Source organism: Tenrec ecaudatus, chromosome X, assembly GCF_050624435.1.
Source record: "Tenrec ecaudatus isolate mTenEca1 chromosome X, mTenEca1.hap1, whole genome shotgun sequence".
In the NCBI taxonomy this organism is placed as follows: Eukaryota; Metazoa; Chordata; class Mammalia; order Afrosoricida; family Tenrecidae; genus Tenrec; species Tenrec ecaudatus.
Window position 1 is genome coordinate 109705690 of NC_134548.1, and position 144179 is coordinate 109849868.

The following is a 144179-nucleotide window of genomic DNA, read 5'->3' on the forward strand; positions in this document are numbered from 1 at the left end:
TTTGGATGGCTGACAGCACCTCCTTTGATTTCTTTCTTCACCTCTTCTATGTAGTCAAATCGTTGTCCTTTCATGTCCTTCTGCATTCATGGAAACAAAAAGAAGTCACATGAAGTGAGGACAGGTGAGTAAGGTGTGTGGGGCAGGAGAAGCATGCTATTTTTTAACGAAAACTGGTGCAATGAGCAGGTTCATTGTGGTGGTGGCAAAACCAGTCCCCTGTCTGCCAGAATCAGGCCCTTTTTGTCATACACTGTTACACAAACTTTTTAGAACCTCTAATTAGAAAGCTTGATTGAGAATCTGATCTGGTGAAATGAACTATAAATGCACTATGAGTTGACATTTTCATCAGTTTGGGGAGTTGACAGATGTCCAGTAAGAGGTGTGTCATCAATAGACATTTCACCTTTTCTGAAACAAGAACAACACTGGTGCACTTGAGTTATTCCCATACTGCTGTCCTGGTAAGCTGTGTTCAATATCACAACAACATTTTTCCTGAGCAGGAAACAAAATTTCACAGCTATATGCTCTTCTCTTGAATTGGCCATCACCCGCCCCCCCCCCCCAAAAAAAAAGGAGAGAGAGAGTTTTGAGTGAAACTGCTTTCACAAAATAATTCACTGTGACCAGAGAGAACCTTCCCAGGCTATACCACTGAGAGCACTAATTCAGAGCGAGGTCTTCAATGCTCTCCTAGGGGCGGAAACTATACTAGGAAAGCTCTGACCAGCAGAGCTTTTTTTCTTTTTTTTTTTTTAAAGTGGGATTCTTCCACATAGGTCAATGACAACTAACAACATCAAAAATCAATTAATCACAGATGTATGGGTTTATTTTTGAACTGTATTCCATTGAACTATGTGCCTAGCCTTATGCCAGTACCACATAGCTTTGACTAGGTTTGAGGAATGTTTTGAAAACACTTGAGTTTTCTAACCTACCTTTCAAGATTTTGTTGATTATCTAGAGCCACTTGCAATTCTATGTGAATTTTATGATCAGAACTTCCACTTCTGAATAAAACGAAGAAATCGTCATCTGCTATTTTGATAGGAATTAAGATGAATATGTACATCAAATTGAGTAGTTTTGCCATCTGAAAAATATTGTCTTTCCCCCTCCCCCGAAAAGAATTTGTTTCAAAGGATGACATCGATTCTGCAGCTCTGGGAGATGGACATATCTGATCAGAGCACACGGGAGCAGATGAAGGGGCAGGAGGAGACAGTGGAACACAGCCTAGCCCACGAGGCCGTGAGGATGATGTTCCTGAGTAGAGCAGCCAGTCCACAGAGAGAACAACATCGCTGGCCCTACTATGAGACATGATGCCCCTCAGTGACTAAGGGCGATACAGGGGACAGCGCCGGAGACAGTGTGGGAATTGCACCTGACCTGATCCCACCACACCGAGGCAAAGCACTGGGGAAGTGCAGTGGAACAGCAAGGGAATGGAGTGGCAAGGTCCCCAGGGAATGCTGAAAGTGTACTTTGGGGCCAGGGTGTGGTACCCCAACAGACTGGACTGGAAAACGCTCCTAAGGGCCAGCAAACGATCCTTGAACGAACTAAAATATATATATATATATATTGTCTTCCCACTGGGCCTTTATGCTCTTCTTCCCAGCACAGTTTCAAAAGACAAAATGGGTGCATAGCAAATGTGGTGAAGAAAGCTGATGGTGCTCAGCTATCAAAAGATATAGTGTCTGGAGTCTTAAAGGATTGAAGATAAACAAGTGGCCATCTAGCTGAGAAGAAACAAAGTCTACATGGAAGAAGCACACCAAGGGTAGGGCGGAAAGGGGGAACTGATTACAAGGATCTACATATAACCTCCTCCCTGTGGAACAGACAACAGAAAAGTGGGTGAAGGGAGATGTCGGACAGTATAAGATATGATGAAGTAATAATTTATAAAATATCAAGGGTTCATGAGGGAGGTGGGAGTAGGGAAGGAGGGGGGAAAATGTGCTGATCCTAAGGGTGTAAGTCGAGAGCAAATGTTTTGAGAATAATGAAGGCAATGAGTACACAAATGTGCTTTACACAATTGATGTATGTATGGATTGTGATAAGAGTTGTACGGGCCCCCAATAATATAATTTAAACAAATAATAAAATCTCATTAGGCATACGGAATAAATTGTTAAAAGGAAAAAAAAGAAGCACAACCAGCCTGTGTGATCAAAAGGTGTCTATAAGATCAGGTATCAGACATCAAAGACCCCCCAAAATATATCATTGTGAATGATGGGGAGGACAGAGTGGAGACCCAAAGCCCATCTGTAAACAATTAGACATCCCCTCAAAGAAGGGTCACAAGGAAGAGACAGGCTAGTCAGGGTGCAGTATGGTACTGATGAAACATACAACTTCCCTCTAGTTCTTTAATGCTTCCAACCCCCGTCCCACTATGGTGACCCCAATTCTACCTTACAAATCCGGATAGACCAGAGCACATACATGGGTACAGATAAGAGCTGGAAACACAGGGAATCCAGGACAGATAAGCCCCTCAGGACCAATAATGAGGGTAGCCTTACCAGAAAGGTAAGAGGAAGATGGGGGGAGAAAGGGGAAACTGATCACAATTATCTACATATAATTCCCTCCCAGGGGGATGAGCAACAGAATAATGGGTGAAGGGAGACGGCGGTCAGTGTAAGACATGAAAAAAATAATAGTTTACAAATTATCAAGGCTTCATAAGGGAGGGAGGAAGGATGTGGCTACTCCCAATATTGGTCCTGAGGGGTTGATCTGCCCTGGATTCCCTGTGTCTTCAGCTCTTATCTGTACCTGTCTACATTCTCTGGTCTAGCCAGATTTGTATGGTAGAATTGGGGTCATGGGAGTTGGGGGGGGAGGCATTAAAGCACTAGAAGAAACTTGTATGTTTCATCATTGCTGTACAGCACCCTAACTGGCTCGTCTCCGCCCCACGACCCTTCTGTAAGGGGAAGTCCAATTGCCTACAGATGGGCTTTGATTCTCTACTCCGCATTCCCCCTCATTCACAATGATATGATTTTTTGTTCTGGGTCTTTGATGACTGATACCTGATCCTATCAACACCTCATGATCACACAGTCTGATATGCTTTTTCCATGTGGACTTTTTTGCTTCTCAGCTAGATGACTACTTGTTTATCTTTAAGCCTATAAGATCCCAGGCGTTGTATCTTTTAATAGCTGGGCACTGTTAGCTTTCTTCACCACATTTGCTTATGCACATACTTTGTCTTTAGTGATAATGTTGGGATGGCGAGCATCATGGAATGCCAGGAAAATAGAACACAGTGTTTTTGAGTTGAGGGAATACTTGAGTAGATGCCCAATGTCCACCTGCTACCTCAATACTAAACCTATAAATATATGTACGTAGATCTATTTCCCCATCATCATATAAAAATATATTTACATATGTACATGCCTGTATTTAGACCTCTATAAATATCCTTTGCCTCCTATTTCTTTCCTCTATTCCCTTTAACTTTCCTCTTGTCCCACTATTATGTTTGGCCTTCATTTGGGTTTCAGTAATACTTCTCAGTTACATTGCCCTTGATCAAGCCTTACCAGGCCTCTTACACCCTCCTCGCCATCAATTTTAGATCACTTGTTCCCTTGTCCCTGGGTCTGTTCACACCCACTTCTTTTCCCCTGCCTCCTACTCTCCCGTGTCCCCACCGGAACCGTCAGTCCCGTTGTTTTCTCCTCTGGATTGTTTATCCCGCCTGTCTTATTTAGATATACATGCAGAGACAATAATATATACAAAAAGAAGACAGAGCAAAACCAAGCAATAAAAAAAAGAAAACAAGCACAAAAAAGAAAAACCTATAAATAGTTCAAGGTCTATGTGTTGACCTCCTAGTTTTCCAGTTGATTCTGATGGGGTACCACGCCCTGTCCCCATAGTCTATCTTTGGTATTCTCCAGGGACTTAATTGCTCTGTTCTTTCTTTTTAATCTTGGTGAGTCTAGCTCAGATATGTCAATTTGATTGGTCTTTTCAATGACCATTTCCAGTTTTGTTTATTCTCTCCCATTTTTTCCATTCTCTATTTGAAATTAGTTAAATTTTAATAAGGGTTTAGTTTTGCTTAGTGTTCTAGTTTCTCAAGGTGGAAGATTAGATATTACTGTGATATATATATATATATTTAAAGTAGACATTAGCAATCACTCTGTGATTGTTTTCACTGTATCCTATTAAAGTTTAATATGTTGGGTTCCTGATTTCTTTCATCTCAACATATTTTGTCATTTCCCTTGTGAGTTCTTCTTTGATTCATTGATGTTTAATTCCACATACTTGTGAACTTTCTGGTTTTCATATTTTTTCTGATTTCTAATTATTTCACTAGACCATATATCTATGTGTATATATATTTTATATATACTTTATATATAATTATGTGAGTCTAAACTTTTAAAAAATCATTTTATTAGGGGTTTATACAACTCTTATCACAATCCATATATACATCAATTGCATAAAGCACACCTGTACATTCATTGCCCTCATCATTCTCAAAACATTCGCTCTCCACTTAAGCCCCTCGCATCAGCTCCTCATTTTACCGTTCCTCCCCGCTACCCTCTCCCTCATGAACCCTAGATAATTTATAAATTATTGTTTTGTCATATCTTGCACTGTGTGACGTCTCCCTTCACCCACTTTTCTGTTGTCCGTCCCCCAGGCAGGAGGTTATATGTAGATCCTTGAACTCGGTTTCCCCTTTGCATCCCACCCCCCTTCCTCCCTCCCAGTATTGTCACTCTTACCACTGATCCTGAAGAGATAATCTACCCTGGATTCCCTGTGTTTCTAGTTCCTATCTGTACCAGTGTACATCCTCTGGTGTAGCTATATTTGTAAGGTAGAATTGGGATCATGATAGTGGGTGAGGTGGAAGCATTTAGGAACTAGAGGAAAGTTGTATGTTTCATCATTGCTACATCGCACCCTGACTGGCTCGTCTCCTCCCCGTGACTCTTCAGTGAGGGGATGTCCAATGGCCTACAGATGGGCCATGGGTCTCCACTCCGCACTCCCCCAAACTTTTTTTTTTAATCATCTTATTGGGTGCTCATACAACTCTTATCACAATCCATACATCCATCCATTGTGTCAAGCACATTTGTATATTTGTTGCCATCATCATTCTCAAAACATTTGCTTTATACTTGAGCCCTTGGTATTAGCTCCTCATTTTTCCTCTCTCTCCTTGCCCACCCTCACGATCCCTTGATAATTTATAAATTATTATTATTTTGTCATGTCTCTCTTCACCCACTTTTCTGTTGTCTGTTCCTCGGGAAAGGGTTACATGTAGATTCTTGTAATCGGTTCCACCTTCCTACCCCACCTTCCCTCTACCTTCCCAGTATCACCAATGTCACCACTGGTCCTGAAGGGCTCATCTGCCCTGGATTCCCTGTGTTTCCAGTTCCTATCTTTACTAGTGTACATCCTCTGGTCTAGCCAGCTTTGTAAGGTAGAATTTGGATAATAATAGTGGGGGGAGGGAGCATTTAAGAACTAGAGGAAAGTGATATGTTTCATCGTTGCTACCCTGCACCCTGACTGGCTTGTCTCCTCCCTGAAGCCCTTCTGTAAGGGGATGTCCAGTTGTCTACAGATAGGCTTTGGGTCTCCTCTCTCTACTACCCCTCATTCTCAATGATATGATTTTTTAAAATACCTGATACCTGATCCCATCAACACCTTGTGGTCATACAGGCTGGTGTGCTTCTTCTATGTGATCTTTGTTGCTTCTCAGCTCGATGGCTGCTGTTTTACCTTCAAGTTTTTAAGACCTCAGGTTCTATAGCTTTAGGTAGCTGGGCACCATCAGCTTTCTTCACCACATTTGCTTATGCACCCACTTTTTCTTCAGCGATTTTGCCGGGAAGGTAAGTATCATGGAATGCCAGTTTAATAGAACAAAGTGTTCTTGCATTGAGGGAATACTTGAGTGGAGGCCCAGGTATTGTGGTGAGTCCAAAGTTTCAAAGTATATTCAGACTTATTTTATGTTTTCGTATATGGTCTATCCTGGGCAATAAAAATCATGAGCACTTCAGAAGAACGTGTATTCTGCTGTCTTTTAGTGGAGGGCTCTATTTTAGCAACTTGGTGGAGTGTTCTACCAATGTCTAGTAGGTTTTGTTGGTTAATAATTTTGTTTAGCTCTCTTATTTCCGTGTTTGTTTTTTGTCTATTTGTTCTATCCACTTGCAAATGGAGTGTTGAGACTCCAATTATTATTTTTCAACTATTTCTCCATTCAATTCTGTTTATTTTATTGTTTATTTATTTTGTGATTCTGTTGTTAAGTGAATATGATTTTTAATGTATTTTAATAGTTTTACCTTTTCCTTCTATCAGTACTTGAGTTATTTTATTGTGCTGACCTGGCCAATAAACACATGTGGGGTTAATTGAAGGATGGAGAGATAAATGACTCGGTGAACCTAGTCTTTCGAGTTCTCGGGTCTCTTGCTTTCTGATGGTCGGACCAGGGAGCAGCTGCGTTAGCCAGTTCCCTGCTTCAGCTGGCAAGGCAAGACATCCCCAAGGAGAAGTCACATGGACCTACCTTGATGTAGCCCTGGGTGCTGGAGCAGCCATGTGGAGACCCCTGCCAGTGCTGAGATGCTTACACAATTCACTGACTCAGCTTTCCTCCTGCAGTTGGCATCATTGTGTGCATTTTGTGAGATGGAGGAGGACTTTGAGGATTGGTGTCAGACATATGGGTTAATGTTGGACTTGTGGGCTTGGGAAGCGCTAGGTTGGGATGTTTTCTTGATGTACACTTAGAATAAAGTTTGATCATATTTTGTTGTTGTTGATTTTGCCAATCTCTTCCTTTTAGCAAGAGATTTTAAGCTACTAATATTAATGTAATTACTGATGATAAAAATTAACTATACTATTTTTTCTATGTGCCTTTTTATTTCTCAGTTTCTCCATTAGTACCTTATTTTCTGCTCAATAGATATTTTCTAATATATTATTTTGATTCTCTTCTCATTTCTTTTGCTGTGCATTTTTTAGTTCTTTTCTTAGTGATTCAGTTGAGTTACACCTAACATCTCAACTTATAACAACAGAGTTAAAATTAATGCAAGTTTAATTTCAATAGTGTACAAAAGTTTTACTACTGTAGAGCTCCATCCCTCCATACATTTATAATGTGATTGCCACAAATCACCACATTAAGTATACCTTGCTCATCAACATAAATTGATAATCATTGTTTTATGTAGTTGTCTTTTAAATCCCATAGGAACAAAAGATGATTAATATACCATGAAACTTAATGCACTACTTTGCTCTCACTACTCTCTGCATGCTCTCTTTGTCTTTCAACAGCATTATGATGGTAAATCAAAATGTACTGGTTCTAGGGATCCAATTTATACATGCACGGGTTTATTCCAAGCAAAATGTGTTTAAACATGTCTCCACTATCAGTGGATGGCATGTTCTCTGAGGCCTGGTGGCACTGCCATGTAAGTGTTAGACTGCTAACCACAAGGTTGACAGATCAAACCCATCAGCTGCTCTGCAGGAGAAAGATGAGACTCTCTGCTCTCATAATGCCATATAGCCTCAGAAATTCTATGTAGGATTGCTAGGAGTTGAGTCAGTTCGACCACAGTGGGTAACCTGTTAGAGTGCCTTCAAGCTCAATCAAAACAGGCTTCTGCCATAAACAGGGGAAAACTAGGGAAATAACATCAACAACAAGGAGGATGTAGAGATCCTCGGGGTGTTGAAGCAAAAGCAATCTAGCTGAGAGAAATTACTAAGAGGCAGAAGAAGGGCGAGCTTCTTGGTGGGGCAGTAGGACTGTAAAAGGAAACAGAGGAAAGATCTAGGAAGCAAAGTTATGGATAGAGGTATAAACATAGGTGTGTACTTATGTAAATATATTAATTCATTAAAATAGAGGTATTGGCATAGGCAAATATATTTATATGGCAATAAACTGAGGAAGTGGACAGACTTTGGGCCTCTGTTCAAGCCCTCCCTCAACACAAGAACACTTTGTTCTTACAGCCTGGCATTCTGTGATACTCACCCTCCTGCACGATCACTGAAGACAAAATGGGTGCAGAAGCAAATGCGGTGAAGAAAGCGTATGGTGCCCGGATATGAAAAGATATAACATCTGGGGTCTTAAAGGCTTGAAGTTAAATAAGCATTCATCTAGCAGAGAAGCAACAAGCCCACCTGGAAGAAGCACACCAGCATATGGGGTCTTGAGGTCTTAATGGGATAAGGTAACAGGCATCAGAAGACTACAAACAAACAAACATATTGTTGAGAATGAGGAGGGTCAGAGCAGAGACCCAAAACCCATCTGTAGACAATGGGACATACCCTCAAAGAAGGGTCACAAGGAAGGGATGAGTCAACCAGAGTGTAGTAAAGCACCAATGAAACACACAATATTCCTCTGGTTCATTGAGGCTTCCTCACCTCTCACTATCATGACCCAAATCTTGCCTTTTACTGCGGGCTAGGTCAGAGCATGTACACAGGTACAGATAAGAGCTTAGGACACACGGAATCCAGGTCACATAAACCCCTCAGGAACAGAAATGGGAGTAGCAATACCAGGAGGGTAGGTGGTAGGTGGGGAGAGGAGAGGGGAAGAAACCATGGGGAAAGGGAGACAGCAGTCAGTGTTAAGATATTAAAATAATAATAATTTATCATTTATCATGGGTTAATGAGGGTGGAAGAGGGGAGGGAGGATAAAAGAGGAGCTGATAAAGTAGAAAGAGAATGCTTTGAAAATGATGATGGCAGCATACGTGCAAATGTACTTGACACAATGGATGAATGTATGGATTGTGATAAGGGATATAAGAGCCCCCAGTAAAAGTATTTAATATAAAATAAAAAATAAATTAAAAATGGAATAGAAGACTGATAGATATAATATATAGGATTTGTTTTAGGGGCGATGAATATGTTCAAAACATGACTGTGATTAGAGCTGTGCATATATTAAAAATATTCAATTGTACATTTTAAATGGATGAATTGTAAAGTATGTAAACTATATCCCAATAAAGTTGTTTCAAGAAGAAATTAAAAACACAAAAAAGAGGAACTGATACCAAGGGCTCAAATATAAAGTAAATATTTAGAAAAATTAGGGCAACATGTGTACAAGTATACTGGATACAATTGATTGTTATAAGAGCTGTAAGAGCCCCCAATAAAATGATCTTTTAAAAAAGTTAAAATAAAAAAACAAAGAAAACCTAAAAGACAGAAAACGAAAACCAAAAAAACAAACGGGCTCCTGAGGCAATCTGCTAAACCAAAACAGCAACAACTAACTGCCATTGAGTCAATTCCGACTCATCATGACAGAGTAGGGACAGACTCTTAGTGAACAGAGTAGAACTACCCTATGGATTTCTGAGGCTGTGAATATGGGAGCAAGAAGTCTCTTTTTTATCCCATGGAATGGCTGGTGGGTTTTTTTCCAATGACCTTGTGATTTTTTTAATCACTGCACCACCCACCAAATGCATAACCATAGCTCTATGAGGGGATTTGCTAGGCCAGTTAAATTCTAAGTAGAGTGGTTAGCTAAAAAGGTTATGGTGAGCGCTTTCTGGAATTCCAACGGGGATGTCTTGATTAGAATTTCTTACAAGACACAGGGTGTTCGTGAGGGCTTATTATAAAGAAGTTTCAAGAAAATTAGAAATTGCATTGGTAAGCAAAAGGCCAGGAAAATTGAGCAGAGGAATTTTTCCAATCACAAAAATATTCATTTTTCAAAGGCTATGAGAACCTCATGAGCAAACCTCATTCACCCTATATCATTGATCTTGTCCCTTTAGATTTCTTTTTGTTTCCCAAACTCAAAGATTATTGAAAAGTAACAAGATTTGAGTCTTTTGAGAATGGTGTAAGTCCAAGAGTGCCGAATTCTGTAGGGGACAGGTTAGTGAGATGTAGTCAATTATTTAATATGGCCCTTCTAGCCATAACCCCTTTTGTGATGCATTGTAAAATTCTGTTACAATCCAATTTGGGAGGGGGTTCTCTTTTTATGCGAATGAACATGATTAATTTGGGATATATTCTTAACTAGAGGGCATCAGATCATCAGGTAGAAACACGCATCATTTTTGGTCCATATTGCTTCCTCTGGCACTAACATGCAGCAGGACTGTGAGCAGCAATGTTCATGAGCACTGCCTATAGATAGTGGGAGATTGGTAAACAGTTTGTTTTAAACACCGCAGAGCTCTCTTACCACAATGTAGCACTTTTTTTCTTCATTAAGCTTTCACCTATTGTTGTTGTTGATGATGATGTTTTAACTAGATTTGAGAGTTCTTTAAAAGTGAATAGTAAAAAAAAAAAGTGAATAGTATTCGCCATCTTATTAGTTGTTATTCTGGATAGATAGAACCCTGGTGTTCCCTTTAACAATGAATAAAAGTTCCTGTAGCTCCATATCCTCATATATTTGGTATTTTTAGTGTTTTGGAGTTTTGACATGTTAATAGTTGTGTAGTAGTTTGTCTTAATTTTTCAATGAGCAGTTGAATGCGCATAGGAAGATCAATGGATTCTAAATATCCTGGGCTCCAGAGTAACAGTGATTTGTGTCTTGGTCATAGATGGCTGAGAAACAGATATTGATGAATAAATTAAATCATAATTTTATTTGAAAATCATTCTAAAGTTAATAACAACTTAGACTATGACCAAGCACAGTTTCTTTCAGGAATGCAAATGATATGGTTAAAAAGAAAACCTACCATATACTCCATTCATTGAAACCTGTGAGAGCAGGAATGCTCTCAATTAGAATGGTCTTATCTGGGTTTTTCACTTTGCACAGGGTATATTCTTATCATCATTCCATAATTCTCTGTTAATGGAAAATATTTGCATTATCCTTCTCTGAAAGATTTGCAAATTACACATCCTCCGAATTTTGCAAGATATGTTGTATCATCAAGTTAAAGGAAAATGTTCTATGATTACATAAATAATGAGAAGACACTTGATAAAATTCAGCAGGTATTCCCAGTAAAAACTCTAAATAAAATAACAGTAGAAAAAATCCTACCTAAATAGAATCATATATTTACCAAAAAGTCCCTGTGCAAACGGTTAATGCACATGGTTGATAATCAAAACTCTGGAAGTGTGAGTCCACCCAGAGGTGCTTTGGAAGAGAGAGGTGGAGATCTATTTTTGACAAAAGATCAACCATTGAGGATTTGGGGCTTATCCTTAATTTTAGCCCCAATCTGAGAACAATTAGTTTTATGACATGGCCCTGTTTGATACTCACCCTCATGAAGAGATCACCTAATATATGGATGCTATAACAAAGTGTGGTGAAGAAACTAGATGGTGCCTGGCTATCAGAACGAAAAGCATGTGGGGTCTTAAAGGCTTGCCTTTAGACAAGCAGTCATCTATGAGAGGTGTCAAATGAGTCAACATGGAAGAAGAACACCAGTCTCTGTGGTCCTATAATTATAAATAAATAACATCCCAATCCAAAGGAGGGAATGTTATCAGAGCTTAAATTATGAACACATGGGTTTGCAGAAGGCTATGAATGAGAGTGGAAGCCCAAAATCCATGTGCAGGCTCTGCACATGGACTAAGCCTCCAGTGACTCCCCTCTGATCATAGCTGTGGGATGTGACTAGCCTTGTTAGCAGAGAGCATTGTAAAGTCCATTATGGTAGATGTGGTTAAGTTAAAGTATAATATCATTTGATCACTCTTTTGACCAATTCTTAAATTGTTGCAGTTTTGGTTTTGGTTTTTAAAGCGAAGGGGAAATACATATGGATTAAGCCACTGGTGAATTCCCTCTGACCATAGACCAGGGATGTGAATAGCCTTGCTATCATCTCGAATGTGTTGGGAAGTGGATTATTGCAGATAAAGTTAGATGAAAATGTAACACTTTATCATTTGATCTCCCTTTTGATCCATTTTAAATTTCTTCTTGATTTTAATATTTTCTACTTCCTTTTCAATTGAGGGGTTTCTCTGTTTTTCTTTGTTTTGCTGTTAGTTTTTAGTTGTTTTAAAAAATATTCTATATATGAAATCAAGGATAGGTAAATCTATAAAAAGAGGACCTGCTTTAATGGTTCCTCAAGGTTCTGACAGGGGAGGTTGGCAGGGAATGGGAGCCAATAAGGATGAGTACAAGAAGGAAGAAAATGTTCTAAAACAGATCGTGGTGATGATTGTACAACTCTTCTTAATGATTGAACTATTGAATTGTGTGATTTGTGAATTATGTGCCAATAAAAATGTTTCAAAAAAGGAGAAAACAGGCAAACAACAGCAGGAAAAATAATTTAATAATTAAAATGAAAAAGAAAAGGAAGACCAAAGGTAGTGAAAAAGAAACCAGAAAAGAATACAAAAATGAAAACTAGGGAGGGGACCAAAAGAGAATAATATAGGAGAAAACTGAGGGAAAAAGGGAAGGGGTACATGAAAGGGGAAACAGAAGGAAAGGAAGAAACTAGGAAAGTAGAGAAAGAAGGGATTTTTAGAAAGCAAGAGAACGTAAAGAAAAGTGAAAACAAAGGAGAAAACTGTGGGGGGGGGGGTGTCAGGGACTCTGTATGGGTTGAAAGCATCTGCCACCTAAGGAGCTCCCAGGGTGAAGTGGGAGAGGGTGGGACACCAGTCCTAGATGGAGCTGCCATGTTTTGTCTGGGCTCCAGATACCTGATCTAGAAGCAGTTCGTGCCAGCGCAGATGGTGGCTAAAGTCAGGATGCTTGTTCCCAGAAGGAAATCTTTCTCCCCACCCCTGAGTACCAATAAGGCTGATTGAATAAAACTCTTATTTTTTTCTCATTGTATTTCCTCAGTGAGTAGAGCAGGAAGGCAGAAAAGATCAGCCTGTGGCATAAAACGGATACATGGGCCTTTCGGTCCCGGTGGCTGCGGCGGAGCCAGCGGCTCCCACCCTCCAGACCCTCTCGTGTTCATTCCGACTGCCCGCCCGCGCCGCTGCCCGCTCCGGCACCATGACGGACCAAGCTATCTCCTTTGCTAAGGACTTCCTGGCGGGCGGTATTGCTGCCGCCAACTCTAAGACGGCCGGCCGTGGCCCCGATCGAGCGGGTCAAGCTGCTTCTGCAGGTGCAGCACGCCAGCAAGCAGGTCGCGACGGACCAGCAGTACAAGGGCATCATCAACTGCATCATGTGCATCCCCTGGGAGCAGGGCGTGCTGTCCTTCTGGCGCGGGAACCTGGCGAACGTCATCCGCTACTTCCCCACGCAGGCGCTCAACTTCGCCTTCAAGGACAAGTACAAGCAGGTCTTCCTGGACGGCGTGGACAAGCACATGCAGTTCTGGCGCTACTTCGCCGGCAACCTGGCCTCGGGCGGGGCGGTGGACGCCACCTCCCTGTGCTTCATCTACCCACTGGACTTTGCCCGCACGCGCCTGGTCAAGATCAGCTAGTCCGACGGCATCCGTGGTCTCCACCAGGGCTTCAACGTGTCTGTGCAGGGCATCATCATCTACCGCTCCGCCTACTTCATCCTCTACGACACCGCTAAAGGCATGCTGCCTGACCCCAAGAACACGTACATCGTGGTCAGCTGGATGATCGCCCAGACGGTGACCGCCGTGGCCGGCGTGGTCTCCTATCCCTTCGACAGGGTGCGCAGACGCATGATGATGCAGTCCGGCAGGAAAGGAGCGGACATCTTGTACACGGGGACCCTGCACTGCTGGTGGAAGATCTTCCAGGATGAGGGCGGCAAGGCCTTCTTCAAGGGTGCCTGGTCCAACGTGCTGCTCGGCATGGGTGGAGCCTTCGTGCTGGTCCTCTGCGACGAGCTCAAGAAGGTCCTCTAGGCCCCGCCCACCGCGTGCATGCCCCGCCCCTCTGTCAGTCTCCGACCAATCATGTCTGTGGGGCGTGGCCGCGGGGCTGCCCCTGACCAATACCGGCTCCCCGCCTGCCCGCCTCCAGTATTTATTTCAGAATCATGTCTCACAGGCAGCTGCCAGCGTATAGCCTCCTATAGCCGGGGCGTCTGTCCCTGCAGGACATTAAATCCATGATGCGGCAAAAAAAACCCCAAAAAAACCGGATACATGGGATAGGAAGTTCTCAGGACAGCAAAATCAACCAATACATCCGAGTGATGGAAAGAGTCACCAAAGCCTAATGAGGCTCCATCTCCTTCGTTTAGGAATGAGGTAAAAAGGAGAAGGGGAAGAACAGAAAAGTACAGACAAGTATCCACTTTCTTACCCTTGTTCCACTCCTCCCCATAAATTCAAGATGCCACAAAAAAAGCTTTGGTTTCTAGCAGGAAACATGGATTTGCCTGTGAAAACAATGTTGTGACCACTTTGACATACGTTTCTTGCACCTGAGTAAAGTTCCTGAGTGACTTAGAAATATATTCAGCGTCCCTTTCTGGGTGTCCCACCCTTACCACATGGCTTCTCTATACCTATAATTAGAAAATAACTTTGATCCATCCAAAAACTAGTAAGAAATTGGTCATGGTTCATAAGTTTGGGAAAGAGGGGTGGCCTGGTTCCTGGCTTCTTCATGTTTATTTTGAATAAAATGTAAGAAGTTGTGGAGACACTTCAAAATGTAAATGTCTAGGTATGTGGGTTTTAAGTGTAAGAGGAGGAGGTGAGGTAGGAGTGAAACTTTTTGAGGACCTTTGTAAAGAGAAAATAAGGGAAGAGAAAAGATGACTCAAGACTTCCTACCCCTGAAGGAATTCTCTTGGGCACAGACTGCGCTGGGGACAGGGTGACTAGTTATAGAAGGAGCTCCTGCCTATCTGGGAGTGGCCAGGGTTCCGCTTTGGCTATTCTGCTCTTTTGAGGAGGGAGTTCAAGTGCTTTCTGACTGGGGTGCAGAAGGTGCACTCAGGGCCCAGTTCTGGCCTCAAGCAGAGTAAGGGCTGTGTCCGGGGGGATAGGAGGTGTTGACAGTCACGGAGTGGTTGAGGGTAGGGGCTGGGCACATTTCTGGATACCAGGAGGATATAGGGAACAAGAAAGGATCCCATCTTTCTTAAGGCCACTCTCTAGACCAGTGGTTCTCAACCTTCCTAATGCCGCGACCCTTTTAGTACAGTTCCTCATGCTGTGGTGACCCACCACCCAAACGTAAAATTATTTTTGTTGCTACTTCATAACTGTAATTTTGCTACTGTTATGAATCAGGCGACCCTTGTGAAAGGGTCGTTTGACCCCCCAAAGGGGTCGTGACCCACAGGTTGAGAACCACTGCTCTAGATGGACTGTCATGCTTCATCTGGCTGGCCAACAATTTACCCTTCTGTCACCTCTCTCACCATGCTTGTTTAGCTTTTCCTCCTACTCAATACTCAAACTACTTCGAGATTTTTTCACCCTGAAGGTCAGGGTCCCAGGATTATCATCTGTATTGGTTTCATTAGAATATGTCTTTGATGTTCAGGGTCTGTGTAGCTTGTCTCCTAGTTCTCCATCTTGCTGTAAGGCCCCACTTTCAACTTTTCTGGGAAATGGTTTACTAAGATATATTAAGAGCTTTGAAATGTTTGTACTTCTCTACTTTAAAAAGGCCATGTCAGAGTAACTATCCTAAAGAGTTTCTATGGCATGGATATAATCTTTTATGAGCCCAAACTTTTCATATCTAAGATCCATCTATACAATTTGGAAGGGAATGTGGAGTGATATATTATATATATATACACACACTCTGGTGGTACTGTCAGGTAAGCACTGGACTGCTACCTGCAAGGTCAGTGGGTTAAACCTGCCAGCTACTTCACAGGAAAAATATGAGACAGTTTGTTCCTGTAAAGATTTACAGCCTTGGAGACCTTATCTAGGGTTGCTATGAGTCAGAAAGGACTCAATGTCACTGAGGCTTTGCTTTGGGAATTTAAGAGGCCATTCCAAGGATGTAGAAAAAATAGTGGCACATAACAATCAAGAACAAAAGTGTTGAAAAGAGATCTGAATTCAAGTCAAAGTACCATTATTGACTGTGATTTTGGACAAATTACCTAACAGTCTTTCTTTCTTCTTCTTCTTTTAAATTTTTTTAAAACAGCTTTATTGGCACTTCATCCACATCATTTCGTTCAATAATTCAATCATATCAAGAAGCGTTGTACAATTATCACCCCAATTAATTTTAGAACATTTTCTTCTTCCTTATACTCATTGTTATTCATGTAATTTAAAAAAATTGTGGCAAAGTGTACACAATAAAATATTCTCACCCTCAATGAAATGATAAATAATATTTTAAAGCAAAAAAAACCCACAACAATAAAACATTCTCCAATTCAACAACTCCTATATGTATAATTCAGTGCCATTGATTATACTGTTTGGGTTGTACAACCATTATTGATGTATCACTTTCAAATTATTCCACCACCATGAGCATGAACTCAATGCCCCTCAGCAACAACTCTTCTTCCTTTACACACGCACCTAGGTAACCAGTGGTCAAGTTCGGTTTCTTTCTTTTTCAGTCGTTTCTTTGACATAATATTCACATATCATATGCGTCAAACAGTCTTTCTAAGCCTCACTATGCTAATATGTAAAATAGAGGCAATCATGGTTTCTAAGACATAGAGGCTTTGTGAGGATTGAGACTATTCATATTTAGCATAATGCCTTCAACTCAGAATAACTCTATGATATAGATTTTTACAGATAAGAAAATAAAGGCAGGGAGAAGATGACTCACTGCCTCATGGTTACACAGTCATGAGCTGGTATTCAAACCAAGAAAATTTAACTTCAACGCCCATGATCATAACTACAACACTAAAATGTTAGCTGCTTCTTAATGTCATGGGAAAATGCTTATGGTAACATTCTGAGTCAAAAAGCAGAACAAAATTATATGTGTAGTTTTATTCTGATTGTTCTTTGATGTTTTTGTATATGTACATAAAGATGCACAGATAAAAGGCTGGGAGAAAATATAACAAAATATTAACATAATTATACTTTTGGCTAGAGTATTTAGAACAATAAGGCATATAAAATATTAACTTGTCATCCTGGTGTTTTTTTTCAAAACCATTTTATTGGGAGCTACTACATACGTCATCTCATTCCATAGTTCATTCACATCAAGCAGTATTATACAATTGCTACCACAGTTTCCCAATATTCTCTTCCTTCTTGAACTCCTTGACATGAGCTGATTTTCTTTTTATGTTCTCAAGATTCACTCAAATAGTATGGATATGAATGTAGTTGTATTTATCCTGCTCATGACTCACCTCTTGAATAAGGGGAGTCATATCATTCTAAGCATATTTTTCTCTTTGGATATTACTTTTTTATTTGTCCTCTGTGTCTCTTCACCTTTATTTCATATTCTTTATTTCCTTACCTCTCTCGTCCACATTCTTTAGACCTGTTTTCCCCCCCTCATTCTTGGTGTTGTTAGGTACTGCTGAGTCAATGCTGGCTCATAGCACCTACATGTGACAGAGTAGACCTGCTCCATAGGGTTTCCTAGGATTTAATCTTTGTGTGTGCTTCCTAGGTCCTTCTCCTTCAGAACTACTGGATAGGTTAGAACCACCAACCTTCTGGTGAGCAGCTGAGCACTTAACCTTTGTGCTACCAGCACTCCCTTTCTCTGTTGTTGTTAGATGCCCTTGAATCTATTACAACTCGTCGCAACCATATATATATATATGAACAAAACACTGCCTAGTCCACTGCCATCCTCAAAATTTTGTTTGAGCTCATTGTTGTAGCTACTTTGTCAATTCATCTTGTTGAGGATCTTCCTCTTTTTTGATGCCCTTTTCCTTTTAGTGGTTCCGAATTTGTCATTTCATATGTTCATTGTGCATCTTTTCAAATCTACCTGGTCTTTTTCATAGATAGATAGATAGATAGATAGATAGATAGATAGATAGATAGATAGATAGATAGATAGATAGATAATAATTTTTATTTCCTTATGCTTTCAACTATGTCTTTAGTTATTTTAAATAATATTTATTTATAGTGAATTGAGGAGCCCTAGTGGAGCAACGGTTAAAGTGCAAGGTTAAACTGCAAACCAAAAGCTCATCAGTTCATACTCACCTCTCTGTCTATATTCTTTGTGTCTGTATTCCAATTTATACCTGTAGTCCAGACTGTCACAGACAAAGATGTCCTGAATCGTCACTGAGTTGGAATTGACTCGATGACAATGGATTTTTGGTGGTGGTGTATTCTTTTGTATAGTGTATATTAGATGATTCTATTATCCAAAGATCTTGGGGTAAATTTGGCTGCTTATTTATCTTCAGCCATTTGCTTATACTGGAATGAGTTTCTTCATGTCTTTTGTAAACTTTTTTTGTTGAATTATGTTCAATGAGGCTTTGACTGTGGGAATCTTGCAGATTTTTAAAATGTTGGTTCTGTCTATTTTAAGGGTATTGACAGATAAGAATCCCTTTATGTTCACAGGTTGGTTCTAGAGGATTCCTGGACCTCCCAGGAAGTATATATTTTGAAGCCCAAACTCATGAGAGCAGGCCTGAACTTACAAATTCTCGCATGGAGACCAGTTTCACCTTTCCAGAGTCCAGGTAGTCTCCCTATATGAAAAGTTCTCCGCTATTGAGTGCATTCTGACTCAGAGAGACACTTACGGGACAGACTAGAACTGAACACGTGGGCTTCCTTGCATGTAACTTTTTAAAAATTTAATCACTTTATTGGAGACTCATTTAACTCTTATCACAATATATACATACATCAATTGTATAAAGCACATTTGTACATTTGTTACCCTCATCATTCTCAAAACATTTGCTCTCCATGTAAACCCCTGGTATCAGCTCCTCATTTTCCCCCTCCCTCCCTGGTCCCTCCTCCCTCATGAACCCTTGATAATTTATAAATTATTATTCTGTCTTATCATACACTGTGCAGTGACTCCCTTCACCCACTTTTCTGTTGGCCATCCCCCAGGGAGGAGGTTATATGTAGATCCTTATAATCTGTTCCTTCTCTATACCCCACCTTTCCTCCACCCTCCCCATATCGTTACTCTCACCACTGGTCCTGAAGGGACCATCTGTCCTGGATACCCTGTGTTTCCAGTTCCTGTCTGTACCAGTGTACATCCTCTGGTCTAGCCAGATTTGTAAGGTAGAATTGGGATCGTGATTGTGGCAGGGGGTGGAGGGCAGGAAGAATTTAGGAACTAGAGGAAAGGTGTATGTTTTATCGTTGCTATGCTGTACCCTGACTGCCTCATCTTCTCCCCGTGACCCTTCCGTAAGGGGATGTCCAGTTGCCTACAGATAGTCTTTGAATCCCCACCCCACACTCTCCCTCATTCACAATGATATGATTTTTTGTTCTTTGATGCCTAATAACTGATCCCTTCGACACCTCATGGTCACCAAGGTTGGTATGCTTTTCCCGTGTTGGCTTTGTTGCTTCCAAGCTAGATGGCTGCTTGTTTACCTTCAAGCCTTTAAGAACCCAGCGGCTATATCTTTTCATAGCTGGGCACCATCAGCTTTCTTCACCACATTTGCTATGCACCCACTTTTTCTTCAGCAATTGTTTCCAGAAAGTGAGCATCATGGAATGCCAGTTTAATAGACAAAGTATTCTTTCATTGAGGGAGTACTTGAGTGGAGACCCAATGTCCATCTGCTACCCTAACACTAAACCCATAAATATATGCACATAGATCTACTTCCCCATCCTCATATATAAATATTTATATATGTACATGCCTTTATTTAGACCTCTATGCATGCCCTTTGCCTCCTAGCTCTTTCCTTTATTTCCTTTTACTTTTCTCTTGTCCCACTATCATTCTCAGCCTTCATGTGGGTTTCAGTAATTCCTCTCGGTTACATTACCCTTGATCAAGCCCTATCAGGCCTCCTACACCTCCTCACCACCGATTTGGATCACTTGTGTTACCTTGTCCCTGGGTTTGTTAACACCACTTCCTTTCCCCCACCGCCCCCTCTCCCATGTCTCCTGGGAGTTTTCTCCTCCAAATTGTTCATCCAGCCTATTTTATTTAGACAAACCTGCAGAGATAATAACATGCAAAAAAACAAAGAGCAAAACCAAGTGACAAAAAAACCCAAAACTTAACGACAACAACAACAACAAAAGCCAATGACAAAACAAAACAAAAAACACCACAACACAACAACAAAAAAGAAAAACCTATAGTTAGTTCAAGGACTATTTGTTGGCCTTTAGGAGTATTTTCTGGTCAAGTCTCATGGGGTGCCAAGCCCTGGCCCCAAAGTCTATTTTTCGTATTCCCTGGGGACTTCATTGCTCTCTTCCCCTTGCTGTTCTGTTGCACGCCCTTAGTTTTTTGCCTTGGTGTGGTGGGGTCAAACTGGGCACAATAACTACACTGTGTCTCCAGTGTTGTCCCCTCTGGGGCTATGGGTCAGTGACGGATGTTGTGTCTCATAATGGGATTGACCATATGGTTTTCTCTGTGGACTGGCTCCTCTGAGCGGGAATATCGTCCTCAAGGGTTGGTGGGCCAGCACGTTACTCTTTACTGGAGCAGAAAGCCCTGTCTTTCTCCTGAGGAGCACCTGGTGGTTTTGAACTGCAGACCTTGTGGATCAGAACCCTATAGGTAGCCACCACACCATCAGGGCTCCTTTTCTCCTGATATTACTGAATAGATTTTTGTCTAGTCCACCCTTTATTGAAGGTGTGGCCGCTTGAAAGTCAACTGTGTACAGGTGTCTTAGTTCCAACTCCCTGCTTTCCTTAGGCCCAAGGCCCTGTTTCCACTCTCCACACACTATCAAAACCAGAGCTTCTTTACTTAGTTAACCAAGCAGCTCACACTCCACCCACCTACAGAGTGACTAAAACTTGAAATCCCAATAACTGCTAATTTTTTGTGTGTTCTGCTTTGTGTTTTGACCCCTAGGGTTTTCCTTCACTTAATTGCTAGCTTGATTGTACATTTTTGAAGGACGGTATATTCTGTATTTCCAAGTATTTTTCCATATGGGAGGGCTCTTAGGTTATACTACAAATAGATCACAAAGATTATTTTAAAAGAAAAATAATCTTAGGAGTGAGGTCAGCCTTAGCTTACATGTTAATTACTTAGAAGGTTATCCCTTTCCTTCATAGAAAATTTAAATGGATTTTAATGCCTTATTTCATCATCTTGAAATATTTTTGCTTGCTTAAAAATATCATCAGTTTACCAGTTCTGTGACATTTGCCAACCATTTTCTTTTTTTACCCTAATCTTGGTCCTTTGGAGTCTGTGTGTAAAGGGTTAATATGCTCAGGTGCTAACTCAAATGCTGATGGTTCCAACCTGTGCAGAAGGAAAACCTAGCAATTTGCTTCTGAACACTTAGCCACTGAAACCCCTATGAAGAACGGGTTTACATGAGGTTGCCATGGGCCAGCACTGATTCAATGATAACTGGTTCCTGCTTTAGCACAACCTTTTAGGCCAGTTTCCTGAAAAGGGTTTAATGGTGACAGGGAGGGAAAGGATGCTTCTCACATGCATCCTTATATATTCTAGATATGTCATTTTACATAAGAGAAAGTTGATCAGATTTTTTTCATCTTTGGGATAAGCTTTGACACAAAAATAAAACACGCTGTTTATGTTTTTTTTTTCCTAAGGAAAGAGCAGTTTATGTCCTCTCACACATTTCAGGAATGAGCAGGTAACAGAATATGGATATACAGGGCAAGCTGTAGACATTATTGCAGCAAAAGCTCCCCAAACCTGAGCAGTCAAGATGTGTGACTTTACCAAGGATCACACTGCAAAGTTTAAGGCGGCCTTCTAGTTGTTTGACTGAACAGGTGATGGCAAGATCCTGTTCAAGCCACTGTGGGGACGTGACAAGGGCCCTAGACCAGAACCTACCAATGTCAAGGTGCTCAAGGTCCTGGGGAACACCAAGAGTGATGAGATTAGTATGAAAGTACTGCATTTTGAGAACACACACCACACACACACACACACACCACCCATGCTGTAGAATGTAGAACAAGGACCAGAGCGTGTATGCTCATGGCCTTTGAGCGTTTGACAAGTATGGGAATGGCACCACTGTGGGTGCTGAAATCCAACACGCCCTTGTCACATGGGATGAGAAGATAACAGATGTACAGATGCTGTTGGCAGAACTTGAGGACAGCAGTGGTTGTAGCAGCTATGAAGAACCCATTCCTATGATATTGAATGACTGAGGGCAGCCCTTCGCATGTACCCAGAGCCTTGTGCTTTTTCCTGCGTGAGACTCTCCAGCCTTGAAGGCCTTCTTGCTGTCACCGCACTCCTCCCATCTTACCCTTTTCGGATAATTCTTGCCAGCAGAGTTCACCACATGAACTTGCTCTCTGTGCTCAGGGGGTTGGGATAGTGGTGGGAGGAGAAGTTGTAAATGGAAGTCTTGGATAATTGGCCGTCCTCATTTTCCCCCCCTTACTTCTCACATTTAGCTACCAAAATCTGGTCTGTCTATATCAGAATTACATTTCTGCCTGAAAAATCAGCCAGGTGTCTACTGCAAGTCTTGGCATATTTTTAGTTCTCCACATTGATGTGATAATAATCTTCCTGAAACACATGTGCTTAAAATAGTTCAGAGGTTCCCCATCACCTTGAAAATAAATTCCAAATTCCTTAGCATGGTATAGCCATATACTTCATGTCTCTTTGGTCATTCTTTTTTTTAGCTTGTTGTTGTCATTCTTACTTAGAGAGCTCATTTACTCATGACAATCTAATTCATAAGTTCCCAAACTTATTTTTCCTACTGCCTCCTTTTCAGAAAAAAAAAATTCAGTGCCCCACTGGCAAAGAAAAACTTTTCTTCTATAGCCCATAACCCAGGATAAAGTGTAGATGATATGTGCTTATCTGGGTTGTTTCGGCACCACTCAGTGGGGAGGTATTGCTCACTTTGGGAAACACGGATCTAATTTTACAACATTTTTATTATTCCAGAAGAAACTCCAAGGCCATTTCTTATCCTTTCTTTTGTTTCAATTCTGTAGGTTTAGCTCTTACATTTGAGTTATTTTGGGGTGTGGTGTGAGGTAAGGGTCTATCTTCATCCTTTTGTGGGGAGCATAAATTTGTTCTAGCACAATTTGCTGAAAATAATATTCTTTCCCATAGGCAGCAGAACATAAAAGTGGGTGAAGGGAGACATCAGACAATGTAAGACATGACAAAATAATAATAATTTATAAATTATCAAGGGTTCATGAGAGAGGGGGAGTGGGGAGGGAGGGGGAAATGAGCTGATATCAAGGACTCAAGTAAAAAGCAAACGTTTTGAGAATGATGATGGCAACAAATGTACAAATGTGCTTGACACAATAGATGTATGTATGGATTATGATAAGAGTTGTATGAGCCTCAATAGAATTTTTTAAAAAATTAATGAGCTAGAATCGGGAATCCAGAAATAAATGCTTATGCTTATAGTCAATTTATTTTCCACAAGGGTGCCTATATAACTCTTTTGTAATTCTTATCTCCAAAGATTCTCAAGGATCTACACTAGACTTAAGATGGACCAGCTTACTATAACTTCCCTAAACTCTCCATAATAGGCCTGACTTTCTGGTATTAAGGAAAATAGTGTTGATGTATTTGACTCCATTAAAGCCAAGAAAGTAAAAATAATAAATTCTTTTGGGGTATAAATAAAATATTAAAATATTTATTGGGCTATAAAATACTTAGAATAATCCTGTGGATTTTAATAAGTGACTTTCCAGCTTTTCAATATTATTTCAACTGCTTTAATGTTCTGGGAAAAACTGACCATCAAAAGTACAAAAATAAGTATGTTACCTAAATTAAATGGGCAAATTCCTATACACACATAAATGTACTACTACATTGACTCCAGAAGAAAAGCCAAATCTTAACAAACCCAAGTGAAGAGATTTCATCAGTAATAAAAACTGTCAACAAAGAAAAGCCCTGGACCAGATGACTTCACTGAGGAATTCTACCAAACATTAATAGAAGCAATCCTAATCTTTAACGTTTCCCAGAAAACAGATGAGAAGAGAATACTTTCTAACCTCATTACCCTAATAACAAAGCCAAAGACACCGCATGAAAAAAACCTATGACCCTAAATGCAAAAATCCTCAACAAAATACTAGCACACCAAATCCAGCAGCATATTAAGAAATTATACATCTAACCAAAGGGGATTTACCCCCCAAATACAACAGTTGTTCAAATGGGGAAATCAATCAAGATAATAAAACACATTAAAAGATTAAAGGGAAAAACGACATGGTGATCTCAATTGACACAGAGAAGGCATTTTGACAAAATTCCAATACCCTTTCATGATAAAGATGCTAAATGAACTAGGAGCAGAAGGGAAATTGCTCAATCTGATACAGGGTATTTGAGCAAAATCACTAATATCATATTCAGTGGAGAAAGACTGACTGATTTCCCTTTAAGACAAGGATGCCTGCCTGCTCTCACCAATGCTATTCAATATTATCCTTGAATATTGTTGTCATTGTTAAATTCCATTGAGTCGATTCTGACTTAATGATAACTCCATATGTGCAGCACAGAACTGTGCTCCATAGGGTCCTCAAGCCTGTGAAGCAGATTTCCAGGTCTGCATCCCAAAGTGCCTCTCGGTGGGTTTGAACCAACAACCTTTGGGCTAGTAGTTGAGTTCATAACTATGTACCGCCCAAGCATCCACTGAATGTTCTATCCAGAGCAATTGGGCAAGACAAAGAGAAGTATCCACAATGGGAAGAAAGAAGTAAAATTATCCCCTTTCACAAATAAGATGATCCTACACATAGATCTCAAAGTCCACAACGAACTCTGCACAGTGGCAGGGTACAAGGTCAACATATAAAAATAGTTGGGGTTTTATATGTCAACAGCAAGCAATGTGGACAGGAAAGAAAAAAAATTTACAATACCATCTAAAATACAATACCATCTACAAATACCTTGCACCAAGAAAATAAATGATTCATATACTGAAAACAATGAAACATTACAGCAAAAAATTAAAACCTAAATAAGTGGAACGGCAGTCCATGCTCAGAAGTAGTCAACCAATACCATCCCTATGAAAAATTCGACCAGCATTTTGTGAACAAATGGAAAGGCCAGTCCTCAAACTGCAAATGAAACTGCACAGCCAAAGCAGTCTTCAAAACCAGAGAGAAAACAAAGGATCAGGATTCACCCATTACAATGGAATAGCATTGAGATCCAGAAATAAGCCTGCACATCTATGGTCAGTTAATTTTTTACAAGGGGACTAAGTCCATCAAATGAAGAAAGAACAATCTCTTTGATACATGGTGCAGGGGATACCTGGATTTCCACATGCCAAAGAATGAAGCCTGATCCATACTTCACATCATATATGAAAATTAACTTAAAATGGATCAAGGACCTAAATGTGAAAACTGAAACAATACAACTATCAGAATAAGAAAAGATAGGACAATGCTTTGCGGCAGTTTTAAATAATGTGTTCTTAGATATGACACCAAAAACCTGAGCAGCAAAAGATACAATAGATAAATACGATTTATTTTAAATTAAAACATTTGTTAATCAAATAACTTTATTGGAGAAAATGAAGAAACAATCTACATCTTTGGAGAAAAATTGGGGGAAACACGTGTCTGAGAAGAGTTAAATATACAAAATATGTAAATAATCCCTACAACTTAATGGCAAAAACATAAACACCCTAATCAAAAAGTGGCAAAGGACTGGAAGAGTCATTTTACTAAGGAAGATACACAAATAGCTAACAAGCACATGAAAATATGCTTAGTGTCATTATTAATTGTTGGTGTGTTAAGTCGAATCCAACTCATAGTGGCTCTATATGACAATGTAAAACTGCTCATAGGGCTTTCTAGCTTGTATTTAGGGAGATATGAATGAAAACCTCAATGAGGTCTCATTTCTCACCATTACGATGGCTATGATTGAAAAGGTAGAAAACAATACATAGGGATTGGTAAAGGTTTGGAGAAATGAAGGTCGTCATCCATCACTGGTGGGATTGCAACATGGTATGGCCACTGTGGAAAACAGGTTGGTGGTTCCTAAAAAAGCTATACATAGAATTACCATTGTTGTTGTTCCATCAAGTCTGAACCATAGCAGCCATATGTACAACAAAACAAAACACTTCCTGGTCCTGCACTGCCCTCACAATTGTTTTGATGGCCCCCAGTATTGTGGCCACTGTGTCAATCCACCATGTCGAAGCTCTTTCTCCTTTTCACTGCTCATTCACTTTACCAAGCATGATGTTCTTTTCCAAGGACTGGTCTCTTCTGATAAGGAGCTCTGGTAGCATAATGGTTCGAGTTGAGCTGGAAATTGCAAGGTCAGCAGTCTGAAATCACCAGGGGCTCCAAAGGAGAAAGATGGGGTTTTTTACTACCATAAAAGTTTGCAGTAAAAAAAAAAAAAGCTTGCAGTCTTGGGAACTTAGAGAGGACAGCTCTCTCCTGTCCTTTAGGGTCACTATGAGTAGAATCAACTTGATAGCAGTGAGTTTTGTTTGTATTTTTTGTTTTGTTACATTTTGTCTATTGTGACATCATATCCAAAGTAAGTGAGATAAAGTTTTACCATCTGAACTTCTAAAGAATTACCCTATGATCCAGTAATTCTAGACCAAGCATATACCCAAACCAATGGAAAGCAGAAATGTCAACAGATACTTGTAAGCCATTGCACAATAGCTGAAAAGTGAAAAGAAGCTAAATGCCATAACATATGAATGAATGAACAAAATGTGGACTACTACTCAAACACAGAGAAATCAAGTCCTTGATGGATCTAGACAAGAGTGTGCTGAGAAATATGTCAGTCTCAAAAGGACAAATATAAGTGGAGTCATAAAATATCTTCTGGTTGCTGGTTGCTATTGAGTCAGTTCCACTCACAGCAACCTGATGTTCACAAGGTTAAGTAAAAAAGCATCACTACAAAATCATAAAAACCCCTTTGAAAGAAAAACATGCAAGTGTGAAGCTAATGGTTCTTGATATATTTTCCATCTGAGTCTGTACATTTCTAACTTCCATGGGCCCATCTCCCTAACTCTTGCCAAAAGAATTATATGCTGGTCATCAATGTACACATCCCAACAGTAGTTTGGGCACACTCAAGGGATTGTTTAATGTTCTGTGAGTCTGAAAAAGAAAAGTCTGAATGGACAAGAGCAGGGCAGATTAGATAGAATAAGATTTTCCAATGAGGTCTTCTCTTGGGACAGCCCTTGATACCCTCGAGGAAGCAGCAGGGGCATTTCAAGAGAGAACAAATTCCTCGGCTCAACTTTCCTAGCCTTTTTCTCGTAGGAGCAGTTTTATGTTTTCTTAAAACTTCTTCCTAAAAAGCCTCCATGTCTGAATTCCACCCGATCTGATCCCACCACACTGAGGCAAAACACTAAGGGTGTGCAACAGAACAGCAAGGGGAACAGAGCAACGAAGTCCCCAGGGAATACCAAAAATAGATTTGGGGGCCAGGGCTTCGTACCCCATGAGACTCAACTGGAAAACACTCCTAAAGGCCAACAAACAGCCCTTGAACTAACTACAAGCTTTTTGTTGTTGTGGTGTTGTGTTTTGTCATTGGCCTTTTGTTGTTGTTATTTTGTTTTCTTCTGTTGCTTGGTTTTGCTCTGTCTTGTTTTTGTGCATGTTATTATTTCCGCAAGTCTGTCTAAATAAGATAGGCTGGATGAACAATCTGGAGGAGAAACAACGAGACCTACTGTTCTAGGGGGACATAGGAGAGGAGGCAGTGGGGGAAAGGAAGTGGTGTTAACAAACCCAGGGACAAGGGAACAAGTGATCCAAATCGGTGGTGAGGAGGGTGTAGGAGGCCTGATAAGGCGTGACCAAGGGTAATGTAACCGAGAGGAATTACTGAAACCCAAATGAAGGCTGAGCATGATAGTGGGACAAGAGAAAAGTAAAAGGAAATAAAGGAAAGAGCTAGGAGGCAAAGGGCATTTATAGAGGTCTAAATAAGGGCATGTACATATGTAAATATATATGAGGATGGGGAAGTGGATTTATGTGCATATATTTATGGGTTTAGTGTTAGGGTAGCAGATGGACATTGGGTCTCCACTCAAGTACTCCCTCAATGAAAGAATACTTTGTCTATTAAACTGGCATTCCATGATGCTCACTTTCTGGAAACAATTGCTGAAGACAAAGTGGGTGCATAAGCAAATGTGGTGAAGAAAGCTGATAGTTCCCGGCTGTCAAAAGATACAGTGTCCAGTCTTAAAGACTTGAAGGTAAACAAGCAGCCATCTAACTGAGAAGCTACAAAGGCCACATGGAAGAAGCACACCAGCCTGTGTGATCACAAGGTGGTGAAGGGATCAGGTATCAGGCAACAAAGAACATAAAATCATATCATTGTGAGTGAGGAGGAGGGTGGAGTGGGGACCCAAAGCCCCTTATGGGAAGGTCGCAGGGAGGAGACAAGTCAATCAGGGTGTGGTGTAACAATAATGAAGCATACAATGTTCTTCTAGTTCCTAAGTGCTCCCTTTGCCCCCGCCAAGACCACTATCATGATCCCAATTCTACCTTACAAATCTGGCTAGACCAGAGAATATACACTGGTACAGATAGGAACTGGAAACACAGGGAATCCAGGACAGATGATCCCTTCAGGACCAGTGCTGAGAGTACCCATACCAGGAGAGTGGAGGGAGGGTGTGGTGTTAAGGGGCCATGGATTACAAGGATCTACATGTGACCTCCTCCCTGGGGGACAGACAACAGAAAAGTGGGTAAAGGGAGATGTCAGACAGTGTAACATAAGACAAAATAGTAATTTATAAATTATCAAGGGTTCATGAGGGAGGGGGTACTGGGAGCGAGCAGGCAAAAATGAGGAGCTGATGCGAGGGCCTTACGTGGAGAGCAAATGTTTTGAGAATGATGAGGGCAACAAATGTACAAATGTGCTTTTCACAATTGATGTATGTATGGATTGATTTAAAGAAAATAAAAGCCTGTCCTATGTCCATTGGAAAATCTATCAAGGTGACCCCTTCATTATACCCTTCTGAGCTAGACTCTTTGCCTCGAATTTAACTGGCCCAGTAGATCCCCCCCATAAGCCACTGTTTTGGTGCCACCTTTTTTACCCCAAAGCCACCCACATGAGACAAAGGGAAGTGTAGCAATGATGGAGCTGTTCTGCTGTTATCCACTGATCACAGAGGCATGCATCCACACATTGTGTTTGTAATCAACCAGCGCATGTATGAACTGAAACCCTAGTGCAGCGGTTCTCCACCTGTGGGTTGGGAACCCTTTGGGGGTCAAACGACCCTTTCACAGGGGTCACTCGATTCATAACAGTAGCAAAATTACAGTTATGAGGTAGTAACAAACATAATTTTATGGTTGGGGGGTCACCACAACATGAGGAACTGTATTAAAGTGTCGCGGCATTAGGAAGGTTAAATGAAGGATAAAAGTTCATCTGGATGGGAAGAAAAACTACTAAGTGTTGGCGGCATTTCATAAGAAAGGAAAGAAGATTACATCCCTGGGACCAACCTGGAGAAAAGAAAAAGAAAAGTACTTGAAAAATAAGAATCAGGCCTTTAAACTATGTAGTGTACCTTGCCACACAATAATAATGAAGGATAATTTTTCAGAAAAGAACTAGGCAGTGTTCATAATATTTACTTTGAAATGGCAAGATACATGGCAATATCGCAACTGCATTAGAGGTCCCGTTTGAACAACACTGGCATCATCACTTTATGTAGCACATTGTTTAAGCCTTCAGGAGTTAACTATAAGTCTAAAAGTTCCATTTAACAAATAATGGCAAGCTCCTACTCCCTACGCTTTCCTTCCTTCATTCTCTCTTTTTCTTTTTATGTGTGTCACTGTATTCCTGCCTTCTTTCTTAATCAAAACGCAGTATCAAAACACAAGTTATGACGGGGCTCCATTCCAATGACTCCATCGCAAGCCTATTTGGACATAAATTTCATATCATTTCTTTTCTTAGTTTTCATTATTATCGCCTTTCATGATCAATATTTTTATAAATAATAAATGAACAGGACCATGTAATCATCTGAAAATGGTAACAACAGCAAATTATGTACTACAGCACTGTAAGTAATACATATTATTAGTAGGATTAAAAAACAAACAAATACCAGATGGTCTTAAGTGTGGTTCATAAGTTGGGGAACTACTTGTGTAATGATAATCTTAACTATTTTATTGATCATTTGCATACATGCTGGGGTATACATATACACGCTATGCATACACACTGAACTACTATCTTCATTATCTTTTATTCCCCCTCTTGGCTTATTTCTAATTTTTTTGGTCACAAATTGATAGAACATTATATTTGTGAGTGATCTTTTAAGTATTTCTGACTTTAGAGGTATGATTATGTTCCTTAAATTGAGGGGAGCAATAAATACTTCCAGGCATTACCCAGATCCAAGAACCGTGCAACTGGGGAACAACCTTTTGTATAAGCTCTTCTCTGAAACCTACTTGACCTTCCTCTTTCTGGTCACTTCTGCTGTCCTTTGAGACCCAAGGCAACCTCTCATTAGTACATTATTCTATATCCAACTCCCTTTCCTATCATTATCTGTTGTTTCCCCTGTCCACTTTATTCCAACTATTTTCTCGCTACTCCCCCACATATCATGTATCTCTTTTCTTCTCCATCTCCACATCTACCATCAAAATTTAATATTCCATGGCCTCTTATTAAAAGCCAATATTTTATTGTGCTTTTTGGGTAAGGTGTACACAGCAGTTTAGATTTCCATTCAACAATTTCTACAAGTTCTGTGACATTGGTTACATCCTTCACAATGTCTGAACATGCTCATTGTTTCCATCTGGTTCTGTTTTCTTTAATCTAGTTTCCCTGCTTCCTTACATTAGCATCTTTGTTTTAAAGCAATTGAGGGCCTTTTGGTCTCCATAGTCTCTTGCCTGAAGTAGTACCTGCCTTAATCCAGCCTACATACAGCTGCTAACATGATCTTTGCTAATGCATCTATGAGGTGAAGGGGAAGACGTTCATGTACTTTATACAGTTCTCTATTGTTTTAAAACATGCATGTAGTACTTTTGAAATAAAAGGTGAAAATTTCATTATGTTAGTTCCTCTACCATTTAAAATCCTCCAATAGCTTCCCAATAATTGCAGGGTGAAACCCAGAATTCTTAATATTAGATGCTCCATTAGCTCTGTCCCTTTGTCGAAAAGTGCATGGAAAACGAAATTAAAAGACAATGGTGATAAGTTCCTTTCATAGAATTGTAAGAATATTTAAAAGATGATATGTTACTTAGAAAATATGTGGCCAGTGCGAATGTATGCATCTCCTCAGTGAAACGTAATTATGGTTCTCATTACACAGGTAGCTCCCCAGTTTAAGATAGGGCTCCATTCTGCATTCTGATGACACCATCATAAGTCTACTCTGACATAAATCAAACACCTAATTTTTTCTTTAGTTTTCACTATTATTACCTTTCATTATCAGTGTGTTTATAAATCATAATATTGAACATCTGCAAGTGAACATTGCATATAGTACATATTACTTATTTTTGAAAAGCCAGATGGTCTTAAGTGTAGTTCATTATAACTCAAAAAAGTCAGGGACTACTTGTTATTGCTGACATCTCTCAACATTCTGTTGGCTTTTCAATTCACCTGGAGCTCCTGATTAATACATCTGAATCCTAGTTTGCTCTCTCTTCATGATCTCTTCTCTGTATTTCTATGTAATAGAAACTGCCATCATTTGGTTACTTAGACTTTGCGTTTCTGAGAGGAACTTTTACAAGATACAGATTTCAACATACATTTGTTTTATTAGCTCCTACATTAAATAACTGCTTACATACTTTCTTATTAAGATGTTAATGTAATGGTTTGTCAAATTGCTTTAGCATTTCTTATGTTAGTACCGAGGATAGTGACTCTTTTCTTCTTAAACACAGGTTTGTTTTTTTGCCTTGCAGTGTTCAGTTCACCTTTCCTTGCCTTCCTAGTGGCCAGAGTAACACTCTGATGCCTACTCTTATCTGCTCTTCTGCTGGCTTACTTCCTGTCATGTGTCAAAGGTCATTGCCTAGCGAGTTGGCTTTAGGGAAGCTAATTACAAAACAGAAATATTAACTTTTCATTTTACTTGAATTCACAATCAACACCCATGGACCCAGCAGTCAAGAAATCCAACAATGTGTTATGTTGGGCAAATTTATTGCACACCTCTTTCAAGCCTTAAAGAGCAAAGATGTCACTTTGAGGATTAAGGTGTGCCTAACCCAGGCCAAGGTATTTTCATTTGTTTCATCTGCATGCAAAATCTGGGTAATGAATAAGGGCAACTGAAGCATTGAAGCTTTTAACTATGCTATTGGCTGGTATTAACTCCACCACGGACTGCCAGTTCCAAAATGCCTGGGAACCACAGCCAGGGTGGGGAGACTGTCTTGGGTACTCTGGCTTGTTATTAGGAGGAACCAGTCGCTGGAGGACATCATACTTGGTATAAGATCAGTGAAAAAAAGGAAGACCTTCAATGAGATGGATTGACAGTGGCTGCAACAATGAGCTCACGTAGAATTGTGAGGCTGGTGCAGGACTAGGAACGGTTTTGTTCTGTTATACATCAGGGATGTATGAGTTGGGATTCAACACCGCCTTAACAATTACAAAACCAGGCCCTGGGCTGGACTCTCTTTGTATTGTGATCTGTATACGCATTCAAGTCAACTATCTGAATGTGGCCTTGGATATTTTGTTCATGCCAGTACCCCTGGATTGACCCTTTCACTACTGTGGTCATGATCTGCTCTGCCGTTCTTTTCAAAGAATGGCAGCATATGGTCCTCAACAATTCCATCTGGTGCTTCTTGGCTTGTTTTCCCTTGTCTTTTGCAATGTTTCTCTTGGTCTTCACTGTTATACTATTATACCATTCACTTGGGATCAATAAGCCTAAACAATGCCCTAAGTGCTCTGTGGATTTTAAAGTAAACTGATAGCAGACCTTTCTATCTTTTGAGTCCAGAAAATGCAAAAAAAAAAAAAAAAAACCCCGAAAACTAAAACTAAAGGAAGAATATTAAATGGCACAAGAGAAGCATTATTAGGTCATCTTGCAAAAGAGATGTGTGCATTTTCTGGCCCTCTATAGAAATTTCAAAACTCTTTGCCAACTTTCTTTTAGCTACAGAGCAGGGATGTGAGGTAAGTCTTATTCCTGCTTTCACAGTATGTTTGGAAAAACGAAAAACTTTATAAAGGTTCTACAATAGTACTTTAGGTGCCATCGAGGAGTGTTGGTGTTAAGGAACACATAAGACAGGACTCCAGTAAGATATGACAAAATAACAATTTATAAATTATCAAGGGTTCATGAGGGAGCGGGGAGCAGATAGGGAGGGAGAAAATGAGGAACTGATGCCAGGGGCTTATGTGGAGAGCAAATGTTTAGAGAATGATGAGGGTAATGAATGTACAAATGTATTTTATACAATTGGTGTATGCATGGATTGTGATAATAGTTGTGCGAGCCCCCAATGATTTTTTTTAAAAAGACAGGACCCCAGATATCCCCACTACTAAAGTAGCTTTGCTTTATCCTATCTTATGTTAGTGTTCAAAGCAGTCCAAAAAACCCACACCATATTGCATTGGCAAAGTCTGCAGCACAAGACCTCTTCAATGTGTTGAAAAACAAGGACATCACTTTGAGGACTAAGGTGAGCCTGATCCAAGCTATGGTACTTTCAGTCATCTCATAATGCATGTAAAACTTGGACACAGAATAAAGGAGATTAAAGTGGAAGTGATGCAGTTGAATTCTGGTGCTGGCAAAGAATATGGAAAACACTGTGGACTGCCAAAAGAACCAAAAAATCTGTTGGAAGTAGTACAGCCAGAATGGTCCTTAAAAGAATGAATGGCGACACTTCATCTTACCCACTTTGGACATGTTAATGAGACCAGTCCCTGGAAAAGGACAATAATGCTTGGTAGAGAGTCAGTTGTGGCAGTTCCATAATTTCCTGTCAACTTGAGTGAAGGGGTGGAGCCTGGCAATGAAGTATAGCTAATGGTGCCTCTGTGTGGGCACGGCTTTCTCCTGAGGATTCTGGGAACTCCTGTCTTCCTCCCTGGAAGCGGGACATACACACTTTCTGCCTGACATTCCCACTGACAAGCCTCATGGAGCTACGCTGATGGAGCCAGTGCCCTGGAGTTGGAAGAGTCACATGGATACCCACACCAGTGCTGGGACACTTCCATTGCTACTGGATCCACAAGACTTTCCACCCACTGGCCTGTCATCCTCTTGGATTCAGTATCATTGTATGTGTTGCTTGAGTTTGAAGAGGAATTTAGACTGGTATTAGACTTATGGACTTGATCTGGATTGGGCTGGGCTGCTTTCTTAATATACAATTTCTTTTTTTTTTATTGGCCCAGGTACATATATTTTTTATGGAAATACACAGAGGTTGTGGACAGACTTCAGACCTCTGCTCATGCCCTCCCTCAATGCAAGAACACCCTGTTCTAACAACATGGTATTCTGTGATGCTCACCTTCCTGGCACAACCACCGAAGACAAAATGGATACATAAGCAAATGTGGTGAAGAAGGTGGATGGTGATCTGCTATAGAAATATATAGTGTCTGGGATCTTAAAGTATTGAAGTTAAACAAGCAACCATCTAGCAGAGCAGCAACAAGCCCACATGGAAGAAGCCCACCAGCCTGTGCAATCACGAAGTGTCCCCGGGATCAAGTAACCGGCATCAGAAGACACAAAACAAACAAACAAGCAAACAAACAAAAAAACCATATTGTTGAGAACAAGGCAGGTTGGAGCAGAGACCCAAAACCCCATCTGCAGAGAATAGGACATTCCCTCACAGAAATCTCAAAAGGAAGGGATAAATCAACCAGGGTGCAATATATAGCACCAATGAAACACACAATATTCCTCTGGTTCTTTGAGATTTCCTCACCACCACCACCGCCGCACTAACATGACTCCAGTCCTACCTTGCAGTTCTGGCTAAAATGGTGCATATACGCTGGTACAGAGAAGAGCTCACAACACATGGAATCCAGGTGAGATAAACCTCTCTGGTACAGACATGGGAGTAGCGTTACCAGGAGGATAGAGGACTAGGTGAGGAGGTGAAGAATGGGGAATCTTGGTTGATGCATAATCCCCTCCCCCAGGGGGATGAACAACAGAAATGTGGGTGAAAGGAGACAGCGGTCTGTGTAAAATATGAAAACAACAATAATTTATAATTTATCAAGGGATCACGGGGGTGGTGGGCAGGGGAAGAGGAGCTGATACCAGGGGCTCAAATAGAAAGCAAATGATCAGAAAATGATGATGACAACATATGTACAAGTATGCTTGATACAATTGATGCATGGATTGTTACAAGAGCTGTAAGAGCCCCCAATGAAAGGATTTTTTTTAACAATTTATTGGGGCTCATACAATTCTTTTCACAGTTCATACATATACATACATCAATTGTATAAAGCACATCTGTACAGTCTTTGCCCTAATCATTTTTTTCTCTTTTCTTCTTTTACATTTTATTAGGGACTCATACAACTCTTACCACAATCCATACATATACATACATCAATTGTATAAAGCACATCCATACATTCCCTGCCCCAATCATTCTCAAGGCATTTGCTCTCCACTTAAGCCCCCTGCATCAGGTCCTCTTTTTTTCCCCCTCCCTCCCCATTCCCCCCTCCCTCATATGCCCTTGGTAATTTATACATCGTTATTTTGTCATATCTTGCCCTATCCGGAGTCTCCCTTCCCCCCTTCTCTGCTGTCCCTCTCCCAGGGAAGTGGTCACATGTGGATCCTTGTAATCAGTTCCCCCCTTCCAACACACTCACCCTCCACTCTCCCAGCATCGTCCCTCACACCCTTGGTCCTGAAGGTATCATCCACCCTGGATTCCCTGTACCTCCAACCCTCATATGCACCAGTGTACAGCCTCTGTCCTATCCAGCCCTGCAAGGCAGAATTCGGATCATGGTAGTTGGGGGGAGGAAGCATCCAGGATCTGGGGGAAAGCTGTGTTCTTCATCGATACTACCTCACACCCTAATTAACCCATCTCCTCTCCTAAACCCCTCTATGAGGGGAACTCCATTGGTCGACACTTGGGCCTTGGGTCTCCACTCTGCACTTCCCCCTTCATTTAATATGATATATATATATACATATATACACATACATATATACATATACACATATATACACATACATACACACACTTATATCTTTTTATTTTTGCATGATGCCTTATACCTGGTCCCTTGGGCACCTCGTGATCGCACCGGCCGGTGTGCTTCTTCCATGTGGGCTTATTTGCTTCTGAGCTAGACGGCCGCTTGTTCACCCCCAAGCCTTTAAGACCCCAGACACTATCTCTTTTAATAGCCGGGCACCATCAGCTTTCTTCACCACATTCGCTCATGCACCCATCTGTCTTCAGCGATCCTATCATGGAGGTGTGCAGTCAATGATATGATTTTTTGTTCTTTGATGCCTGGTAACTGATCCCTTTGGGACCACTCGATCACACAGGCTGGTGTGTTGTTCCATGTGGACTTTGTTGCTTCTGAGCTAGATGGCCGCTTGTTTATCTTCAAGCCTTTAAGACCCCAGTCACTATCTCTTTTGATAGCCGGGCACCATCAGCTTTCTTCACCACATTTACTTGTTCACCCACTTTGGCTCCAGCCGTTGTGTCTGGAGAGTGAGCATCATGGAGTTCCAATTTAATAAAAGAAGGTATTCATGCATTGAGGGAGTGTCTGAGCAGAGGCCCAAGGTCCTTCCGCCACCTTAATACTTGACCTATAAATATAGACACATAGATCTATTTCTCCATCCTCCTATATATATTTGCATGTACATGTCTTTGTCTAGACCTCCATAAATGCCCTTTGACTCCTAGCTCTTTCCTCCATCTCCCTTGACTTTCCTCCTGCCCTACTACCATGCTTCATCGCCACCTGGGCTAGAGTATACCTCTTCTCTAAGCAACCTTACCCTTGATCATTTCCCACCAGGCCTGCCACTCCCCCTTCTCTACCATTTGGGGTCCCATGTTTCTCCCTTGTCCCTGGGTTTGTTAACTACAATTTCTCTTTATATAAAGCTCTTTCTTATACACAGTGTCTATGAATTTGTTTCTCTAGTCAACCTGCACTAACGCAGTGAGAAAGTGAAAGACCCTTGACACAATGGACTGACCCCACGGCTGCAACAATAGGATCAAATATGACAATTGTAAGAATAGCGCAGGACTAGGCAGTGGTTATACACAGGATTGCTTTGAGTCAGAACTGATTCTGAAGGTGCCTTACAAGATTTCATTTCAGAAAAATGGTCCGTTCAGCACTCCTTTTGTTTTACAGTTGAGTCTTAGAAAACTATTCTAAATGGAATACTTGGAATGAGGATTTTGAAGAGCTGGCAGTACTTTGCTCTTTAGGTTCTGAAAGCGAATTTGAGATGGATAAACACCAAACCAAATCATTGTTCTGGTAGTACATCATCTCTTAAGGACAGGGACAGATGTTTGGTGCTCAAATATACTGCATGGATACCAGACCCATGTCTTCTTGTTTCTATTAGCTCAGCCAGCAGAAATGCTGTACGGCAAATCCAGTGAAGTGTCCACAGGGAATGGAAATGCTTTAAGGCTAAATGATGTGAACTCAATTAAGAAAAGACAAGAAGAAAGGAAAAGACTAAAATGAACCTTCCGTTGCGATTTGAAGTTTGACAAGAACACATTCAATTTTGGAGGGGAAAAAACAAATTCAACAGACATACAGCTACAAGATGGATGTAAAAAAAAACAAAAGTATCCTAAACCTGTTTTCTTTGGGGCCTTGAAAACATGCCATTTTTCTAGTCCAACAGTCCTCTGACTTTCTTCCTTTAGTGCAGATATAAGGAGCGCTGGCTCTTTTATAAGGCATATAGCTCCATGGGGCCATTGGATATGCAGTTAGCTCTGCCTGAGATATTCTTCTAGGTGGCCATGTGACTTGGGTCACTTTGCATCTTCAGGTTTCTGCTGAAAATCCACCTTCCTTAGGTCTCCCCTAACGATCTTCTATAAGCCACTCATCCCACCTACTCATTCCCTAACACCCTTCTCTGGGTTTGCTCCACAGCCTGTGTTCTAGTACCATGTTTATGGCCCGTTTCTTCCTACAAGGCAGGCATGGGCAAGGACAGGGACTTTTGGTTTCTGTGCCACTCAATCTCTAGCACCAAAGCAAAACAATGCCTGCCACCAAGTAAGTACTCAAATGCTTGGCAACCTGTGTTTTCATCATGAACATTAAAAAAAAACCCTCCTGGTAGTGTTTATATAGGAAAAATCTAAGCAGGGGCTTGAGATGTCTAGAAATGCATATTTCCCCAATTTTCGTGAATCTGCATTACAGGCTCTGAAAAGTGCTATAGGTCTACACACCCCAGTAGTGGAAGTGGAGGGAATCCGGTCAATATCATCTCTTCACTGCACTGAGGAGCTTAACTCTTAGCTTTGACTGCCTTCCCTCCCCATCTCATCTCAAGGTTCTTCCTCATCTCACCGCCCCCACCCCCCAATAAACCAGCCAGGGATCCATCAAACACTTGTGCAATGCCATACACAGGCCACAGGTAGCCAGAAAGACTAGCCCACACCAAGTCTCAAGTTGCAGGTGCTAACCAAACAAAGTCTCAATCACAGAGTTGAATCATTTAGCTTTTATTTGAGTGATCAAAAGAACGCAACAAATGGAATCTATGCTGATTAACATTAGCCATGCCCCTCTCTCTCTGAAACTGCTGTTAGTTTCTGACTGGCCTTTATCTTTAGAACTTCTTTAGGCACATCTTTGAAAAGTTTTGTACCCTGAAATACAGGGAGTGGGATTCTGCCTTATCTAGAAATGAGAATTATATTTATTGCCTCCGTTCCTTCACAACTAAAGGCCTCTTGACTCTCAAGCTACTTGCACTGCCTCCAGAGACCATCCAGGTTTTTTAATAGGCGATCATTAAAAAAACTTAAGTACACTATATGTTCCACAAATGTTTTATCCAGTACTGACAAACACTAGATAAGGACACACACAAGTTAAGAGTACCAACACCCCCCCATGCCTGTCCTTTTTGACACAGATGAGTCTGACTCCCCAGAAATCTAAAAATGAACCCATACAACAAATGAGATTTTTTTTAAAACCTATGTGGTCCCACTCTCACATTACAGAAAGCAGTTCCACTCTCAACTTTTAGGAAACAGTTAATGGGACTTTGGAGAAAAGCAGACATACATGCCGTTATATACATTCTAGTAGAGTTTTACACTCATTTAGTTTAAAAACAAAACAAAACAAAAAACCACCCACAACTCCACAACTGATACATATAAGGCCTCAAAACACACACACACACACACACACACACACACACACACAGTCTTTGTTCATTCTCAGATGACTAAATGTCTCCAAAGTTATGGAAAGGTGGAAGTCACTAATCCCCCATAACCTTGGCTTCAACAATCCCATCAACAGCTCATCGTTTCTTGAACTTCATTTGTTCTCCAAAGAGGTAATGCTGAGATCAGTCAGAAAGGCTTTCTGAGAAGGCTGGCTTGGATTTCTGGGTCTGTTCCAGTCGATTCAAGATGAATTGGCTTGTATCAATGAACCGCTCAACACAGTTCACAAAACAGGCCTCAGCCCGATTGTCCAACTTTGGCCCAGGTTTGTCCATGCACTTCTCCTGCTCGGGACAAGACACATAATCACAAAGGGAACTGGGCGTGGGGAACAGGGGGAAAGGTTACTTACTGATTAGAGAGAAAACGTCACCTCAGAATAGTATCTGACAGTAATCAAACTAAACACTGGGCAGTTTACCCTGGGTTCAACTGTTCTCTACAGCCTTACATTAAATTTTCACAAGGCTGTGGAACAGGTACTCCAGTTCCAGCAAAAGCTGTAAACTGGATGAGGGGAAAACCTGTCAAGAGAAGAAAAATTAACATCCTTTCTACTAACAGCACATTAGAAAAGTGGCAAGACCCTGTCTAAAGGCAGAAAACTTGTGTGACTCCGTAAAACAGGGCAGTACCATCAAATTTTGGCTTTCACAGGTTTCACCCGATTACTAAGCCTCAGAGGTAGTGGTGGTGCTATTAGGTTCCATCAAGTTGACTCCGGCCCATAGCGACCCAACGCACAACAAAATACTACGCCATCCTCACAATTGTTCCTATGCCTGAGCCCCTTAATGCAGCCACTGTGTCACAGAGGTATTTTGCCCAAAATGGTAACCCAGAAACATGGCAGATATAAGTGACATAGTCCTTCCTTGAATTTGGTACTGCTGAGATCAGCGTTTGGTTCTAACCTTAATTCTGCTTGCACAAATGCCTTCAGGTTAAATGCAGGATAAAAAGGTAAATTTTGGCAGCAACCCGGGCCTTTCAAAACGTAACATATTGAGTGTGAATCTATGGCCTGAGATTCTAGAATAACCTAGAATGGAGTTATTCCCTCTCAAATGGAGTGGGAGTCTCTTAACTTTTCCTGAAGGGCCCATACCTTACAGATTCTTAAGAGGCGCACTTAACCATGCTCTGACCCAACTATCAACTCATCAAAGGATTAAAAAATAATAATTCAACCACTCTGGTGAAAGCAAGCCTTTGTTAAGGATAATGGTCCAGACAGACCACTAAAGTTTATGGGGAAATGGTGTGCAGAAGGCAATGACTGTATTATAGTTCCAATTTCAGTAGTTCGAAGGAATTTCGTCCCATTAGTATCTGCTGAGTGTACTCCAACCTCTGCCCTTCCAATTCCAGGGAAAGTTATCCTTGGCCTCTGACTTCTGTGGGCAGTATAGCTGTCCTTGGCAGTCAGGGCACTTTGCAACTTCCTTAACCTTCAGACCCACAGGGGCTTGGTGTTACAAAACCATCCCACAAGGCAATGGAGTGTGTACAATAGGGGAGCAATTACGCCACTTTTAGGTTATCAGTTGGCTTGATAGAGCCACTGGAGCAATCAAGGTAAACCTTGAGAACTTCACGAATAGCAGATTCACTGCCCCTCTGGTACTTGGGCTTTTAAAATGAAAATCCCAGAACTACAAAATCTCGTTTCCCACGGTGACCAGCACTAGTCAGTGTCCATCTCAGGTGACAGGGTCGCGTGCAGCAGTGGCCTAAGTGTTCTTTGATTCCTCAATCCGCTCTCCCAACAAAACCGAGGTCCGGAGTGACAATACCCCAAGAAGTGGGACCCTTCTCAGGAATCTAAAGAAAGCAAGACAGTGCTGCTGGGTCCTCCCTCTCCCGAATCTCCCATGATGTCCTGGGTCTCTGGGGTCAGGGGAGAGGGAAAGTGGGTAAAGTGGCCAAGTCCCAGCCCCAAGATCCTCACCCAACAAAGTTCAGTCATCTGGTGCACCAGCTGTTGAAAGCGCTGCTTCTGCGTCTCCACTTCGATGAAATGCTGCAACTGGGGGTCCAAGCTACCCAAACCGGCCGCAGAGGAAGACGAGGAGGAATCCATCCCAGCGCCACCACGCGAGCTCAGAGCAACTCCGCACCAACTCACCGACCTTCACGTGTCTCCGCGACGGAACCGGAAGCACAACCCGCCGGCTGAAGGACCGCCCTCATGAGCGCACTGCGTCTGTGCGAGACCGCCCCTCGTGGCTGCTCCGCTGGCTTCCCGCCGCCGCCGCCTCCGCCTCCGCCTCCGCCTCCGCCTCCGTGTCCCCCAGCCACGTTTCCGGGCTCTGGCCCGCGGCCCTGGGTGGCGCTCCGCCTGTGCCTTTACTGTGTAGGACTTGAAGCCCAGCGCCTCTGGGGCGCTGGCAAGAAGTTACCGCGCAAAAGGAAACACTTGTGGCTCTCTTTACGTCAGACCACGTGGGCTGCCCTCCAACAAGCTCCGCCCCTTCGGCCGCTTCCCAGGCGCCCGGGCTTCCGCAGCAGCCACCTTAGCCCTCTTAATCATCGTGGGCCCCTCCCTGTACTTTTTTCAGGGGATTTCTCCCTCTTGACTTAAGAAAGAAAGCTCTAGCCACATCTAGCCTTAACTTTTGAATTCATCCTAATATTTCATGTCATTCTGTGTGCCCCACACTGCTTTGACTTGGAATTCTCTTAAGACCTTGAGGGGTTTGATGCTGAACCTGTGGCATTCTCAGTGCAGGAATGCATGGACCCGATACCAGGAAGTGGCATACTGAGATAGGGCGCTTTGGGGAGGCTGTGATGAACCCAGAGAGAAGCTTTCAAGGTTTATAGTAATTTTATTTTATCAAAAACGTCCTCCCCTCCCGTTTTCTTTCCAAGTTCTTGCCCTGCCTCCCACCTCCCCAAGCACTAATGCCTACCCCAAATGTTCCCGGACTTTTTGAGAGCAGGCTATTTACACCCCTCTTTCCTCACCCACCCCCAAATGTTTCCATTCCAAAGTCAGTCTGTTTTAATAGCCTTGAGAAATTTCCCGGGAGTGGGTGCGGGGGAGGAGTGGAAACAAGACCAGGCAGAAAATAATTCTTTGGCCTTTGTTTTCAGTGGAATCAAAGAGGCATTCCCAGGTGTAAACAGAGACCTTTTGTGTACACAGTGGGGACATAAAGGCCCCAGGACCAGAAAGCCTAGGATTTCTTCAGAGACAGTGAAATTAGGGTTTGTGGAGAACTAAGAAGCTTATTGACCAGCTCAGGATTCTTCATCCATGGCATCGAGAATGTTGCTCAGAAGAGTTCTGAAAGTGGGACGTTCATCTGCTTTCTAAAACCAAAGCAAAAGAGGATTACAGTGAACCGGAGCAATCAAGAAAAATGCACTAGTTATGCAACAAAGGTTAATATGTCTAACAGCATACCCTGTCGACAAACGAAAAAGAAATACAGGTTCTCCATAAAGCCCTTGTTACCATTTTATTTGTTAACAGCCCAGATATAAGAATAGTTTATATACTTCCTCCCCCCAACTACCATGATCCGAATTCTACCTTGCAGGGCTGGATAGGACAGAGGCTGTACACTGGTGCATATGAGGGTTGGAGGTACAGGGAATCCAGAGTGGACGATACCTTCAGGACCAAGGGTGTGAGGGACGATGCTGGGAGAGTGGAGGGTGAGTGGGTTGGAAAGGGGGAACTGATTACAAGGATCCACATGTGACCTCTTCCCTGGGAGAGGGACAGCAGAGAAGGGGGGAAGGGAGACTCCGGATAGGGCAAGATATGACAAAACAACGATGTATAAATTACCAAGGGCATATGAGGGAGGGGGGAATGGGGAGGGAGGGGGGGGGAAAAAAGAGGACCTGATGCAAGGGGCTTAAGTGGAGAGCAAATGCCTTGAGAATGATTGGGGCAGGGAATGTATGGATGTGCTTTATACAATTGATGTATGTATATGTATGGAGTGTGGTAAGAGTTGTATGAGTCCCTAATAAAATGTAAAAGAAGAAAAGAGAAAAAAAAAGAATAGTTTATACATTATACTGGAAAACATACTGATTAATATTTAGGATAGGTCCATTACCTAATTATACACCAACCGTCTTATTTTAGATATTTTTGTTCTTGTTGTTAGGTGCTGTGGAGTCAGTTTCTTACTCATAGCCACCCCATCGCGCTTTCTAGGCTGTATACATCTTATACTCAAGTGGAAAACGGATACCAACAAAAGTACGTGGTTGAAAGAACTGAAATCTGATAAGCTGTGAAGATTTTTTCTGTTTGGCTTCAAACATTGTTACTATATTAATATCTAAAATTAACAAAGGGAGTGACATTTCAAAATCACGGGCTGTCCCTGAGAAAGGAGCCTGAGCACCCAAGATGGTTGATCACTGTTCAGCTTCTAGACTGAGGCTCCTTTTGCCATCCACAGCCCATAAACCTTGGGAGTATTTGGAAATTCAGGACACATTCATGGGCTCCGTCAGTCAGAACCCAAAGGTCATTGATTCCTTTGTGCTCTGAATCAGTTACTCTCAGGTTTCAGTATTCCATGAGAAGTTCAAAAGGAAACAAAACCCTAATTTCCAGGAAGGTCAAGGTCAGCAGTTCAAAACAATCAGTGCATTCCACAGAAGAAAGATGAGGCTTTTCTCACTTTTGTAAATAGTTATAGTCTCGGAAACCCACGGGGGAAGTTCTACCCTAGCCTATAAAGTCACTATGAATTGAAATTGACTCCATGGAAGTCAGTCAAACTGGTTGATGCCAGTTTGAACCCAATTCATGATGACAAGAAAGAAAGGCCCGACAGTTTGCTTCCATCAAGATTATAGCCAAAGGGGGAAAAACAAATTTCTGTGCTCCACTCTAGGCATAATTAGAATAGCTGGTGAATAGGCCCAATACTTATTTTGAAGGCTTCCCGAGGGATCTGATACCCATTCAATTTTGTGAACTACTTTAAACAGTCCAACTCTTACTGACCCTATAGGACAGAGTAGAAATGCCCCTGTGGGATTCTGAGACTGTAACTCTACAGAAGTCTAAAGCCTCTTCTGTCTCCCACCGAGCAGTTGGTGACTTTGGACTGGTGACCTCACAGCTGCCAGCCCAAAGCGAATCAACCCAATGGCAGTGAGTTTGTTTTTGGAAGCTTTAAGAAAGTTCTGGTCTGTAATATTTTTTCACTAGCAGAGTGATGGTGACCTAGGGAGAAAGACAGAGAGAGAGAGAAGGGAAATCCTTCCAAGGGGTTCTACCTTTCCTCACACTGTCCTTACGGCCTCTGCTATTTGAGGCCAAGGAGCCATGTTTTGCCTCCAGATACCCACTCGTCATCTCACCGAGAGATCTTTGGATGCACATATGTATCTGTTGGACATTATCTGTCTTTCTGGTTTCTTGTGGGGGGCAGAATTAAGAGCGAGGCACATAACACCCACCAGACATTTTGGCTATCAAGTTAAGGTTTCCAAAAAGCTACTGAAAACCCCAGAACAAAAAATCCTATCTGTGTGAATGAGGGGGATCGTATAGTGGAGACCCAAAGCCCATCTGTAGACAATTAGACATCCCCTCACAGAAGGGTCACAAGGAAGAGGTGAGCCAGCCAGGGTGCAGTATAGCACTGATGAAACATAAAACTTTCCTCTAGTTCTTTAATGCTTCCCACCCACTATCATGACCCCAATTCTACCTTAGACATCCAGCTAGACCAGAGTATGTACACTGGTACAGATAAAAAGCTCACAACACAGGGAATTCAGGACAGATTAAACCCCTCAGACCAATAATGAGAGGAGCAATACCAGGAGGGTAAAGGGTAGAAAGGGAGAACTGATCACAATGATCTACATTTAAAACCCCTTCTCATGGGGTTGGACAACAGAGAAGTGGGTGAAGGGAGACAGTGGTCAGTGTAAGGCATGAAAAAAAATATAAATTATCAAGGGTTAATAAGGGAGGGAGGGAGGGTGGGGAAGGGGGGAAATGGGGAGCTGATGTCAAGGGTTCAAGTAGAAAATATTGAAAATGATGATGGCAACATTTGTACAAAGGTGCTTGACACGATGGATGGATGGATGCATTGTGATAAGTGCTATAAGAGTCCCCAATAACATGATTAAAAAAAAAATTTTTAACACACTGAAAGATTTGAAAAATTTTTAAAGCTACTGAAAAGTAGAGAAAGCACCTCACCTCAAAGAACTCACTGTGAGAATAGTGAAACATTTAATAATAATAATTTAATAATATTCTCCAAATACTATACCCCACACACAGTGTAGTTTTTTAAGTACTACCTATTTTAGCTCCCTTTCCTGTCTTAGGGATAAAAAGTACTCTTATTGAGGACTAAGGCAGAAAATGTTGGTAGCCAGCCAGAGAAGTCAAAAAAAGAGTCAGTGCCTCTCAAAGAAATGAACATACACTTTAAAGTATTTTCACGTCCATACAATTGTCTGGGTGAATTGGGTTGCCTGTTTTTCTAGATGATATGGCCCCACAACCATCTCTCCCTAGCACTGAGCTGGTGCTGGAGCCTGCTAAGGATACTCATGTATCATTATAGAGCCTGTTCTATTGTACACCAAACCACTGGGAGTCGGACCCAGTTTATCAGCCCCTAACAATGAACAGCAGGGATACTCTGGAATTCATGGATGGCACAAAAGATCAAGCACTTGAACTGCTAGCAGAAACGTTGGCTGTTCACACCCCCCAGGGGCTCCTCAGTAGACAGCTCTGGCAATCCGCTTTCCACAGGCCACATCCTTGGAAACCCTATGGAGCAGCTCTACTCAGCACACATGGGGTCTCCAGGAGTAACATTCGATATGACAGCAACTAACGACAATGATACTCTTGTGGGAAATGGGGCAACCTGGGAAAACCTCTGGCTGTCAGAGGGTTTGGGGTGCACGCTAGGGTAAAGGAACATATGCAGTTATTAGTCTGTGCCCAGCTGACGTGCAGCCTTAGAAGGGGATTATATGGCTGGGTTACGTGAGATAGTAGGTTCGAGAATATAATTTTAGAAGTGACAGTAAGCCACTTACCTCATGCCAGCAGCTGTACATGATGGTATATACCCTCTCTGAAGCCAGATGAGGCCTATAGAGACGTAGACCTTGGGCAATGTGTTCTGCAGTCTCACTGTTAGTAAACCTCTCATATGGCATCTTCCCCAGAGAATAGACTTCCCACATCAAAACCCCTACAAGACAAGAAAAGAATGCATTTAGGTGTTTGGCAGTGTTCATGGCTAGTAAAATTCCCAGTTTTTCGAGATTAGCTCCAAAGGTTAGAATCACCTATTTCTCCTTTGTACAAATTTGTGCCAACTATTGGCTATACGGCATGGTCATCAGAGTAACTGTGGACTATTATCTCTTCCATGACAGAAACAAGGTCCCTAAGTTGTACAAATGGTTCACATTTGACTCCTAAACCGACAAAGGAACCTTGGTGGTGTAGTGGTTGCAGGTTGGGCTGCTAACTGCAAGGTCAGCAGTTCAAAACCACCAGCCACTCCACCGGAGAAAGATGAGGTATTCTACTCCTGTAAAGAGTTACCATCTCAGAAACCCATAGGAGCAGTTCTGTCCTGTCCAATAGGGTCATTCTGAGTTGGACTGGACTCAATGGCAGTAAGTAGTAGTGAATACTAACTCAACTCATGGTGACCCTCTAAGACAGGGTAGAACTGCCCTCTACAGTTTCCAAGATGTAAATCTTTATAGAAGTGGCTGGTGGATTTGAAGTCAACCGACGACTGTTTGGTTTGGGTTACTAATCCAAAAGTTGGCAGCTTGAATCCACCCAGTAGTACCACAGAAGAAAAGCCTGGTGATCTGTTTCAGTGGGGGGGGGGGGAACAGCCAAGAAAACTCTGTGGAGCAATTCTACTCTGCAATACATGGAGCCCTTATGAGTCTAAATGGACTCAATGGCAATAGGATTTTTGGCTAGGAGAGGGACAGCGTCTTCTTTGTCTTTGTCCTTATAGGAGCTGGCAGTCTCTGGTATATAATTAACCACAGCTGTTTCCCTTGAGTTGATTCCAGCTCATAGTGACTCTGCTGGACAAAGGAGAACAGCCCCATTGAGTTTCCAGGACTATATTTCAAGAAGCAGACTACCATAGCACGCTCCAGCAAAGGTCATTGGGTTCAAACCACCAAGCTTTCAGTTAGCAGCCAAGCTCTTAACTACTGTATCACCACAGGTCCCGTGTATTTAATTAACATTCAGAAAAACGTAGAATACTGAATGAATTCTTTATTTCCTCCAATATTTTGTAAGTTCTAAGAAGACAGAGATCATATGACTTCACGGTTGTTATCCCCAGCAATGCCAAAACTGCCCAAATCATGGAAGGTGCTCCCTGAGAACTGGATGAATGAAAGCAAAGACAGTCTCTCTTCTGAAAGCTGCCAAGTGTGAATTTCCTTTTCCTTTGGATTTCTCTTCCTTTGGGGTATATAATGTGTATAATCTTTTCCACTTACCAAAAGCCCAAATGTCAGATTTGCTGCTGAATTTGCTATACATAAGGACTTCAGGTGGAGACCACCGGACTGGAAATTTGGAGCCTACTGAGCTTGTATATTCATCATCTAGAACATACCTGCAAGGGATTCAGGATGTGTTACAGTTAGGATTTGAAGAGCTTGATACTTCCTTAAGTTTTCTTGGCACAGTGTAAAGCTTCACAAATACACACTTACAGGGTTTCCCAAAAGGTTCTGCTGATCAACTAGTGTCTTTTACTAATGTAAATTGTTTTCTTCCATATCTGATTTAGTTTTTCAGGTCAACATTGTAGTTATAGGAGGGATGAAAGGAAATAAATCTAAGAGGTGCCACTCCCTCCCTTATCTCTATCCCCCTTTCCATTTCCTGTTCTTCTACCCTTCCGTCTGTTCAGCCACTGCTAGTGGGAATTAGACAGGTTATTAAAGAAAGGATGGAGCCCAAGTCAATGGGATGAACAAATCTAGATAAGGCACTGGGAGAATAAGGTAACAGAGAGGGGACAGAGAGAAAGGGCGAAAGAAGGATGAGAGGGACGTACCTTATATACTTCACTGGGAGAAAAGGAAAAAGAAATGGTAGAAAATGCTAGAAAGAAAGAAAGGAGCTACAAGGATCCACATGTGACCTCCTCCCTGGGGGAGAGACGGCAGAGAAGGGGGGGAAGGGAGACTCCGGATAGGGCAAGATATGACAAAATAACGATGTATAAATTACCAAGGGCACATGAGGGAGCGGGGAGCGGGGAGGGAGGGGGAAAAAAAGAGGACCTGATGCAAAGGGCTTAAGTGGAGAGCAAATGCTTTGAGAATGATTGGGGCAGGGAATGTATGGATGTGCTTTATACAATTGATGTATGTATATGTATGGATTGTGATAAGAGTTGTATGAGTCCCTAATAAAATGTAAAAAAAGAAAAGAGGAGAAAAAAAAGAAAATGATTAGGGCAAAGAATGTACAGATGTACTTTATACAATTGATGTATGTATGTGTATGGACTGTGATAAGAGTTTTATGAGCCCCTAATAAATTGTTTTTAAAAAAAAAGAAAGAAAGGAGCAGGGGGGATTAAACATGAGAATGTCTCCTCAGCCTATGAAAGGGAATAATGAAAAGGGCACACTTACCTGGACAGGCCAAAGTCAGACACTTTAACCACTCCCTGGTCATTTACCAAGCAGTTCCGAGCAGCCTGCAGTACAACAAACACCAGTGAGAATTGGTTCTTGGCCCACAGGTTAAAGGCACAAAGCTTCTGCCCACTGGTGGAATGAAGCTTCGGGAACTTCTTTCAATTAGACACCTTATCACCTAAGAGGAGTCTGCTGATGCCACTAAGACATTGTGGCGCATTTTTTGCTGCTCACTGTAAGTTCGGAGGCTGTGCAGAATGATTTCATTCACACAATCCATTCCATGCCACCCACCCCTTTCCTGAAAGGCTGAGAAAATTCAGGGAGATTGAGGAGAACTTTGTGGTTGCTTTGTTTTGCTTTCCTGCCAATGGGAGGAGGGGCAATTTGAGCTTTCGTCTTGCTGAAACAAATAGAGGGACACAAACTCTGCTACCGTTAGAGGTCAGTCAAGTAAAGCAATAGCATGGAGTGGGGTGGGTCTTGACTACAGGAAATGAGAGCGATGTCGAAAAAAAAACAGCTGCATCTGCCTGCTTGCGTGGTCTGTAAGAATACTGGCCCTAGTGTGATATGGTAATCCCAATTTGCAATAGAAACTGGAAACTTTAGTTATATAGGCTGCTGCTGTTGTTTTTCGTGTGAAATGCCTCTTAAGTGATGGCTAAAGCTTTTTGAAAAACTCACAGGGACCAAAAGCACCCACCAGTCACCAGTTTGTGACTCAGATATTACCAAATGATAGCTCTGTGTCAGGAGTAATCCCTCTGGGAATCGGAGGGTTGCCCTTCTGCTGAAGCACCCCAATTTAATTTCATTTTGGATGGTACAGAGTTATGGTGTGTGTGGGGGGGGTGTGTGGATTTGAGGCTAGAGTTACCTGACTGGATCACCAATGGGGCAGAGGCACAACTAATTTTAAATTCTTTAAAATAGTGGCACCACTAGCCCTCCCCTTGGGCTAGTTTCCACTGCTACTCTCATTGCCCCAGCCCTTGGTCCCAGCGCAATCGTCCTGAGGTCCCACCAGGTCTCGGTGAAGGAATTGCTTTGACTCCAGATACTCCATGGCTTCACAGACATCCTTGCACATCTCCAGCAGCTGTTGATTCTGGAAGCGGTGGCGCATCTCCCGCAGGTAGTTCAGGAGGCAGCCATTGGCCATGTACTCGGTAATAATGAAGATGGGGCGCTGCTTGGTACAGACACCATACAACTGCACCAGCTTCTCATGGGAAAGATTCCTATAGAGAAGGCAATGAACGAGTTCTCTTCTGACTCTACATATTAGTCATAAAGGGATTGGGGAACAAAGGGGTTGTCCTAAAAGTAGATCACCAGACAGTGGACACCAGATATCAAGTTTACTTCTCTCTTTCCCACTCCAAACACCACACACCTAATATGCGAGAGTAAAGCAAGGAATCTCGGCCCATCAATAGACGAGGAAACAAGTTCAGAGCTGAATGAACACTACAGCTAAATTAGAATCATTCTTTGTTTTGATAGTCTAGTTCTTTACGTCTACCCTCAAAGGTGAAGGAGGCTCGGTGGCACTGTGGTTACAAATTGGGCACTGCAAGGTCAGCAGTTCAAAACCACCAACTGCACCACTGAAAAAAAGATGTGACTTTCTACTCCTGTAAACAGTTACAGGCTCAGCAATTCACAGGAACAGTTCAACCTTGTCCTACAGGGTTAAAATGGTAGTGAGTTGAGTTGACCTTCAAATGCTACTGAAATGGTACATATCCATGATCAATACTATTTTCAACCAATATTAAAGGTAGAAAAAATGATTTGTTGTTAGGACTCATAGATCAAAGGTTGACCTCAAGCCCTGGCCCCAAATATCTCTCCCTGGAAGTCACCTTAAACCACAGTATGGTCTCCTGGTCATTCTGAGGTCCCAAAACTGGTTGGACAGTTGGCTTTGAGTTATAACTCACATCATGACTTTGGCTTCTTCAATGAACTCATCCTCGGACATGGAGCCTTCTTTGATCATCTTGATGGCTACATCATACTGGCCTCTCCATTTCCCATACTTCACTACGCCAAACTGTCCAGTCCCCAGCTCCTTCAAGAATGTCAGGTCCTTTGGATCTATTTCCCATGATCCTATAACAACAAAACCTTGGTATGATACTTTGAGAGTTATGTACGGTATATACAATTCCTCTACAGATAAGAATCCTTGCTGAGGTAGAAATGGGAAACTAGTGAAATAAAGTCCTCAGACATAGAATGTTAATAGTTGGAGGAATATGGGAATTTTAGGTGCCAATTGGCTTGCCTTCTGAGGTAAGAAGAAAGATTAGTCAGGCCCTCAAGAGTCCCTGGATGAGATGAGACAGGAAGCTCCGGAGGTAACGAGTTCAGGATAATGGGAGGACAGCAATTCGGAAAAGGAGGGTGATAATAGTTGCACAGCCTGAAGAACACAATGTCACTGACTTGTACGTGCGCAAATTGCTGAATGGGAGTATGCTCTGCTGTGTGTATTTTCACAAACACCAACAAAAACTGATTTTAAAAACCACCATCATTAACAATAGCATCCAAAACAAAATATTTAGGGAACGTACTATTAAAATGTGCAAGGAAAAGTACAAACTATTGCCAAGACAAATTTTGAAAAGCCTAAATGTATGGAAATCTACCTTGTTCATGGAGAGAGAGAGAGAGAGAGAGAGAGAGAGAGAGAGAGAGAGAGAGAGAGAGAGAGAGAGAGAGATATTTGGGTGAGCGTTTATAGAGAAAATTGGGTTTTCTACTCAACAATTCCTACACATTTTGCTTTCTGACATTGATTACAAGCTTCACAATGTAACAAACTCTTCCCCCTTCCTCTTGTTTGACTGGCTTAGCCTTCCTTGAGGTAGTGGCACTGCAAGGACATTCACTGACTAAGATCTAATTTGGTTCCTGAAATGCTGTCCTTGCAACTGGCTAGCCCAGAGGTGAACCCACTTTTGAGATGAAAGAGCCAACCCTGTCCCTCACAGCAATTTCAAATGTATTCGCGAGTCATAAGTAGATTTTTACAAATAAATGAAATCACCATTAGCTGCATAATAGCCTTTCCATTGTTTTCCATTTTACTTCAGATCAACAGGTACATACTGAAAGAGCCACATATGGCTCTCAAGCCTCAGCGGGCCAACCTCTGGGCTAGCCCATCCTATATCCCAGAGAAACAAGTAGTTACCGTAGCCCAGGCCTGCAGTGGAAGGTGCATTCTTGTTTTGTTGAGACACGGGGTATTTAAGCCTGGATATGAGACCTGAAACAGAGAGAGGTCAGGCAGCTGATATAACCTACAGGGCAGTGCCTCACATATCCTCACTGTAAACCTCACCCTTCTGATGTGAATTTTTCTAGAAAATCTCCACAAAACCATACTTGAGGGAAGCGTCTCCTCTCGCAAGAGTTTTCATGGACCAAAAAAGAGAGGGAGAGAGAACTGAAATACATCACCTTCCCCAATTCAATACAATGGGTGGGCATCAAAAAGTCAATTAAAAGAGAATGGAATTCCACCACCACCATCCCCCCACCAACAAAAAAAAAAACTTTTCAAAGTCCCAGCCTATCCCCTTACCTCCTAGCTAAGACTTAGCTCAAATCACACCTTCTCAGTGAGGATTTTCCCATCATTAATGTCCTCGCTAACCAGTCTATCAATCAATCAATCAGTCTCCTTCATTTTTCTAGTTATCGTCGTGTCTCTTCCCAGGTATAGAGCAGTTCTCCATAGGGTTTCTTTTCTCTTTTTTTCTCCATAGGGTTTTCAATGGCTGAGTTTTCAGAAGTCGATTGCCAGGCTAGTCCCGAGGAGATTTCTGAGCACAGATTAGGAACTCACATCTCCCACCGGCCTCTCTTGTCTTAACCTTCCTGGGTTAACCAAGTTTTCCCTCAGGCAGTGAGCATTTCAGTCAACTGCTCCGTTTGGGGAAAGAAGCTCCTACTGGGTGTCAGGTCTGTCTCTGTGGCACAGTAGGCTGGAAGTGCTGGGCCGCTAATTGAAAGGGGGGCAGTTTGAATATACCAGCCACTCCGTGGAGAAAACTGAGGCAGTCTACTTCTATAAAGACTGACAGCCTTGGAAACTTATGGAACAGTTCGATTCTGTCCTATAGGGTTGGTCAACTCACTGGCAATACGGTTGTGGTGAGTTGACCTCTGTCCAGCCCTATAAGAGTTTGTATGCCCTAGGAGGCTTATTCTTGCCCCTTACCACCATGCCCTCACCAGATGGCTTCTCTAGATTTTTGTACCATCTTTCTTTGCAGTTGCCCCTGACTCACCTGCAGAGTTATGCTGATGGTAGTTAATGAGCTCGGGGATGGTGCTGAATAGGTGCTTCTCAGCCAGGTAGTACTGGCTCTGAGGTGTGGAGCACACAACATAATGGCGTATCACCCCTTGAGGGTCCCTGAGGAAGTGAATGCTTGGTTAGCAACTTGGAAACCAGAACCAGTGGGACCCAAGAAGTAAACTGCGATTCGCTTTGAGGGGAAGGGACAAAGGACAGAGGAGGGGCCCACCATTGAGCTGTTGGGCGGAAACCCCCTTGCTTTTCTCACCAGGGCCTTGGAGCAGTAGTACTTACCCTGTAGATTTCGCAAACACAGATACGGTGTATTTTCCAGCTTTGCTGGAGTCTCTGACAATGAAACCTCCTTCTTTCCCCTGAAACAATGAAAAAGAAACAGACTGTAGGAGGAAGTGGGACTCATACCTGCACCCCACCTGCCCAAGCCCCAGAGAACAACAACACCCTGATTGTATTGCCAAGGTCCTCATGACTTTTGATACTGAACCATGGAATTGAGACCCCATAGCATGGTGGCCTTATCACTGCCTTGGGATCCCTGCTGCCTGTGCAAGGAGAAGGCTGTTCATCTCCTGTCATATGGACTTGTGGTCCCACACTTACCTCTTGCTTTAGCAGCTGCTCTGCTTGGCTCCGAGTCATGTGTTTGGAATACCACCTGCCAAGGGAAAGAGTGTGCGTTGCTCTTAAACCCTGGAGTAAGCACTTTAGAGCCACCTCCAGAGCTAGACCATAGTTTTGATCCATTTATCCAAACCCCAATTGTTTTATATATAAATCATTTTACTGGGGACTCTTACAACTCTTTTTTTCTTTTATTTTTATTATTTTAATTGTTTTATTGGGGGCTCATACAACTCTTATCACAATCATCCATACATATATCAATTGTGCAAAGCACATTTGTACATTCATTGCCCTCATTATTCTCAAAACATCCACTCTCTTACAACTCATAACAATCCATACATCCATTGTGTCAAACGCATTTTGACATATGTTGTCATTATTTTCAAAACATTTTCTTTCTACTTGAGCCCTTGGTATCAGCTTCTCTTTTCTCCCCTCCCTTCCCCACCCTCCCACTCTCATGAACCCTTGACAATTGATAAATTATTATTTCCATATCTTACACCATCTGCTGTCTCCCTTTACCCTCATTGTTTTTGTTGTTTGTCCCCCAGGGTGGGGGGGGGCATTATACATCGATCCTTGCAATTGGTTCTCCTTTTCTCCCCACCTCCCCCTACCCTCGTGGTATTGCTACTCCTATTACTGTTACTGAAGGGTTTATCTGTCCTGGAGTCCATGTGTCAAGAACTCTTATCTGTACCAGTGTACATGCTCTGCTCTAGATGGATTTGTAAGGTAGAACTGGGGTCATGATAGTGGGATGAGGAAGCATTAAAGAACTAGAGGGATGCTGTGTGTTTCGTCAGTGCTATATTGCACCCTGATTGACTGGTCCCTTCCTTGTGACCCTTCTGTTAGGGGATGTCCAATTGTCTACAGATGGATTTAGGCTCCACTCACCACCCACACCCCAGTTCACATTGATATGATTGTATCCAAACCCTATTTAGTGAGTGCCTATCATGTGCCTAAGGAACCCAGTGGCAGAGTGGGTTATGTGTTAGGTTGCTAAATGTAAGGTCAGCAGTTAGAAACCACAAGTCATTCCCAGGGAGAAAGATGAGGCTGTCTGCTTCATTACAGATATATAGTCTCTGAAAAACAAAGGGGACAGTTCTGCTCTGTTTACTAGGGTCACTATGAGTTAGAATTAACTCAATAGAAGTGGGCCAGGGCCATGTGCTTGTAGGAGCCCTGGTGGCTCAGTGGTTAAACACTTGGGACTGCTAATCTAAAGTAACCTGCTTCTGTAAAGATTTGAGATCTCCCCCTGGACCAATATTGTAACCTCCTATCTAACATAATGTATGTGTCCCAATTGTGACCTCAATCCCCCTCTGGGAGTCCCACCAGTAACTTCACCAACCATGTTTTTGTGACGTTTTTCTTTGACCTCTCATATCCTTTTTAAAGCTCTGTATCTCAGCACAACCTTGGACCCCATTATGACCTCATGCTAATGTTCTCCCTCAACTGGATGAGATATCTCTGTAGTTGTCTTGTCCTTGTATTGTTTAAAACTTAATAAATGTTCTCTTTAAAAAAGAAGATTTGAGGCCTTGAAACCCTCTGAAGCTGCTCTACTCTGCCCTGTAGGGTCACAATGAGGTGGAATCAACTCAAAAGCAGTGGGCCTGGATCATGTGCACTTCCCAACCCCAGGTGGCACTAAATGTTCATAGAATGGACAGTGGAAGATGGAGGGAGAAGACCCTCAAGGACAGTTCTCTTCCAAGATTATCTAGAAAAGGACAACAGTAGAAGTTGAGATTTTTACCCTTTGAAGTGCTTTCTATCAGGCCATCAACTTTGGTTCCTCTGGATCTGAGGGTTGGGATGGTGACCTCACCAGCTCTCATAAAGAGAGGGTTTTTGGGTAAAGATAAGAGACAGAGAGTAACTTGAGGTGGGAACACCATTTGATCCAATTGGCACTAATTATTTTTAGTAAGTTGGCACTGATTTCATGCACCCCCAACTCTTGCAAGTTCAGTCCCCACCACTCAGCATTTTTAGAAGACCTACATTGCTGCTGTTGTTGCTAGATGCCCTCCAGTTGGTTCTGACCCATAGCGGTCCTTTACACAACAAAAAGAAACACCACCCCTCCCGCACCTTCCTCACACTAGTTCCTATGCTTGTGCTTGAGCCCATTCTTGCAGCCACCGTGTCAATCCACCTCCTTGAAGGCCTTCCTCTTTTTCATTGCCCTGCTATTTTACCAAGCACGATGCCCAAGATCTACATTTGTACCTGTTTTTGCTAACCTAAAGAAGCAAAGATAAATTTTGCTTTTACGAAAAAAAACAGACAAAAAGCTAAAGTAGCCTTCAGCATTTGTTTTGCTGAAATTCTTTTAGAGAGGCAATGCTCATCGACAGTTGCGAGACTGCTGCCCCAAGTGCCTACCCCCAGAACGACACTCAGCATCTCAGCAGCAAGAGTCCATTGCTGTGAACTGGATCTGTGATCACGTAGTACATTAGTGCAGTTTCAGGTTTTCTGTGCTATTTGGTAGGTTATTTGGGAAGGCTCACATTTTGTCCTCAGATTAGTTGATGGTCATTGCTTCTTCACTACAGGACATTTTGGCTAATAAAAGGTTGCCGGAAGAAGGTGGACTTTCAGACAGCGAGGGAAACCTGCGTCTTAAAACGTAAAATCTTGGGGAAATTATGTAAAAGATAACGACCCCACTTTGTTTCTCAGGGAAGATTGTGCGCTGAGAATATAAGCATACTTACTCATACATTTCTATGGAGTCTTCTGCTTCAGTGACGTAGTTACTGGGGATATAGCCTTCCTCCCTGGAAAAAAGACAATGTGGTAGACCACCTTAATATCTCCCCACCTCTGAGGAGAAATAGATTCATATATCCGTATCCTTGAACTCTGAATCAATCTCAAATGGAAGTGTAGTATTTATAGCGTGCCTCTCTCTCAAAGGGGATCATGTCTCTGAAGCATTCTCAGGCCACTTAAATGTGTGGCTTTCACACATGTGGCATTAATTTCTTTTTTTAAAACATTTTATTAGGGACTCATACAACTCTTATCACAATCCATATATATACCAGACATCAATCATATAAAGCACATCTGTACATTCTTTGCCCTAATCATTTTCAAAGCATTTGCTCTCCACTTAAGCCCTTTGCATCAAGTCCTCTTTTTTCCCCTCCCTCCCTGTGCCCCCCTCCCTCATGAGACCTTGATAATTTATAGATTGTTATTTTGTCATATCTTGCCCTATCCAGCGTCTCCCCCCCCACTTTCTGTTGTCCATCCCCCAGGGAGGAGGTCACATGTAGATCCTTGTAATTGGTTCCCCCTTTCCAACTCATTCACCTTCTACCCTCCCAGTATCGCCCCTCACACCCCTGGTCCTGAAGGTATCATCCACCCTGGATTCACTGTGCCTCCAGCTCCTATCTGCACCAGTGTACACCCTCTGCTCTAGGCAGACTTGCAAGGTGGAATTCAGATCATGGTAGTGGGGGGTGGGTGGAGGGTGGGAGGAAGCATTTAGGAACTGGAGGAAAGCTGTATCCTTCATCGGTGCTACGTCGCACCCTGACTGACTCATCTCCTCCTCTAGACCCCCTAGGGGATCTCCAGTGGCCGACAAATGGGCTTTGGGTCTCCATTCTGCACTTCCCCCTTCATTCACTATGGTAAGATTTTTTTTTTATGATGCCTTATACCTGATCCCTTCATCACCTTGTGATCGCACAGGCTGGTGTGCTTCTTCCATGAGGGCTTTGTTGCTTCTGAGCTAGATGGCCGCTTGTTCAACTTCAAGCTTTTAAGACCCCAGACGCTATCTCTTTTGATAGCCGGGCACCATCAGCTTTCTTCGCCACATTTGCTTATGCACCAGTTTGTCCTCAGCGATCGTATCATGGAGGTGTGCACCCAATGATATGATTTTTTGTTCTTTGATGCCTGATAACTGATCCTTTTGGAACCACGTGATTGCACAGGCTGATGTGTTCTTCCATGTGGGCTTTGTTGCTTCTGAGCTAGACGGCCGCTTGTTGATCTTCATGCCTTTAAGGCCCCAGACGCTATCTCTTTTGATAGCCGGGCACCATCAGCTTTCTTCACCACATTTGCTTGTTCACCCATTTTGGCTTCAGCGGTTGTGTCGGGAGGGTGAGCATCATAGAGTTCCAATTTAATAAAAGAAGGTATTCATGCATTGAGGGAGTGCTTGAGTAGAGGCCCAAGGTCCTTCCGCCACCTTAATACTAAACCTATAAATACAGGCACATAGATCTATTTCCCCATCCTCGTATATATTTGCAAGTACATGTCTTTGTCTAGACCTCCATAAATGCCCTTTGCCTCCTACCTCTTTCCTCTATTTCCCTTGACTTTCCTCCTGCCCCTATCAGTGGCATTAATTTCTATGTGCACAACAACACTTGTGGCTTACGCTACGGGCTCAGAGTGGTGGTAGGAGCCAAGTAAAGAGCTACAACTCGAAAGTACTTGAACCGAGAGCATAGTCACTTTGGACTGAATTGTTAGGAAACTAAGAAGGGGAGTTATGTGCAGGAATTTGTAAGGTGGAGTGAGTGAACACAGGGTTGAAGAAGAGCTGACAGGTCCACACATGAATTAAGCCTTAGGTGAATACCTTTGATCCTAGTTGAGGGAGGCAAGATGCCTTTGTTATCAGACAGAGAGCATGATAAAATCTATTAGCACAGACTTAGGTTAAAATGTAATAACTTCTCATTTGGTCTCCCTTTTGACCTATTTTAAGATTGTTTTAGTGTTAATAAAAAGTGAAGGGAAATTCATGTAGGTTAAGCCTCTAGTGCAGCGGTTCTCAACCTGTGGGTCACTCTATTCATAATAGAAGCAAAATTATAGTTATGAAGTAGCAACAAAAATCATTTTATGGTTGGGGGATCACCACAACATGAGGAACTGTATTAGGAAGGTTGAAAACAATTGCTCTAGTGAATCCCCTCTGACCATAGACTAGAGATGTGAATAGTCTTGCTATCAAGCAGAATGTATTGGAAAGTGGATTTTAATTTTTTTTGGAAAGTGGATTATTACTGATGCAGTTAGGTTAAACTTTAGCACCTTATCATTTGATCCCTTTTTTGAGCCATTTAAAATTTGTTCTAGTTTTTAATGTTTTCTGCTTTTTTTCCATTGAGGTTATCTTTTTATACTTTATTAATGTTGTTAGTTTTTTTATTATTAAAAGATCATTTTGTTGGGGACTCTTAACAACTCTTATCACAATTCATACATCGTTTGCATCAGGTGAATTTGTTCATATGTTGCCTTCATTCTTCTCTAGACATTTACTTTCTATTGAGCCCTTAGTATCAGCTCCTCTTTTTTCCTCCTCGTTCCCCCCACCCTCATAACCCCTTGAAAGATTGTACATTGTTCTTATTTTCATATCTCACACCTACCACTGTCACCCTTCCCCCATGTTTTCTGTTGTTTTTCCCCCTGGAGAGGGGTGTATGGTTATGTGTTGATTATTGCAATTGGTTTCCCCTTTTGCCTTTACTCTACTCCCCCTACCCTTTTGGTATCACTATTCTCACTCCTGTTGCTGGATTCTATGTGTCCTGAACTCCCATCTCTTATCTATACCTATGTACATGTTTCGCTCTAGTCTGAATAGAGAAGCAGCACTGGGGCCATGGTAATGGGGGGTGAGGATGCCTCACGGAACCAGAGGAATATAGTGTGTTTCATCGGTGCTTTTTTTTTTTTTTAACAATTTATTGGGGCTCATACAATTCTTATCACAGTTCATACATATACATACATCAATTGTATAAAGCACATCTGTACAGTCTTTGCCCTAATCATTTTTTTCTCCTCTTTTCTTTTTTTACATTTTATTAGGGACTCATACAACTCTTATCAAAATCCATACATATACATACATCAATTGTATAAAGCACATCCATACATTCCCTGTCCCAATCATTCTCAAGGCATTTGCTCTCCACTTAAGCCCCTTGCATCAGGGCCTCTTTTTTTTCCCCTCCCTCCCCTTTCCCCCCTCCCTCATGTGCCCTTGGTAATTTATACATCATTATTTTGTCATATCTTGCCCTATCCGGAGTCTCCCTTCCCCCCTTCTCTGCTGTCCCTCTCTCAGGGAAGAGGTCACATGTGGATCCTTGTAATCAGTTCCCCCTTTCCAACCCACTCACCCTCCACTCTCCCAGCATCGTCCCTCACACCCTTGGTCCTGAAGGTATCATCCACCCTGGATTCCCTGTGCCTCTAGCCCTCATATGTACCAGTGTACAGCCTCTGTCCTATCCAGCCCTGCAAGGTAGAATTCGGATCATGGTAGTTGGGGGGAGGAAGCATCCAGGATCTGGGGGAAAGCTGTGTTCTTCTTCGGTACTACCTCGCACCCTAATTAACCCATCTCCTCTCCTATGAGGGGATCTCCATTTGCCGACACTTGGGCCTTGGGTCTCCACTCTGCACTTCCCCTTCATTTAATATGGTATATATATACATATATATACATATATATATACACATACATACACACACATATCTTTTTTTTTTTTGCATGATGCCTTATACCTGGTACCTTGGCACCTCGTGATCGCACTGGCCGGTGTGCTTCTTCCATGTGGGCTTTTTTGCTTCTGAGCTAGATGGCTGCTTATTCACCTTCAAGCCTTTAAGACCCCAGACACTATCTCTTTTGATAGCCGGGCACCATCAGCTTTCTTCACCACATTTACTTGTTCACCCACTTTGGCTCCAGCCATTGTGTCGGGAGAGTGAGCATCATAGAGTTCCAATTTAATAAAAGAAGGTATTCATGCATTGAGGGAGTGTTTGAGTAGAGGCCCAAGGTCCTTCTCATCGGTGCTTTACTGCACTTGGTTGATTCATCCCTTCCCTGTAGCCCCTCTGTAGGGGGAGTGTTCCATTGTCTATAGATGGGCTTTGAATCTCTGTTCCAGCCCTCTTGTCTCAACAATATGTTTTTGGGGGTTTTTTTTTGGTATATCTCTGCTGATGCCTATTACTATGACTCCTAATGATCCCTATGGTCCCTATGACTCCTCATGATCGCACCGGTGGTGTGTGTCTTCCAACGTAGACTAGTTTCTTCTCTGCTTAATGGCGGCTTGTGTAACTTCAAGCCTTTTAGACCCCAGATGCTATGTCTTTCAGTAGCCGGGCATCATCCACCTTCTTTACTACATTTGCTTATGCACCCGTTTTGTCTTCAGCAATTGTGTCAGGAGGGTGAACATCTCAGACTGCTGATTTGTTAAAACAAAGTGCTCTTGTATTGAAGGAGGGTATGAGCAGAGGCCCGAAGTCTGTCCCCTACCTCAGTGTATTGCCATATAAATATATGTACGTAGGCCAATACCTCTTAAAATATATTTCTGTATATCTAATTCAGGATAGGTAAATCTACAGAGACAGTAACTGGATCAACAGGGAAGATTGGGCTGAAATGGGGAGCTAATAACGATGAGGACAAGAATCAAGAAAATGTTCTAAAACTGTGGTGATGATTGTACAACTGTTTTTTATATGATTGAGCTATTGAATCATTGATATGTGAATGATATACCAGTAAAATTGTTTTAAAGAATAAAGAAGAATGGTGGATATGAACTTACCCATTTTTATCCCGTGCTCTCCACCAAGGTAAGTTGCTCTCTTCTAAGATAAAGTACTCGTCACCCTTTCGCAGCTGTAGGTCATTTGCATTCATTGGCATATAGTCATAAAGGGCTACAACTTTTTTCAGCTCACTTGTGGAAACAGAGGCTGCCCTTGGCTCAGGAGGTAGTGGCTTTTTCAAGAACTGCATAGTTAGGTCCTAATGCCAGTTAAGAGAAAAAGGACAGGCAATTGATTAGCTATAAAGCATTCTCAGTGTCTCCTCCAATTCTCTGGCTTACTGGAGACACCATTGTAACCCCAAACCCCCACAACCAAATTCACTGCCATCCAATCAATTCTGACACAGAGTGACCCTATATAGGATTTCTGGGACTTCCAGTCGTTATTGAAACAGACAGCCTCATCTTTCTCCAGGGTTTCACCTGCCGAGGTTGTGGTTATCTTTCCCCCAGACCTTCTTATTTTAAAACATAATGAAAGGTATATTTTGCCTTCATTCCACAACTGTTTTTCAAACACCACTGTGAAGCATTGTAGCCTGGGTTGTGCACATTAAAATCGCCTGTTTTCACTAGCTGTCATAAAGTCGGCCCCCAACTCATTGGGACCCCATGTACAACTGGATCAGGTCATTGTGATCCATATGGTTTTCATTGCCTGTATTCTGGAAGTAGATCTCCAAGCCTTTCTTCCCAATCCATCTTAGTCTGGAAGCTCTGCTGAAATCTGTTCAGCATCACAGCACTACACAAGCTTCCACTGACAGAGGTGGCTCATTGGCCAGGACTCACACCCAAGTCTCCAACATGTAAGATGAGTATTCTACCACTGAACTACCAGTATCCCAAATGCAATCATGTCAGGAGCCTTTCAAAACTCAATTCTCAGGCAGTTTCCCAGTCCACTTACATCAATATCTCTAGGAGTAGGACCAAAGCACCAATATCGTTGGAACTTTCTAGGTAAATACCATGTAGAACCAAGGTTAAGAGACTGGTAATTAGAAAGTAGACCTAGTGAGTGTTTTTGGAACTTCTGTTTCCATATTTATAAAATGAGTGTAATAATACCCATATTCGCCTGCTTATAATATATGATAATGGCCTCTTTACACCTTACAAAGATACCCAAATATCAGATTTTAAAGTAAAAGATTAGTGGTAGGTTCTAGGTGTTGTTCACTGTTGAATTCTGTCAGCTTTACTGGGTGTATGCATCAATTTTTTAATTATAAAATGAGATTTGGGGACAGTGTTCCAAACAAGTGATTGGATTAAAGTGTGGCCAAAAATGTCCTAATAACATCCTACATTTCCAGAGAAAAGGAAACTCTAATGAGCAGGGTGAATCCGCTCATTAGCAGAGCTCCAGGGAATTTAAGACTAGTGTCTTTCCAGGGTCTGACTGCAAATTTCCATCTAAACCAGGGCTGCAGAATGTCCAGCCCTAGGGCCATATGCCCACCACACATAGTAACCCAATAAACAGGGTAGAGCTGCCCCTGTGGGCTTCTGACGTTGTAACTCTTTATGGGAGTAGAAAGCCTCTTTCTCCCATGGAGTGGCTGGCAGTTTTGGACGTTTGACCCATGGTTAGCAGCCCAACAGGTAATCACTACACCACCAGGGCTCCTTTTCTCCATATAAGGCCCTTGAAATCATCAGTACCAGCTAATAGCACGTACTTCACCAAAGAGAAGTAGTTCCACGCATCACATTGAGGTGAGTTAAATGTTTGACCACATGGTCTGTAAATGACCTTATAAATATCCAAATGGCCCTTGGCAGAAAAAGTTTCCCCATCCCATAAGTACAAAACAAAACAAACAAACAAACAAAACCAAGCCTACTGCCATTAAGTGAATTTTGGCTCAGCAACCCTATAGAACTGAGATGTAGTCAATCAATATGGCCCTTCTATCCATATGTTCTTGTTATACCTTATAATTCTGGAATCTATGCCTGTGGCTATAATCCCATTTTGGAGAGAATGCTCTGCTATTCTAAAAGACCGGATTAGAGTGGGATTAAGTGCTGACTTTAGTAAAGGGTGGGAACCAAGCCCCACTGGTTGTTTCCATGGGAGTATGGTCTGCTTACAGACAAATCCAGGCCTCCATCAAAGCCATTCCTCTGAGCATAAGTGCCCTCTCAGACAGAGAAAGCCCAAGATTGTCGGAAGAGCATTTTTGAGATTTCCGTCTGAAGTGGTTTAGGCCAAAGCCAGAGGCACCAGAGACTGGAACGGAAACTATGAGACAGAGCAAGAGGAGCAGCACTGAGACTGTGGGACTGTGAAACAGAGTGGCAGGCAGGCTTCCTGATCTAGGAAGGTAGAGGTCCAGGGACCACATGGCTGAGGCTGAGGACTAAAGAGAGACTTGACTGCTGGCTGCAGAGAGGTGTTGTCGCTGACTAATGACTATGTCCTTATTGTTTCCTGGTTCCAACTTTTGGTTACCTGTTAATTCCCTTTAAAACACTCTATCACGAGTATTTCTGTGAATTCTGTGTGGCATGGCAACAAATTATTAAACCCAGCGTAGATGTAGAGTGGCGTGGGAGGAAAGATGGGTGTCAGAGTAGGTAATGAATAATGGAGTGTGGAGGCATGACTGACTCCTGCCTTGTGGCCTCCATGCTGTTCCTCCAAGGGCATGATGGAACTGTTCCTCCAGGTTATCAACAAAGTAACTCTTTATGAAAGTAGACAGACTCTTCTTTCTCCTTGCGAGTGGGTGGTGGCTTTGAACCACATACCTGAGGTCAGCAGTCCCATGCTTACTCCACTATACTACCAGGGTTCCTTAGAAATCCTATAGCAGCATCCAATTTCCCCCCACATACCTGGTCTTCCTCAGGAGTGGGAGGCAGGGGTTTTTTTGTCTTCCGGTGGGAGCTCCCAGATTTTAAGCCTGAAAAATAAGAAGCTAACGATGATATGGAATGTTTTTCAGGAAAGTGCTCAGGGTTAGATATGGTTGGCTGGTCAGTTACAATCCTGTGCCAAGGTCCAAAACATAAACCCATGTGCAGGGCACATGGGTTTGGCAAGTTGGGTTAGACTCTTGAAGAGTGATGGAAATTGGGTAAGAGGAGGAAGAAATTATACTAATTGGATTTCTTACTTCCATTCCTGTTCTCCAAAATTTGGCATCCCATGGCGTTTTTGGCTGTTTGAGAGCAGCAAAGATACTGCCCATCAATCCAGAAGCAAGGGTGGTATTTCTGTACCAGATCATTGTTGTACCGGATTACTGTTGCAGGAGAGAAGAGAGAGAGATCACATCTGACACCAGGGAGAAACCATTGCTTACATGCCTTCCTCTTCGATTAGACTAAGCGGTGAATTTCCAGCAACTGCCCCTTGCTCATCTACCCTGAAGGAAAGAAGGGAACAGGACACTTGAGCTCACATGACTAGCCTATCGGACATGTACCCAGCCTTGCAGAGTTCCTGTGAATTTTTCTCCAGTGACCTGTCATGATGACTGTCTCCTGACCAGCAAGATAAGAATATCTGATGTCTTCAGAGCCCAAGAACAAAAATGTTATCTATGTTTGTATTGAGCAAATCTGCTGCACAAGACCTCTTTACGGTTTTTTGAAATGCAAGGATGTCACTTTGTGGACTAAGGGGTACCTGACCCCAGCCCTGGCATTTTCCATTGCCTCAGATGCATGTGAGGGTTGGATGTGGAATAAAAAAAATCAAAGAGTTATGGTGCTGGTGATGAATACTGAAAGGACCTTGAACTGCAAAAAAAAAAAAAGAAAGTCCACAAATCTGTCTTGGAAGAAGTTTAGCCAGAATATTCCTTGGGAGCAAGCATAACCAGACTTCATTTGACAGACTTTGGATATGTTACCAGTCTCTAGAATCGGACATCCTACTTGGTAAAATAGAAGGGCAGCAAGAAAGACGCAAACTCTCAAAAAGATGGATGGACACAGTGGCTGCAGCAGTGAGTTCAAGCACAGCAAGCATTGTGAGGATTGGAAAGGACTGGACACTGATTTGTTCTGTTGTACATAAGGTCAGACTAGGGTAGGAATTCACTCACTGTCCCTTTCCAGCATGTTTTCCCAGTAGCCATTACAATCTTCTTATCAGTAGGGTCAGTGTTGATGATGATGATGGCCATTTTATTTTTTAGGAAGATGTAATTCATTTGTCACATAGTTCCATAGTTCAGTTGTATTAAGAGTTGTATAAACATCACCACAATCAGTTCTAGAACATTTTCTTCCTTCTTGCTTTCCTTATTAGCTCCCCATCTCCCTCCAACCTCCCTTCCCATCTCCCCAATAAGCCATTGCACACATTACTATGTCTATAGATTTGCCTATCCTGGATTTAATATATTGGAGAACATAACACAAAACAGTCAGCAAATGTATTTTTGTTAAAGAAAGAGAAGACCAACAACAATAACAAGATAAAACAGAAGGAAAAAAGCCTCAATTGAGAAAGAAACAGGAAATACTGAAAACTAGAACAAAACAAACACAAAAAACTAGCCTATGAATAGGTTCAGGCTATTTTTTTTTCATGTCTATATAAGATATGCAGGATAAACAATCCCAAGGAGAAACAACAGGACCAATGGTCCAGGGGAACAGGGGAGAGGATGAGGTGGGGGAAAGGGAGGGGTGAACCAACAAACTCAGGTACCAGGAGACAACAAGAAATTTAAAATTGTTGGTGAGGGGTTTGATTAAATGCAAGGTAGCCAAGAGGAAGTAAAGAGTCGAATGATAGTGGAACAGGAGGAAAGTTAAAAGACATTTATAGAGGTATAAACATGGGCATGTATATATGTAAATATATTAACATAATGATAGGGATATAGGTCTGTGTACATATATTTATAGGTTAAGTATTAGCTATACAGTTTAGCATTTAATTCTAAGAAAAAAAGTCCTGAATCCCCAAAAATAAAAAACCTTTCTTCTGAGACCAATTGAAGTGCTTTAAGAGCATGCTAGCTAAATTTTACTCATTTAAGGATTTGGACGAAGCCAAAAGCTTCTGCTGATTTTTACAGGTAAATGAACAGAAATGCTTTTATAGTTATTTATGTTAAAGTGCTATCTTGATGCTTTTCTAAATATGGATCAGAGGTTTCTAGCGATTCTTTCCCATCCACTCTTCCTTCTGCCCCTTTAAGGGAGTACAAATGTTTAATGGATGGTGCAAATAGTTAAACGCTCAACTAGTTACCCAAATGTTGGCAGTTTGAACCCATCCAGAGATGCCTCAGAAGAAAAACCTGGCAATCTACTTCTGAAAGGTCAGCCTTGAAAACCCTGTAGAGCACAGTTCTATTCTGTACCCATGGTGGTATTCAGAATCAACTCGATGTCAACTTTTTTTTGTTGGTTTCTGTTTTGCTTTTTTAAAAATTTTTTTTAGTTGCTTGCCTTTTTCTTCACCATTGTACTAATGGTGGGTGCTTGGAGCTGTTTGGATGGGGTGCAGACAATAAGGGGCTGCATGATCTGTAGAGAATTGAAAAGCAAAATTAAAAGTGACTGAGAGTCTAGCTGCCTTTTATTTTTACCATATACTGGCAAGACTGAACAACATCAGTGATAAAGTATAAGCTCCCTACTAGGGTTGATTGTTGATGCCTCTCACAGCCTCTCTTCCCTCTCCCCATCCCATGCCACCATCCTTTACCCAGAGCTTTTAAGACCCTCAGTTCCTCTGTGCCTTCTCTAAGATTGGACACTAGCAGACACACCAAGAACATCTCCTTGACAACTTGTTGTTGTTAGTTGCCATTGAGTCATTTGCAACTCACAGCAACCATTTGTACAACAGAATGAAACACTGCCTGGTCCTGCACCATCCTCTCAATTGTTCATTCTTGAACCCATTGTTGCAACCACTGTGGCAATCCATCTTACTGAAGGTCTTCCTCTTTTTTTTCCCCTTCTACGTTACCAAGCATGCTGTCCTTCTCCAGGGACTGGTCTCTCCTGACAATATGCCCAATGTATGTGAGATTAAGTCTCTCCATTCTTGCCTCTAAGGAACACTCTAGGACAATTAGCTGTCCATAAATTATGCTACATTGCTAAATAAAATCAGGTTGATAAGCTAATGAGGAAATATAAAGCCTTCTCCCTTTCTCTCCCATCCTAACCCCCAACACTCTCATTAAGAATCATCCCCCCCCCAAAAAAAAAGAATCATCCCTACATTCCCAAATAATGCTTGCTTAGGAGTTTTCTTGGAGAGAACATCTCTTCTTTTTTTGGCTAATCCAGAGCTAGTGGTTCCAGCTATCTAGGGGAGGATTGCCAAAACTGGGTGTCCTAGTGGGAGGACTAAGGCAGATTTTTGCTTCACTAATGCATCCAGAGTCAACCTTGTTTAAGGAGCACTGATGTGTGCTGCACATGCTCGATGTGTTTGATAGGTCAGCCTCTTATATCCACATTTATCCGCATAACTATAATTCTGTTTCAGATATGAATGAATCATTCTTCCTTATGCTAGTCTGTGGCATTTCAATAAGGCTAGCCTTTCATTCTTTTTGGTGAGATTGGGTCATTTGTTTGCTCTTGAAGTGCTCAGAACAATAGGCTCTATCAGCCCTGACCAAACAAAGATTCAAGAGTGAGTGAGGAGGGATATCAGTGGGGCTGTAACATGAAAATGTTCCCTGCCCCATTCAAGGAAATGGAAGGAGAAAGGCCATGGCTAAATTTCAACGATATAATGTATGTGTGCAAAGTACTATTGGGGAAAAAAAGATGACGGGCAGATAGGAGTTCCAACTTTGCTAATTGAAGTATAACTTACATGTGGTGAAACACACAGATCTAAGGTGCACAGGTAGTAACATTCATCTACAACTGTTCAACCATCATCACTCGGACCCAGCACTTCAGCAGATCTCCTCATACCTCTTCAAAATCAAGACACCTACCGAAGTAATCAGTATTGTGATGAGTTTCCTTTTCATGTTACTAATTTTCAATTGGTGTATTTCACCCAGGAGAGAGAGAATCTATCAGTAGAGTGGGATTTGATGAATTCTAGGGTATCTCACCATTGGCGTTGATAACACTTGGGTTGAATTGGGATGGTCAGTGACTTGTACCTAAATCTTCCAGAAACCATAGTATTTATTGTTAAGTACCTAATTTCTCTCATAGTATCAGGCAGGTTAAACAACATATACACAGGTCTGGAACAACTGGGAATTTTAAAAATGCCTATAGTAAAACATGAGGGAAAAGAAGACATGCAAAACCACATGAGGCCACATTATCCAACTGAAATGATGGGAGTGTTATGTTTGTTTGATTTTTGTTTGTAACTGATTGTAATTTTATTTATTCAAAAAACTTTAATAGTAGTGCATAATCAAAACACTAAGGTTATGATCTGAGTAATAAACCTAGTTTATATTCTGAATATTCTTGTCATTGGATATTACTCATGCCTTGGAGGTAGTGGGCACCCAATAAATATTTGTTGGATTGAAACACAACTGGCCTTGAAATTAGTATTTGAAATGTAAAAAAAGAACTACTAACGTGAACATGCTATATTTTATTTTCCCTGTCACTCCCCATTTAAGATTGAATTGTGTCCCCTCAAAATATGTGTGAACTTAACTAGGCCATGATTCTCAGTATTGTGTTGTTTTCCAGTTTTGTGATCAGATGTTATTATCCTCCATATTATGGTATCTACACAATATGGAGTTGTACATCCTATCTTCTATATGTGAGTGAGGTTGGATCAGTGTGGGGTACATCTTGAGTCACAGAATTATAAGTAAGTCACACTCGCTTGAGTCACACCTTATTATCTTGCAAGACAATAAAAGGAGAGAGAAGTGAAAAGAGAGGGACCTCATCAAAAAGTATACAAATGTGCTTGACACAATGGATGGATGCATGGATTGTGGAAAGAGCTGTACGAGCCCCCTAATAAAATGATTTTGAGAGAGAGAGAGAGAGAAGGACCTCACTACCACCATGAAAGAAGAGCTGGGAGTAGACCATGTCCTTTGGACCTGGGTTCCTTATGCCGAGAACCTTTTAGACCCAGAGGATTGGCTCTAAGATACATGGAGATCTCAAAAAAACACTGGGCCCACAGAGGCGGAAAGAAGAAAACTACCGTCACCCAGAGCCAACAGAGAGAAAGCCTTCCCCTGGGGCTGGTGCCCTGAATTTGAAGTTCTAGCCCCCGAAACTGTGAGGGAATAAATTTCTGCTTGTTAAAACCATCCACTTGTAGTATCTCTATGATAGCAGAACCAAATAACTGAGACAGTCTCCTGAACTTCCCCTATTTCAAAACCAAGTCTTAATGGTTCATCAGTGTGGATCTCAAGTTGGTGAGGTTGCTTAATCTCTCAGAAAAATCAATCAACAGAACTATTGATTGACCATTATTTATGTACAAGACACTATAAAGACAACCAAAGAAGTACAAATAGTTTTGCCCCTTTGAAACTTTTTTCCCACCCCCTTTGAAGCTTGTGTCTCCCCCCCCCCCCAGAGTATTTCCCTGGCTTGGAAATATCACAGTGATTATGAGTATGGACTCTGAAGGCTGAGTTCATAGTTTGACCCTGACACTTTCTGCTGTGGTCTTGGGGAAAACACCTGCACCTCTCTATGCCTCAGTTTTTTCATCTGTTGAATGGGGATGATCAGATTACCTGCCTAAAAGGGTTGTTATACAGAAAAAATTGACAGAATATATACAAAGAACTTAGGATGGAAAAGGAGATTAGAATGATCGCACAAATCAAACAATGTAATCCACATCACTGAATTGTACATGTAGATACTGGTGAACTGGTGTATGCTCTGCTATGTATATTCACAACAACAAAATGTTAAGAAAGTAACAAAAAGGAACTCGGAGAATAACCTAATTGTAATAACAAACCACTGCTATTAGATTGATTCCAATTCATGATGGCTCTATTTAGGGTTTCAGAGGCTGTCAATCTTACAGGAGCAGACAGCATCATCTTTGTCCCCACAGAGCTGATGGTGAACCCAATACTTGATCCAAATGCACAGCCAGGACCTCTCCTATGAAACACTATTGAAATGCTTACTCCTTTGGTAAATAGCCTCAAGGCTATTTTGGTTTTTTTTTTGCATTCAAGACTCTTATCTCAAAACACCCCCAAGAACTGTAGCACAGTTTGATCTATCGTCTGTTTGTAATACGTACCTGGAACGATTTTGCAACCACCCACAGATGGAATTTCTGGATTTGGTAACCAAGCAACATAAAACTATGCAATGTAATTAGGCTTCGGAGTCATACAGACGGCACGGGAATGTGGTAAGAATCTGGACTCCACCACTCGCTAGCCATGTGGCCTTAACCTCTTTGAGCCCTGGGTCCCTCATCTGTACAGAAGGTAATGAAACCTACCTCACAAGGTTAGCATGAGGATTAAGTGAACTAACACATTTGAAGCACTTAGCATGGATCCTGGCACAGAGTAATGCTCATTTAAAAAAAACACACAGCAACAATCAAACACACTCTATTGAGTTGATTCCAATTCATAGCAACCCTGCGGAGGTTTTTTGAGCTTTGTCGTTTTGGTGGGTTATGAACTTCCAAACTTGCACTTAATTGACCAACGCTTACCAGACAACGTCCCAAGGGCTTTTTAAGTGCTCATGAAGCATTCATTGTCATCATAATTATTAGTATTCTTTTTAGCCTGAAGTTACTGTTAGAATTAAATAAGCTAATAAATATAAAGTACCTAGCTCAGAGTCTGACACACCGTTAGAATTCAGTACATGACCCTTCTCTCTTTTTTGTCTCACTTTCTGTTAGAAAGACTTGGTGATTCGTATTTCAACTCTGTTGGACTGTCATTCAAGGAAGTGAACAAAGCTGGTATAGCCAGCCACGGAGTATCAGAATCGAAATGTTTATTAAGACAAAGGGTTGTCATGCAATAACCCAACCATGCTGTTATCAGTCTGCCATCCTTCCTGTTTCTCTAGGCAGCCTTTCCTGATGTCAACTCAACCAGTTAATCTCTCAGTCACTTGACATGTGGCTATATATACACACAAATATGTGTGCATGCATCCTGTGTTGCAAGCATTCACAGTCATGTTTATCTGAACACACACTGTATGGGCTGTGGTAAATGGTGAAACTGTGTTCAAATTTAGGTCCCCCAAAAGCAAAGAACCTGAAATAGTTCCTTGGGAAATATTTAGCCGAAATGGAGAGATGTACAGAGCTGCCTCATATGGTACTTTACAGTTTTCTACACACTTTACTTCATCTGACTCTGGAGTAGGGCTGTTTTTGTGATTGGTTTGTGCTGTCAAGTCCATTCCTGCCCATAGCAACCCGATTTGACACAGTAGAGCTGCCCCATGGAGTTTCCTAGGCAGTAATCTTTATAGGAAAACATTGTCAGGTCATTTCTCCCACAGAGCCTACAGTGGGCTTATGTCAGGAACCGTTCTGTTAGCAGCTAAGCACTGAGCCATTGTGCTGCCAACATGATCATTCTCCTCGTTCAGAATAAGAGTCTCAAAGAATCTTGTCGGCTTACTTGACAGAAGTCACCCAGCTTGTAAGTGGTAGAAGAGGACTTGAAACCAGGTTCTCAGATCTGACTTGAAGCACTCCATGAGTCATCTATTTAACTTTTTGAAATAAGACATTTTATACTTAGGATTCTATTGATTGCTTAAGCAATACCTTTACAACCGGTGTGAAGAATGGGGGCTTTTTTATATGTGGGGAAATGGAAATGCCTAAAATAATAAAATTGTACTGGGGGAGAGTGGCAAAACTGGGTCTCACCTCTTAATCTAGTGCCTGACCTTTATATAATGAAATACTTACCAACTGAATTATGAGTATCTGGGCATAATGCCCCTCCTTATCACTTCTCTTTTTCTCCCTTTTCCCCCTTCCCTTCTCATTCTTTCTTTGCTCTCTCCCATTCCCCTTTCTTCTCTCCTTACCCCATCTCTCCATTTTCTCTCCTCCATTTCTTTCTCTGGCTTTTCTTACTTTCATTTGCTTTCCTTCCTTCTCTCTTTGTTTGGAAACTAGTTTATATTCCAGATAATTCTCACCATTTTTGAGCTGGTGAATCCAACGCTTCCTCAGGTCTTCAGTTGGGGAGAAGACATAGAGAGGTCCTTCATCATAAACGACCTGGGGCAATGGACACACCAACTTGAGCAGTTAGGGTTCAAGTGAAAGACAAAAGACTTTGAAAGAACTACAAAGCTACAATTTTGTGGGCTCATCATGAGAAACTAAGAAAGGCAGCAGCAAAGCTGGGGTCACATGAACTATCAGTAGAAATCTGGAACAACTCATATGCAGGGCTCTAGGGCTTAGAGCCTCTTCACTTTTTGGAGGCCTGCTCCTGGGTCCTCTTCCTGAGGGCGTCAACTTAATGGACAATGCTGCTTTGGGTCCTTGATAGAGACAAGAGTTTTGTTTCTTCAACAAAGGACATTTATGTTATGATTAAACTGAGTTGCCAAAGAAGATATTTGGAGAATCTATAAAACTTAAGTTTTGAGAATTTACATATGTATTTAAAACATGTCATAGTTATTATATATAGATTAGTCATGGAAAATATGGAGCTAATTTTTAATTTGTGGCTATTTTCCCCCATCTTGCATAGTGTCTTCCCATCACCAGCATTAGCCGAAATAACCTAAGCTTGGAACCGCGAATTTACTGCAAAAAGGATCAAGTATATTAAGCATTCTCATCAAATCAACCTAGCAGTCAGTATATTCTGAACACATACCATGTATATCATGCTAAGTGTTGTGGAGGTATATGAAAAATATATAAGGTGTTGTTCCAAACCTTATAGAATTCATAGATATCATATGGTGGATTCTAAAATACACAGTAATTTTGGTTTTATACAATTTTGAATGATAAAATATACATTATTATTGGATTATCTGCTGTTTAGCATTATCCACTGGTCCAGTTAAATATTATCTTGTTGAAAGACAATGGCAGGGCAAATCATGTCTAAAGCATTCCTCCTTCACAGGCTTTGCAAACTGTCAGGCAGTGAGGGGCATGAACAAGATCCTTTTATATTTTTCTTTTGCTTGTTAGTCATGCTGTGCTCATAAATCCATGACAGAAAGCCCCCTCCCCTGAGACTTTCCACTTCCTTTTCTGGCTTTCACTGTTGCAAAGGCTGCTGTGTTAATGACACGTGGTCTATAGAGTTCTCAAGACATACTCCCACAACCATCGAGTTGCTCGGGACATAATCAAGCCTAATTGAAGATTAAATGTTAAGCCCTTGTTCTCCTTTAGGGCTTACACTGCATCTACCAAATTGATGTCAATGTGACTTTTCAGTCAATCCAGACTAGAATAGAATTTAGGCTCATGTGTAAGTCTAATACACCTTCCTCGTACCAAACTTCCTAGTATCACTCCTTCCCTCCCCTGTTCTGCCTTTTCAACCCACATAACCACCATTAGACAGATAGGCAGAACCAGAAGGAAGTGAAATGCTCACTCAACGAACGAACAGAGCATCTTTCTCAATGCAGATATCATAGAAATGACAAAGTACTAGCATAAAGGTTATTAAGAATATTCTTTGAAGTATGGGGACTAAATGACACACTATATTAGGTTTAGGGAGAAGGAAAGAAAAGGAAGGAGGGAGGGAAGGAAGGAAGGTAAGAGAGGGAGGGAAGGAGGGAGAAAGGAAGAAAGAAAAGTACACATTCTCAGCTCATCCTAATCTCATTTCTCAGTCCAGTTTCCCGATTCACCTAATTTCTGTTTACTAGGACTTAGTATCCTTCTTTCTGCCCTATATAACATGCTTAATAATTATATTACAGGTTCCCTTGGAGAGGTGGTGGGAGTAAATGACTCACCTGGAAAGGGTAAGGGAACCTTTCAATGATTGAAATCTGTTCCATTTCACTGGACTCTTCACCCCTTCTCTGTAATGGAAGAAGAAAACACATGGTTACTGGCTGATGAAGGATCCTTTTTGGGATTTCCTCTGGAATGGCAAGTCCTTTGCAAAGGCAATAGAAGGCCTCCCTAGGAAACCATTAACCACTACATTTGTCAGGGTGGGTGGGAAGGATTGTGTAGCTATTTCTCCCCATTGCCATAGGTATCATATAGGACAGAGTAGAATTGCCCCTTTTAGTTTCTTAGGCTATATATCTTTTGGGGAGCAGAAAGCCTCATCTTCCTCCTACCGAGTGACTAGTGGTTTTGAACTGCTGACCTTTTGGTTAGTAGCCCAATGTGTAACCACTGTATCACCAAGGCTTGCCTCATATGCCAAAGTAAATTTCAGATGGATTCAAGAGCTTGCTATAAAACAAATAAATAAATGATAAAGAGCTTACTATAAAAAATAAAACTATGGATAACAGAAAATAGGTGTCTATACAATCTTTATAGAATGCTAAAGGTTAGAATTATTAAGAAAAAAGATTAACTAATTGGATGACATATACTTTCAAACCCTAGTATAGCTGGAAACTTTACAAATAGAATCCAAAGATAAGGGAAAATCTTAAAAAATACTTTGAACATACATTGCAGTTAAAGAATTGAATTGTTGATATATCAGAACCTCTTAAGATGACTAGGAATGAAGGCAACCTTCTCAAAGAAAAATAGGTAAAAAATTAGAAGGCAACTTACAAGTTAAAAAACATAAATGATCAGTAGATAAACAAATGTTCAACCTTACTAGTAATAGTAAAAAATACAATTAGTTGGCAATGAAATACCATTTTATTGGCTGTCAAAATTACTAATATTGAAGATCAATTATAACATCAGATATTGGAAAGAATATGGAAAACTACACACTAACATATAAAAAGCTAATAGAAGTATATGAAATTCAAATTATCCTTCTAGAAAATGAAATAGAATAAAAAGATAAAAATAACCAAGGTGTACGAGTTGGCCACAGAAACCACAGCCTCTACTAGCCTGAGACTACTACCAACCACTCTGCTAGGCAAGGCCATTGACTGTCCTGGTCAGAATAGGAAAATGTAGCACAAAAAATAAAACCATAAAAAGGACTAGAGTTACTGGTCTGACAGAGGCATGTGGAACCTCTGAGACAATGGCCTTAAGACACCCTTCAAACCCGGAACTGAACCCACTCCTGGAGGTCACCTCTCAGCCAAACATAGACAGAGTGCTAGAGTGAATGGTAACACTGGTGAGAAACATGCTTTGCATAACTATCAACCATATGACACCAAACGGGCAGCATTTGCTCAAAAACCAAGTTCAGAATGGAGGAAAGATGGGTGAAATGGAAGCAGGCCACCAAGGTAGAAGTGAGAAGAGTGCAGTTGAGGGACTGCAACTCCTGTCACAAGACATCATGTACATGAATTGGTAACTGGGGAACAATTTGCCCTGGAAGCTTTCATGCACACCACAATCAAATGCTCAAGTAATAATGATATTGAAGGTGCACAGAATTCATAAGGAGAACAAAATTCCATATCTAGGAATTTATTATGAGGAAAAGAATACAAACACTACACAAGGATGTTCCCCTCGGCGTAGTTTATAATGTCTACTAATTGGAAACAGCCTAGATGTGTAAGTAGTAGGAGAGTGGATAAATAAATTATAATATGTCCATCAAAAGGAACCTATATAGTCATTAATATTGGGTTATTAAGAAGTCTTGTCATGGGGAAAAAGTTTACTATATGTTGTTAAACTGAAAAATTAGGTTACAAAACAAGCTATGGACCATGATTCTAAGTTCGAAACATAGACCATACCTGTAAGCATGAGTGTTGGCGGATGTATGAATTGAGTCTATGTATTTATTAGTAGAGGAAAACATCTGTCAGTCTAGACACCGAAATGTTACTAGTTGTGTTAGCTGAGTGGTGGGATTGTGAATGCTTTTTCACTTTCTTTTCTGTGTTTTTAAAACATCTTCTAGACTTCCTACAATAAGTATTACTCTTGGAGTCCAGGAGTCTTGGTGGCATGATGGTTGAGTGCTCAGCTGCTAATTGAAAGGTTGGAAGTTCAAATCTACCCAATTGTTTCTCTCAAGAAAGATATGACAATCTGCTCCCCAAAAGAGCACAGCCTAGACAACCCCATGGGGTAGTTCTACGGTGTCACATGGGGCCGCTATGTGTCAGAGTCAACTCAAATGGCACCCAGGAACAACAGACGCATTCTTGTAATGGAGGAAAAACAATAAACGTTTTGTTTTGTTTTTAAATCAACTCAAAAGTCAGGGATACTGTGCCTTGGAGAAGCTCAAAGGAAACAAGAGGAGAATGAACAGTGAGATCATCAAAGAATCTCCTAGTCTCAATTACTTAGAATTGCAGCATTGAAACCACTCAGGGTGCTACATTTTCTCCTGGTAACTGAGGGATTAAAACTAACCATCTCGTGCCCGGTTATCGAAAGAGATAGTGTCTGGGGTCTTAAAGGCTTGAAGGTGAACAAGCGGCCTTCTAGCTCAGAAGCAAAAAAGTCCACATGGAAGAAGCACAGCAGCCTGTGCGATCACAAGGTGCCAAAGGGACCAGGTATAAGGCATGAAAAAAAAAAGAATATATATATATATATATATATATATATATATATATATATATATATATATATATATATATATATATATATATATATATATACCATAGTGAATGAAGGAGGAAGTGCAGAGTGGAGACCCAAGGCCCAATTGTCGGCCACTGGAGATCCCCTCATAGAGGGGTTTAGGAGAGGAGATGGGTCAGTCAGGGTGTGAGGTAGTACCGATGAAGAACACAGCTTTCCCTCAGATCCTGGATGCTTCCTCCCCCCAACTACCATGATCCGAATTCTACCTTGTAGGACTGGATAGGGCAGAGGTTGTACACTGGTGCATATGGGAGCTGGAGGCACAAGGAATCCAGGGTGGACGATACCTTCAGGACCAGGGGTGTGAGGGGTGATGCTGGGAGAGTGGAGGGTGAGTGGGTTGGAAAGGGGGAACTGATTACAAGGATCTACATGTGACCTCCTCCCTGGGAGATGGACGGCAGAGAAGGGGGGGAAGGGAGACTCCGGATAGGGCAAGATATGACAACATAACAATCTATAAATTATCAAGGGCTCATGTGGGAGGGGGGAGCGGGGAGGGAGGGGAAAAAATAGAGGACCTGATGCAAAGGGCTTAAGTGGAGAGCAAATGCTTTGAAAATGATTAAGACAAAGAATGTACGGATGTGCTTTAAACAATTGATGTATGTATATGTATGGATTGTGATAAGAGTTGTATGAGCCCCTAATAAAATGTAAAAAAAAAAAAACTAACCATCTCAGATCAGTTGGAAAACTTCGTTTGTCATCATTTGAAAGTTGGTGTTATAAGGTTTTCTGATTAAGTGCCGTGCTCGACCTCTGGGGGAAAGATACTGAGACTCGGTAAAAGCAGTGCGTGGTAGAGAGTGAAGCAGTTTCCAAGGGTGTTCTATTGTGCCCTCCTGCTTGACAGGAGTCACATGTTCCAAATTTCCCAAAGCCAATCTCTCCCCAGCTCTGCGCCCTTTCTCTTTCTCAATGTTTTCTTACCGGAATCTGTCTTTCAGGCGGAGGGTTTTTTTCAGGAACCACTGTTTCAACGCAGGTGATCTTCTCAACATCTATTGAACCCTTCTTACTGCCTCTTCTCTGAGGACGAAGGAGGAAGAAAATGGAAAGCGATTGAGTGATTCAGCAACCAGGTGGTTCTATTTTATTATGTAATCATGCTGCAGAGTAGAGAGGATGATACTCACACTCTATATCACGATCTGTCATTTTGAAGAAGAAAAAACCCCAAACTTTCAGATCTAGCAATCTAACTGTCTCTGACTATCTGATGGGGGACAAATAATATAGAAAAGTACATGATAGCGTGCGTGTGTTTATCAGAAGAATTAAGGAAGCAATTTCTAACCCTTAGATTTCATCCACCACAGTCGTTTAAGGAGGGACCACCAAGTGCCAGACTCTAGGTTAAGGTCGCCTCCTTGACTTCTTAACAACTCTGAAGTCTTGTCCCAGCTTAGCAGTAGCTAGGAATGTACATAGGTTCATCCCACCTCCCTCTTTCTACCTTCTCCCCAAGGAAGCTCTGAGCGGTCTATGAAACTCAGGATTTCAGGGCAGAGGAACTTACCCCACGATCAAAGTCATATTCATAGTAGGAAAGCTTCTGTACAGTCAAGAGAAAGAGGCGCTTCTTGAAGTTTAAAGGTGATGTTTTCTTTTTCTGCTGGGATCGCTTCAGGAAGATGCTCTCCAGGATCACTGTAGCCATAGCTGCTGCTTTCTGGAGCTCACTTGTGTGCTGTTGATAATGAAAGTTCCTGAGGACACAGGGCATTAATTCTCATCCCTCCTGGTTCCACCTCAACCTCGCCACCTGCTTTCAAATGGAACAGAAATGTGCAATGCTAACAAAGAGCCTTCTGACCACTTTGGCATCCTCCTTCCACAGCTCCATCTCTGGCAACTTTCAGATAGGATGGATGCGCTTTGAATTGGGGCAATTGGTCTGACATTGTGAGGTCATGCAAACTGGATCTTGGTCTCACGTACCATACAGTAAGTACAATGATCAAAGCAAGAAAATGAACGCACTGATGACAAATGATATAGACCTGTGTGCTTGGTAATGTCTACGAGCAGTTTTAAAATACCAGTTACTATTGAGTTGACTAGGAGCCCTGGTGGCATAGTGGGTTACAAGTTGAGCTGCTAGCCACAAAGTCAGCAGTTCTAACCCACCAGTCTCTCCATGGGAGAAACATGAGGTTTTCTACCCTCATGAAGATTTACAGTCTCGGAAATCCATGGAGGAGGCGCTACCCTGGCCTGTAGGGTTGCTGTGAGTCTGAGTTGACTCTATGGAGTCAATTGAGTTGACTCTGACCCCTAATGAGCCCATGGGCATTAGAGTAGATTTGTGTCCCATAGGATTTTCCGTAGCTATGACCAGTCAGAAAAAGCTCTTCTTCCATGGAGCCTCTAGGTAGGATCAAACTTCCAGTTAGCAGCCAAGCTTCTTAACTGTTAGTACCACCCAAAGACACTGTGTTTACATTAACCAGCCTTTTATGCTACTTGTAAGTAGAATCTGTGAGCAGCAAGTGCCTTGGTGCAGCTGTTGACTCTGCTATCCCCAGAAGGGATCATCGCAGGTGTCAGAACTCCACTGAGGCAGATATTGGACTTTCAGTTCCCAGTTTCCTAGACAGTAAATTTAATTTTTCAAACAATGTCCCATTGGGGTCTGTAACCAAGGGGTCTCATAAGGATATGGAGGCTGCACCTGCAATCATGGACAATATACTAACTGCCACCCAACCGATTTTGCCCAGCACCCACTGAGCTACAAAGGAGGAAAGCTTTATTGTAACGTTGCAAAGAAAAAAGGGGGGAAGTAGGGGACAGGAGAGGGTTTCTGTTTTGTTTGGAACCTTAACATTTGCTGGTTTTTTTCATGTGGGCCTAGATTAGTTTGCTTAGGCAGCACAGGCAAAGGTGGCGCAACAGTCTCTCTGCTGTAGACGTCCACTCTTATCATTCAGAAAAGCGTCGTCAGTTGTTTCGCCACTTCAAATATATAGGACCCAAGAAAGCTTCAGTTTAGATAACTGGAACAAAGGAAGATGAGGAAAGTTGCAGAAAAAGCACCATCGGGTTGTTTCCTCCCTCTGCCTTCTTTTTTTTTTTTTTACTTTGAATTTTAAAATTATTTGAAAATGACAGAAAAGTTGCAGAAACAGTACAGACTTCCCATCTAGCCTTCAACCCATTTCCTCTAACGTTAACATCTCATATACTATACAGTACAATGATCAAAGCAAGGAAAACGAACAAGTGTACAATGCATAGATTGCGTAGAGGGTTCTGAAAGTTGGGCTGCTAAACACATAGCAGTTTGAACCTACCACTTGCTCCACAAGAGAAAGATGAGCCTTTCTGCTCCCGTGAAGATTTACAGCCTCTGAAATGCACAGGGGTAGTTAGATCTACTTGGCCCTACAGGGTCACTATGAGTCAGAATTGACTTGGCAGTTGGTTCAGTAGAGATTAAACTACCAATCCTACACTGGTGACAACGTCCCCACTTTGGTTTATTTTCTGTTTCCGGAACCAATCCAGATGTCACACCACCACTGTTTTTTAGTTGTTCACACAAAGCAATATATCATGTCAGTTGTTCACTTGCAGTTCATGCATGATCTTGTATTACTTATTCCAAGACTTTCATTAGAATGATAACATGAAAAAATCAATTAAGCCACACACATTCCAAAAATAAAGCACTTAAAATTACCAGCCCCACCACCAAGTTTTGCTAGCATTCGGGGTTATTTCCTTTAGACTTTAATTTATTTTTTTAACCAAACTCCTTATGCTTTTGGTGGCCCCGTGGAAGTAGAATAAATTAAATTTGGAATTTGTTTTTTTTTCTGCTCCTCCACCACAGATGATTACTCACACTAGGCAAACAAAAGAATGGTTATTTTCGAAGGCTGAGGCTATCCACATCATTATTTTGCTCTTTCCTGTGGTGTAGAAGGTGGGGAGACAAAAATAGATGAAAGGAACACCAAGGATGTTCAGAATGATCACATTGCCATTCCCCGCCTCTGTCTCCTTGTGGCACCTTCGTTCTATGTTGTCTAAATGACCCTTTGAGAAAAATGGGGTAAAGAGAACATCTTTTCTCACACAATGACTCCCTCATTTAAGTAGTTTCTCATTGAAATGACAAACGGATAGAGGTAACAATCAATCGGAGTCCTCTTCAGCTCAAATCCCAAGGAGGTTCCTATTAACATTAGAAGTCTGCTACTTTAGAAGCAGTCTTTTAGCCAGAAATAATCCTGGGCGTGGCAAACTATTAACAAGCTCAAGCTTATTCACAAGCTTTTGGTAAAGCCAGAAAGTTGAAGGCTCAAGCCCTTCAGAGGTACCTTGGAAAAAAATGTCAGGCAATCTACTTCCAAAAAAATTCACCCGTTGAAAACCATACAGAGCTCAGTTTGGTTCTGCCACACGTGAGGTCAACAGGAGTCAAAATCCACCTGAAGACAACTCGTGAGGTGGTCACCAAGTCATTGTTCTCAGGAACTGCCACTTCCTTGCGATCTCTGTAATAATTCCGCAGTTGTTTCCACAGCGAGCTGCACTGAAGTACCTCTTCACAATGCAAGTTAGAGAAATCAACAACCCCAGTTACAGAAGACAGCAGAAACCCTAGAGAAATTTAGTGGCGTGATCAAGTAAATCCTATCAGAAACATCCACGCGAAGCACGGCCAGTTGTGTTTCTGTTAACAGAAGGAAATGCAGGCATTTTACCTTACGCGTGGTGCATGCTCTTGGGTGCACTCCCAGCCTCAGACCCAGCATCTGCTTCAATCATGGCCTCTGCTCTTATTGCCTAGAAGACATTTTCTGCTGAAAGCTGCCTTTGCTCTTTTTCTTTTTGAGAAGAAATCCAGTTTGTACAAGAGGAAGTCTTCCACTCTTTCAAGTGTCTGGGTTGGGGTAGGGTTTAGGGCTGGTCTAAGTATGAGGAAGGAAGGAAGCCTATTACTAGCCCCTCTGAGCAAAGGCATGAAATTAACTTCCCGCGCCCCTACCCACCCCTGATCATTCAGCTGGATGATTACCAGGATATCCATGGCCAGGTAAGCCCCTTCTTTGACTGATTTTCTCCCACTCCTTGTGATCCAGTCCACATACACACAGACTGAGAACGAAGAAGTTCTTCTTCCGTGCTGGCTGATCTACCCATCAGTAATGTAACAGGAGAGGGATCTGTTCTTACGGCTCCCCATGAGTTGGTGTGCAATAGTTGCCTCCAAAATAGACAGGCACTGCAGCTTCTTTGGGTCTGTGTTGTGGAAGCCCTCCTGCCCCACCCCCATCCAATTAAAAAAAAAAAAAAAACAATGTCAGCAGCCTACAGTATATTTGACCACAAGAGATGCACACACAGGGCTGGCTTTGCTCTGGGGGCGGGGAGTGGAAAAGGAAATGACATGACTGTTATATATACGCACATGAGCGTGGACACACATATGGACTACTGTTTATATAGAGAAAGAGAGTGAAGGAGGAAAATTAATAGAACTGTTCAGGCTTCTTCATTTAAAATAGAGTCCCACAGACCTGGAATTATGAATGCTTTTTGTTTATTTGCTAGAGTGTTTCTCTTTTTATTCAATCTTTTTTTTGGTCTCCGTTATTGTTGGTTTGCCTACCTATATAAGACAGGAATGGGAAGCAAGCCCGAGGAGAAAGCAACAGTGCCAATGGTTCTGGAGGGACTTGGGGGGAGGAGGAGACAAGGGAAGGGAGCGGTGAGCAAAGGCCACCACAGACAGGGGAACAACTAGAGAATTAAAATCAACAGCGAGGAGAATGTTGAGATTCTGGTGGTGTTGGAACAACAGCGATCTAGCTGAGAGAAATTACTAAGAAACAGATGAAGGGCAAGCATGATGGTGGGACAGAAGGAAGGTAAAAGGAAAGAGAGGAAAGATCTAGGAAGCAAAGTTATGGCTAGAGGTGTAAACATAGGTGTGTACATATGTAAATTTAAATTCATTAAAATAGAGGTATTTGTGCTTCACACAATGCATGGATGGATGGATTGTATGTACACAATGATCAACACATAACCACACCCCCCCACATGGGGATGAACAACAGAAACTGTGGGGGAAGGGAGACAGCGGTCAGTACAAATATGAAAATAATAATTTATAATTTATCAAGGGGTCAGCAGGGGGGATGGAAGAGGGAGGGGAAAAAGGGAGGGGCTGGTACCAAGGGCTCAAATAGAAAGTAAATGTCTAGAAAAGAATGATGGCAGCATATGTACAAATATGCTTGATACAATTAAGGTATGGATTGTCATAAGAGCTGTAAGAGCCCCCAATAAAATGATCTTTAAAAATAATTAAATAGAGTCCGAGATAGGGAGGGTTAAAGTGTGCCTGACCCCAGTCATTCTACACTAAACTGCCTCCTATGCAGGTGAAAGTTGGACATTGAATAAACAATACTGAAGAAGATTTTGGTGCTGGTGAATAACATTGAAAGAGCCATGGACAAACAAATCTGTCTTGGGAGAAGTATAGCCAGAGTGTTTCTTAGAGGTAAGGATAGCTAGAATTTATATCATGTACTTTGGGCATGTTGTCAGGAGACAGCAGTCCCTGGAGGAGGACATCATGCTTGGGAAAGTGAAGGGGCAGCAGAAAAGAGGAAGGCCCTCGACAGTGGCTACAATAATGGGCTCGAGCATAGGAATAATTGTGAGGATGGCGATATTTGGTTCTGTTGTACATAGGATCGCTATGAATCACACTCGATTCGGTGGCACCTAACAACCACCACACAACAATGAACTGAAAGGTTGGTGGTTTGAAGCAGCCCAAAGGCATCACCAAAGAAAAGATCTGATAATCTTCCCATAAAGATGACAGCCAAGGAAACCCTCTGGAGCAATGCCTTAAAGGAATGAGTCACTGGGCTTGGGGGCTCAGGACCATAGCCTTGGACTACACCAAAGTCAATTGGCACAAGATAGGTCACAAAGAAAATGTTCTACATCCTACTTTGATAAGTAACCTTGGGAGTCGGCAACACTAGTGAGCAGCCAATCTAAGGAGTAACAATTGGGTGTTCCCCAACTGGAGCAAATACAAGGGGGAGAAAATCAAAGACTCGTGGAAAAAACTAGTCTAATAGACTAATGCAGTGGTTCTCAACCTGTGTGTCTCGACCCCTTTGAGAGTCCAACATCCCTTTCACAGGGGTTGCCCAATTCATCGCAGTGGCAAAATTCCAGTTATGAAGTAGCAATGAAAATCCTTTTATGGTTTGGGGGGGTCACCTCAACATGAGGAACTGTATTAAAGGGTCGCAGCATTAGGAAGGTTGAGAACCACTGGCTAATGGATCATTTCAACATCGATCTCCATGACCCCGAGACCAGAGGAATTAAATGGTGACCAGTTAGACTACCAACTTCTCTGAACAGGATGCCATTTAGCAGGTCCTGGATAGAGTTGGAGAAGAATGTGAAACTGAACTCAAATAATTAAAAAAAAACAAGGCTTATTGGTCAGAGAGAGACCAGTGGAACTCCCAAGACTATTTGCCCTTAGTCACCTTTCAGGCTAGGAACTGAACTCACCCTTATGGTTTAATTTGCAGCCGAAGAACAGAGAGAGCTAGAAGGTGAACAACAACACTAGGGAAGGACATACTCCTCATAGTAATCCACCATTTGAGGGCAAAAGGGCAACATTTACTCAGGGACAAAGTTCAGAAGGCAGGAAGGGTTAGAAACATAGGGAGGAAGTGGGATAGGTGATATTATCTTGTAAGGATTGCATTCAATGATACGAAACAAAATATGTACGATCTGTTGAATGAAAAAATATATTTGATCTATAAACCACGTAATTTACAATAAAAAATGGATCTCAATATTATGCTTCCTAGGAGGAAGCTTGCAAAAATTTGTGGGAAAATGTCATTTTTAATTCTAATTTTCTATGAACTTTAGAAAAAATGTTTTATTGGCATATAATTCACATATAGTACAATTCAATAGTTCAATCACATCAAGAAGAGTCATACAATTTAACTACAGTTTTAAAACTTTTTCTTCATTCTAGTATTTATCATTATTAGCTTCCCATTTCCCTCCAACCTCCCCTGCCACACTCCCAAGAGACCATTAATCCAGTTACTGTCTCTATAGATTTACCTATCCTGGATTTCATGAACAGAAAAACATTTTTCAAAACCAACACCAACAACAATAATAATAACTTAATAAAACAAATGAAAATCTGAATTGAAAATCACGCAGCAAATATAAAAATTAGAACAAATTTAAAGTGGGCCATAAGGGAGATCAAATGATAAAGTGCTAAACTTTCACCTCATTGCATCTGCAGTAATCCATTTTCCAATGCAGTCTGCATGATAGCGAGGCTATTCCCATCCATGGCCTGTGGTGAGAGGGCATTCTCTAGGGCAGCGGTTCTCAACCTGTGGGTCGCAACTTCTTTGGGGATCAAATGACCCATTCACAAGGGTCACCCAATTCATCACAGTAGCAAAATGACAGTTATGAAGTATCAATGAAAGTAATTTTTTGTTTGGGGATCACCACAACATGCGGAACTGTATTAAAGGGCCACGGCATGCATGAAGAAGGCTGAGAACCACCTGCTCTAGCAGCTTAATCCACATGTTATTTCCCTTTCTTCAAAAACAAACAAACCGAAACAGTGGGTCAAAAGGGAGATCTAGTGATAAGATATTACATTGTAACTTAACTAGGTATGTCATAATCAACTCTACAGTGCTCTCTGTCTGATAACAAAGCTATTCATGTCCCTCAATCACGATCAGAGGGCGTCCACTGGAGGCTCAATTCACGTGTGGACCCTGCAAATGGATTTTGGGCTTCCACTGTCATCCATAGCCTTCTGTAAACCACGTGTTCACAATTTAACCTCTGATACCATTGCCTCCTTTGCATTTGGATTTTATTATTTAAAATCCTTGGATGGCAGAGACTGGGGTGCTTCTTCCATGTGGATTTAGATGACGCCCCTAGAATATGAAACTACAATTGCTCAACAGGGGAAAATGCAGAACAGATTTTCAAATGGTCGTGTACCTCATACTTTCTGAAGCCATGGAGGATGGATGAAGCCCTGAAATTTATTGCTCTGGGTTACTCTTTAAATCAAAAGCATCCCCTGAAGGCTTCTTAAGATCAAACAATAGTAGCTTAACCAGTAAAGAATGACTGCCTTGTGCACTGTTCTCTTATAAGAACTATCCATATAGAAGCAAATTGACACTAGCAACTTGAAGAAAGTAGAGAGGAATCATACTGCCCTTGAGTGGACCCCAACTTTTAGTGAACCTACAGCACAGAGCCGAACTCCTCCCTGGGGTTCCGGAGACTACATCTTTACAGGAGCACAAAGAACCACCTTCAGCTGGCAGGTTTGTACTGCTAAGCTTTCAGTTAAGCAGTTCTATGCTTACCTGACATCAAGACCAGGGGTCCCTGATAAGACATTTAAGGGCTCAGTAAATTTATGGTAACGGGGGAAGAATTTGGAAAAGGGGATGAGAACGGTTGCCCAACCTGAAGAATGTAATCAATATAACAGAAGTGTACGTGGAGAAAATGATGAACGTTGTGCTGTGTACTTTTTTCAACAACGAACAAAATCAATTAAAAAAACAATGACTGGGTAGTGGACAGTAATTAAACCAACGATCCTTTGTATTTCTGAACCATGTACATGTATGATCTACTCCAAAAATAATAATGAATTAAAATAATAATGCATTTAATTGAAAAGTGTTCAGACAAGCAAACCCACCCTACACATGTACGGATTTTCACAAGACCACTGTGTGGGTTTCTCAGACCCCTACTGAGCAGCGGAATCCAGAAAATGCTAAGTAAAGAGCCAGCCTTCACACAAACTGTGGTGGAGGAGTAGCATGAAGACCACCTGAAAAATCAGTAAATGCCATCAGGTTTGGTTCCCACATTTGCTCTTGTTAAGATAAAACACTGTTGTGGATAACACCAGAGGAAAACTCAGCAAAACAGCCTGCTTATGATTGGGAAAAACACAAGATGGTAGCTAGAAGTAACCAATCAATCCACTGATACCTAGTCAGAATATTCAGGAAGTGGGTGTTTTCTCCTTATTATTTCTTCTTCTTCTCCTTCTCCTTCTCCTCCTCCTCCTCCTCCTCCTCCTCCTCCTCCTCCTCCTCCTCCTTCTTCTTCTTCTTCTTCTTCTTCTTCTTCGCACTTCTTCATTGAGCAGTCCCCTTTCTCTACTCAGGGTCAGAGCAGGGAACCATCATTGTTCTCAATTCAATCTTCACAATAGCAGATGAGGAAAGTGAGAATGGGGGAGGGTAATTTGCCCAACACCTGTGACATGATTAGCTCTAAGACGGTTGCTTCTATTGCTTGAATGAGTGCCTTAGATGAAGTAGGATGCCATCCACCTTTGTACCAGTATCAAAGAAATAGGTCCTCGTGGCAAAGGGGGTTTGGGATAGGTTGCTAATCAAAAAGTTGGTGATTCAAATCCTCCCAGTGACTTCCCAAAAGAAAGGTCTGGCAATCAGCTACTGTAAAGATTGCATCCACGAAACCCTGATGGAGCAGTTCTACTGTGTGATAAAGGAGGTCGTCATGAGGTGGAATCAACTCACCAGTTTTGGTTTGGGGCTTATCATCAAAGAGCAACTGTGACCGAGCCCTCTGCATCTTCTGGGAACATGCCGAAAGAGAGGAATTGGTGGTCAAAGTGGCGATAACAGAGGTCAGGGTTTTGGGGGCGCCTGAGGAGCTCCCTTGATGTGATGTCTTACTCATCGAGTTGCTAACCAAAAGGGCAGCAGTTGGAAATCACCAGCTGCTTTGCAGAAGAAACATGAGGCTTTCTACTCCCGTAAGATGTGCAGGCTCGGCAACCCATAGGGGCAGTTCCAGACTGTCCAACTGGGTCACTATGAATTACAGTCAACTCAAGGGCAGTAAGTTTGGTTTGGGGGAGCACTTGCCTCGAGGACTTTAAGTCCATTCTTCTTGGTTCAATCATGGCTAACGAAGATAAAAGAGAATCGACTGGCATTTGGAAAATGTGGGTGGAACAGTGATAACTGGAATGGGGAAAAATTGCATGTTGATGTCCTGCAAGAAACTTAATCTTCCTCTTCAAAAACAAAGGCTGCATAGGTGTTGCAAAGCTGTTAAAGCTCTGGATAGGCCAAGTCGCAGGCACGCTTATCCCACTCAAAGATGGCGGTCAACTGTGCCGCTTGGAAGGAGTGGCTCTCCATAGTCCTGGCCCCAGTCCAATCTTCCATATCAGGCTCCTGAAGGGGCTCACTAGGCCTTTTCCAAAGCTTCTACTACAGAGCTCAACCCTTCATCTTCCCTGTTCCAGTTTCGTTCTGTTTCACTCAGATTTGTAAACAATTCAGCTCTGTTCCAATTTCAATTCTTCAGCCATGGCTAAAGAAATTCTACAATATTTCTCCAGGCTGGTAAAGCAGGCAGCTCTATCCCCAGTCCACTGTATTTTTTTCTCACAAAAAGACTCTTTCTCAGTTCATTTTCCTTCTTTAACACCTCCACAGGATGATCCCGCCTGACGGGCAGATCCTTAGAGTCATTGTGCTGCTTCTTGGGGTTTTCAATATCAGGTTTGTTGGCAGGAGCTCGCCAGTTAGCAGCAGACTGCTCTAACTAACTGTTCGCACCGTATGGCTTCCTTTCCAGGGTGTTTCGTTATTGATGGGCTGTAAACACAGGGGCTACGCGGAGGTACACCCTCTTTGCTGCCTTTGCAGTTGTTATTGCTTCCTAGGAAGGTGGTAGCACTTTGGGTGAATGTGCTTTGTTTTATGTAAAGAAATATCTCAAAATAGGCAGAAAGTATGGGCAACAGCATCACACTCTGTACGTCCCGCTTAGCATCGTAGAGTCCTCATGTTTATGCTTTGGGTGTTAGTTTAGAGAGAAAAGATTAGTCACAGACTCAAAATCCTTTCTGTATTCCCATCCACAATCTTAGTCCCTTCCTCAGAAATCTCAAATTAGCTAGGCATCTTTGAACATTTTTACTACATATGTATTAATAAGAAATATCAGTATCCATTAGCATGGGTGAAAGCTATAGTGACATCGAGTGTGCTGAGTAGAACTGCTCTCCATAGTGTTTTCAAGGCTGTGACCTTTCAGAAGAGTTCACCAGCCCTTTCTTCCAAGGTACCGCCAAGTGCCTTCTAACCACAGTCTTTTGCTTAGTTGTCACTCACTCTGAACTGTTTATATCTTGGGACTCCACATTTTTATGGAAGTGGTATGTAGCCTTTGGTCAGTTGCTCTTTTCCCTCCCTTTTCCTTTTATTTAATTAATTCCCTTTATCGATTTTTAAAATTGTCGATTAAGTGGAAGTAATTGCTCAGGGAAATATTTATAAGGTTTATTTATCTTGGCAGCTCTAGTTTATGTCCAAACTCACTGCCAGCAAGTCGATTCCGACTCAGAAATCCTACAGGTCAGAATAGAAGTGCTCTTTATGGGAGTAGAAAGCCTCATCAATCTCCCGAGGAGCAACTGGTGCTGACCTTGCGGTTAGCAGCCCAAGGTGGAACCACTAAGCTGCCAGAGCTCTTTTTCTAGTTTGTGTATTTTAATGAACTTGCATAGACATAAATTATTATATTTGAGGGATACATGGCCACTTCCTCCCCATTCTCCTACTGGTAAACATTTAAGCTATTTGTTTTCCAAGTAGAAACACATGCTGCATTAGACAATTTTGTACACATGATCATTGTTTTTTCCTGTCCAAGTGAATTCTCAGTGACTTAAAGCTGCAAACTCAGCTCTGGCTTATCTGTTGGGTGATACACTTTGTGTTATCCCTTGTTCACATTTCCAGTCTTTTCTTGCTGATATTTTCTGATGAAAACTAGTAGAATCACTAACTATTTAATTAGAGGTAGGCTATAACTGATGGGCTAAAAAAGCATTCCTCAGATTTTGGTTGAAATTTCAACCGAAAATCCCCTGGCCTTGAAACCAAAAGAGAATCATCTTGGGGAAAAGAAAAACAAAACATAGCCCGAGTTCAGAAAGCAACCTCAGTGTCTCGGTGTTTTCACTGGTAGTGAAGACCTCCAGCCAACACTCATTTTCTGGCTGTGTGCTCCCACATAAGTCCTCATCTGCCCTTGTCATTTCCAAGAGACTCTTGGCCGGGAGTTGGGGGTTGGGGGTGGGAGTCTTCCCAGTCATTTTATGTTGTTGACCCATTTTCATTTTTGTTTTTCTGAGTTTTGGAAAGCTTCGAGTCTTCTGCTCCACATTAGAGACTAGACTAGAGAATCTGACCAAGGGAGACTGGAAAGAGACCCAGAGAGTCAATCGGCAAGTGTATATTCCGCATCAGAGTGAGGGAACTATTTGGGACATTGTCCCTGTTTCCACTCCAGATGGATTTGCCCTTTGGAACTTCTCTTTCAGCTTAGCTTTTAGTCCCTGATTGAAATATTTCCACCCTAGATATCAAAATAACATGCTCATTATAGAAAAATGCTTCAGGTATGGGATACTGGAAAAATAATCAGGTATGTATAAGTTCATTATCCAGAGGTATTAATCATCCTTTGACATATTTCTGTGCATGCTTCCTTGCATAGCTATCTTATTCTTGAGATCTTAATTGTGCATACTATTTGCCACTTGCTTATTTCTCTTAACATTTTCCACCTGGCTAACCATCCTACCCACCATCTAGCCCCCCAACATACTATACCTTTTTTCCAGAAAGGATCTAAAGTTCTTGCTTATTATTCCTGAGTACTCTCCCACTTTGTTATGATTGCTCTATAAACATCATCAAGGATCCCGGGTGCTGTGCGGCTGCTGACCTCAAAGTCTGTAGTTGGAAACCACCCACTGCTCTGCAGGAGAAAGAGAAGACTTGCTACTCCCATCAACACTTACAATCTACATGTAGAAGCTGTGGAATTGGAGAATGTTTAGTTGTGTATATTTTTTTGCCAGAGTCAGAAAAAAATAATTCCATGAATAACAATGACTACCAGGAAGGAGAACATGTTCTCAAATTGAGTGTGGTGATAATTGTACAACCCTTCTGGATGTGATTGAACTATTGAATTGTGTGACATGTGCATGAAGTGCTAATAAGACTGTTGGGGGGAGAAAGAGTTGCAGTCTCAGAAACTCGCAGAGGCAGTTCTACCCTGTCCTACAGCATCACTATGACTCAGCATCGACTCAATGGGCATGAGGCAATTTTTCATATAAACAACATTGAGGTCCCTGGGTGGCACAAAGAGTTTGCCCTCAGCTAGTAACTAAAAGGCTGCTGTTTTGAACCCACCCAGAAGATCTATGGAAGAAAGACTGGCACTCTCCATACAGAGTTTCCCTCACTGCCATCAAGTCAATTCCACTTCACAATGATCCTATAGGACAGAGTACAACTGCCTCTGTGGGTACCAAAGGGTGGAACTCTTTGTGGCAGTGGAAAGCCTCGTCTTTCTTCTTAAAGATTGCAGCCAAGAAAATACTATGGAGCATAGGTCTACTTTATAACCCATGGGGTTTCCATGATCCAGTGACAGCTTTGTACTGTATATACTACATGTATGTGTGCGCATGCATGTGTGTGTAGTACACATATATACGATTTACTGAACCAAAAATTATGTGTCAAAAGAAGGATGTATACTTTTTTCCATTTTGTTATGTACTGCCAAAATTGTATCACTTTTCACTCCAAATAGCAATTTTAAAGTGTCCTCTTACTCCCCGCACCCTCATTTTCTTTCTGCTCCGTGTCTAACCTATTTTTGAAACCCAATATTTATCTGCAAAACTAGTCTGCAGTGTTTTGCAGACTAGTCTGCCTTTTCATTGAGACAGTCATCGTCAGCTTCAGTAGACTGCAACCTTTACCGTGTCTAATTTGCACTTCTCTTGGCTCTCTAGGGGTGAGTTCACACACTGCAGTTTAGTTTCATTTTAGGGAGGCAGGAGGGTTCCGTGAGCTCCTTGAGGTTCAAATGATCAACATTCGCCCTAAAGTCATCTGCTAATGGCTTTTAAAGAAGACGTGTAAGCCTGGGATTAAAGTTTCCAGGTTCTGAAAGTCCTCTAAGGCCCCCCCCCCCGCCGCCGCCCCCCCTTACTACACAGGAATCCCCAGAGAAACTGAAACGCACATGCGGCCTCAAAGCAGTTCTTCCTGCTGTTCCCTGGCTTCATTTGCATAAGCAAGCCCTTCCAGGTCAAATAGGCCAAGATTTCTTCTCTCGCTTCTTGTTGAGCACTGACTCAGTGAACATTCTTGCACTCTCTTTCTCAGGAGTTGCCAGTTTGATCTGTCGATCTGTCACTGAGGGCAAAATGGCATCTCTCTGAAAACTTAGGGGCAAGCTTTCATGCATGGGCCGTCAGAAGCCAAATTTTCCCCTTACCCCTAAGTCATTTCCTGGTGTAAGTCTCATCCACTGAAAGACAACTCAGAGGAAATTTGCCAGAACGGAAATAAGAACTCATAGTGATGATAATTAAAAATTGCCACCAATAGTCTAGCAGTGAGTGGAAAGTTATCCTGGTTCTCCCTGTGAAGAATTGTTACAAGGGATTCTAAACAAAACCATCAGCACCCACAAGCAATGTGAATTTGTACTTTCAAATCAGCCTTCCGTGTGAATCTAAAAGCGGCCAGGCTAGAAGACATAGAACTAGCCCTAAAGAATGCTCTTTCTGGTCACTGCAGGTTTCCAGGGGTATTTGCATTTTGTGGCTTATTTGGAAGATGGCATCGTTTTGAAAGACAACTGAAGCACCAGAGAGACTGTGGCAGCCTGTCTTCAGGGGCTTCGTATACAAAATGGGTCATGGAGCAGAAGTAACAACTAATAAGCCAACAGTAGCCCTAAAGGCACCTGGGGCTGACTTCCAAAGAACCATCCTTGATCTGTGTAGACTACCCCCCACCCTATCATACCTCCTGCATGCCCTGGACATTCATAGCAGGACAGAGACACTCCCAGCTTTCAGAGTGTGTAGCCAGGAAACCTAAGGATGCTTTTTTTTTTTTTAAGGATGTTCTTTTGAACAGGATCAGCAATCCCTTCTATTCTCAGCGCCTTATCATTTTCTCTAAGCAGGGACTTCTGGGAAAGCTGTCAGATCTCAGGGAAAATAAAAATAAGAGCCAACGCTAATATGTAGCACTTAGTATGCAGTAGGTCCTAATTTAAGTGAGCCCTGGTAGTGTAGTGGTTATCCGTTGGGCTGCTAACCTCAAGGAAGGTCAGCAGTTTGAAACCACCAGCTGCTCCTCCGGAGAAAGAGAAAGCTTTCTATTCCTGCAAAGTTACAGTCTCAGAAACCCACAGGGACAAGTCTACCTTGTCCTATAGAGTCATGAGCCAGAATTGACTCAATTACAGTGAATTTTATTTGTTTTTACATATATTAAAGGATGCCTGTTGTCAGATAAGTATTGAATGCTAGCAGTTCCAAACCACCAGCTGCTCCATAGAGAACCCCACACACAACAACAACAACAACAACAACAACAACAATGCCTTTGCATCAATTCCAATGCACAGCAAACCTATATAGAGTTTAAGAGGCTCTAACTCTTTCTGGGAACAGATAGCCTCATCTTTCTCCCTTGGAGTGTCTGGTGGATTCGAACCACTGACCTAGTGGTTACAGTCCCAAGGTGACTGGACAGTGCCGCCAGGGCTCCTTTTCATGGGAGAAAGATGAGATTATCTGCTCCCATGGAGATTTACAGTTTGAGAAACCCTCTATAGGGTGACCATGAGTAGAAATTAACTCAATGGCAATGGGTTTGGGTTTTGTTTTTGTCTTTTTGCTTTGGTGGCACAGTGGTTCAAGTGCACCATTGAGAACCTAGAGGTGGGCAGTTTAAACACACCAGCTGCTCCACGGTAGAAAGGTGTGACACTGTGCTTCTGTAAGCATCTCCAGCCTTGGAAACCCTATGAGGCCATTCTTCTGTGCCCCTCAGGGGCCCTATCAGTCAGAATCAACTTGAAGGTAGTGGTTTTTTTCTTTTAAAAAAACCCAAACATAGCAGCACTTTGTGTTCTCACAGCAGCCCTCTGAAGAAAGTATGAGGAGAATAGAGGGGAAGGGAACAGAGAAGGGGAAGGAAAAGGCAAGAGAAATGCAATGCAAATTGATCATCATTTATTCAGCACTGACTTTGTGCCTGGGTCTATCATAGGGAACAGAATGAGGGTGGGTATGACAATGTGGGGAGATCGGTAGAGAGAGGAAGGGAAGAATGAGGAGAAAGAGAGTGAGGAGGCAGAAAGAAATAATGAAAACAAGAGAACGGAAAGCCACGCACATGGCTGGCAGTGGTATTAGGATTCACCACAAGCTCCTAGCTTGGCCACATCGTACCTGGGCTGAGGCTGAGGCTGCCTCCTTCTTCTGACCAAGTCTCTTACCCATTATTACCACGAGGCTGGCTCAGCCGCCACTCAATCCTGCCAACAAGCCAGCTCTGCCCTAGGCCCGTTGCCTGATGCAGCCTTGAGGTAACAGTTAGCCTCTCCCCATCTCAAAGGTCAACAATCTATTGCGGCATGTGAGCTTTGGCCGGCTTTCTCAGAGAATCTGCCTTGTCCAATTCCTCCGTCTGAGGGCCTCATTGACACAAATCTACCTTCTGCCTCTTCAAGCCATCATTGACCAAAAGGCTTGCTTATTTTTAGCCGACTGCCACCTGCAATGTGACTTTCCCACCAAGTTTTGCAAAGGTGCCCCTTTCCAACGTTTGCTACCTTTCCGGATGGTCAGCTCTTGTTCCCCTTTTCTCTTTGGATCCCCCCTCCCCATGCCCTTCCTTAGATAGAATCATTAAAGCCCCTTAAGATCACTGAAAAGGTTGCTGGGACCTTGGGATGATGACACTCCCACTACCCCGCACCCCACCTCCGCCAGTCAACTCTATGACCCCAGCTCTACTTTCTCTCTGACCTTCAGAGCCCCCCTCCACCCCCGCCAGGTACGCAATGCTGCTGCCCAGCTCCTGCCAGGCCCCGGACCCACCTCAGTCCTGACTTAAAACAGGAAGCTTCCCAGATGCATTGAGATGCCAGGACTTTGAAGGTGAGACTCGATCTCAGAAGACACTGGAGACATATTCTTACCGTCCAGAGAGGAAGGACTGTCTGAGCAAACCCCACCCTTCACAGCCACTCAGTTCCCTTTTTTTGTTTCCTGACTTAAACCAATGGCTTTTTTTCTTCTTCTCCTCAACAGCATGGTATCTGGTTCCCTGCGGCTGTCCCTGTTTAGGCCCTCCTCCCCAGCTGTCTCCGCCCTTCATTTGCTTGGGACCTCTGAAGATGTAGCTGTGTTGTGTTCTGCTCTGGAAGAATGCTCCTCAACACTATTGGGGCCACTGAGACTCTAGAAAGGGCTGGGTGGAACAGATGAGTGACCAGGTTGAGCTCCCCCCAGGGTAAAAGGACAACAGGCACCGAGGACTGTAGGGATGGTTAGCCCAGGGAGTGGAGACAAACAGAACGAGGAGAACTACAGAGTCTGGTTGAGACAGGAAAAAGGGACTGCTCACGCATAGTGTCTTTTGAGGCTCATATCCTCTGAGGTGAAGACACAGGTAGAGTTGATGGTGAAGAATGGAGAGTGCTTGCACAGGGACCCCCAAAGGCTGAGCGTGACAGAGCCTCAGACAGTAGACTTCCCCCTCCTGAGTCATTTTCTAAGAAAGCTTTTGCTTTTCCTATAGATAAAAGTGTCAGAATGGAAACCCTAACAAAGATGTGCGCTCTTCCTCATTTTCTGTGGGTGCTGTTTTCTACATTTAAGATTCGGACTCAGGAGAGATCATCACCCTCCTACACTGCTGGTAGGATCGTGGAATTGTGCAGGCACAATGGAAAACAGTATGGCGCTTCCTTATACAAATCTGCATAGGGATACTATCTGGCCCTACAATCTCTCTATTGGTTATACATCCCAAAGAAAAAAAGAACATATATACAAGGGGTACCCCCCTGTGTTTGTCTGGGTACATTAGAGAAACAAATCCATAGAAAGTCATATGCATATAAGACAGAGTTTTATATAAAGGGTAAGTGTACTTAAGAAAGCATCCCTTCCAAGTGCTGTCCAAGGCCATAAGTCCAACATTAGCCCATATGTCCAACACCGATCTACAAAGTCCTCCTCCATCTCACAAAACCCATGCAATGACACCGACTGCAGGAGGAAAGCCGAATCAGTGAGCATGTAAGCATCTCAGTGCTGGGCTGCTTCAGCACCCAGGACTGCATCAGAGTAGGTCTATGTGGCTTCTTCTCAGGAATGTCTCCCAGGAAGTGAGCCTTGCCAGCTGAAGCAGGGAACTGGCTAAGGCAGCCACTTCCTGGTCCAACCATCAGAAAGCAAGATACCCGAGAACTAGAAAGGTAAGTCTCACTGAGCCATTATCTCTCCGCCCTTCAATTAATTCCACATGTATTTATTGGCCAGGTTGGCACTAGAAACCTTGACTATATCCTCCACCCCCCCAAAAAACCACTTCACCCAGCATAGTACACATTTTTCCTGCTAGGTGAACATTGAGTAACTCTCTCGGAGTTAGTGCAGCAAGTGGAATTGCCTGGGAAGGTTCTCTTTGGTCACAGTGAAATTTTTTGTAAAAGCAGTTTTGCTCTAACATCAAACCTCGTTTTGGGGATGGCTGATTTGTGAGAGCAGCGTGTGGTTGTGAAATGTTGTTTCCTGCTCAGGAAAAATACCTCACAAACTGTTGTGATGTTGAAAACAGCTTACAAGGACAACACTATGGGAAAACTCATGTGTATTGAGTAGAATCCAGGTAATTTGTTTCCAAAATTATCATTATCCCTTGGAGTCATCAGCCAAATTCAATAAAAATACAATCTTACTAACAATTAGTTCTTGTGACATGACCTTGCTCAATACCTACCCCCATGAATTGATCACTAAAACATGGATACTATAGCAAAGTGTGATGAAAAAACCAGATGGAGCCTGGCTATCAGAAAGAATAGCTTCTGGGGTCTTAAAGGCTTGCCTTAAAACAAGCAGCCACCTAAGTGAGGCATCAGCTAAGTCCAATGGAAGAAGAACACCAGCCTGTGTGATCCAAGGGTTGTGAATAATGTAATTCAAATCTGAAGGATGGAACAGTATCAGAGCTTAAATCCTGAGCACCCAGTTTGCAGAAGACGGGATGACAGCAAAAGGCCAAAATCCATTTGCAACATCTCCACGACATGGACTAAACCTCCCGTGGATCCCGTCTGACCATATTCTAGGGTTGGGACTAGGCTTGCTATCAGACAGAAGGCATTGTAAAGTTTATTGGATGATGTAGTTAGGTTAAAATGTAATACCTTATCATCAATATCCCTCTAGATTCAATATATGATTGCTCCAGTTTTTTTTCATATTTTCTGCTTTGTTTCCCAATTGAGGTTTTTCATTGTTTTATTGTGCCATCATTATTGGGCTACTTGTTTATATTCTCTCTTGATTTTGTATGTTCTTCTGTATGTGAAACCAATATTAGACAAGCCTATAGACACAACAACTGGATCAATAGATTCAAAGGGCCCTGGCAGGGGAGGCTGGCAGGAAATGGGGAGCTAATAACAAGGGGTACAAAGAAGAATAAAAAGTCCCAGAATATAGTGATGGCTGCACAATGTTTATGAATGGGACAGAAATCTTGAAGTGACTGTATGATACGTGAGTGGTATGTCAGCAAAATTGTTACAAATAAACTAAAACATTTTTTAAATGTATCTTACCAGGGCGAAAGGTTAGGTCCAATAATTCACTCATTCACTCACTTCCATAGAGTTGATTCCAACTAAAAGGAGCCCTGTAAACTCGAAAGCAAACCCACTTGCATCGAGGGTAGAGCAGTCCCCGTGGGTTTCTGCGATTGTAACTCTATGGGAGCAGAAAGCCTCGTCTCTTCCACCCGGGCCCATGCTTAGTAGCCCAGCATGTAGCCCACGATGATGCCAGGGCTCCCACCCCGTAATGAGTTCCCAACAGTAAACTTCCGAGACCCCAGGGAGAAGTGCGGCAAGCAGTAACGCTTGTGATCATTTACCAGGGGACTGCCGCTAGTAACTAAGTGAAATGCTGTGCCCAGGACATGTCTGCCGAAAAGCCACAGTGGCATTAAGGTTTGCCTGGAGAAGGACAATGTGTAGACAGAGAAGTCAAAGTGTGACCTACTGGGCAAGGCCACGGTACACTCAGGGTTTTGTGTGGAGGATTGAGTGCCTGGTCATAGGGGAAATGAATGAACAAAGGCATGTTCAAAATGGAGATCGTGATTGCTGAAGGCAAGGAAAACCTACACTATGTCTCATGAGGGATAAAAACTAGACTAAGAGAGGTCATGTTTACATGTTTATATGCCCATGGTACTATGTGTCAGAAAGAAGCCCTGATGGTATAGTGGGTTATGCGTTGGACGGCTAACCACAAAGTCAGCCGTTTGAAACCACCAGTCACTCCTTGGGAGAAAGATGAGGCTTTCTACTCCTTTAAAGACTAACAATATCAGAAACCCACCGCGGGAAGTTCTACTCAGTCCCTTCGTGTCACTGTGAATAGGAATAGACTCAATGGCAATGAGTTTGATGAGTTGGAATCGCTTCAGTAGCAGTGAGTATGTTTGTTTTTTGTTTAATATCAAAAACCTTAAAAAAGTCCCCATAGGCCAGCGGGATAGGGTAAGAGGCTGTATAAGTAGAGAAGAAAAGGTTAGGCGTATGGGAGGGAGGAAATAACTTCTGTAGAGAGTTACAGTCTTGGAAACCCCTGGGAGCAGTTCTGCCATGTCCTGGAAGGTCCCATTAGTCTGAATTGACTCCATGGCAGTGAGTTTGGTTTTTGGCTAGAAGGTAGAGGGAATGTTTGTATTTTATCATGCCTGAGGACTACCAAACAAAACTAAGGTGGTCACAGAGTCAGCTCACAACCCATGGGAGTTTTGGGAGGGTTATGCAAGCAGAAGACCTACGTTCTCCTACTCACCCCCTAATTCACTGGCACCAGTACAGTTGCCCATGCTTGTCCTGTAGAGTGCAGTGGGTTAAGGGCAAGGTTGTGGTGTTTCCCAAGTTCACATTCCAGATCCAAAGATGCCGGTATAATAACTGCCAGGATGATACTAGGTTAGTGAATTTCATGCTTAGTGTTTCCTCACTTGTAAAATAAGAGTGATGGTACCCACTTCCTGGAGATGTCGTCAGGATTAAATGAGTTAATATATAAGGTGGTTAGGAGAATTTCAAACACACACACACACACACACAGTATATACTCAAATATAAGCTGACCTGAATATCATCTAAGACACATAATTTTACCACAAAAACTGCATAAAAATATGCTGAAAAACCTTGGCTCATACACGAATGTATACGGTAGTTGCTCAGGCTGTATATTTTTATATAGAGCATCTGGTGGTTTTGAGTCGACTCCTTCTCCTAGATCTCCTAAATACTGTCAGCCTTGGGTAAATTATGTTAACATCCTATAGCCTCAAGTCCCACCTAACAATACCAGTTACCTTGTTGAATGACAGTAAGAACTGTATGAGAATCCATTGTCAATGCTGCCAGGCTTATACTAAGAATTGAATTCCAAGGGACTCTGCTCTCTGTTTCTGTTGGACTTTCTTGAAACCTAGCATATTTCTTCTAGACATTTATTTTTTTATTGACCCCTTGGTGTCAGCTCCTCTTTCTCCCCCCACTCCCACCCTCGTGTCCCCTTGGTACATTATAAATTATTATTTTAGTATATTACACAGACTGCTGTCTCCCTAACCCCCGGTTTCTGTTGTTCATCCCCCTGGAGGAGTGGGGGTGGGGGGTCGTTATGTGTCCATCCCTGGGATCAGTTTCCCCTTCTGCCCCTCCTCTCCCCACCTTCCCCCTAGGTTAAAATCTTTATGGGAGGAGAAAACCTCATTTTTTCTTCAGAGGAGTAGCAGATGGGTTTGAACCCCTGACTTTGAACTTAGCACTCTAATGCTTACCCAACAGTGCCACCAGGCCTCCTTTACATATAATTAAAACAAAACAAAAAAGCCAACTCACTAGCAGTGTGTCGATTTTGACTCATAGCGACCCTATAGGACAGAGTAGAACTGCCCTTGTGTGTTCCGGAGACTAAATCGTTAGGAGCGTTCAAAGTTTCATCTTTTCCCCTCAGAGAGGATTGTGGTTTCCAACTGCTGACCTTGTAGTTAGCAGTCCAACTTGGACCACACTACCCCACCAGGGTCCCCTTGTCGGCATATTCACTATACATTTGTTGAATGGATCATGCGATAGATGAACCAGAGCATTTGGTTCCCACAAAGCACATTGAAAGTAGCAGGGACTGCAAAAGAGAAAATTGATCTCTCTTGGAAGAAATACCACTAGAATGCTCATTAGAAGGATGGCGAGACTTCGTGTCATGTACTTTGGTTGTGTTTATCAGGGAGACCAGTCTCTGGGGAAGAACTTCTTGGTAAAGTAGAGAGGCAGCAAACAAAAGGAAGGCTCGCCAAGATGGCTGGACACAGTGGCTGAAACAAGGTGGTCAGGCATAAGAACAATTATGGGGAAGGTGCAGGATCAGGCAGCGTGTCCTTCTGCTTTGCATAGGGTGGCTGTGGGTCAGAACCGACTCAAAGGCACCTAACAACAAACTCTCACTGGGGGAAGACAAGGCGTTCTCCCTGTATAAGACTTTAGTCTCAGAAACACTCCCACCAACCCCCACGCCACCCCGGGGAGTTCGACCCAGGCCTATAGGGTCGCTGTTATGTCCCAATAGACTCCATAGCAACGAGCTTGGTTTGCTGGTAGCTTTCAGAGTAGGCTGCCATGAGGTGAGCAGTTTGAAACAACCAGCTGCTCTGCGCGAGCAAAGGGAGGCTTTCTGCTCCGGTACATAGTTACCACTTCAGAAACCCACAGAGCGTTACTAGGAGGTAGAATGAATGGGAGCCAGGGAGTTTTTCTTTCTCTTTTGGAGAATCCATCAATGAAACATCAATTCTCTGCAAACGAGGTTACGACGTTACCTGTATCCTCGAGGAGAAACAGGAGTGGAACACGAACGTGGAGTGCTTCCCCACGTAAGCCGTGTCAGTGTTTCCGCTCAGTTTTTTTCCTCTCTTGGCTCGGGGGTTTTATTTGTTTCACTTGGGAACAGGGAGGTCCGAGGGTCTGGGGAAGAACAAGGTTGCCTGTGCTTTAACGCTAATTACACTGTAGCGTCCGGCGAAAGTGATGACAAGATGAAAAGTTACAAATCTAGTGGCGCGGGACAAGGCCAGGAAGAATGGAAAACCTTAGGACAAGTTCTTCCTGAAGCGCCCGCCAGACTTTCCGAACCAAGTCAGCTTAGCCGCCGGAGGGCGCTGTGGACAGAGGCTGAAACTCTATGGTCGCTCCCACCGTCTCCCAGGAGGAAGTGCGATCACGAATCGCCTATATACTTCCGTTTCCGGGCTCTCGGCTTTCTTTTCGTGCTGGTAGCGCTCCCGTAAACATGGTAGGAGCTTGGGAGCGGGCCTTGTGGCATCCAGTTTAATCTTTGTCCCCACTTAATGATATTGCCCAACAGTGGCTCTAAATCCCGGCGGAGCGTCGGTGCACGGACGAAATCCCTTCTTGCCGCTCCGTCCCCCGAATCGGCTAGGCTCGGGGCCAGAAATCGACGTGGTCGGGGTTGGCTGGGGGGAGATCAAAGAAGTGAAGTAGATGTAGCCGGGGATGGTCCGCCCTCCGCGCGGTAGAGAGAATCCGATCCCTTCTCTCTCTGGCCTCGTAGAGCGTCCACAGGGCTGCAGTTCGGGCGTTGTGTTAATTACTGTGATCTGATAATGCCGCGCGTTTCCAATGGTTTGCTCACTAGGTGAACGTTCCTAAAACCCGCCGGACATTCTGTAAGAAGTGTGGCAAGCACCAGCCGCACAAAGTGACCCAGTACAAGAAGGGCAAAGATTCTCTGTATGCCCAGGGTAAGGCGTGAATGTGATTTGGAGTGAATGTGGCATATGCGGTGATGGGCCATTCGTTTTAATTTGCTGCCCCTGTGGGTGTGGACTGTGGATCCGTAGAAGATTAAATCGTGGACGTCTAAAGAATTCTCTCCATTTTCCAGGATGCTGCGCCCTGGGTCAACTGGGAGTAGTGTTAACGAACAAGCCGAGTGGTTTTGGTTTACTCTAGGCTTGGGCATTTTCTTTATTGACAGGCTCAATGTAAACCCCATGGGAAGTTCTCTGTTGTGGTATCAGGTGGAGTCAGTTCTAACTCATAACACCCTGTAGACAACAGAATGGAACAGTGGCCCTCAATTGGCCTCCTCAGCTATGTTGTGGGCACCGTCATTGGGCTTGTAAAGCTTCATTCTCTCGCAGCTGTCCTGTGTTGGTTGGTTGCTGAGATGTTGGAAGCGAAGCGTCCAGACTAAGCAAATTAAGGAGAAATAAGATGTCCACTTTGCGTTATTGGCTGCTGAATAGTGGATGAATAGCTCTAGAACATTGCCTTCTGCGAACTCTATACCAATTAACTTGTTTTTCCAGGAAAGCGACGGTATGACAGGAAGCAGAGTGGCTATGGTGGGCAGACGAAGCCAATTTTCCGGAAGAAGGTTAGTGATAAATGCTATTTGACGTGTTTTCCAGGAACTGTACTAACGGACTTGAAGTTGTTCTTGTTAGTGCATATACAAAGGGGCTTCAAAAAGTTCATGGAAAGATAGCATCAATGGATACAGACCTTTTTTTTTTCTGAGAACGTTCCACAAGTTAGCTGCAGGGGCATTGTTGGGTGGGTTCCAACTCAAACGAGCCTCTGTACAACATAGCAAAACACTGCTTACGCCCGCACCATCTTGACAATCTTGGCTATGTTTGGGCCCTTGTTGCAGTTGCTGGGTTGATCCATCTTGTAAATTTTCACTGACCCTCGACCACACATGTCCTCCTGGGACTGGTCCCTCTTGATCACATGGCCAAGGTACATGAGACTTGCTGTGCTCACCTTACTGAGCATTCTGTTCTGGCTGTACTTCTTCCAAAAGAGATTTGTTCATTCTGGATGTACATGGTATGAACAGATGGATCCACACCATAATTCAAATGCATCTGTTTTTTGGTCTTATTTTCGCATTGCCCAGCATACATTCCAAAGAACATACTGGAGCTTGAGGCTGGTGCACTTCAATTCTCAAAATGACCTGTCTTTGCTTTTTAACATTTACCTATGACCTTGTAGTTGATAGAACCGCAATCATGCAGCCCAGGTCTGTCACTTAATTCCTTTGGGGGTGGGGGGAATGTAAAGAATATACCCTGCCTTCCTTAAAACTGAAAATCACCAGTTAGGCCTTAGACTGGCCTCATCAATACGTATTTGGGTGTCACATCCCTAGCCAATTTGGTAACCATATAAAGTAGCCAGAGCATTTGCTTTTGCACTTTACAATCTGCTCGTGTAGCTTACTTCCAGAAAGCATTTCTAGAAGGCTTTTCCTGTCGATTTTGCTGTAAAGCAATCTGTTCTGCTAAGGGGATGCTTCTGTGCTTTTTCACACTAGGGTAACTTGTCTGAAGATGGGAAGGTACTGGCCTTGTTTTGTTGTTGTTGTTTTTTAATTGCAAACTCCAGTTGCCAAGGAACATGTAAAGGGGCAGGCTGAAAAGGCAGAGTGTTGGTGCCAGTTGTACACTAAGTTAAATTAGACTCTCGAGAACTCTGGAGAGCCAGTCCTTCAAGGTGGCATAGGAAATCTAATAGCGAGTCATGTAGCTAGGATGTGGACTTTGAGTGGAGACACTGATCCGAATTGATGGGAATTGGATGGCCTATTAGTTCGGTCTTCTGCCTGGGAGTTACATTTTCTGTTTGAAATCTTCTCGAGATCTTCTAGGTCACTATTTTTCTCCCAGAGCTAAAATACAAATTGCCATGGCTCTCTGGTATGCAAAGCTTTGCTTTAAGTGGTGCTTGATTCAACAGGCAACATTTTTTTTTCAGGAAGTGACTACATGTGATGATTTGCAAAGGGTTTTATGGTCTTTCTGCCCTCCCCCCACTCCAGGCAAAGACAACAAAGAAGATTGTGCTGAGGCTTGAATGTGTTGAGCCCAACTGCAGATCGAAGAGAATGTTGGCTATTAAGCGATGCAAGCATTTTGAACTGGGAGGAGATAAGAAGAGAAAGGTAAATCATTATAATGGGATGGTCTCCCTCCCCCCCCCTTTTTGGGGAGCCCTGGTGGCGGGAAGTAAGGAGTGGTCACTTGTTGGCCTGCTAACTGCAAGGTCAGCCGGTCACTTGTTGGCCTGCTAACTGCAAGGTCAGCCGTTTGAAGCCACCAACCTCCCCTTGGTGTTAGTCTCCCACTGGGCAGTTCTACCCTGTCCTGTAGGGTCCACTCAGTGACAGTGCATTTGTTTCGCTTGAGGGGACAATGTTTATGTTGCCTCCAAATACTATAGTACAGTGATAAGAGCAGTCTGCCTGAAGAATGAGATGCACTGCTCAGGGTAAAAGACTCGTGCTAGTTGCTACATTGTAGGAAAGGAAAAATGAGGAAGACACATAAGACAGAAATCTTTGCGGGGTCAGGGGGGATAGAGATGGTTTTTGATGGACCAGAGATTCTCTTTAAGAAACAACTCAATTTTTCTCTCTCTCTTTATAGGGCCAGGTGATCCAGTTCTAAGCTTCATCATGGTTTATTGACAAAACAATAAAAGTTGTCATGTTACATATACCTTATTTGTTTGCATTTGGTCATTTGGGCGGTCAAGAAACACCTCTAGTAAAGGAATAAACTTACTAGCAGTTTATGGGTTTTCTGGGTCTTGGGTATTCATTATGAACGGAACATCACTGGTTGTACAAATATTACCTGTTGGCACGTGATAAACATTTGCTATTGTGAAGCCACTGGTTATGGGGTATCCTAGGAGATGAATTGAAATCTCGGGCTTACAGATTGACACTACTAACTCCATAATGAGTAAAAGTGGGAAATACCTGTAACAGGTTTTGCTACTTCAATATCTTTTAAATATTTCCTGCAGGTATAATTCAGTGACATCACATCCTTTAAGTTATGTTATTCAATTTCCCCTCCAGCATGATAAGTCGAAAACTATTAAGCAAAAGCATCAGAGATGTGAAGTTTCCTGAACATTTAGATTCTATACATTTCTGAAAGTGGTGTTTCCATGAGTTGGGAACAAAGATTCCTGTTGTGTATCTCCCCTACCCTCCTTTTTTTCCAGAGTAAGTTCCATGATCATCCTGTGTCCTGAAATAATTTGTCAGGATTTTTGGAATCCAAAAACAGTTGCTATAACCTGAACTGACCTTTCAGAAAACCAGTGTTTGGATTGGACTTGGGAGAGCTTGCGCTGATGGGGGCAGCAGGGAGAACGCAAATGAGACTGAAGTGTAGTTATTGGGGTGGGTGTCTAGCTATCCACTAAGGCTTAGTATATTTTGTCTGGCCTAAACCTGTAGCCACCTGAATTGGAAACCCTAGTAGCAAGACTTGGACTTGCACCGCTTAACACTCTTATTTCATGGTTGTAAAGGAATTAATATTCATTCTTAATTTACAGTAATTTCCTGTTTAATTTACCCCCGATGGCAATACTAAATGCTTCCTGCAGCAAAACTACGGGTAGGATTGAACACAGTAGGGCTGCACATTGGTACCTGTATTACCTGCCAGGCTCCCTGTAATGCAACAGTTTTTCCTGCATGTGAGTGTTGCTACCATGAATCATTGCCAATTCTTAATTTGAGTTTGCACATCTCATTAACTGGATGGGAATGGAAGGTTTGCTGTAGCAGTGGTACTATTCAAAAGAACCTTCTTGAACCTTTGCAATTGTTAGTGACAACAAATGGTAACAATCTGACCGTTATTAACAACCAGGTATTTTGAGGACCCTTGGTGCTGCACTGGGTTAATTTGGGCCAGGACCTGCAAGGTTAGCTCAAATCTACCAGTTGCTCAGAAGGAATATGGGGCTTTCTATTCCTGTACAGAATTACAGGAAACCAGGAGTAGTTCGGTCCTGTCAGGGTTACTGAGTTGGCAGTGAGTTAAGAGTGGACCTTTTCTTGTTATTTGAAATAAGAATGAGAAAAGGTGCCTTTGATTCTTTGTGCTCATGTGGGAATAAGAGGGATCTTAGCGGCTGAAGCCTTGGCTACATACTTGCTCTGAATTTTAAGTGAAACAGGTTCTTTGTGATTTTCCATTCCCTTGAAATAGTATTGCATTACCTGCACACACTGGGTTTGAAGCGATCACTGCCTTGTCACAGACTCCATGAAATGAAGCGCGCCATTTGGACAGGATGACATGTCTTTTGGACAAGCGTATATACCTGCCTTGTATCTCAATGTATCCAGTTACTCTTATTTTGGGTGGAAGCAAGATGTCATCTTCATTTCATATTTACAAGACCATTTTAGGCTCTGGGAACCTAGGTTTTTAAAATGTTTTTCAGAGTTTCTTGAAAGGAGTGGTGGTCTGTGAACAAGAATTCTTAATTTTTAAAATCATTTTACTGGGGACTTATACAACTCATCACAATCCATACATCCATCCATTGTGTCAAGCACATTTGTATGTTGTCCTCATCCTCAAAACATTTGCTTTCTACTCGAGCCCTTGGAAATCAGCTCATTTTATCCCCTCCCTCATGAACCCTTGATAATTTATCAATTATTTTGTCATATCTTACCCTGTCCGTTGTCTCCCTTCACCCACATTTCTGTTGTCTGTCCCCCAGGGAGGAGGTTATATGTAGATCCTTGTAATCGGTTCCCCCTTTCCACCCAACCCTCCTGGTATCGACACTCAGCACTGGTTCTGAAGGGATCATCTCTCCTGGATTCCCTGTGTTTCTGGTTCCTATGTACCAGATTTGTAAGGTAGAATTGGAATCTTAATGGGGGGGGGGGGGTTGGGAAGCATTTAGGAACTAGAGGAAAATTGTATGTTTCATGGTTGCGATTTCTTATTTTTTAACAGTTTTATTAGCACGTCACATGTCATACAATTCAGCCAAATCAAGAGTTGCACAATTATCACCACATTCAATATTCGAACACTTCCGTGTACTCATTGTTACTCATGTAATTATTCTTCTAATTATGGTAAAAATACAACAAAACATTCTCCAATCCCACAAACTTTACATGTATATTTCAGTGCCATTGATTTTACACTTAATGTACAATCATCGATATTCTTTAAAATGGAGTAATTTGGTTCATAGCTAGCCATCCATAGTTGCAGATCTGTCAGTTACTTCTGCCCTTAAGCTGAGGAGAGGAAGTAGAGTCCATCTTACTCAATTAAGGTAGGAGCCGAGCTACCCAAATACCCACCTACCTACCGGAGGCAAAGCAATTAGTTTAAGTATACACCCTGGCTTAGATAGTGTATATCTGCCTCAGGGTCGTGAGAATTAAAGTGAATCAATACATGGAAAGCATCTAGAACAGAGCCTGACACACGTTAGGCACCCAACAGATGCCTGCAGAAGTACCTTAGGTTTTTTTTTTTGTTTTTAAGTAAAACGAAGATTTTATTCAATGGCTGGACGTAGAAGAAGGCAAGATAACAAGGAAGCCATGTCAGCACAAACATACACATCCTATATACGTTCTTTCAGGTAGTTGGGTATTGCAGTCTAGCTCAATGTGGGCTTCTTTATCTGGAGCAAAACAGTGCCGGTAGGATTGATGCGAGTTTTTAAGACCGAAATCCATTCAAAGAACCCAAGTTCTTCTTTCACAGGGAGGAGCTGTGTAATGACACAGGCAGGGTTGCAAGCCACTGCTCGACCCAGGGAAGCAAGTGACATGGTGTAAGGGGAAGGTCCGCCTATCTCCTTCAGATTTCTTATAGCCACAGCCCAGGAGAGGCTTGCAAGAGGTCGCTCCCATACTTCTATGTCGCCTTGCTGAAAAGGAACCCAAGAACACAAGTGTGAGAGGGGTAATGGTTGGGTAACTGGCAATAAATTGTCTCTTTAGTTCCAGACTTTTCATCTATCTTGTCATCACTATCAAGCTGTTGTTGGGAAAAAGAAAAATCAACCTGTAGCATATTTTGGAGTCCTTGGCTTGCGCTGTTGGGCGAGCGCTGGACTACTAACTGCAGATTGGTTGTTCAAACCCACCAGCCGCTCTGAGGGAGCAACTTGAGGGTACCTATATAAACTTGAAAAAAGTCTCTGCCATCAAGTGGGTTCTGACACATAGCCACCCTGTAGGGTAAAGTTCCCTGTGGTTTCTGAGACTAATTCTTGACAGGAGTACATTTAGGGTGGCTATGAGCCAGAATTGACTCAATGGCAGCAACTTGTGATTTATTTTATTTTGGCGAATATTTAAGCTTAAAAGGCCTATGGTTCAAACCCACTCAGAAGTCTGCTGGACTCCAGGCCTAACTTATAAATACTATGGAGGGCAGTTCTGGTCTGCCACACTTGGGATGGCCAGGAGTCAGAATCACTCAGTGGCAATGGGTTTGGTGATGGTGGTTTTTTTGTAATCATAGCATTTTTAGGAATAATGATTCTAACAACAGCCTCGTTACTGAGTTTAATATCAAGACACTGGGGGGGGGCAACCTAAAATATTTTTAGAAGATCTATGTCCCCATATAACAAAATCAGGCTAAATATGAACTTGGTACTTGGATACAAAAGCCAACGGAAAATATTCAAAATGTTCAGACAAGTTCTGCCATGAACTAGAAAAATCATGAGAGCATGTTTTTGGTCAATACCCATTTTTCTCTTATAGAGCATCAATACTCTACCTTTCTGAGCCGGTACCCCTGCTTGCCCAAGGGGTCCTGGTTGATGGCAATTACATCCTTATCCTGCAGTAGAGCTTTTGCTTGAGGGCTGATGTGCCGGAGGTCATTAGACATGAGTAAGGGAGCTGCCATGATCGCCCAAAGGGCCATCTGAGTTACCTGCTGATCCCAGCTGAGGCCAAAGTTGCCAATCACCAGCTGAGACAAAAAGAAAGAATCCAAAGAAGAGAAGATGAGACAACACCCTGCTGTAAGTACACCCACAAAAACGCTTCCTCCCCCGCCCACAAACTTGAACAAGGAAGACTCAAGGTTCTTACCATATCTGGGTCATTCCAACCCCCTGGTCCAGCGACATCAACAATAGTGTCCTGGTGTAAAGCTGACCAGTCCAAAATATTCTTTACACTTTGCCAGGAATCAGAGATATCACCAAAATTTCTCCAATGATTGCAGTACTGGCGGATTTCTGTGTAATTGGGCTGTGAAAACGGAGAGTGAGAGCTGCTACTGTTTACCTTCTACTAACAGCCTTGTAAAACAATAGCCAGGAGGAAAGGAGGCCCTTTGCAGCCTCTGGGTTTGTCAACAAGTCTCTGTCTAAATCCCTAGCACCATGGAATTTCACTGTAAGGCGTGTGCTTCAGAAGGCAACGGTAACACTTGAAACCCTTACTTACAATGTTTTCGTGCTGCTCATGCTGGAAATTTACCAAACGCTGTTGGTTGGGATTGTGGGACACTTTGAAATTGTGCTGTACTGTGGTTTTCAAATTATAACAATAACATGAGCCTGCCTTCGTTTAGAATCAGAAATGCACAACTGAAATGAAAGTAAAAGCTGCAAAATCCCAAAGGATTCATCAGCAAGCACATAAACCCATTTGAGTCGTGGGCACGGATGTGGTTACTGAGATGAGTAAAAGTTGGTATTGGGAAGTTTAAGAGACAGACACTTGAGGAAGCGCTGAAGACGTTTTGCAGAAAGTAGAAGGAAATAGGGAGTCAGGTATCTTTCCACAGTTACTCTATGGCAGGGATACAGTGATGGATAGTCGGGCAAGGCCCCTACTCTCATTGAACTTACATTCTAGACAGACAAGCGTGGCAACATTGTGAAGGGAATGAAGCAGCAATGTGATCATGAATGGGTCTCAAAAAAAATCGCTGCCACTGAGTTGATTCCAACTCACAATGACCCTATATGGCAGCAGTTCTCAACCTGTGGGTCTCGACCCCTTCGGGCGGGGTGTGTGTATGTGTCGAAGGACCCTTTCACAGGGGTCACCTGATTCAGAACAGTAGCAAAATGACAGTGATGAAGTAGCAACGAATATAATTTTATGGTTGGGAGCGTCATCACAACACAAGGAACTGCATGAAAGGGTCACAGCATTAGGAAGGTTGAGAGCCACTGCTATAGAGGGACAGGGAAAAATGGGCCTAGTGGTTTTCTCTGGGAGCAGAAACCTTAGCAGCTTTCTACACCACCAAGGCTTCCAAGAATGGGTAGAGAACTATTTTAAAGCAAAAAGACCTGTCTTCTCATTCTTCAAATATGGAACCTGGTAGAGGACCATAATGCTAAAGAGCTGCCATTTAAAAAGCATGAGGGAAGAAACCTTCCAGGAAGAATAAAAAGCAAGTTCAAAGGCCCCAAGGGGGCAATACCCTTGAGCCGTTTGTGGGACCCAGTGAAGAAAAGAAAACCAATGCCCAAACAAAACACAGCACACCAGACTCATGAGTAGAACTGCCTCTGTGGGTTTCCAAGACTGTAAATCTTTCCAAGGGTAGAAAGCCTTGTCTTTTTTCCCACATAGCGGCTGGTGGCTTCCAACAGCTGACCTTGAGGTTCACAGCCCAACTGGGAACCACTACACTGCCAGGGCACCAAAACCAGTGTGCCAAAGGGAAAAGTGAGGTCAAATTGGGCTGTTGTACAGAATTTGATTTTATGCCACTTTTAAGCAGGGGAAAGATAAGATTCCTTTTCTGTTTGAACAAAGACACTCACGCACTGTAAGAAATAGGGATTTGGCATGGTGGGATAGGTAGAGAGCAGTAGATCAGACTGTTACAGCAGCAGTCTGAGTGAAAGATGATGGTTTCCAGGGTGACAAGAACAGGAGCAGTGGAGATGGAAAGGGGGCGACGGATTCAGGAGAGAGAGTATTCTGAAAGTGGTGCTGAGTAGAATGTGAAGGGTGAGAATGTTGGAAGGCTCAAAGATGGATGGGGCAGCAGTGGGGGCGGTGAGAAGTGACTGGTTTCTAGGCTAGGTGAGATGGTAGCATGATAGTTTGAAGTTAAGTGGGACCAGTCACTTTGAAGACCCTTGGGATTGGTTCTCAAATCTGAAAATCAAACACAGCAAGACTCTTGGGTCCTGGGCCCACACGAGCTCACCTGATGAAAGGGCAACATATAAAGGGGCCATTCACAGGAGTACACAATGCTTCTGCCAGTCCTGTTCAGGGCCAAAGACATTTGCTTATAACCTGTATGAGAGAATAATGGATAAAATCAGGGAAACAAGGATTTTCCAGCTGGGACGGAATATGTTGAAAGGACACTGCCTGGAAGGGCACTGTTTATATTTCAAACCCACAGCAGAGATGGGTGGAGGCACTCTGCTTAAATGGTGTATCATGACTTCCAGAACTGCTGCGATTTGAACCTCCAAGGTTTTAGTTGGTAGCCATGCATTTAACCATCTGGACCACTCAATTGGCTTTTAGAGCCCTCTTAAACTCAAAGTGCCCTGTATTAGCCAGGGTTAAGGGTGCATGGATCTTACATGGATGGATGGTACTGTCACAATGAGTAGCATTGTCACTGGTATTGCGAGCTGGAAGATTCGTTATTTGGTCTTTAGCTACCTTGGCAAATGTTCTTCCCTTTACTCGTGGTTAAAGCTCTTGAATGAAACATACCATCTGCCAAATGTTTCAAACTGTCACAGTAGCACCCATCAAATTTTAGCAGATCTACTTCCCAGTCAGCAAAGGTCTTGGCATCAGCGTCATAGTGTCCCACACTCCCAGGGTAGCCTTCGCAGGTTTTTCTTCCTACATCTGCATAGATACCTAGCTTCAGTCCTTTGCTGTGAACCTGCAGGTAGAGGAAACCAAGTTACCACAATAGAATGGCAATCACGAGAACCACACCATAACACACAAGGGCAGAGAAAAGTGCATTTCACCAAGGATCAGGTTCTTCTCCTGGTTTCTCCGTTTCCTCACAAACCCTACATACAATACCGCTGAGCTCAGTAGAAGACAAAGAACAGTCCTCCCATCAATTCTACTGAGCTGGTTTAAACTACACAGAGGCTTCAAAAAAAAAAAAACACTCCACAAAATCCTTTTATTTTCATTCCATTTTTCTGTGAACCTTTTCAAACACCCTGATATATGTAAGCCACAGCAGAAAGCCATCAGCCACTCTAACCTTCCTCTGATGAGCCCCCTTGCGATGTGGAGTCACCTTGGCTCTTTCCATCCATACCAACACCTGAGACCATCGAATGGGGACTGACTAGACTAAGAGGCACTTGATGCTAAGACTGGGGCTTGAGGTTAGCACTCACAAGGCAAGATGTAATTTACCCTGGACATTTGGGGAGAGGCTCTGAAGAGCGTCCTGGTTGGTGACTGTGCACAGGAGAGGGTTGTGTTCCCGCTCAGGTCTTATTTTGTGTCTCTCCTGGAATCCTTTTTGGTTATAAAAAAGTGGAGGCCTTAAGTGTGGTGCATTCGGTGGATTCGGCGTCATTCTAGCAGATTAACAAACCCATGGTGGGAAGGACAGGCATCTGCATATTTGGCCATGAGAAAGAAAGCGTCCTGATGGGTGAGCTCTGGGGCTGAGAAACGCTACACAGGTGACAGGTCTGAAAGAGCTCAGGGTGGCTAGAGTTGAAGAGCGAGCCAGCCTTGTGAACTGCTGTTGACAAGGATGAGAAGTGGGAAGGTAAACACTGGATCCATTTCCTTCCTTTGATAACTATATTCACATTGACCTTACCAAGCAGTTAGCAATGAAGATGGGATTTACCCACTGTACCGCTTGCATGGTGGCTCATCCAAATGCGACCTTTACTGGGCAATGAGGGATTTATTCTAGAACACTTCCCTTCTATCTTCTAAAATTCTAGTTGTAGTATAATTCCAATAGCTGCTCAAAGGTTAAATGGAATTAGACCCATGCATACATCAAGAACCCCACCCACTGCCATGGAGTAGATTCCACCTTCTCCCCAAATGCCAAACTCACAGCCATTTTGACTCACGATGACCTTACAGGTCAGAGTAGAACTGCCCCCTGTGGATTTCTGAGACTGTAACTCTTTCCAGGAGGAGTACAAAGCCTCATCTTTCTCCTGAGGAATGGATGTCAGTTTCAAACTACTGACCTTGTGGTTAGCAGTCCAATGGATAACCCACTATGCCACCAAGGCTCCTGGCAACCCCTAGATAGGGTTTCCGATACTGTAAATCTTTATGGGAGCACACAACCCCATCTTTCTTTTTCCCCTCAAGTGGCTGGTGGATTTGAACTGCCGCTGATACCACTAGGGCTCCCTATATCTACATCGGGAACCAAGTTCTTGTTTTCTCTTCAGAAAATTCAGTGGTTTGGTCAAAAGGAGAACTTCTCCAAGATGGGCCTCATGAGCTGTTGCAAAGTATCAGCGGATGGAATGACTACCCCCACCTAATAAGCCTTTACAATTCAATGCTCAGTTAAGAGTAGATATTCTACTTTATAAGTGTCAAGAGAGTGGTTTCCAAAAAGGCTTATAGGTCCCTGAATAACAGAAGAGAGAGGGAGAGAAAAAAGTGGGAAGGAGAAAGAAGACAGACACAGACTCAAATCAATAAACTCACATAATTGGCTAGGCGGCGAATCCCACCAGGGAAGCGCTGAGGGTCTGCCTGAAGATTGCCTTTCACATCTCGTGTGTGAGCCATCCAACAGTCATCGATGCACAGGTACTGGTAGCCTGCATCCTTCCAGCCATCTGATACCATGAGGTCGGCCATCTGCATGAAGAGCTGCTCACTGACAAAGAGAAGCCAAGAATCACTACAATTCTGTTTCAACCAAAAGCCTGGGTACCTTTGAGATTTACTTTAAAAGAACACACCAAAAACAAAAACAAAACCACTCGGTACTAGTTTGGTAGTACTAGTTTGGTAGAGGTCTCACGGGTTCCTTTTTCTTCCCCTTCCCTTGTCTCCTTGAGATGAACAAAAGCAAAAGAAAAACCAAGACAAACCCACACAACATCAACATGACTGATTAACACAGGAAGGGGACCTAGCCGATGCCACTGGAAAGCTATGAGAACTCACGAGAAAGCTCAGTAAGATGGCCAGGTGCCCAGTTTACGTACTTCAAAGATTCTCTAGATCTGAAGAGCCTATTCACCAGGCACAGAGCAACCTAAAGAACCTCCAAATTAGCTTGAGATATTACAGGGCCTGCATGTGCAAAACGTACACCCCTAAATGATCGGAATCCATGGAAAGACCTTTTGCTCTTAGACAAGAAAACTCGGTAGTATGAAGATGAAAAATCTCCCTTCAAACCTGTATACATTTGAACAACCGCCCCAAAGGGTTTCTTAAGGAACTTGACAAAAGTGATCCCCAATGTTCCCCTGATTAGGAGGCACTTCGGGCTGTGACTGTTCTAGGCAGGGGATATGAAACGGGTGTATTACTATTTAACCTTAGAATCCACAGACCAGTGGATTTAAAGCAAAAGCTCTGAAAGCAATCCTTTCCGTCATCTGCTGTCATGGAACTGGGTATGTATGAAGCGTGGCACTTTTAAATCAGAGCATAAAGTCCAACCGTACCAACAATGGAAATGGGGAAAGATCCATGAAAATAGTAGTAGAAACTGTGGGGACGATACCTTGAAGGTCCGTGGTCGGTGCGAACGGTTTGTACACTGTGTTTAACCTAAACATAGGAAAAAGATGAGGCTCTCTGCTTCTGGTAAAGATTTCTAGCTTACTCTGCCCTAGAGGGTCTGCTGTCAGTTGGAATCAAATCGTGTGCACTGAGTTTGGTTTGGGTCGGTTAACCTCCAGGTTGGCTGTTCAAACCTACCCAGTGGGACCACAGAAAGAAAAACCGCCTGGGGATCAGCTTCAGTTCAAAGAAACAGCGGCGAGCCAGTTTCACGTCTAAAATCATGTGCACCTTGGAAGGAAGGCAAAGCAAAGAGCAATCCTGGCCTATCCAATTGGCAGCTTTGACCAGGCATTCTCATGCAATGTCATTGGGGAATGTGAATAGAAAACATACCCTTCACGAAATTCTCACTGCCATCGAGTCCATGCCAACCCACAGCGACCCTATAGGACAGAGTAGAACTGCCCTTGTGAGTTTCCCTAACTTTGACTTTTCCTGCGACTAGAAAGCCTCATCTTTCTCCCACGGAGTGCCCAGTTTTAGACTGCTAACCTTGCAGTTAGCAGCCCAATACATAACTACCAGGGCTTCTTCTACCTACCCTAGGCAAAGTTCCAAAAATGCATTCTAAGGAAGAAATCAGGGGTGCACAGTTTTGAGTACAGTGAAAAAAAATGAAAACAGCCCGGAACAGGGGGCTGTTTAAAATAAATCATGATACACACACACCCACACACTGTAGTACTACCCAAAGCGACAAAGAAGTAGGCCATCTCTTTCTTCTTCCTAGTCTGTCCTTAGTCTGGAAGCTCCATCCATGAAACCTGCTCACTATGGGTGAACCTGCTGGTAATTTGGAACGCCAGTGGCAAGACTTTCTGCATCACAGCAACACACAAGGCACAACTGGGTAGGGACTGCATTGATTCTACGCCACAAGGAGCCCTGGCGGTAGGGTGGCTCCGACCCCAGCGGCTTCGCTGCGCGCTGGAGAAAGATGTGGCTTTCTGCTGTCTTATAGATTATGGTCTTAGAAACTGTGCCGGCAGCATCACTGGTGAGTCAGAACGTACTCAATGGCCATGGCTTCTTGGATATTCTGTGCCTGGCACTCCGCTGACCCTTAGACCACTGCCACTGCGTCAAATCGAACTCATCGTGACCTTGTAGGGCAGAGTGGAACTGCCACACAGGGTTTTCCGGGCCGTAAATCATTACAGAAGCTTGTCTATCTCCCAAAGAGGAGAACCTGATAATAGGTTCGTGTTTAAACCACTGCACCACTAAGGTCACATGGCAAAGTAATGACAAGCTGGAATTTGAACCCCGCCCGTGGTCTTGCTATTAACCACTAACGACATACATACACATGATCCCATTTTTATTGCCGAACAAAATGTGTTCATATTTACATAGAAACCTATTGCAAGGATGCAATTTTTCACCCTGGTGGGGGTGAGGGGAGGGTAATCTTTGTTTTCATTACCCTCTTCTCTGCTGTGGCCTTTGTTTTTTTTGTATCGAGTAAGCCTAAGTGTTAGGCTCAGAGAGGCGACCCCTCAGGGTCACAATGGACTTAGTCTGAAACTCAGGAAGCCAATAGCTTCTCTGACCAACATGTGCCTTTACCTGGAATGACACTCACAGGCCTCAGAGACCGGCTGGGGTGGACCAGAGAATCTTAGGAAAGCCAGAGATGCTCGCTCCAAAGACAAACACACACAGTCACGTGTGTGGATTTACACTTACTTTCCCATGGGCTCTAGGTTTTGAGAGCTCAAGCATGGTGGTACTATGATCGTGGCATGTATTAGCTTGCTCAAAGCTCACCGAGGTGTGATCTTGATTTCCCTTACAAATCAAAAAACTGAGGGTGGGAGAGGGTCTTCTTTTTTCCCAAGCCCTCCACCTCTACCCCTAACCCCAGCTCCAGCCCAACTCTCAACTTCCATTGGAAGGATAAAGTTGAAGCCATACAGTCCTCTCAAGGGGCTCTGGAGGGGCCTACTCTGGACAAAAAGCCACTCACATTCCTGCTGCCAGCTGTTTCCTGATTGCTGCCTGTCGCTAATTGCTGGGCCTCTGAAATTAAAGTCCAGCCTGCCCAGGTTGCTCCTTCTGAGTCGACTCCATGAGGTAAGAGTTGTTTATTGCAATTTAAACACGGGGAAATGTGAGGATCAGATCGGCCCAATGGCTGCCTCACCCATGCCTTCAACTCAGAGCAAGACCTAGCTAACCCCTGCCAGGGCCAAGTTCCTCCATGTCAACCTGCCAGCCTGAAGTCACAGTGAAAGGCGAGGAAGTTGGGGAGAAGCGGCCATCAGGAGGGTATCTCAAAGGTCTCACACCCTCGGGTCACAGGGAAGGAACCCGTGACTCCGAATGGGGAAGAAACGCGCGCCTCCAGTTCCTTCCTTTCTCCCAGTCCCCTCAACTGCGCTCCCTGAAGGGACCAGGCACCAGCGGAGCAAAGCAAAGCAAAGCTCACAAGAAGGGTCTGAATGAAGTCAGTGGCGATGGGAGGCATCTGCAGGTGGGGGGCGAGGCAGGGCAGTGGAAAGGGAGAAGTAGGGGTCGCTGGCCTGACTCTCACCCCAGAAAGGGCCACAAGAAGAAAGTTTAGGGTTAGTTTGATGGGCATTAAAAAAAACAAGCAGCAGCGGGATGGGAGCTCTTCCTTAGGTTCAAATGTTTCTGCCGAGGTCCTTCATCCCCTACAACGTAGCCAGACAAGCACGGGAAGGCGAAGGGAGGGTGCGCCCAGCAGATGATACCTGACGCAGGAATCCGGCTCTGCCTCGCAGTCAACATTACACAAGAAGCGCTCCCAGTGCAGCCAGCCCATGGTAGGGGTGAGCGACAAGCCATTGTCCAGGGCCCTGGCCCCAGGGGCGCTCCAGAGAACTAGGGCCAGGAAACTCAGCGCAAGCATACAGCTCGGCTGCGGACCTGCGCCCATCAGCGACCGCGTCACCACCATCACCCAGGACTCAGTCTCGCGGGTAATCCGGCCTTTTAAGTTTAACCTTCGAGGCGGACCAATCACCGAGGAGTTTTCAAGCCATGACGCGGTCGTTTCTCAGGCAACTGGGACGGTTATCCCCAGAGGCGGGCCAATGAGCAGTCCTGTAGGACGGCCGGCAACCAATCGCACTCTTTTTTTGTCTTGCTGTCTACCCGCCCGATTTCCGTACCAAGGGGAAGTGCAGCACCTCGCTGATCTCGAATTGAAATTGTGCGTTGCTCACGTGACTGAGATCTCACATGACGTAGGAGCTCACGTGAACAATCGCTTACGTGAGCAGAAGTAGTTCTGGTCGTCGTCTATCATCTCGCTATAGCCATTTGAGGAAGAAGGAGGAAAATTACCCGATATCTAAGAGGTTGGTGTGTGGGTGGGATCTGGGGACCCAGGGGTGGTGATGATGGAGACCAAAGCGGGGTTCGGAGGCCGCCTCCGCCTTTTTAATTCGCTTCCTCCCCCTCCCCCTTCCCGCCTTCACCCCCCCCCTCCCATCTCAGTGCCGGGAAGCCGCCTTTGCTGCGCCTGGTGGGGAAATGGTGGACGTTCGTGACTGTATGTGTTTTTGAATATCTATCTGGCTGCGCGGGTATCGGGGGACCCTACGAGGAGCCGTAGGTGAAACGTGTTTGAAAACTACGGCCTTGCGTTAGAAAAAACAGAGATCGAGTGGGCTGAGCGCTGGTCCACTCAATTTAAGCACTCAATCCTCACCGTCTAATTGTCTGGTTTTCGGGGGAGGCACGAAGTGAATTGTATCTGTAGAGTTCATTCTAAGGAGATACTGCGTGCCTGATGGATAGAGGCGCCCACTAAGTGTTTTTGCTGAATTGAATATTTAAATAGCATTTCTTTTCTTTTTTTTTTTTTGCTTATAACAAAATTTGTTCATTCCCGAAACATGTGAAAAATAATCATATACTACAAGATTAAAAAAATTCTAGATGTAACTGCACAAGTTTCTTTGGGGAAGAAAAATACTCCACGTGTGACAATTTTTATGAAGTGTGTGTAACTCACATGAGGTTTCAAAAAGTTTTTGCAAAAATTCCATTGTCTTTTGATTCAATTTTTCCACGAACCTTTTGGAACCCCCTTATACATGGTTTTCGGTTGGCATCCTGGTTCCCGCTTCGGGTACGGATGTCTTGTTAGGCTGCTCCAGAGATGCAGTAATATAGCAGAGCCCTTCTGCCACTGCAGAGAGACTCGGACGACTCCGGAGTGTTTCCGGGACCTTAAATGGGACGGGTCGTCTCATGGATGAACTCTTCCTTCGAGTCGATTTCAACTCTTAGCAATCCTATTATATAGGGTTTCTGAGATGGCAATTCTTTGATTTGGGTGAAGATGGCCTCATCTTCTAGCAGAGTGGGTTTGAACTGCCCACCTTGTAGTGTGCGGTTCATTGCCTAACCACGTGGCAGGCAAACAAAAACCAAAACCCAGTACCTAAATCTGCCACTTTGAGGTATGGTTTTTAGAAAGACTTCTCACGGTAGATGGGCAGTATGCTGGGCACATAATAGACAATTAGTGCACATTTGTTGAATTTAATCCTCGATATAGTTTTATTGCAGTTATTACACTTTGTACTTACTTCCCAAGAAGCCCAGTGATCCCAGGCCACATACAAACTAGAAAATTTCATACATTCTGTCACACCACATGCCAGAAAAGCAAACCTTTTGTTTCTCTCGTGTTTTTTTTTGCTGGCAAAAAAGCCCTAATTCTCTATAGAAAATTAAGAAAGAGTACCCTCCCCACAAAACAGAAAAATCCACAAAACTACAACACAAGGCATTTATTAACTATTAACATTTGACCAATTCCCTATGTATGTTTTTATAACTTTTTATTCCAATTGTAAACCGTAATTTTAAAGATTTAAAATAATGTAGACAGATGTAAGGTAGAAGGTGGCGAGTTGTCTTTCAGTCCTCCTTCCCTCCTGTTTTTTTTCCCTTTTTTTTCCCTCCTGTTCTTAAAAACAAGCTTGTATTCTATGCTTCAGGCTCTTTTTTTATGCCTTTATACATAGGCAGGCCTGCACACTTTAGTTTTCATGCAAGTAGAATCGTACTGTGCATAGTTTTCTTTCTCTTGACATGTGGATATCTTTCTAGTTCCACGCAGATGTATCTTTTAATTTTTCTTTTTAAAAATTTTAATAAACCATTTCATTGGGGGCTCTTACAGCACTTAGAACGATCAATTGTATGAAGCACATTTGTACATCTGTTGCCATCATTTCCAAAACACTTTCTTTCTACATGAGCCCTTGGTATCAGCTCTTTTATCCCCCTCCCTCCCCCTAAATCTTCTTTTTAAAGCCACTGTGTGACATTCCATTTGAAGAGTAAAACAATTTATTCATCCGTTCCCCCTCCCCCCACGAAGGAGTGTTTGTTTAGGATTCCAATTTTCTGTCTTTGCTAGCTGCTGTAGTGAACATTTGTTGACTAGATTCCTCGGAATAGAACCACGGGGTCAGAGTATTTGATTCTGTGTTTTTGATTTTGCATAGTTGAGATTATGAAGTAGCTATCATCTTGGCCCACTTATGACTAAAGTATAAACAACTCCTGTGTTATTTGGATTTTTTGAGTTACTATCATTTAGTAACTCTGACTCTGTTAAAAGTCCATGAAATTGTATCTGCATTTCAGATCATCTCGGTAGGGTACATAACTTCGAGAAGTGGATTTACTGTGCCCAAGATAATACATATTTTACCAAATTGCTTTCCAGAAATAGTTATCGATTTGGACTCCAGTTGTGAATCCTGCTGGTTTATTCTCATTGCTTCTCTCTCTCTCTCTCTCTCTCTCTTAAAACTATCTTGGTGGGTGAAAATGATGATTAATTCTGGTTTTAACGTATTTCTGATGAGCAATGAGGTTTGAGCATTTCTTCTGATGCCTATTAGCCATTTATATTTCCCAGACTCCTCCTGTCCTTTCATGCCCCAGGCCCCTATCTAATCAGTCAAGTCTGGGAGATTCCATTTCTTTGAGATGCTTATTAGATGCGATCTTTCCTTTCCCCGTTCCTGTGTTGCCTTAGGTGAAACCTGTTAACATCTCCAGATTCAAACTGCTCTGGCTAGTTTCATCCCAACCCCCTGCTGTTTGAGTGCCATACTGTTGCCAGGGTGATCTGTCTGAAAGGGTTCTGTTCTGATGACGTCACTCCCATTTAAATCCTTTAAAAGGCCTTTAGCATTTGTATATCCAATAAGGCCTTCCGGAGCTGGTTTTTACCTTGTCAGCCTTATAGCGGGCCTTGCCCCCTACCTATTCTGTTGCTCTGTCGTATTTTAAAAATCTGTTTATGTATCCTTGAACTGATTATTCTCTTCATTTTAACCGGTCTGTCCCTGACCGATACAATTGACCCTCCTTGAGACCCCCATTACTCCTTGGACAGAGTTCTGTCCGGGCAGGCATAATGCCTTTTCACATCCGAGTCTTCAGGGAAGCCAAGGCAGAGCCTGTCGGACCGTAAGCCTGGGGCTCTTTGATACTTGTGTACTGGAGCCAAATGCTCAATCTGGCAATGGAAAAATGTTCCTAAAATGGAAGGCTGGATTTCCTCAAAACATTTCTTTCACGTTTTTATCTTTGGCCTTAATATTGCTCTGAGTTTCTGATTCAGATGAGTGTAATATAATAACGTTGTTTACATGCTACCCGTAGATTTGCTGCAGAACCGTCATCCTCTGACTTTTGCCTCTGCTCCTTTTTAAGTCTCCCTTTTCGTATGATGATAATACATGTTCTGTGCAGAAAACTGAACGTACAGAACTGAAGGGGAGGGAGGAGAAAAGGTGGGGTGGGGACCCTTGGAACAACACACGAAAAAGAAGCCTACTGTCCAGAATTAACCACCGTTAATGGTGCTGTCCTGGAGGTACACTGGGTTAAACAGCGGGCTGCTAGCCAAAAGATACGTGGTTTGAACCTGCCACCAGCTCTGTGGACGGAAGATGAGGCAGTCTGCTTCCATAAAGCTTTATAGCTTTGAAACCGTGTGGAGGCAGTTGTACTATATGCCATAGGGTCACTGTGAGCAGCATGGGTTTGCTGTAGTATTTTGGAAACAGCAGCCATTCAGTAAATGACTGCTGAGCGAGTGAATGGGTTTGAAAATTTGCTGCAGTCGTTTTGCTTTTATAAATGTTTTGCCAAAAGCTATCAGTGTACTGACATTTTGTTATAATAGATGGCTTTGGGTATGTACTGTATTGTGGGCCTTTTTTCCATGACAGTAGCCTTCTAAATTTTTTTTTCCAGCTACATCGAGATTGCACTGAGCCTCGCTTGCCACCGAGATCCCACAGTCACCATGATGCTGAGCACAGAAGGCAGGGAGGGGTTCGTGGTGAAGGTCAGGGGCCTGCCCTGGTCCTGCTCAGCCGATGAGGTGATGCGCTTCTTCTCAGATTGCAAAATTCAAAATGGCACATCGGGGATTCGGTTCATCTACACCAGAGAAGGCCGACCGAGTGGCGAAGCATTTGTCGAACTTGAGTCAGAAGACGAAGTGAAACTGGCTTTGAAGAAGGACAGAGAAACCATGGGACACAGATACGTGGAAGTATTCAAGTCCAACAGTGTTGAGATGGATTGGGTGTTGAAGCATACTGGGCCGAATAGCCCTGATACCGCCAACGATGGCTTCGTCCGGCTTAGAGGACTCCCATTTGGCTGTAGCAAGGAAGAAATTGTTCAGTTCTTTTCAGGGTTGGAAATCGTGCCAAATGGGATGACACTGCCAGTGGACTTTCAGGGGCGGAGCACAGGGGAGGCCTTTGTGCAGTTTGCTTCGCAGGAGATAGCTGAGAAGGCCCTAAAGAAACACAAGGAAAGAATAGGGCACAGGTACATTGAAATCTTCAAGAGTAGCCGAGCTGAAGTCCGAACCCACTATGATCCTCCTCGCAAGCTCATGGCCATGCAGCGGCCAGGTCCCTACGATAGGCCAGGGGCCGGCAGAGGGTACAATAGCATTGGCAGAGGAGCCGGCTTTGAAAGGATGAGGCGGGGTGCCTATGGCGGGGGCTATGGCGGCTATGATGACTATGGCGGCTATACTGATGGCTATGGCTTTGGGTCGGATAGATTTGGAAGAGACCTCAATTACTGCTTTTCAGGCATGTCTGATCATAGATACGGGGATGGCGGGTCCAGTTTCCAGAGTACCACAGGGCACTGTGTCCACATGCGGGGGTTGCCCTACCGAGCCACTGAGAATGATATTTATAATTTCTTCTCTCCTCTGAATCCCATGAGAGTGCACATTGAGATCGGGCCTGATGGTCGGGTTACTGGGGAGGCAGATGTTGAGTTTGCAACTCATGAAGATGCTGTGGCAGCTATGGCAAAAGACAAAGCCAACATGCAACACAGATATGTGGAGCTTTTCTTGAATTCTACTGCGGGAACCAGCGGTGGGGCTTATGATCACAGCTATGTAGAGCTCTTTTTAAATTCTACTGCGGGGGCAAGTGGCGGTGCTTATGGGAGCCAAATGATGGGAGGCATGGGTCTGTCCAACCAGTCTAGCTATGGGGGTCCTGCTAGCCAGCAGTTGAGTGGCGGGTATGGAGGCGGCTACGGTGGCCAGAGCAGTATGAGCGGCTATGACCAAGTTCTGCAGGAAAACTCCAGTGACTATCAGTCCAACCTTGCTTAAGCAGAGAAGGCATATTCAACACCTATTCACGGAGGTAAAAAGCTGTGCGTGTATGAGAATTGATTAGAATGGGAGGTGGGATGCCTAGCACATCCAGGATGGTTGGTTAATGGGAAATATTACTGATCACACGTGGTCAGCCTCTTTTTTTTTCTTTTTCTCCTTCCTTTTGTAAGAAAATAAAATAAAAAATTAAGGTTAACAGGTTTTTGTTTTTTTTTTTTTTGGCCGCATCCCAGGCTTGCGGTTCATGCTTACTGTGAGTGGAAGTGGGGATTGTTTTCAAACTTCAAGCTCGGTCATTTGGAGCGCCGAAGCATTCTCATCTAGGATGTCATAACAAAAGTTCAGTATTGACCATAACTGGTAAAACAATTTTCAGCTTTCCTAAAGTTAGTTATGTTGTAGGAGTGTATCTAAGCAGTAAGCGTATTTAGGTTAAAGCAGTTTCACTTATGTTAAATGTTGCTCTTATACCACAATACATTGAAGATGAAAAAGAAAAACAACACAAAAAACTTTGGATGCATGTTGACAAAACATGCCTTTCTGTATAATTCAAATATAGGAGCTGTGTCTACGATTCAAAGTGAAAACATTTGGCATGTTTGTTAATTCTAGCTTTTTGGTTTATCCTGTAAGGCACGTGAGTGTACACTTTTACTTTGTTCTTTTTCAAGATTTGGGACAATTTCGAGATGTACTACCAATACTTTAGGAGTTTGGTCTTGTTGTTTGTATGAAAATCTGAAACTTTGATTTAAATCTTTTCCCTGTATTGTGATTTCCATTTAGATGTATTGTACTAAGTGAAACTTGTTAAATAAATCTTCCTTTTAAAAACTGGAAAAGTGATCTTTGATTGTCTGGTGATTATTATGGTCTGCCAGATGGACACAGTGTGATAGGCTTCACAGGTCCCTGCTATTGAACTTTAAATAGTTGGAAGGGTTTTTTGGTTTGTTTTTAAGCAATACAGGAGCTTCTTGACAAAGTGTATCTTTGCACCTATCGTATTTTAAGATCTATTGTGGGGGGAGGGGATCTGTTAGAGTTGCTGAGTCAAAGACAGACACATTTCCAAAGCTTTTGTCTTGTACCTATTGCCAGAAAGATTATGGAATTTGGGGTATTTTCCTCACCTGGAGTGGTTTTATTTTTTCCCCCGATCGTTTAGTTGCCTTAGCCATACATGTTCCTCTCTTATTTTTGTCGAGTTGTGAGTTGAAAAACATCATGCCAACCGCTCTTTGCCTTTGATGAATACAGAGGTTGAGGTGGACCATTGTTCTTTTTGTTTCTAAACTGAGCACCACATCTGCAGGACTGTTGGAGCTGCTCCTGCGCCTCTAGTTTATCAACACTGTGTTCACCAAATTCTGAAGAAGTGAAAGCAGTTCTTTACCTTTCAGATGATCACAACCTGTAGACGTCAGACACCAATAGCTGAGAAAGGGAGAGGGCCTGTGTTAGAGATATCATCCCATCACGTCCATAAATCCACTAGGAGAGTATACAAACACCCGCTCAGGCCCTGTGGGCCATCTGCAGCTCGCTCTCAACCCGAGCAGCTCAAACTTTAGTGGGCAGTAAGGTCACCTGCAGGGCTTGCGCAGATGTTGATTGCTCGGCTCCATTCATATGGTTTCTGGCTCGAGTTCTGGACCGGGACCTGAGATTTTGCAGATGCTGATAGGAGCCCTGGCAGTGCAGTGGTTACATGTTGGGCTACTAAGCTCAAGGCCTCCAGTTTGAAGCCGCCAGCTGCTCCACAGGAGAAGATACGGGGCATTCTGCTCCCCTGAAAAAGTTCCTGTCTCAAACAGCAGAAGTTCACCTCTGTTCTACAAGGTCACCATGGGTCAGAATCAGGTTTTTTGGTGTTTCTTGCTTTGGGCTAGGATCACAGCTATGCTATAGCTAATGGCCTTTATAAACCTGCCCTTTCCCTCAAGCTATTAAGGAGCATTCTTCTGGAACCCTGCCTGCCTGCCTTTGGTCTCTGAGCAAGTAGTTTTAACCATTTGATTAAAATACAAATGATATCTATCTGTACATATCCTTTCACTTCCCCGACTCAACTCCTGCTGTATCATCAGCTTATATCACTTTCCTTCAGGATCATGGAAACTTATCAATTCCACCACTCAGTGATCTGGTCTGGATGTCCTTGAGCCAGCAGTGCCAGCGAAAGCAAAATTGCTACACACCTCATTAATCTCCTGACCGGTCTAGAACTGGACTTATTTTGGGATAATTTCGGTCTTGAGACCTGGGGGGATGCCCCATCAGGACCCAGATATCAAATTAGTATTCTCTCAGCCCTGTCATCCAGGGGAACTTCATTGAGAAAGATTTCTAGGAAATCAGTTTAACTGAAATTGGAGTGGGTGGTGATCTAAGATGCTTGCTTGGATGGCTCGTGTTTTATAACGTAGATGTCAGGAGGCCGAGAAAATCATTTTGACTCCATTCCCTACTAAGCCAGGCATTATTACCTTGCCCTCCTAAACCACTCAAGGAGCCTTCCAGGATTCACTAGGAGGTGTGTAGCTTAACCCTGGCTGCTCAATTTGTAGAATGCTATCTAGGTATTTGCCCAGATCTCCAGTTAGCCACTAGATGTCATCAAATTCCAGGAAAGGATAGACTAAGGCCCAAGAGCCACTTTGTTGAAGAAAGTTTCGAGGGGTTTAAGGAAGTATTCAGGAGCCCTAGTAAATTATGCTTTGGGCTGCTAATGACAAGGTCAGCAGTTCCAAACCACCTGCCACACCTTGGAAGAAAGACAAGGCTTTTTACTCCCATAAAGAGTTACAACTCTGGAAACTCACAAGGGCAGTTCTTCCCTGTCCTAAAGACTGTTCCATTCTGTCCCAATAGGCAGGGCCTAGAGGTAGTCCTACTGTGTCCTTTAAGAATTGACTCAATGCAAGGGCGTTTGTTTGGTTTGGGTTGGAGCGAGATAGTCAAGAGATCCTGGAAGTCAGGGGACAGACTTGACTAGAGATCAAAAGCATAGGGCAGGGCAGCAGCACAGACCTTTTTGTGCATTCATCCGTGGATTCTCTCTCTTGCTAATCTAACTTCACACTCGAACCATCAGGGGGGCCTTTCAGTTTAGATTGTGCACACGAACTACCTGGGCACAATGTTCGCAGCCACAAGAATATTGCCCTGATGGTGTCTCCACTGATGCCCAGATTCTACCCACCCAGTCAGACACCCTTGGGTGCGGCTCAACCATCTGTGTGCTAACAGGCCCTTCGGGTGACTGGCTCAAGTTTGAGAAACACTGGTTTAGGAGTGGATTCCTTGAGGCAACCATTTATCTGTTCAAGCCCTCATCCACTTATCCAGTGATAAGGGACAGACCTGAAGGGGGACACAGAAAGCCCTGTCTGTAAACCATGCATACCTTTCTGTCTCCCCTTCCTCTGCTCTCTCAAACAAATTGACGAAGATGTACATTGAAAAATCATCAACAAATCAGAGGGTCTTTGCTCCGGGGAGAACTCCTAGTGCTGTCAACAAAAATGAAGATTTCTCCAAGATGGGCCCCGAGGGCTCTGGCTGGAATTCCATTTGTTGGGCTTGGTACTAACTGAAATATTTATGAGAACCATTATCTGTTCTCAAGCTGATTAAAATCCCGTGTCCTGAAGGCAAACCAGCCTTGTCCTCTAAGTCCCCCCTGGGATGGGCGCCGCTCCCACCTGGGAGGTGAGTGGTGAGATGGTGCCTGGTGGCCTGGTGGTCTAAGCTCTGCGGCGGTGCGTAGCATGCATGGACAGACACTCCACAAACACCTCCCTCCGGACATCGGTTAGGCTTCTGAAAGGAGGGATGCATTCTGAGAGTGAAATCTAAGAATCACCAACATTGATTCAGTAATTGGTTTCAGAATGATTTGCCTAGTCCAGGGGTCTCAAGTAAAATTGAGGAAAAAGTTACAGGCTAATATTCAGATAATGGTGCATTCATTTGTCTATAAAAATACATTTATGGCTCTTGAATACTTTGTAAATTGTGAGGCACAGGATTGGCCCTTCTTTCTCAACCATTTGCTGACTCCATGTCTACCTGCTCCAATACTTTGTCTGGAGCCCCTCAATGGTGCAAAAGCTAAGGTGCTCAGCTGCTAATAGATGATTTGTAGATTCAAGCCCACCCACAGGTGCCTGGGAAGAAAGGCCTGGCGATCTCCTCTGGCTAAGTCAGCCACGAGAACCCTATAGGACATATTTCTACTCTGGCCCTCACAGGGCCACCCGAGTGGGGAAGTCGGCTGCCAGAATTCTAATGCTTTGTCTGACCACGTGCTAGATTAACACAGCAACAAGCTCATTTCCTCCCGATGTCCTTTTTCCTGTTCCTCCGCCCGCTTCCTGCTTTGCCCAGGCTTGTTTTTTCACTCAAGGGAAGGAGGGTAGCCCTGTGGAGTGAGAGTCTCGCTCCTTTTCTCCCTCCTCTTTCCCTCCCTTTTTGCTATCTCTATCTCTATCTCTTCCCCTCCACCCCCCCCCCCCGTTCTTTTCTCTCCCTCAACCCCTCCGCTGGCCGCCCCACCGGTGGGGGAGGGGGAGCAAGAAGTGGGTGGGGCCTCAGGAGGGCAGAGAAAGATTGAGACAATCCTTTCCCCTTTCTCCCCTGTGGCGTTCCTGAGATCTTCACAATGCCCCCTCCCTCCCCCGCCCCCCTCCCGTTCCCGCCTTTCCCTCCATCCCAGGGGCGATTTCGTTTCAGGAAAATGGATGTGGACGAGGCTGCTGGGAAAATGGCGGCCGTGGCCCAGCGGGCGCGCTGGGGCTCCAGTGGGCGGGAGTGGTCGGCGCCCACAATGGCGGGCGGTGGTGCGGGGAGGGCGCGGAGAAGGGTGGGTCGGACGACAGCGCAGCTCTGAGAAGGGAGCCAGCCACCACGAAGTGATCGCCACCACGGGACCACGATCTGAACCAGCCCGCCAAGGGCCCACGACCACCATCCCAGGGCCCACTCACTCCTTTCTGCCCCAGCAATCCCCGCCAGGGGGAGGCACAAGGCTGAACCCCGCGGGGGCGGGACCCCTGGGGAGTCCAGCTTCCGGCCCAGATCCGCCTTGTAAACTGCCGCGGGGAGGGCCTGTGGGCGGGAACCCTTTGTGCCTGGGACTAGCTAGCTGCCACTCAAACGGAGGAGGAATCCTGGGAAATGAGCCCTGGCCGTCTTAGCTGCCTCTCCTTATAGTGACCCCATGTGTTGCAGAGTAGAACTGCTCCAGAGTTTGCCAGCTCTTTCTTCCACGGAGCCACTGGCGGCTTCCAAGGAGCAACATTTACTTTGGCAGTTGGGTAAACTATTTGTGCCACCCAGGCTCCAAGATGAGTTGAGGGAAGTGGCTTTTTCTTGTGACAGCCTCTTGCCTGAACCATGGTAGACGTTAATTTTGCCTGGCATGTTGCTTTAACTTTTATGGTTCAGCCATCTTCTGATCCAGGGCCTACCATTATGGACTGGCTCATGACAAACAGCTCGCCAACTGTCATAACACCACACTGGAGCTTGGTAAAAGTGCTGAAAACATGGCGGCTCTAATGATTATTTCTCAGTTCATAATGGTTTGCGTTTGGAACCTCCTCCCCCCACTCCTCAGCTTACAGACTTCTGTTCAGTCTTTTGGAGCAAATGAAAAAGTAGAACTGCAATTAATACATGAGGGCTCTTAAATTGGTGCCTTGGTTTTGTGACCTTCAAAATTGCCTGTGCTGTAAGAGATGAGGGGAGGAGCACAGGACAGGAAGGGACTTCTTGAAGTGAGAAAAATGCCTTAAAATTCTATGGTTGCAGCTTTGCGCAGTGGCAATATCGTAGCCAGTGAGGTTTATCCGAGGCGTGATTATTGCTAATTGAAAACTTTTCCCAATACCCCGCCATGGCCACTTGAAATATAGTCGGCATTGGCAATTTTTGAAAGTCTCCACGGAGAAAGAGAAAAAAAAAATTCTATGGTTGCACAGCTTTGTAAAGTTACGAAGATCATTGAATTGTACACTTCGAAGGAGTGGGTTTTGTGCTACATAAATTACACCTTGAAGCATTGGTAATTCTGTGGTAGAAACCTCTCCGTCCATGTGGGGGACTCTAGCTTGATTCTGGCTAGTGCACCGCAAAGGCAGTCACCACTATTTGTCAGTTGCCATGCTGAACAGGTTTCAATGGACCTTCTCAACGGACATGAACAAGGAAGAAAGGCCTGGCAATTTATTTCCAAAAATCAATCAATGAAACTGTTATGGTTCATCATAATGTCTGATCCTGTTGTGCTTGGGGTTGCCATAAGCCAGGGGGCCAACTCCATGGCAGCTAATAATAATTTATACCTCAGCAAAGATCTTAACAATACTTCTTATCCCATTGAGCTGATTCTGACTCATAATAACCCTATAGGGCAGGATAGAACTGCCCCTGTGGATTTCTGAGACTGGAACTCTTTACAGGAGTGCCTCATCTTTTTCCCCCCTGCAAAGCATCTGGTATTTTGGAGCTGCCAACCTCGTTCTTAGCAGCTCCACATGTAACCACTAGACTATGCGTCCTCAAACTGCGGCCCGTGGGCCACCTGCAGCCCGCTGAGGACATTTATCTAGCCCACCGGGTGTTTTTGCCCCGCTTTGTTTTTTTACTTCAAAATGAGATATGTGCAGTGTACATAGGAATTTGTTCATAGTTTTTTTTTAAACTATAGTCTGGCCCTCCAACGGGTCTGAGGGACAGTGAACTGGCCCCCTGTTTAAAGAGTCTGAGGACTCCTGCACTAGACCATTAGGGCTCCTCTTTAACAAGACCTATGGATTATTAGGGAGCTCTGGTAGTTTAGTGGTTATGCAATGGAATGCTAATTTCAAGGTCAGCAGTTCAAAACCACCAGGCACTCTGAGAGAAAGACAGGATTTTGTACTCCCATAGAGAGTTACAGTCTTGGAAAACCACAGGGGCAGTTCTAACCTGTCTTATAGGTTGGGTATGAGTTGGCCTTGACTTGATGGCAGAGAGCTGGAGTAATAAGAGCCGTGGTGGTGTAGTGGATTACACGTTGAGATGCTAGTTTGAAACCTGCTGCTCCATGGGAGAAAGAGGAGGCTTTCTATTCCCTTAGAGCAGTGGTTCTCAGCCTGGGGGTCGAATGACCTTTTCACAGGGGTCGCCCGATTCATAACAGCAAAATTACAGTGATGAAGTAGCAGCAAAAATAATTTTATGGGTGGGGGGGTCACCACACTCTGAGGAACTGTGTTAAAGGGTCGTGGCATTAGGAAGGTTGAAAACCACTGGCTTAGAGAGTTGCAGTCTCAGAAACCTACAGGGGTGGTTCCACCTCTTTTATGAGGTGGATGAGTCGGAATTAAATCCATGAGAGTGAGTTTGATTTTTATGTGTAATTATGGTGTAATAAGAGTGCTGGATTTACCGTATGTACTCGAGTATAAGCCAGCCTGACTATCAGCCAACGCACCTACTTTTTGCCACAAAAACAGCATTAAAAATGTGCGGAAAAACTCGGCTTATACACGGGTATATACCGTACTATTGGGGAAGTGTTGGACTGCTAACCACAAGGTCAGTAGTTTAAACCCATGTGGTAATTCCATAATTTCGTGTCAACTTGATATATGAAATTGTGTAGGGGTGGAGGCTAGCCTGCCAATTAGGTCATGGTCTGATGGTACCTTCTTATAAGGAGGGTCCTGGGAACCTCACCCCCAGCCCTCTGCCTTTACCTTCCTGTGGGAACCCTGTAGATGGGTCCACCACCATTTGATCCACAAACTTTGCACCCACCAGTTGGTGATGTTCCTGCGTTCTCCTCCATCTTTGCATGTGGCCTTGTGAGTCTGAAAACTTTATATATATATAAATAAAGTTGATATCCAATTACTCCTTGATATATAGAAATGTTGTTTACAAAACAACTTTATCACCTTCAAAGTCTGTGATTCCATTCTTGGAAACGTTTTTCAAATTCATCTCTGGATGACTGACGGCGCCTCCCTCATTTTGTTCTTCATCTCTTTACATCGTCAAATTGCTGTCCTTTCATGTCCCTCTGCATTCCTGGAAACAAAAAGAAGTCGAATAGAGTGAGTTCATGTGAGTTAGGTGCGTGGGGCAAGAGAGGCATGATGGTTTTTTCTTTTTTTTTGCCACAAATTAGTTCACTGAGATGGTTGTATGAGCAGGTGCCTTGTTGTGGTGGCAAAACCAGTCCCCCATTGGCTACAAATCAGGTCTTTTTTTTGTCACACACTCTTTTCAGAACCTCTAAATAGAAAGCGTGATTAAATCTGTCGTGGTGGAACAAACTCCAAATTCATTATTCCCCTCACATAAAAAAAATGAGCATTGTTTTTTTTTTGTGACACCGCTTTGTATATCAGTGTGGCCTGCTATAGGCCAATTCTTTATTAAAAGGCTACCCAAAGCACTTACTCAGTTATTTAAAAATATTATTACAAACTTATTGCCAGGCACTATGTTGGATACTGAGAAAACAGATATGGGGAGGGGAAGGACGGAACAAAGCAAAAAATCTAAAATCCCTATATGGAACCTGCCCTCATGGAGCTCATAGTCTACAGGGGATCCAACATAGTACGCAAATAGTCATACCAAGGTATAATTGTAATGGAGACAAGTCTGGGGAGGAGGGGTACTTGGCACTATGAGAGTGCAATAAAACGGAGGCTGCCCAGGTGATCAGGATTGCTGGGCTGAGAAGGTGATTATTGCACTGCGAGCTACAGAAGAGGTCTTGCTGTCCCAAACTCAAACCAGACTCATTGCCATCAAGTCAATTCTGACTCACAAGGACCCTAGGAACAGGGTAGAACTGCCCCTGTGGATTTCTAAGGCTATAAACTTTTACAGGAAGAGAAAGCCTCATCTTTCTCCCATGGAGTGACTGGTGGGTTCAAACTGTTGACCTTGTGGTTCACAGCCCAACACATAACCCAGTAGGCTACCAGGTCGCCTCATTGCTGTTAGGTGCCATCACGTCACCTCTAACGCATATGGACTATATGCACAGCAGAAGGAAACTGCCTGGTCCTGAACCATCCTCACAATTGTTATGTTTGAGTGCACTGTTGCAGCCTCTGTGTCAATTCATCTCCTGAGGGTCTTTCTTTTTTTGCTGACTCTCCACTTTACAAAGGATGCCCTTTTCCAGGGATTAGTCTCTCCTGATAACATGTCCAAAGTATGTCAGATGAAGTCTTGCCATCTGCCCGGCTATTAAAAAAAATAGTGACTGGATTCTTAAAGGATTAAAGATAAACAAGTTGCCATCTAGCAGGGAAGCAACAACGCTCACATGGAAAAAGCACACCAGCCTGTGAGATCACGAGGTGTTGACAGGATCAGGCATCAGAAGACCCCAAACAAACATTCATACCAATGTGAATGGGGGGAGGGGGGACAGGGGTGGAATGGAGACCCAAAGCCCAGCTGTGGACAATTCGACATCCCTTCACCAAAGGATCACAAGAAAGAAATAAGCCAGCAAGGGTGCATTATAAAACACAACATTCCTCTAGTTCTTTAATGCTTCCTCCCCCCACTATCTTGACCCGGTTCTACCTTACAAATCCGGCTAGACCAGAGGGTGTACACTGGTACATATAAGAGTTCTCGATACTTGGAATCCAGGACAGATAAACCCCTCAGGACCATTAATGGGAGTAGAGATACCAGGAGGATAGGGGGAAAGGGGTGCGGGGAAGAACCAATTGCAGTGATCAATGTATTATTGCCCACCCCACCCCGCCCACCCCCCTGCAGGGTGATGAACAACAGAAACATGGGTAAAAGGAGATAGTAGATGATGTAAGATAAGGAAATAATAATTTATAATTTATCAAGGGTTCATGGGGGAGGAGGGGAGGGGAGAGAGGGAAAACAATGAGCTGATACCAAGGGCTCAAGTAAAAAGAAAATGTTTTATAAAGGATGATGACAACATATGTACAAATGTGCTTGACACAATGGATTGTTATAAGAGCTGTAAGAGCCCCCAATAAAATGATTTTAAAATATAATAAGAAAACAAAAACAAAACCAGTCCCACCATCCTCTAAAATTCTAGGGATTAACAAAGCTGAAGGTGCGTCTTGTTGGAATAAAAACCAAATTCAGTGTTATTGAGTCAATTCTGACTCATGATGACCCTAGAGGACAGGGTGGTTTCTGCGACTCCTAACTGTTGATGGGAGTAGAAAACCTCATCTCTTTCCCTCGGAGCAGCTGGTGGTTTGGAATTACTGACCTTGCAGATCGCAGCCCAACATGAAACCATTCCACCAGCAGGGCTCCGATGGTGAGTAAAAGAGGGAAAAATACCAGTATGACTAGCATTCTGAAAAGAAGAGCGAGGTATGGGAAGTTGAGGCTGTGCCTGTATGAGGGCGCTTTAAAAAGTCCACGGGAAAATGGAATGAAAAGACAATAGAACTTTTCCAAAAAAAAAATTCTTGGTGATTTAGATGAAAGTTTACGAGCACACCATCACTTTGACATTCAACAGTCTCTACACGTTTTGTTTCCACTCATCTACTGCAATCCCCTCCATGTACCATTGCTTATCCCACTTCCTCCCAGTGTTTCCTGTTTGCATTCCTCTTTCTTGCTGAACCCTCTCTCCTTGGATCAATGGTACCTCTTTGCTGTTCAGTGATTGATTATTCTGACACAGGCTGAGTTAGGTTCCAGGCCTGAAGTGTGGCTAAAGGCCATAATCCTGTAGGCCCCACCAATCTCTATCAGACTGATTATCTTGGTCGATTTTTTAAGATCTTTTTTTTGGGGGGGGGGCTCTGACAGCTATCATAACATTCCATAGTTCAATCACATTAACCAGTGTTGTACAATTGTACAATCAGTTTCAAGACATTTTCTTTCTTTTTGGACTCCTTGGTATCAGTTCCCCTTTATCCCCTACCTCCCCCTTCCTACCTCTCAGGAATGCATATGTCCATTCAGTCATTCATTGTCATATCTTACACAATCTAATATATCCATTCACACACAATTTTGTTGTTCGCTCCCCTCCAGTGGGATTATGCAGCCATCAATGCTATTAGCTCTCTTCCCCTACCCTCAGGGCTGTAATTCTGATGTTTGGGGTTGGTTACCTTGCTGTCATTGGCTGAGGATGTCCTCAGAAAATGGACTTAGCTCGTCATTGACAGTCAAGAGAAAGCAAGAGCTTGACTCTGGACCTCTGGCTTGCTCCACACCGCTGGCTTGCTCATGGGTCTCCAGCTAGCAGCCATGTTCTCCTGATTTTCTGATCTCACATGGGAGCACAGAGCACATATTTCTACATGGGCGCTATCTTCTCAGCTATCTTGGTCTATTTTGAGTTCTGTTCCACATTTTTCTCCCACTCTATCCAGAACCTGCTAATAGAATTCTTTTCAGAGCACTTGGTAGTAGTCAGGCACCATCTTGTTCTTTTTGGGCTCAGGATTGTAAGACACTGGTGGTGTCTGTGTGATCCATTAGTCCACTGAGCACATTTTTTTTCAGATGTCTTTCGAGTTCCATCACTCTTTCTCTCCAGATAGGGAGAGACCCATAAGTGTTGTACCTTAGATGGCTGCTTATGAGCTTTGAAGACCTCAGTCACTTGCCACTTACCCAAGTAGGATATAGAACATTGTTTTTTGTGAATTGTCATGTCAATTGACCTTGGTGTCTCTCAACTATGATGCCAATCAACTATGGTCTGCACCCCCAGGTTCAGCAACTCATTCCCTCAAAGTATTTGGTTAAGTCTAAAAAGTTTTCATAACTCTGCCCCCCACCCATGCTCTACCACATTCATGAATATATGAATATTTATAGCAAAGGTAATCTATGAACTTTCTGAAGCCCCCTTGTATGTAAGAATTGCGATGTCCAAAGCCTTTGAAGCCAGTTTAAGCAATTTCATCTCTATCAAAGATCCATTGGAGGTCCCTGGGGATGGAGTTTATGAATCAGATTTTGAAATTTTCATCCTGGCTATAGAGTGGACAAGGGATTGAGAAAGGATCAGAATGTATTTGGGGGAGTCCTAATAGAAACCACTAAACAATTTCGGTGATAGCTGATAGTAGCGTGGACTTCAGCAGCAGTTCTCAATCTATGGGTTACCACCCCTTTGGGTTGCAAATGACCCTTTCACACTCATAATGGGAGCAAAATTAAAGTTATGAGGTAGCAACAAAAATCATTTTATGGTTGTGGGTCACCACAACATGAGGAACTGCATTAAAGGGTTACGGCATTAGGAAGGTTGAGAACCACTGGATTAGATTATTAGTGGTGGTTATAATACAAAAAAATCAAACTCACTGCCATCGAGTCAATGCCAACTCATAGCGACCCTCTAAGGCAGGGTAGAACTGCCCCTTATGGGAGTAGGGAAGCCTCGTCTTTCTCCCAAGGAGTGGTGGTGGTGATATATTGCTGTCTAGTTTTCTTCAATTCCGGCAATTTATTGTATAATACCACAAAATATCATCTGGTTTCTTCCATCTTTATGATCATTGTTATGTTGAATCCATTGATGTGGCTTTTTGCATCAGTCCATGTTCTTGAGAGTTTCCCTAGTTTATATGTATAGAATTGACGCATTTCAGAGTTACATGGGAGATAAAATCCATGGCAGTGGAATGTAATTAGGTGTTAGGGGTTATTATTCTATGACTCAGAGAACATGAGTTTGATCTTAGACATGTTTCTGAGGTGCCTTTGAGACACTCAAAGACATTGTGTGAGTCCGGGTTGACTAGAGAAACAAACTCATAGATGCTCATGTGTGTGCAATAGATGACTTTATATCAAAGAGTAATTGTATATTAAGAAAAAATCCCAGCCCAGTCCAGATCAAGTCCATAAATCCGATACCTATCTACAAATTCCTCTTCAGACTCACAAAACACATGCAATGATGCTGAATGCAGAAAGATCACAGGCTAGTGGGTGGAAAATCTTGTGGATCCAGTGACAGTGAAAGAATCTCAGGGCTGGTGGGGGTCTCCACATGGCTCTTCTAGGTCCAGGGCTCTGGCTGCCAACAGCATAGCTCCATGTAGCTTGTCAACAGGAAGGTGTAGCAGAGAAAATGTGTCTGGCCTCCAGTGAGCTTTTCATCTCCTTAGCGCCTTCATTTGAGGTCATCAAGCTGCGATCTGATTGACAAGCTAGGCTCCACCCCTTCCTTAAGGTGACAGTAGATTATGTAACTGCCGAAGACATCATATAATTAACTAGGTGAATGAATCTAGAGCTGAAAAAAATCACTCAAAAAATCTAGCTTGGAGGTATAAGGTATGTAGACTCAGTAGCAATGGAAGCCACATGTAAGGAAAAAATTTCATCAAACTAAAAATATCAGAGCGCACAGGAAGGGTTCCATGTCCACCCCCCAAAATAGATAGGGAACAATAGCACTAGGAAGGTACACACATCTTAGAAAAATCATTGAGATCAAAAGGGTTTTGAACCACTCGCTGTTCCCTTGTTTCTGTGTTGGGCGACACCTCCTCTCTTCCACTACCTCCCACGCTCTCATGTCCCTCCAGGACCGTTGGTCCTGTTGTTTTCTTCTCTCATTATTTGTCCAGCCTATCTTATCTAGGTGGACCTGCTGATATAGTAATATGTGCATACTAGTGCAGATGACTTTGACAGCGCCCAAGTGGCACATATGAACATGGCTTCGACAGCAGCAACACCGACACGCTGATAATCAGAAAAGCCACTGACATACAAACCAGAGGAGGGAGGGGATAGGAGGACTGGTAGGGAGTGACTAAGGGCAAGGTAACTGAGAAGAATTACTGAAACCAGAATGAAGGCTGAACATGGTAGTGGGATGGGAGGAAAGCGAAAGGAAATAGAGGAAAGGAGTAGGAGGTAAAGTACATACAGAGAAGCCTAAATACAGACATGTACATATGTAAAAATATTTATGATTATGGGGAAAATAGACTTATGTGCATATATTTATAGGTTCAGTAGTAGGGTAGCAGATGGACATTGGGCCTCCTCATGCACACTCCCCCAATACAATAGCACATCGCCCAGCTAAACTGCCATTGCATGATACCCACCTTCCCGACATGATCACTGAAGACAGACGTGTGTGTAAGCAAACGTGGTGAAGAAAGCTGATGGTGTCTGGCTGTCAAAAGATATAGCATCTGGGGTCTTAAAGGCTTGAAGGCAAACAAGTGGCCATCTAACTCAGAAGCAACAAAGCCCACAGAGAAGAAGCACACCGCCTAAGTGAATACAAGGTGTTGAATGGACCAGGTAGCAGACACCAAGGAACAAAAACAATCATTGTGTGATCACCTTCCTCACATAAATGCTGAAGACGAAGGTGTGCATAAGCAAGTGTGGTGAAGAAGACTGATGGTGCCTGGCTACTGAGGGATATAGTGTCTGGGGACTTAAATGCTTGAAAGCAAACAAGCGGCCATCTAGCCCAGAAGCAACAAAGCCCACACGGAAGCAGCACACCAACATGGGTGATCGTGAAGGGCAGAAGAGACCAGGTCTCAAACAACAAAGGTAGGGGCGGGGGGAGGGGAATCACATCACCGTGAATGAGGGGGAGTGAGTGATGGGGACCCAATGCCCATGTGTAGACAGCTGGACATCCCTGGCAGAGGGGTAGTGGGGAGGAGATGAGTCACTCAGGGTTCAGTGTAGCAACAATGAAACTCAAAACCTTCCTCTAGTGCTTAAACGCTTCCTCCCCTCCCAATTATCATGACCCCAATGCTACCTTGCGGACCTGGTTATACCAGAGGATGTACAGCAGTGCAGTAGGGATCTGGAAACACAGGGAATCTAGGACGGACGAACCCCTCCACACCCGTGGTGGGAGTGGCGACACCGGGAGGGAAGGGGGTGTAGAAAGGGAGAACCGATCTTGGAGATCTATGTGTAACCTCCTCTCTGGGAGATGGGCAATGGGAAGGTGGGTGAGGGTAAACACCGGGCAGTGTAAGATAAGAGAAAATAATTATTGATAAACTATTAAGGGTGCAGGGGGAAGGGGGGAGCGGGGAGGGAGGGTAAGGGGAAAAAAAGGAAGCTGAGCTGATTCCAGGAACCCAAGTGGAAGGTGAATTTTGAGAATGATGAGGGCAACGAATGTATAAGGGTGCTTTGCTCAATTGATGTATGTATGGATTGTGATAAGAGTTGTATGAGCCCCAATAAAAAGATTTATTTTTTTTTAAAAAAGGGTAACATTTATCCAAGGACAAATTCAGAAGCATTAGGGGAGAAGGAAGAATGGAGTTAAGAAAAATAAGGAGGGAGTGGGATAAATTATGGTACCTCGTAGGGATTGTAGTCAGTGAGCTGAAACAAAATATGTACGAACGGTTGAGTGGAAAACTGATGATCTGCTCTGCAAACTTTCACCTGATTCCAAATAAAAAGTTAAAAATTAAATATAAACACTCAAGCGAGAGAGAGCACAGGAAGGAAGCTTGAGGAATACCAATATATAACCTGGAGCAGAGCAGTCGGAACCAACTCCGGTGGCAGTGGGATTTCGGGTCTGAGGAGGAACCACCTGCAAGGAGACGGGTAAAGAGAAGCCAGGAAGGTTTAAGAGAGTGTGATCAGGTACGCTACCTGGGCTAGCCACACATTTTTTCTAGTGTGCCATGTCACCAAGGGTGAAACCATTCAAAGGTCATGATTTTATGGAGGTTTTCACATAGATCACTGGGTTAAACAACGATACAGAAGATCATTTGGGAAAAAAAGTATAATATTTAGGGAAAACCTATTGGTATGGTGTTATGCATAAATCAACCCATGATGGTGACAGGATTCTAAATGCAAGTTTTGCAAAACACATAGTCTTCAGTTCTCACCTTCAAAGGCTTTCATACCTCTCCATCAGCTGTAAAAAGAACCGCTTATCAGATCACACTAGTCAGAGATGAAGTCAGGATATCCAAAAACCTTAATTTCAGACAGATGGACATTATCATTAAGCCCAGACGGAGGTCTAACTTATATACAAAAAATTAAAAAGAAAATAAATAAGTGGAAAAATTCTGAAAGTGACTCTAGTTTATAAGGGAATTATTGCTAGCATTCTACAATGCTGAAACACATGCCGCTTACTCCCTTAATTTTAAGAATTTCACCAACCTCCAACTTACACATCATACATCTCAATAGTTCTCTAGCATTCATGAGAGTTGTGCAACCAGCACAACAACCAAGTCCAGGACATTTCTTCTTCCTTGTACCTGTTGGTAGCTCCCCTTTCCTTTCCAGCCTTCCCCGTCATGTCCCTTGAATCTATTCATCCAGTTGTACCTGTAGGTTTACCTACTCTGAGTTTCATTTATAGAAAATCATACAAAATCAAGACCAAATACAAACCAATGGCCCAGCAACCATGATGCAATGAAACAAAGACAAACCACAATTGGAAACAAAGCAGAAACTGTTAAAAGCTGGAGCATTAGGTCAAGAGGGAGATCGATGACAAGGTGTCACATTTTGACCTCACTACCATTACAGTCACCCACCCTGCAGTGCTCTGTCTGGCAACCTTTCCCACCTCTGGCCCACAGTCATAAGGGACTCAACTTGACGACACTGTCTGGCTGGAATCAAAAGTAAGAATAGGCTATTCTCTGTCCTGATAGTAGGTTAATGATGGAAGGGCTGATGAGTTTATAAGAGAAAAGACAAGCTAGGTAAAGTGCCATAAATCCTTCCAAAATACATTTTTTAAGACGATATCAAATGTAGGTAGTTATATAAGTTCCCAATAAATAAATATAGCTCCAATTTCCTCAAAGGCTAGATTCTTATTTAAATGCCCACCAACAACTGGCAGATTTGTTTTGTTTTGTTTTAGTTCCCAGTATGCCTTATATGTAATCTCCCCCCATTGTTCCCAGAACATTTTCTATATCATGTGCCTTCACTTCTCTACCTTCAAAAGAAAGCCATGTAGATGAACATGTGGACTATGGTATAAAACCTCCAAAGCATTAAAAAAAATCAAATCAAAGCAGCAGGGTGTTTTTTTCTTTTCTTTTTTGGTATTTTTATCACCAGTTGTCAATTGTCCCTTTAAACCTAAAAATTCAGTATCTGTAAGTAAGGGGCAAGGCAACACAAAATAAGACATACGTGATTCTTGGTATTTTCAAGTTATTTATCATTGATAGTTGATCCAAATTCAGTCTCTCTCTATTCTCCTAAATACGAATGTTATTTCTTTAGGCTTACTTTACTACTTAAGATACTTATCCAGTATAATGTGTATTTGTTTTTGAGAACATTCTGTTTTATTATAGAAGATAAATAGTTTAATTCAAGTTGGTAGTGTGTAAAGCATACATTAAACTTTTAAAGTTGGGTTAAGTATAGATGAATAGTAAGTAGAGAATATATATGTTAGAAAGGGATGGCAGGGTGGGGAGAACCAAGCAATATCTAATGTTCTTGAGACATAAAATATTCATTTATAAAATACTCCTTAGAAACACAATAAATAAGTGGTTCTAAATAGTTATCTAAAAGGTATCATCGAGGCACCAAAACAGGCATTGATGAACATTAAGATAAAGTAAATATTCATGAGTCTTTAATTTGGCCAGTCATTGGTGATGTCCATTCTGGCTTCATGTGTCCACTGCCCAGGAAACACAATACCTTCAGGAGTCTTGTATTGGTGAGCTACAATGATCAGCCAAGTGTCCCTCTGTCCCTCTGAAAGAGCAAGTGTATGTCAATGGTCAGTGTACCTACCATCTGTGGCACCCCTTGATTGTACTTTAACTCTCATTCCTGTAGCCACATCAGCGGCAGAGAGATACCCGAGAAAGCTGAGAAAAACACACGAACAATATAAATACTGTCTATCACTGATTCAGGAAGTGTGCTTCTCTCACACACTTGTATCCTTTCTTTTCTCACTTATTTCTTGGTATTAGGCTGCTAACCACAAGGTTGGCAACTCAAACCCCTTTCTCCTCTGGAGAAAAATAAGACTCTCTGTTCCCATGAAGATTTACAGTCTTAGAAACCTAATCTGACTGGTGGGTTTGAAATGCTGACCTTGCAGTTAGCAGCCCACTGTGTAACCCATTATCCCACCAGGGCTCCTCCGTCAGTGTGGTAGTTACAGAATCTGGTGTCAATTTGAGAGGATTATGAGTGAAGGGGTGGAGTCTAGCCTGTCAATCAAGGTACAACCAATGAGCCTCTGTGTGGGCATGGTCTTCTCCTGAGGATTCTGGGAATTCCTGTTTTTCATTCTTGGAGGCCGAAGACACTTCTCTCTCTCTACTCACTCCCTTGGAGATGCTCTATTGACAAGACAATGGCACTATGTTGATAGACCACGTACCCTGGGAACCGGAGAAGCCACGCGGAGGCCCCTGCTAGTGCTGAGAAGCGTACAACGCAACTGGATCCAACAAGACTAATGCCCACTGGCCTGTGATGGTCCTGCATTCAGCATCATTGCATGGGTTTCATGAGTCTGAAGATGACTTTATAGACTGGTATCAGACATATGGGCTAATATCAGATTTATAAGCTTGTACTGGACTCGGTCTACCCAGACTAACCCAGTCAGCCATTCAAAACTCATTACCATCGAGTTGACTCCGACCTTATAGGACAAAATAGAACTGTCCTGGTGGCTTCCTGAGACTGTAATTTTTTTTTTTGGACTGGGCTGTTTAGGTTATTTAAAGGAAAAACAACAGAAGCTTCTTAATCATTTTAAATTAAAACAAAACCAATGAAAAAACTGTCTGAACATGCTATTTACTATACTCCATAACCAAAGAAAAGCAAAATGACCTAGTTCAGGTGTAGTGGTCACAAGAGAAACCTTGCCCTGGGCCAAGGGAGGATTCAAGTAATTCTTTTTTCTTGCAGCCCAATGGCAGCACGTCTTGTACTCAGGTTGCTAAAGGGAGAATATCACAACTGAGCTGACATTTACTCCCTTCTCCAAAGCAACAAGGCATCTTGAAAGCTCATCTTCCTTGAAAAGTTGTTTTTTTAAATCAATTTATTAGGGGCTCATACAACTCTTATCACAATCCATACATATATCAATTGTGTAAAGCACATGTGTACAATCATTGCCCTCATCATTTTCAAAACACCCGCTCTCCACTTAAGCCCCTGGCATCAGCTCCTCATTTTGCCTCTCCCTACCTGCTCCCCCTTCCCTACCTGCTCCCCCCTCCTTTATGAACATTTGATAATTCATTATTTTGTCACATTTTGCACCGTCTGACGTCTCCCCTCACCCACTCCTCTGCTGTCTGTCCCCCAGAGAGGAGGTTATATGTAGATCCTTGCAATCAGTTCCCCCTTTCCACCCCACCCTCCTTCCACTCGGTATCACCACTCCCACCACTGGTCCTGAAGGGATCATCAGCCCTGGATTCTCTGTGTTTCCAGTTCCTATCTGTACTAGTGTACATCCTCCGGTCTAGCCAGACCTGCAAGGCAGAATTGGGATCATGAGTGAGGGGGGAGGGGAGGAAACATTTAGGAACTAGAGAGTAGTTGTATATTTCATCGTTGCTAAACTGCACCCTGACTGATTCATCTCCTCCCAGGACTCTTCCGTAAGGGCATGTCCAATTGCCTATAGATGGGCTTTGGGTCTCTACTCCATACCCCACCTCATTTACAATGATATGATTTTTTTGTTGTTTGATGCCTGATACCTGATCTCTTCAACACCTCATGATTGTACAGGCTGGTGTGCTTTTTCCATGTGGGCTTTGTTGCTTCTGAGCTAGATGTCCTGCCTCTTGTTTACCTTCAAGCCTTTAAGACCCC

General features: G+C 43.0%; 5 protein-coding genes, 1 non-coding gene and 1 pseudogene across 8 annotated transcripts; 4 read left to right on the forward strand and 3 right to left on the reverse strand.

Annotated features, from left to right (window-relative positions):
* The first annotated feature begins 13081 nt into the window (after window positions 1-13081).
* On the forward strand, window positions 13082-13922 carry LOC142434429 (ADP/ATP translocase 3 pseudogene; annotated as a pseudogene).
* Window positions 13923-38965: 25043 nt separating this feature from the next.
* Window positions 38966-41882, reverse strand: TIMM8A (translocase of inner mitochondrial membrane 8A). Its single transcript, XM_075539184.1, has 2 exons — window positions 41674-41882; window positions 38966-40006 (listed from the first exon to the last, which is right to left on the reverse strand). The coding sequence occupies exons 1-2, from the start codon at window positions 41803-41805 to the stop codon at window positions 39845-39847; spliced, it is 294 nt and encodes a 97-aa protein (XP_075395299.1). The 5' UTR covers window positions 41806-41882; the 3' UTR covers window positions 38966-39844.
* An 821-nt stretch (window positions 41883-42703) lies between these two features.
* On the reverse strand, window positions 42704-79402 carry BTK (Bruton tyrosine kinase). Of its 2 annotated transcripts, XM_075538941.1 has the most exons (18): window positions 79238-79402; window positions 78649-78747; window positions 74946-75014; window positions 73140-73221; window positions 65153-65281; window positions 64872-64939; window positions 62019-62206; window positions 57111-57173; window positions 54337-54391; window positions 54010-54089; window positions 53705-53832; window positions 52603-52677; window positions 51341-51512; window positions 50419-50635; window positions 49386-49450; window positions 48234-48352; window positions 46782-46939; window positions 42704-43040 (listed from the first exon to the last, which is right to left on the reverse strand). In XM_075538941.1, exons 1-18 carry the CDS (start codon window positions 79376-79378, stop codon window positions 42969-42971), a joined length of 1980 nt encoding a protein of 659 aa, XP_075395056.1. In that variant the 5' UTR covers window positions 79379-79402; the 3' UTR covers window positions 42704-42968. The 2 variants fall into 2 exon arrangements, with proteins under 2 accessions (XP_075395056.1, XP_075395055.1); XM_075538940.1 differs by lacking the exons at window positions 50419-50635; window positions 51341-51512; window positions 52603-52677 and having other exon boundaries at window positions 53769-53832; window positions 79238-79378.
* A 22806-nt stretch (window positions 79403-102208) lies between these two features.
* RPL36A (ribosomal protein L36a) lies at window positions 102209-105562 on the forward strand. The gene is made up of 5 exons (XM_075539162.1): window positions 102209-102319; window positions 102683-102788; window positions 103359-103426; window positions 104879-105001; window positions 105486-105562. The coding sequence occupies exons 1-5, from the start codon at window positions 102209-102211 to the stop codon at window positions 105504-105506; spliced, it is 429 nt and encodes a 142-aa protein (XP_075395277.1). The 3' UTR covers window positions 105507-105562.
* A 2261-nt stretch (window positions 105563-107823) lies between these two features.
* GLA (galactosidase alpha) lies at window positions 107824-118649 on the reverse strand. Of its 2 annotated transcripts, none has more exons than XM_075539543.1 (7): window positions 118348-118608; window positions 114533-114707; window positions 112730-112754; window positions 112050-112141; window positions 109961-110122; window positions 109641-109838; window positions 107824-108777 (listed from the first exon to the last, which is right to left on the reverse strand). In XM_075539543.1, exons 1-7 carry the CDS (start codon window positions 118551-118553, stop codon window positions 108505-108507), a joined length of 1131 nt encoding a protein of 376 aa, XP_075395658.1. In that variant the 5' UTR covers window positions 118554-118608; the 3' UTR covers window positions 107824-108504. The 2 variants fall into 2 exon arrangements, with proteins under 2 accessions (XP_075395658.1, XP_075395660.1); XM_075539545.1 differs by having other exon boundaries at window positions 107825-108777; window positions 112577-112754; window positions 118348-118649.
* A 151-nt stretch (window positions 118650-118800) lies between these two features.
* HNRNPH2 (heterogeneous nuclear ribonucleoprotein H2) lies at window positions 118801-125135 on the forward strand. The gene is made up of 2 exons (XM_075539542.1): window positions 118801-118956; window positions 122891-125135. The coding sequence occupies exon 2, from the start codon at window positions 122943-122945 to the stop codon at window positions 124290-124292; it is 1350 nt and encodes a 449-aa protein (XP_075395657.1). The 5' UTR covers window positions 118801-118956; window positions 122891-122942; the 3' UTR covers window positions 124293-125135.
* Window positions 125136-130116: 4981 nt separating this feature from the next.
* LOC142435172 (U4 spliceosomal RNA) lies at window positions 130117-130257 on the forward strand. Its single transcript, XR_012781285.1, has one exon. It is a non-coding gene; the product is annotated as a U4 spliceosomal RNA (small nuclear RNA).
* Window positions 130258-144179: the final 13922 nt, after the last annotated feature.

Bases quoted from the DNA above. Each gene is read 5' to 3' on its own strand.
- TIMM8A (XM_075539184.1), bottom strand. From the start codon at position 41,805: ATGGATTCCTCCTCGTCTTCCTCTGCGGCCGGTTTGGGTAGCTTGGAC. The intron at 40,007-41,673 runs GTGAGGATCTTG...TGTCCCGAGCAG, and splicing joins AGATGACTGAACTTTGTTGG to GAGAAGTGCATGGACAAACC.
- BTK (XM_075538941.1), bottom strand. From the start codon at position 79,378: ATGGCTACAGTGATCCTGGAGAGCATCTTCCTGAAGCGATCCCAGCAG. The intron at 62,207-64,871 runs GTATGTGGGGGG...CTAACTATGCAG, and splicing joins CCACTCCTGAGGAAGACCAG to TTCTTGAAAAAGCCACTACC. The intron at 43,041-46,781 runs GTAAGTGGCTTA...CTTTGGTTTTAG, and splicing joins TGTACAGCTGCTGGCATGAG to AAAGCAGATGAACGTCCCAC.
- RPL36A (XM_075539162.1), top strand. From the start codon at position 102,209: ATGGTCGCTCCCACCGTCTCCCAGGAGGAAGTGCGATCACGAATCGCC. The intron at 102,320-102,682 runs GTAGGAGCTTGG...TTTGCTCACTAG, and splicing joins GTAGCGCTCCCGTAAACATG to GTGAACGTTCCTAAAACCCG. The intron at 103,427-104,878 runs GTTAGTGATAAA...CCCCCACTCCAG, and splicing joins AGCCAATTTTCCGGAAGAAG to GCAAAGACAACAAAGAAGAT.
- GLA (XM_075539545.1), bottom strand. From the start codon at position 118,553: ATGGTGGTGACGCGGTCGCTGATGGGCGCAGGTCCGCAGCCGAGCTGT. The intron at 109,839-109,960 runs GTAAGAACCTTG...TTTTTGTCTCAG, and splicing joins GTTGGAATGACCCAGATATG to CTGGTGATTGGCAACTTTGG. The intron at 108,778-109,640 runs GTAGAGTATTGA...GTTCCTTTTCAG, and splicing joins AGGGGTACCGGCTCAGAAAG to CAAGGCGACATAGAAGTATG.
- HNRNPH2 (XM_075539542.1), top strand. From the start codon at position 122,943: ATGATGCTGAGCACAGAAGGCAGGGAGGGGTTCGTGGTGAAGGTCAGG.